This window comes from Pleurodeles waltl, unplaced genomic scaffold (genome assembly GCF_031143425.1).
Source record: "Pleurodeles waltl isolate 20211129_DDA unplaced genomic scaffold, aPleWal1.hap1.20221129 scaffold_112, whole genome shotgun sequence".
NCBI classification, from domain to species: Eukaryota; Metazoa; Chordata; class Amphibia; order Caudata; family Salamandridae; genus Pleurodeles; species Pleurodeles waltl.
In genome coordinates this window covers 531,078-675,256 of record NW_027149819.1, presented here as the reverse complement: position 1 = coordinate 675,256, position 144,179 = coordinate 531,078, and the positions used below count along the sequence as shown (strand labels likewise).

The 144,179-nt window shown below is 47.7% G+C and overlaps 1 protein-coding gene across 1 annotated transcript; it reads left to right on the top strand.

Annotated features, from left to right (window-relative positions):
* Positions 1-45,477: 45,477 nt before the first annotated feature.
* Positions 45,478-135,311, top strand: LOC138273920 (GTPase IMAP family member 5-like). The gene is made up of 3 exons (XM_069218906.1): positions 45,478-45,520; positions 48,550-48,585; positions 133,467-135,311. The coding sequence occupies exons 1-3, from the start codon at positions 45,499-45,501 to the stop codon at positions 134,297-134,299; spliced, it is 891 nt and encodes a 296-aa protein (XP_069075007.1). The 5' UTR covers positions 45,478-45,498; the 3' UTR covers positions 134,300-135,311.
* The last annotated feature ends 8,868 nt before the right edge of the window (positions 135,312-144,179 follow it).

Here is a 144,179-nt window from a genome sequence, read left to right as displayed (position 1 = left end):
ACTCCCTGTCTTCATCCTGCACCAGAAGAACCGAAGAAATCTCCTGTGGAGTGACAGAGTCACTCCCCTGCTCCAAGCAGGCACCTTCCAAGGCAACGACCGGTACCCTGGGACTCCTCTCACAGTGACGAGCGAACTCCTAAGGACACAGAGGGTGGACATCGACATAGACTGTCCTGAGGTCCTGCTGACGCAATTTGGAGGAGGTAAGACCTGGCCTTCCCCGAAAACGATGGTACCCCTGTGTTTTGTGTCTTCTTCTCCTCCTGAGACCTCTGTGCACTCTGCAAAATTCCTTCATGCACAGCCTGGCCCAGGTCCCCAGCACTCCACCCTACGATGTTCAACTCGCTGAATTGTTCTCCGACGGTGTGGGACCTTCTTTTGTTGTGCTTCATCAACCGCGTTTTGCATCTCCTTTGAATCTGGATTCTGCGGCTTCTGGGGGTGCTGTCTGGCATCCTAAGGGCTCTCTACAGTGCTGAGAGCCCCCTCTTCCTCCTCACGCAGAGTTGAGGCCCCCAGGCCCCTCCTGGGTCCATCCAGCGCCATTTTGATGAAAAACGCACTTTTGCCGTAGCCAAGGCTTGTTGGCGCCTTCCAACACAAAATCTCGTCTGCAACGACTTTCATGCCGTGGGACATCTTTTGCTTCATGCAAGAACCTGCTGGCATCTTCCTAGGGTGCATTTCTGCTGGCTTCTACTAACCTCTTTCAACTTCTGGACTTGGTCCCCTTCCTTTGCAGGTCTTCAGGTCCAATAATCCAGCAGTTGTTCTTTGCAGACTTGGTTGGCTGCTGCAAAATCCCAAAAACGAGTTGTAGTGTGTCCTAAGGAAACTTGCAGTACTTTACTCCTGCCTTTCTGGGCTCTGGGGTGGGGTAATTTACTTACCTTAACTGTACTCTTATTCTCCCAGCGATTCCGCACACACTACACTTGTGTAGGGGGGAATTTGTGAGTCACATTCCACTTTTTTAGTATATGGTTTGTGTTGCCCCTAGACCTATTTTCTCCCATTGCAATCTATAGGATCTCCTACTGTTTGCATTGTTCTATCACTATTTACTTGTCTAATTTTCTTGTCTAGTGTATATATTGTGTATAATATTTACCTCCAGAAGGAGTATTGTCTCTAAGATATTTTTGGTACTGTGCCACCCAAATAAATACCTTTATTTTTGGTAACACTGCGTATTGTCTTTACTTGTGCATAAGTACTGTGTAACTATAAGTGGTATTGCATGAGCTTTGCATGTCTCCTAGTTCAGGCTAATCTGCTCTGCTATAGCTACCTCTATCAGCCTAAGCTGCTAGAACACTATTACATTTCACTGATAAGGGATAACTGGACCTGGTGTAAGGTGTAAGTACCCAAGGTAACCACTTCAAACCAGGCCAGCCTCCTACAATGTTGGATTTGAATAAGAATGATGCATGGCTGGAGAGTTTTCAGAAAAGAAACACAATCACGAGCTGATAAAGAGTGATGGGCTACCCCTGGGAACATTTATCCCATTGATTAGACAGCGTCCAGGAGTTATTCCCACACACTGTCTTTACATAGGACAACACAACACAGTATTTATGCCATGCACTGGTCAGTAAACTATGCAATCTGTACTTCGAGCTGCTCTGCAAATACTGCTTTATGAACTGTAATGGTTTATATTATGCAATAACAATGCAATACCATAAATCATCTAGGTCTGCATTCCAGGAGGATAAATAGACAGTGGCCACTTGGAGTAGGAAAGTACCATCTTGCCTGGCATGTTACCCCCATTTTTCACTGTATATATGTTGTTTTAGTTGTATGTGTCACTGGGACCCTGTTCTCCAGGGCCCCAGTGCTCATAAGTGTGCCTGACTGTGTTACCTGTGTAGTAACTAACTGTCTCACTGAGGCTCTGCTAATCAGAACCTCAGTGGTTATGCTCTCTCATTTCTTTCCAAATTGTCACTAACAGGCTAGTGACCAATTTTACCAATTTACATTGGCTTTCTGGAACACCCTTATAATTCCCTAGTATATGGTACTGAGGTACCCAGGGTATTGGGGTTCCAGGAGATCCCTATGGGCTGCAGCATTTCTTTTGCCACCCATAGGGAGCTCTGACAATTCTTACACAGGCCTGCCACTGCAGCCTGAGTGAAATAACGTCCACGTTATTTCACAGCCAGTTTACACTGCACTTAAGTAACTTATAAGTCACCTATATGTCTAACCTTTACCTGGTAAAGGTTAGGTGCAAAGTTACTAAGTGTGAGGTCACCCTGGCACTAGCCAAGGTGCCCCCACATTGTTCAGAGCCAATTCCCTGAACTTTGTGAGTGCGGGGACACCATTACACCCGTGCACTACATATAGGTCACTACCTATATGTAGCTTCACAATGGTAACTCCGAATATGGCCATGTAACATGTCTATGATCATAGAATGGCCCCCTCTATGCCATCCTGGCATTATTGGGACAATTCCATGATCCCAGTGGTCTGTAGCACAGACCCTGGTACTGCCAAACTGCCTTTCCTGGGGTTTCACTGCAGCTGCTGCTGCTGCCAACCCCTCAGACAGGTTTCTGCCCTCCTGGGGTCAAGCCAGGCTTGTCCCAGGATGGCAGAACAAAGGACTTCCTCTGAGAGAGGGTGTTACACCCTCTCCCTTTGGAAAATGGTGTGAAGGCAGGGGAGGAGTAGCCTCCCCCAGCCTCTGGAAATGCTTTCTTGGGCACAGATGTGCCCAATTCTGCATAAGCCAGTCTACACCGGTTCAGGGATCCCTTAGCCCCTGCTCTGGCGCGAAACTGGACAAAGGAAAGGGGAGTGACCACTCCCCTGTCCTGCACCTCCCCTGGGAGGTGTCCAGAGCTCCTCCAGTGTGCTCCAGACCTCTGCCATCTTGGAAACAGAGGTGCTGCTGGCACACTGGACTGCTCTGAGTGGACATCAGAGACTCCTTGTGATAGGCTCCTTCAGGTGTTAGTAGCCTCTCCTCTCTCCTAGGTAGCCAAACCCTCTTTTCTGGCTATTTAGGGTCTCTGTCTCTGGGGAAACTTCAGATAACGAATGCAAGAGCTCATCCGAGTTCCTCTGCATCTCTCTCTTCACCTTCTGATAAGGAATCGACTGCTGACCGCGCTGGAAGCCTGCAAACCTGAAACATAGTAGCAAAGACGACTACTGCAACTCTGTAACGCTGATCCTGCCGCCTTCTTGACTGTTTTCCTGCTTGTGCATGCTGTGGGGGTAGTCTGCCTCCTCTCTGCACCAGAAGCTCCGAAGAAATCTCCCGTGGGTCGACGGAATCTTCCCCCTGCAACCGCAGGCACCAAAAAGCTGCATTACCGGTCCCTTGGGTCTCCTCTCAGCATGACGAGCGAGGTCCCTTGAATCCAGCAACTCTGTCCAAGAGACTGCCACAGTCCAGTGACTCTTCAGTCCAAGTTTGGTGGAGGTAAGTCCTTGCCTCCCCACTCCAGACTGCATTGTTGGTAACCGGACTTTTGCAACTTCTCCAGCCCCTGTGCACTTCCGGCGGAAATCCTTTGTGCACAGCCAAGCCTGGGTCCACGGCACTCTAACCTGCATTGCACGACTTTCTAAGTTGGTCTCCGGCGACGTGGGTCTCCTTTGTGCAACTTCGGCAAGCACCGTTTCATGCATCCTCGTAGTGCCTGTTTCTGGCACTTCTCCAGATGCTACCTGCTTCAGAGAGGGCTCCCTGTCTTGCCCGACATCCCCTCTCCCGCCAGGTCCAATTTGCGACCTCCTGGTCCTTCCTGGGCCCCAGCAGCATCCAAAAATGCCAACCGTACAATTTGCAGCTAGCAAGGCTTGTTGGCGTCCGTTCGGCGGGAAAACACTTTTGCACGACTCTCCAAGGCGAGAGGGATCCGTCCACCAAAGGGAAAGTCTCTAGCCCTTTTCGTTCCTGCAGAAACCTTTGCTTCTTCTGTCCAGTCAAAGCTTCTTTGCACCCACAGCTGGCATTTCCTGGGCATTTGCCCATCTCCGACTTGCTTGTGACTTTTGGACTTGGTCCCCTTGTTCCACAGGTACCCTAGATTGGAAATCCACAGTTGTTGCATTGTTGGTTTGTGTCTTTCCTGCATTATTCCTCTATTACGACTTCTTTGTCTCTTGGGGAACTTCAGTGCACTTTGCACTCATTTTTCAGGGTCTTGGGGAGGGCTAATTTTCTAACTCTCACTATTTTCCAATAGTCCCAGCGACCCTCTACAAGGTCACATAGGTTGGGGGTCCATTCGTGGTTCGCATTCCACTTTTGGAGTATATGGTTTGTGTTGCCCCTATCCCTATGTGTCTCCATTGCATCCTATTGTAACTATACATTGTTTGCACTGTTTTCTAAGACTATACTGCCTATTGTTAGTACTGTGTACATATGACTTGTGTATATTTGCTATCCTCACTCTGAGGGTACACTCTGAGATACTGTGACATATTGTCATAAAAATAAAGTACCTTTATTTTTAGTATAACTGTGTATTGTGTTTTCTTATGGTATTGTGCAAGTGACACTTGTGGTACTGTAGTAGCTTCACACGTCTCCTAGTTCAGCCTAAGCTGCTCTGCTAAGCTACTATTATCTATCAGCCTAAGCTGCTAGACACCCTATACACTAATAAGGGATACCTGGGCCTGGTGCAAGGTGCAAGTACCCCTTGGTACTCACTACAAGCCAGTCCACCCTCTTACATTGGTTGTGCAGTGGTGGGATAAGTGCTTGACACTACTTACCACTCTTGTCATTGTACTTTTCATAAGAGAAAAATATACAAAACAAGTTCAGTTTGTGTACACATAGCTAAAAAGTTTTGCATTTCCTCTTTTCACTGTTTTCTAAGTGCTGAAAAGTACTTCTAAACTTTCAAAAAGTTCTTAAAAGTTTAAAAAGTTTTTTTCTGTCTTTCCAAAAAGTTCTGAAAACTTGTTTCTCTTTTTCTATCACTTTAACTCTCTCTAAAAATGTCTGGCACAGGCCAAAATGTTGATCTGTCCAAAATTGCATATGACAACCTTAGCTGGAAAAGAGCAAGGAGTCTCTGTGTAGAGAGAGGTTTGAGTGTAGGGAAGAATCCTTCCTTGGAACTGTTAATTAACATGCTTAGAGAACAGGATAAGGCCATAGGTGCCTCATCTGTTGAAAAAGTACCTAATAGTTCCCAATCTGATTCAGGGACTCCCCCAGGAAAAGATTCAGGAAAGAAACTTCCTAGCCTGCCCATTACTAGACAGTCTAGCATAGATGGTAATGATGATGAGCCACACCATACAAATAGTGTTGTCTCACATCATAGCAAAAGCATTTATTCTCACCATACTGGTAGTGATGTTTCTGTAAGCCAAGCTGTTAGAATGATTTCTGTAAGGGACAGGTCTCCTTCTGTTCATTCCCATCATAGCTCTGTATCTAAGAATGTCCCTCCCACCAACCCTGATGACAGAATGTTTGAGAGGGAACTCAATAAGTTGAGAGTGGAACAAACCAGACTGAAGCTTAAAAAGCAACAGCTGGATTTGGATAGACAGTCTTTTGAATTAGAGAAGGAAAGACAGAAGTTGGGTTTTGAAACCCATGGTGGCAGCAGCAGTATTCCCCATCGTCATCCTGTTAAAGAGCATGATTCCAGGAATCTGCACAAGATAGTTCCCCCTTACAAGGAGGGGGATGACATTAACAAGTGGTTTGCTGCACTTGAGAGGGCCTGTGTTGTACAGGATGTCCCTCAAAGGCAGTGGGCTGCTATCCTATGGCTATCATTTAGTGGAAAAGGTAGGGATAGGCTCCTTACTGTAAAAGAAAGTGATGCCAATAATTTCCAAGTTCTTAAGAATGCACTCCTGGACGGTTATGGCTTAACCACTGAACAATACATGATAAAGTTCAGAGAGACCAAAAAGGAGTCTTCACAAGACTGGGTTGATTTCATTGACCATTCAGTGAAGGCCTTGGAGGGGTGGTTACATGGCAGTAAAGTTACTGATTATGACAGCCTGTATAACTTGATCCTGAGAGAGCATATTCTTAATAATTGTGTGTCTGATTTGTTGCACCAGTACTTGGTGGACTCTGATCTGACCTCTCCCCAAGAATTGGGAAAGAAGGCAGACAAATGGGTCAGAACAAGAGTGAACAGAAAAGTTCATACAGGGGGTGACAAAGATGGCAACAAAAAGAAGGATGGTAAGTCTTCAGACAAGGGTGGGGACAAATCTAAAAATGAGTCTTCATCAGGCCCACAAAAACACTCTGGTGGGGGTGGTGGTTCCAAATCCTCCTATAATCAGAACAAGGAAAAGAAACCATGGTGCTATTTATGTAAGATAAAAGGCCATTGGTCAACTGATTCCAGTTGTCCAAAGAAAGGCACCAATGCTCCTACCACTACAACCCCTACTGCTACACCTAGTGTCCCTACTAATAGCAGTGGTGGTGGGAGCAAACCTACTAATAGCCAATCCAAGGGAGTAGCTGGGCTCACTATTGGTAATTTAGTTGGGGTTGGCCTTGTTAGGGAGGCCACAGAGGCTGTGTTAGTCTCTGAGGGGGCTATTGATTTAGCCACCTTAGCTGCTTGTCCCCTTAATATGGATAAGTACAGGCAGCTACCCCTAATAAATGGTGTTGAGGTTCAGGCCTACAGGGACACTGGTGCCAGTGTGACTATGGTCATAGAGAAACTGGTGCACCCAGAACAACACCTACTTGGTCACCAGTACCAAGTAACCGATGCTCAGAACAACACACTTAGCCACCCCATGGCTGTTGTTAATCTCAACTGGGGGGGGTTACTGGTCCAAAGAAAGTTGTGGTAGCCTCAGATTTACCGGTAGACTGTCTACTAGGAAATGATTTGGAGACATCAGCTTGGTCAGATGTGGAGTTGGAGGCCCATGCAGCAATTCTGGGCATTCCAGGGCATATTTTTGCTTTGACAAGGGCTCAGGCCAAAAAGCAAAAAGGACAGGGAAGCTTGGATCCTGGAACAATGGACCAAGTGCTCCCTAAAGCTAGGGCTAGTAGAAGCACACCACTTCCACTATCCCTCCCTCTACAGTGGATTCTACTTCTGAGGAAGAAGAATTCCCTCCCTGTGCAGAACCTACACCAGAGGAGCTTCAAGCAGACACTGCTGAACTTTTGGGTGAAGGGGGGCCTGCCAGAGAGGAGCTGAGTGTGGCACAGCAAACCTGTCCCACATTAGAGGGTTTGAGACAGCAAGCTGTCAAACAGGCTAATGGGGATGTCAGTGACTCACACAGAGTATACTGGGAGGACAACCTCTTGTACACTGAGCAAAGGGATCCTAAACCTGGAGCTGCCAGGAGATTAGTGATTCCTCAGGAGTACAGAAAGTTCCTCCTAACACTGGCACATGACATTCCCCTAGCTGGGCATCTAGGACAAATGAAAACTTGGGACAGACTTGTTCCCCTGTTTCATTGGCCTAGAATGTCTAAGGACACAAAAGATTTTTGTAAGTCCTGTGAAACCTGTCAAGCCAGTGGCAAGACAGGTGGAACTCCAAAGGCACCCCTTATTCCACTGCCTGTGGTTGGGGTTCCCTTTGAAAGGGTAGGGGTTGACATAGTTGGCCCCCTTGACCCTCCTACTGCTTCAGGCAATAGATTCATCTTGGTGGTAGTGGACCATGCCACAAGATATCCTGAAGCTATTCCTTTAAGGACCACTACAGCTCCTGCAGTGGCAAAGGCCCTCCTGGGAATATTTTCCAGGGTGGGCTTCCCAAAGGAAGTAGTATCAGACAGAGGAAGCAATTTCATGTCTGCATACTTAAAGGCCATGTGGAAGGAGTGTGGGGTAACGTACAAGTTCACCACACCCTATCATCCACAAACAAATGGACTGGTTGAGAGATTTAACAAAACTCTCAAAGGCATGATTATGGGTCTCCCTGAAAAACTCCGCAGGAGATGGGATATCCTTCTACCATGCCTCCTTTTTGCCTACAGGGAGGTACCCCAGAAAGGAGTGGGCTTCAGCCCCTTTGAACTTCTTTTTGGACACCCTGTTAGGGGTCCTCTAACACTTGTGAAGGAGGGTTGGGAACAACCTTTAAAAGCTCCAAAGCAGGATATTGTGGATTATGTACTTGGCCTCAGATCAAGGATGGCTGAGTACATGAAAAAGGCCAGTAAGAACCTTCAGGCCAGCCAAGAGCTCCAGAAGCAATGGCATGATCAGAAGGCTGTATTGGTGCAGTACCAACCAGGACAAAAAGTGTGGGTCTTGGAGCCTGTGGCCCCAAGAGCACTCCAAGATAAATGGAGTGGACCCCACACAATTGTTGAGAAAAAGGGTGAAGTCACCTATTTAGTTGACTTAGGCACTGCAAGGAGTCCCCTTAGGGTGCTCCATGTAAACCGCCTGAAACCCTATTATGACAGGGCTGATCTCACCCTGCTCATGGCAACTGATGAGGGACAGGAAGAAGACAGTGATCCTCTACCTGATCTCTTCTCTTCCACAGAGCAAGATGCTCTTGTGGAAGGTGTAGTTTTGGCTGATTGTCTTACTGCTGAGCAGAAAGACAATTGCATAAATCTCCTGGGTCAGTTTTCTGAACTCTTCTCTACTGTGCCAGGTACCACTTCTTGGTGTGAGCACACTATAGATACTGGAGACAGCTTGCCTGTCAAAAGTAAGATCTATAGGCAACCTGACCATGTCAGGGACTGCATAAAGGAAGAAGTCCAGAAAATGCTAGAGCTAGGAGTGGTTGAGCACTCTGAAAGTCCATGGGCTTCTCCTGTGGTACTTGTACCAAAACCCCATTCCAAAGATGGAAAGAAGGAAATGCGGTTTTGTGTAGACTATAGAGGTCTCAATCTTGTAACCAAAACTGATGCTCACCCTATACCGAGGGCAGATGAGCTCATAGATACACTGGCATCTGCCAAGTATCTAAGCACTTTTGACTTGACTGCAGGGTATTGGCAGATCAAATTGTCAGAAGATGCTAAACCTAAAACTGCATTTTCGACCATTGGAGGACATTACCAGTTTACTGTAATGCCTTTTGGTTTGAAGCATGCACCTGCCACTTTTCAGAGGTTGGTGAACACAGTCCTGCAAGGGCTGGAAGCTTTCAGTGCAGCATATCTGGACGATATAGCTGTCTTTAGCTCCAGCTGGGATGATCACCTGGTCCACCTATGGAAAGTTTTAGAGGCCCTGCAAAAGGCAGGCCTTACTATCAAGGCTTCAAAGTGCCAGATAGGGCAGGGTAAGGTGGTTTATCTGGGACACCTTGTTGGTGGGGAACAGATTGCACCACTACAGGGGAAAATCCAAACAATTATTGATTGGGTTCCCCCTACCACACAGACTCAGGTGAGAGCCTTCCTAGGCCTCACTGGGTATTACAGGAGGTTCATTAAGAACTATGGCTCCATTGCAGCCTCTCTTAATGACCTCACTTCAAAAAAGATGCCTAAAAAGGTATTATGGACAGCAAACTGTCAGAAAGCTTTTGAGGAGCTGAAGCAGGCCATGTGCTCTGCACCTGTCCTGAAAAGCCCTTGTTACTCTAAAAAATTCTATGTCCAAACTGATGCATCTGAATTAGGAGTAGGGGCAGTCCTATCACAACTCAATTCTGAGGGCCAGGATCAACCTGTTGCTTTTATTAGTAGGAGGTTGACCCCTAGAGAAAAGCGTTGGTCTGCCATAGAGAGGGAGGCCTTTGCTGTGGTCTGGGCACTGAAGAAGTTGAGGCCATACCTGTTTGGCACTCACTTCATTGTTCAGACAGACCACAAACCTCTACTTTGGCTAAAACAAATGAAAGGTGAAAATCCTAAATTGTTGAGGTGGTCCATGTCCCTACAGGGAATGGACTATACAGTGGAACATAGACCTGGGAGTAGCCACTCCAATGCAGATGGACTCTCCAGATATTTCCACTTAGACAATAAAGACTCATCAGGTAATGGCTAGTCTTATTGTCCTTCGTTTGAGGGGGGGTTGTGTAGGAAAGTACCATCTTGCCTGGCATGTTACCCCCATTTTTCACTGTATATATGTTGTTTTAGTTGTATGTGTCACTGGGACCCTGTTCTCCAGGGCCCCAGTGCTCATAAGTGTGCCTGACTGTGTTACCTGTGTAGTGACTAACTGTCTCACCGAGGCACTGCTAATCAGAACCTCAGTGGTTATGCTCTCTCTTTTCTTTCAAATTGTCACTAACAGGCTAGTGACCAATTTTACCAATTTACATTGGCTTTCTGGAACACCCTTATAATTCCCTAGTATATGGTACTGAGGTACCCAGGGTATTGGGGTTCCAGGAGATCCCTATGGGCTGCAGCATTTCTTTTGCCACCCATAGGGAGCTCTGACAATTCTTACACAGGCCTGCCACTGCAGCCTGAGTGAAATAACGTCCACGTTATTTCACAGCCATTTTACACTGCACTTAAGTAACTTATAAGTCACCTATATGTCTAACCTTTACCTGGTAAAGGTTAGGTGCAAAGTTACTAAGTGTGAGGGCACCCTGGCACTAGCCAAGGTGCCCCCACATTGTTCAGAGCCAATTCCCTGAACTTTGTGAGTGCGGGGACACCATTACACGCGTGCACTACATGTAGGTCACTACCTATATGTAGCTTCACAATGGTAACTCCGAATATGGCCATGTAACATGTCTAAGATCATGGAATGGCCCCCTCTATGCCATCCTGGCATTATTGGGACAATTCCATGATCCGGTGGTCTGTAGCACAGACCCTGGCACTGCCAAACTGCCTTTACTGGGGTTTCACTGCAGCTGCTGCTGCTGCCAACCCCTCAGACAGGTTTCTGCCCTCCTGGGGTCAAGCCAGGCTTGTCCCAGGATGGCAGAACAAAGGACTTCCTCTGAGAGAGGGTGTTACACCCTCTCCCTTTGGAAAATGGTGTGAAGGCAGGGGAGGAGTAGCCTGCCCCAGCCTCTGGAAATGCTTTCTTGGGCACAGATGTGCCCAATTCTGCATAAGCCAGTCTACACCGGTTCAGGGATCCCTTAGCCCCTGCTCTGGCGCGAAACTGGACAAAGGAAAGGGGAGTGACCACTCCCCTGACCTGCACCTCCCCTGGGAGGTGTCCAGAGCTCCTCCAGTGTGCTCCAGACCTCTGCCATCTTGGAAACAGAGGTGCTGCTGGCACACTGGACTGCTCTGAGAGCCAAGTGCCACCAGGTGACGTCAGAGACTCCTTGTGATAGGCTCCTTCAGGTGTTAGTAGCCTCTCCTCTCTCCTAGGTAGCCAAACCCTCTTTTATGGCTATTTAGGGTCTCTGTCTCTGGGGAAACTTCAGATAACGAATGCAAGAGCTCATCCGAGTTCCTCTGCATCTCTCTCTTCACCTTCTGATAAGGAATCGACTGCTGACCGCGCTGGAAGCCTGCAAACCTGCAACATAGTAGCAAAGACGACTACTGCAACTCTGTAACGCTGATCCTGCCGCCTTCTCGACTGTTTTCCTGCTTGTGCATTCTGTGGGGGTAGTCTGCCTCCTCTCTGCACCAGAAGCTCCGAAGAAATCTCCCGTGGGTCGACGGAATCTTCCACCTGCAACCGCAGGCACCAAAAAGCTGCATTACCGGTCCCTTGGGTCTCCTCTCAGCACGACGAGCGAGGTCCCTTGAATCCAGCAACTCTGTCCAAGAGACTGCCACAGTCCAGTGACTCTTCAGTCCAAGTTTGGTGGAGGTAAGTCCTTGCCTCCCCACTCCAGACTGCATTGTTGGTAACCGCGACTTTTGTAGCTACTCCGGCTTCCGTGCACTTCCGGCGGAAATCCTTTGTGCACAGTGTAGGAAAGTACCATCTTGCCTGGCATGTTACCCCCATTTTTCACTGTATATATGTTGTTTTAGTTGTATGTGTCACTGGGACCCTGTTCTCCAGGGCCCCAGTGCTCATAAGTGTGCCTGAATGTGTCACCTGTGTAGTGACTAACTGTCTCACTGAAGCTCTGCTAATCAGAACCTCAGAGGTTATGCTCTCTCATTTCTTTCAAATTGTCACTAACAGGCTAGTGACCAATTTAACCAATTTACATTGGCTTACTGGAACACCCTTATAATTCCCTAGTATATGGTACTGAGGTACCCAGGGTATTGGGATTCCAGGAGATCCCTATGGGCTGCAGCATTTCTTTTGCCACCCATAGGGAGCTCTGACAATTCTTACACAGGCCTGCAACTGCAGCCTGAGTGAAATAACGTCCACGTTATTTCACAGCCATTTTACACTGCACTTAAGTAACTTATAAGTCACCTATATGTCTAACCTTTACTTGGTAAAGGTTAGGGGCAAAGTTACTTAGTGTGAGGGCACCCTGGCACTAGCCAAGGTGCCCCCACATTGTTCAGGGCCAATTCCCTGAACTTTGTGAGTGCGGGGACACCATTACACGCGTGCACTACATATAGGTCACTACCTATATGTAGCTTCACAATGGTAACTCCGAATATGGCCATGTAACATGTCTAAGATCATGGAATTGCCCCCTCTTTGCCATCCTGGCATTATTGGGACAATTCCATGATCCCAGTGGTCTGTAGCACAGACCCTGGAACTGCCAAGCTGCCTTTCCTGGGGATTCACTGCAGCTGCTGCTGCTGCCAACCCCTCAGACAGGTTTCTGCCCCCCTGGGGTCAAGCCAGGCTTGTCCCAGGATGGCAGAACAAAGGACTTCCTCTGAGAGAGGGTGTTACACCCTCTCCCTTTGGAAAATGGTGTGAAGGCAGGGGAGGAGTAGCCTCCCCCAGCCTCTGGAAATGCTTTCTTGGGCACAGATGTGCCCAATTCTGCATAAGCCAGTCTACACCGGTTCAGGGACCCCTTAGCACCTGCTCTGGCGCGAAACTGGACAAAGGAAAGGGGAGTGACCACTCCCCTGACCTGCACCTCCCCTGGGAGGTGCCCAGAGCTCCTCCAGTGTGCTCCAGACCTCTGCCATCTTGGAAACAGAGGTGCTGCTGGCACACTGGACTGCTCTGAGTTGCCAGGGCCAGCAGGTGACGTCAGAGACTCCTTCTGATAGGCTCCTTCAGGTGTTGCTAGCCTATCTTCTCTCCTAAGTAGCCAAACCCTCTTTTCTGGCTATTTAGGGTCTCTTCTTTGGGGATTTCCTTAGATAACGAATGCAAGAGCTCATCAGAGTTCCTCTGCATCTCTCTCTTCACCTTCTGCCAAGGAATCGACTGCTGACCGCGCTGGAAGCCTGCAAAACTGCAACAAAGTAGCAAAGACGACTACTGCAACTCTGTAACGCTCATCCTGCCGCCTTCTCAACTGTTTTCCTGGTGGTGCATGCTGTGGGGGTAGTCTGCCTCCTCTCTGCACTAGAAGCTCCGAAGAAATCTCCTGTGGGTCGACGGAATCTTCGCCCTGCAACCGCAGGCACCAAAGAACTGCATTACCGGTACTCTGGGTCTCCTCTCAGCACGACGAGCGAGGTCCCTTGATTCCAGCAACTCTGTCCAAGTGACTCCCACAGTCCAGTGACTCTTCAGTCCATGTTTGGTGGAGGTAAGTCCTTGCCTCTCCACGCCAGACTGCTTTGCTGGGAACCGCGTCTTTTGCAGCTACTCCGGCTTCCGTGCACTTCCGGCGGAAATCCTTTGTGCACAGTGTAGGAAAGTACCATCTTGCCTGGCATGTTACCCCCATTTTTCACTGTATATATGTTGTTTTAGTTGTATGTGTCACTGGGACCCTGGTAACCCAGGGCCCCAGTGCTCATAAGTGTGCCTGAATGTGTTAACTGTGTAGTGACTAACTGTCTCACTGAGGCTCTGCTAATGAGAACCTCAGAGGTTATGCTCTCTCATTTCTTTCCAAATTGTCACTAACAGGCTAGTGACCATTTTTACCAATTTACATTGGCTTACTGGAACACCCTTATAATTCCCTAGTATATGGTACTGAGGTACCCAGGGTATTGGGGTTCCAAGAGATCCCTATGGGCTGCAGCATTTCTTTTGCCACCCATAGGGAGCTCTGACAATTCTTACACAGGCCTGCCACTGCAGCCTGAGTGAAATAACGTCCACGTTATTTCACAGCCATTTTTCACTGCACTTAAGTAACGTATAAGTCACCTATATGTCTAACCTTTACCTGGTAAAGGTTAGGTGCAAAGTTACTTAGTGTGAGGGCACCCTGGCACTAGCCAAGGTGCCCCCACATTGTTCAGAGCCAATTCCCTGAACTTTGTGAGTGCGGGGACACCATTACACGCGTGCACTACATACAGGTCACTACCTATATGTAGCTTCACAATGGTAACTCCGAATATGGCCATGTAACATGTCTATGATCATGGAATTGCCCCCTCTATACCATCCTGGCATAGTTGGCACAATCCCATGATCCCAGTGGTCTGTAGCACAGACCCTGGTACTGCCAAACTGCCCTTCCTGGGGTTTCACTGCAGCTGCTGCTGCTGCCAACCCCTCAGACAGGCATCTGCCCTCCTGGGGTCCAGCCAGGCCTGGCCCAGGATGGCAGAACAAAGAACTTCCTCTGAGAGAGGGTGTGACACCCTCTCCCTTTGGAAAATGGTGTGAAGGCAGGGGAGGAGTAGCCTCCCCCAGCCTCTGGAAATGCTTTCTTGGGCACAGATGTGCCCAATTCTGCATAAGCCAGTCTACACCGGTTCAGGGACCCCTTAGCCCCTGCTCTGGCGCGAAACTGGACAAAGGAAAGGGGAGTGGCCACTCCCCTGACCTGCACCTCCCCTGGGAGGTGTCCAGAGCTCCTCCAGTGTGCTCCAGACCTCTGCCATCTTGGAAACAGAGGTGCTGCTGGCACACTGGACTGCTCTGAGTGGCCAGTGCCACCAGGTGACGTCAGAGACTCCTTGTGATAGGCTCCTTCAGGTGTTGCTAGCCTATCCTCTCTCCTAAGTAGCCAAACCCTCTTTTCTGGCTATTTAGGGTCTCTGTCTCTTGGGATTCCTCAGATAACGAATGCAAGAGCTCATCCGAGTTCCTCTGCATCTCTCTCATCACCTTCTGATAAGGAATCGACTGCTGACCGCGCTGGAAGCCTGCAAACCTGCAACATAGTAGCAAAGACGACTACTGCAACTCTGTAACGCTGATCCTGCCGCCTTCTCGACTGTTTTCCTGCTTGTGCATGCTGTGGGGGTAGCCTGCCTCCTCTCTGCACCAGAAGCTCCGAAGAAATCTCCCGTGGGTCGACGGAATCTTCCCCCTGCAACCGCAGGCACCAAAAAGCTGCATTACCGGTCCCTTGGTTCTCCTCTCAGCACGACGAGCGAGGTCCCTCGAATCCAGCGACTCTGTCCAAGTGACCCCCACAGTCCAGTGACTCTTCAGTCCAAGTTTGGTGGAGGTAAGTCCTTGCCTCACCTCGCTGGGCTGCATTGCTGGGAACCGCGACTTTGCAGCTACTCCGGCCCCTGTGCACTTCCGGCGGAAATCCTTTGTGCACAGCCAAGCCTGGGACACGGCACTCTAACCTGCATTGCACGACTTTCTAAGTTGGTCTCCGGCGACGTGGGACTCCTTTGTGCAACTTCGGCGAGCACCGTTTCACACATCCTTGTAGTGCCTGTTTCTGGCACTTCTCCGGGTGCTACCGACTTTAGAGAGGGCTCCTTTTCTTGCTCGACGTCCCCTCTCTCTGCTGGTCCAACTTGCGACCTCCTGCTCCCTCCTGGGCCTCAGAAGCGTCCAAAAACGCTAACCGCATGATTTGCAGCTAGCAAGGCTTGTTGGCATTCTTTCGGCGGTAAAACACTTCTGCACGACTCTCCACGGCGAGCGGGATCCGTCCACCAAAGGGGAAGTCTCTAGCCCTTTTCGTTCCTGCAGAAAACTCAGCTTCTTCTGTCCAGTAGAAGCTTCTTTGTACCCGCAGCTGGCATTTCCTGGGCATCTGCCCATCTCCGACTTGCTTGTGACTTTTGGACTTGGTCCCCTTGTTCCACAGGTACCCTAGATTGGAAATCCACAGTTGTTGCATTGTTGGTTTGTGTCTTTCCTGCATTATTCCTCTAACACGACTTCTTTGTCCTTAGGGGAACTTTAGTGCACTTTGCACTCACTTTTCAGGGTCTTGGGGAGGGTTATTTTTCTAACTCTCACTATTTTCTAATAGTCCCAGCGACCCTCTACAAGGTCACATAGGTTTGGGGTCCATTCGTGGTTCGCATTCCACTTCTGGAGTATATGGTTTGTGTTGACCCTATCCCTATGTTTCCCCATTGCATCCTATTGTAACTATACATTGTTTGCACTGTTTTCTAAGACTATACTGCATATTTTTGCTATTGTGTATATATATCTTGTGTATATTTCCTATCCTCTCACTGAGGGTACACTCTAAGATACTTTGGCATATTGTCATAAAAATAAAGTACCTTTATTTTTAGTATAACTGTGTATTGTGTTTTCTTATGATATTGTGCATATGACACTAAGTGGTACTGTAGTAGCTTCACACGTCTCCTAGTTCAGCCTAAGCTGCTCTGCTAAGCTACCATTATCTATCAGCCTAAGCTGCTAGACACCCTATACACTAATAAGGGATAACTGGGCCTGGTGCAAGGTGCAAGTACCCCTTGGTACTCACTACAAGCCAGTCCCGCCTCCTACAGCAGGCCTCAATATCAAGGCTTCAAAGTGCCAGATAGGGCAGGGAAAGGTGGTTTATCTGGGACACCTGGTTGGTGGAGAAAAGATTGCACCACTTCAGGGGAAAATCCAAACAATTATTGATTGGGTTCCCCCTACTACTCAGAATCAGGTGAGAGCCTTTTTAGGCCTCACTGGGTACTACAGGAGTTTCTTTAAGAACTATGGTTCCATTGCAGCCCCTCTTAATGACCTCACATCCAAGAAAATGCCTAAAAAGGTATTATGGACAGCAAACTGTCAGAAAGCTTTTGAGGAGCTGAAGCAGGCCATGTGCTCTGCACCTGTCCTCAAAAGCCCTTGTTACTCTAAAAAATTCTATGTCCAAACTGATTCATCTGAATTAGGAGTAGGGGCAGTCCTATCACAACTTAATTCTGAGGGCCAGGATCAACCTGTTGCTTTTATTAGTAGGAGGTTGACCCCTAGAGAAAAGCGTTGGTCTGCCATTGAGAGGGAGGCCTTTGCTGTGGTCTGGGCACTGAAGAAGTTGAGGCCATACCTGTTTGGCACTCACTTCATTGTTCAGACAGACAACAAACCTCTACTTTGGCTAAAACAAATGAAAGGTGAAAATCCAAAATTGTTGAGGTGGTCCATATCCCTACAGGGAATGGACTATATAGTGGAACATAGACCTGGGAGTACCCACTCCAATGCAGATGGACTCTCCATATATTTCCACCTAGACAATGAAGACCCATCAGGGAATGACTAGTCTTATTGTCCTTCGTTTTGGGGGGGGGGGGGTGTGTAGGAAAGTACCATCTTGCCTGGCATGTAACCCCCATTGTTCACTGTATATATGTTGTTTTAGTTGTATGTGTCACTGGGACCCTGCCAGCCAGGGCCCCAGTGCTCATAAGTGTGCCTGACTGTTTTACCTGTGTTATGACTAACTGTCTCACTGAGGCTCTGCTATCCAGAACCTCAGTGGTTATGCTCTCTCATTTCTTTCAAATTGTCACTAACAGGCTAGTGACCAATTTTACCAATTTACATTGGCTTACTGGAACACCCTTATAATTCCCTAGTATATGGTACTGAGGTACCCAGGGTATTGGGGTTCCAGGAGATCCCTATGGGCTGCAGCATTTCTTTTGCCTCCCATAGGGAGCTCTGACAATTCTTACACAGGCCTGCCACTGCAGCCTGAGTGAAATAACGTCCACGTTATTTCACAGCCATTTTACACTGCACTTAAGTAACTTATAAGTCACCTATATGTCTAACCCTTACCTGGTAAAGGTTAAATGCAAAGTTACTTAGTGAGGGCACCCTGGCACTAGCCAAGGTGCCCCCACATTGTTCAGGGCCAGTTCCCCGGACTTTGTGAGTGCGGGGACACCATTACACGTGTGCACTACATATAGGTCACTACCTATATGTAGCTTCACAATGGTAACTCCGAATATGGCCATGTAACATGTCTAAGATCATGGAATTGCCCCCTCTATGCCATCCTGGCATAGTTGGCACAATCCCATGATCCCAGTGGTCTGTAGCACAGACCCTGGTACTGCCAAACTGCCTTTCCTGGGGTTTCACTGCAGCTGCTGCTGCCAACCCCTCAGACAGGTTTCTGCCCTCCTGGGGTCCAGCCAGGCTTGTCCCAGGATGGCAGAACAAAGGACTTCCTCTGAGAGAGGGTGTTACACCCTCTCCCTTTGGAAAATGGTGTGAAGGCAGGGGAGGAGTAGCCTCCCCCAGCCTCTGGAAATGCTTTCATGGGCACATTTGATGCCCTTTCCTGCATAAGCCAGTCTACACCAGTTCAGGGACCCCTTAGCCCTGCTCTGGCGCGAAACTGGACAAAGGAAAGGGGAGTGACCACTCCCCTGACCTGCACCTCCCCTGGGAGGTGCCCAGAGCTCCTCCAGTGTGCTCCAGACCTCTGCCATCTTGGAAACAGAGGTGCTGCTGGCACACTGGACTGCTCTGAGTGGCCAGGGCCAGCAGGTGACGTCAGAGACTCCTTCTGATAGGCTCCTTCAGGTGTTGCTAGCCTATCCTCTCTTCTAAGTAGCCAAACCCTCTTTTCTAGCTATTTAGGGTCTCTGCTTTGGGGAATTCCTTAGATAACGAATGCAAGAGCTCATCAGAGTTCCTCTGCATCTCTCTCTTCACCTTCTGCCAAGGAATCGACTGCTGACCGCGCTGGAAGCCTGCAAAATTGCAACAAAGTAGCGAAGACGACTACTGCAACTCTGTAACGCTGATCCTGTCGCCTTCTCGACTGTTTTCCTGGTGGTGTATGCTATGGGGGTAGTCTGCCTCCTCTCTGCACTAGAAGCTCCAAAGAAATCTCCCGTAGGTCGACGGAATCTTCCCCCTGCTACCGCAGGCACCAAAGAACTGCATCACTGTTCCCCTGGGTCTCCTCTCAGCACGACGAGCGAGGTCCCTTAAATCCAGCAACTCTGTCCAAGTGACTCCCACAGTCCAGTGACTCTTCAGTCCAAGTTTGGTGGAGGTAAGTCCTTGCCTCCCCACGCCAGACTGCATTGCAGGGAACCGCGTCTTTTGCAGCTACTCCGGCCTGTGTGCACTTCCGGTGGAAATCCGTTGTGCACAGCCAAGCCTGGGTCCACGGCACTCTAACCTGCATTGCACGACTTTCTAAGTTGTCCTCCGGCGGCGTGGGTCTCCTTTGTGCAACTTCGGGTGAGCACCATTTCACTCCTCTTCGTAGTGCCTGTTTTGGCACTTCTTCGGGTGCTGCCTGCTTTTGAGAGGACTCTTTGTCTTGATGGGCGATCCCTATGTCCCCTGACTCAATTGGCGACATCCTGGTCCCTCCTGGGCCACAGCAGCATCCAAAAACCCTAACCGCACAATTTGCAGCTAGCAAGGCTTGTTGGCAGACTTTCAGCGGGAAAACACTTCTGCACGACTCTTCACGATGTGCGACATCCATCCTCCAAAGGGCAAGTTTCTAGCCCTTGTCGTTGCTGCAGAATCCTTAGCTTCTACTGCCTTGTAGCAGCTTCTTTGCACCCACAGCTGGCATTTCCTGGGCATCTGCCCATCTCTGACTTGCTTGTGACTTTTGGACTTGGTCCCCTTGTTCCACAGGTACCCTCATTTGGAAATCCATTGTTGTTGCATTGCTGGTTTGTGTCTTTCCTGCAGAATTCCCCTATCACGTCTTCTATGTCCTTTGAGGAACTTTAGTGCACTTTGCACTCACTTTTCTGGGTCTGGGGGTGGGCTATTTTTCTAACCCTCACTGTTTTCTTACAGTCCCAGCAACCCTCTACAAGGTCACATAGGTTTGGGGTCCATTCGTGGTTCGCATTCCACTTTTGGAGTATATGGTTTGTGTTGCCCCTATCCCTATGTATCCCCATTGCATCCTATAGTAAGTATTCATTGTTTGCACTGTTTTCAAAGACTATACTGCATATTTTTGGTATTGTGTACATATATCTTGTGTATATTTGCTATCCTCATACTGAGGCTACTCACTGAGATACTTTGGCATATTGTCATAAAAATAAAGTACCTTTATTTTTAGTATATCCGTGTATTGTGTTTTTTTATGATATTGTGCAAGTGACACTAGTGGTATTGTAGGAGCTTCACTCGTCTCCTAGTTCAGCCTAAGCTGCTCTGCTAAGCTACCATTATCTATCAGCCTAAGCTGCTAGACACCCTATACACTAATGAGGGATACCTGGGCCTGGTGCAAGGTGTAAGTATCCCTTGGTACTCACTACAAGCCAGTCCAGCCTCCTACAGAGGTCCTCTAACACTTGTTAAGGAGGGTTGGGAACAACCTTTAAAAGCTCCAAAACAAGACATAGTGGACAATGTACTTGGCCTAAGATCTAGGATGGCTGAGTACATGAAAAAGGCCAGTAAAAACCTTCAGGCCAGTCAAGAGCTCCAATAGCAATGGCATGACCAGAAGGCTGTTTTGGTTCAGTACCAACCAGGGCAGAAAGTGTGGGTCTTGGAGCCTGTGGTCCCAAGAGCAATCCAAGACAAATGGAGTGGACCCCACATAATTGTTGATAAGAAGGGTGAAGTCACCTACTTAGTTGACATAGGCACTGCCAGGAGTCCCCTTAGGGTGCTCCATGTCAATCGCCTGAAACCCTACTATGACAGGGCTGATCTCACCCTGCTCATGGCAACAGATGAGGGACAGGAAGAAGAGAGTGACCCTCTCCCTGATCTTTTCTCTTCCACAGAACAGGATGCTCTAGTGGAAGATGTAGTACTGGCAGATTGTCTTACTGCTGAGCAGAAAGACCACTGCATAAATCTCCTGGGTCAGTTTTCTGAACTATTCTCTACTGTGCCAGGCACCACTTCTTGGTGTGAGCACACTATAGATACTGGAGACAGCTTGCCTGTGAAAAGTAAGATCTATAGGCAGCCTGACCATATCAGAGACTGCATAAAGCAAGCGGTGCAGAAAATGCTTGAACTGGGAGTGGTTGAGCACTCTGAAAGTCCATGGGCCTCTCCTGTGGTACTTGTACCAACACCTCATTCCAAAGATGGTAAAAGGGAAATGAGATTTTGTGTTGACTACAGAGGTCTCAACCAGGTAACCAAAACTGATGCTCACCCTATACCCAGGGCAGATGAGCTAATAGATACACTGGCGTCTGCCAAGTATCTAAGAACTTTTGATTTGACTGCAGGGTATTGGCAGATCAAGTTATCAGAAGATGCAAAAGGAAACACTGCATTTTCAACCATTGGAGGCCATTACCAATTCACAGTAATGCCTTTTGGATTGAAAAATGCACCTGCCACTTTTCAGAGGTTGGTGAACACAGTCCAGTACTGCAAGGGCTGGAAGCTTTTAGTGCAGCATATTTAGATGATATAGCTGTCTTTAGCTCCAGCTGGGATGATCACCTGGTCCACCTATGGAAAGTTTTGGAGGCCCTGCAAACGGCAGGCCTCACAATCAAGGCTTAAAAGTGCCAGATAGAGCAGGGGAAAGTGGTTTATTTGGGACACCTGGTAGGTGGAGAACAGATTGCACCACTTCAGGGGAAAATCCAAACTATTATAGATTGGGTTCCCCCTACAACTCAGACTCAGGTGAGAGCATTTTTAGGCCTCACTGAGTACTACAGGAGGTTCATAAAGAACTATGGCTCCATTGCAGCCCCTCTTAATGACCTCACACCTAAGAAAATGCCTAAGAAGGTGTTATGGACAGCAAACTGTCAGAAAGCTTTTGAGGAGCTGAAGCAGGCCATGTGCTCTGCACCTGTCCTGAAAACCCCTTGTTACTCCAAAAAATTCATTGTCCAAACTGATGCATCTGAATTAGGGGTAGGGGCAGTCTTATCACAACTTAATTCTGAGGGCCAGAATCAACCTGTTGGTTTTATCAGCAGGAGGTTGACCCCTAGAGAAAAGCGTTGGTCTGCCATAGAGAGGGAGGCCTTTGCTGTGGTCTGGGCACTGAAGAAGTTGAGGCCATACCTGTTTGGCACTCACTTCATTGTCCAGACAGACCACAAACCTCTACTTTGGCTAAAACAAATGAAAGGTGAAAACCCTAAATTATTGAGGTGGTCCATATCTCTACAGAGGATGGACTATACAGTGGAACATAGACCTGGGAGTACCCACTCCAATGCAGATGGACTCTCCAGATATTTCCACTTAGACAATGAAGACTCATCAGGTCATGGCTAGTCTTATTGTCCTTCATTTGGGGGGGGGGGGTTGTGTAGGAAAGTACCTTCTTGCCTGGCATGTTACCCCCATATTTCACTGTATATATGTTGTTTTAGTTGTATATGTCACTGGGAGCCTGCCAGCCAGGGCCCCAGTGCTCATAAGTGTGCCCTGTATCTGTTACCTGTGTTATGACTAACTGTCTCACTGAGGCTCTGCTATCCAGAACCTCAGTGGTTATGCTCTCTCATGTCTTTCCAAATTGTCACTAACAGGCTAGTGACCAATTTCACCAATTCATATTGGCATACTGGAACACCCTTATAATTCCCTAGTATATGGTACTGAGGTACCCAGGGTATTGGGGTTCCAGGAGATCCCTATGGGCTGCAGCATTTCTTTTGCCATCCATAGGGAGCTCTGACCATTCTTACACAGGCCTGCCACTGCAGCCTGAGTGAAATAACGTCCACGTTATTTCACAGCTGTGAGAAAGTAGCCTCTTTCTAGCCTTGTTACCCCCATTTTTGGCCTGTTTGTGAGTGTATGTCAGGGTGTTTTCACTGTCTCACTGGGATCCTGCTAGCCAGGGCCCAGTGCTCATGGTAAAAACCCTATGTTTTCAGTATGTTTGTTTTGTGTCACTGGGACCCTGCTAGTCAGGACCCCAAAGCTCATAAGTTTGTGGCCTATATGTATGTGTTCCCTGTGTGGTGCCTAACTGTCTCACTGAGGCTCTGCTAACCAGAACAAACAGTGGTTATGCTCTCTCATTTCTTTCAAATTGTCACGAACAGGCTAGTGACCAATTTTACCAATTTACATTGGCTTACTGGAACACCCTTATAATTCCTTAGTATATGGTACTGAGGTACCCAGGGTATTGGGGTTCCAGGAGATCCCTATGGGCTGCAGCATTTCTTTTGCCACCCATAGGGAGCTCTGACAATTCTTACACAGGCCTGCCACTGCAGCCTGAGTGAAATAACGTCCACGTTATTTCACAGCCATTTTACACTGCACTTAAGTAACTTATAAGTCACCTATATGTCTAACCCTTACCTGGTAAAGGTTAGGTGCAAAGTTACTTAGTGTGAGGGCACCCTGGCACTAGCCAAGGTGCCCCCACATTGTTCAGGGCCAATTCCCCGGACTTTGTGAGTGCGGGGACACCATTACACGCGTGCACTACATATAGGTCACTACCTATATGTAGCTTCACAATGGTAACTCCGAATATGGCCACGTAACATGTCTATGATCATGGAATTGCCCCCTCTATGCCATCCTGGCATAGTTGGCACAATCCCATGATCCCAGTGGTCTGTAGCACAGACCCTGGTACTGCCAAACTGCCTTTCCTGGGGTTTCACTGCAGCTGCTGCTGCTGCCAACCCCTCAGACAGGTTTCTGCCCCCCTGGGGTCAAGCCAGGCTTGTCCCAGGATGGCAGAACAAAGGACTTCCTCTGAGAAAGGGTGTTACACCCTCTCCCTTTGGAAAATGGTGTGAAGGCAGGGGAGGAGTAGCCTCCCCCAGCCTCTGGAAATGCTTTCTTGGGCACAGATGTGCCCAATTCTGCATAAGCCAGTCTACACCGGTTCAGGGACCCCTTAGCCCCTGCTCTGGCGCGAAACTGGACAAAGGAAAGGGGAGTGAGCACTCCCCTGACCTGCACCTCCCTTGGGAGGTGTCCAGAGCTCCTCCAGTGTGCTCCAGACCTCTGCCATCTTGGAAACAGAGGTGCTGCTGGCACACTGGACTGCTCTGAGTGGCCAGTGCCACCAGGTGACGTCAGAGACTCCTTCTGATAGGCTCCTTCAGGTGTTAGTAGCCTATCCTATCTCCTAGGTAGCCAAACCCTCTTTTCTGGCTATTTAGGGTCTCTGTCTCTGGGGAAACTTTAGATAATGAATGCAAGAGCTCATCCGAGTTCCTCTGCATCTCTCTCTTCACCTTCTGATAAGGAATCGACTGCTGACCGCGCTGGAAGCCTGCAAACCTGCAACATAGTAGCAAAGACGACTACTGCAACTCTGTAACGCTGATCCTGCCGCCTTCTCGACTGTTTTCCTGCTTGTGCATGCTGTGGGGGTAGTCTGCCTCCTCTCTGCACCATAAGCTCCAAAGAAATCTCCAGTGGGTCGACGGAATCTTCCCCCTGCAACCGCAGGCACCAAAAAGCTGCATTACCGGTCCCTTGGGTCTCCTCTCAGCACGACGAGCGAGGTCCCTTGAATCCAGCAACTCTGTCCAAGAGACTGCCACAGTCCAGTGACTCTTCAGTCCAAGTTTGGTGGAGGTAAGTCCTTGCCTCCCCACTCCAGACTGCATTGTTGGTAACCGCAACTTTTGCAACTTCTCCGGCCCCTGTGCACTTCCGGCGGAAATCCTTTGTGCACAGCCAAGCCTGGGTCCACGGCACTCTAACCTGCATTGCATGACTTTCTAAGTTGGTCTCCGGAGACGTGGGACTCCTTTGTGTAACTTCGGGTGAGCACTGTTTCACGCATCCTCGTAGTGCCTGTTTCTGGCACTTCTCCGGGAGCTACCTGCTGCTGAGAGGGCTCCTTGTCTTGCTCGACGTCCCTGTAGGAGGCTGGACTGGCTTGTAGTGAGTACCAAGGGGTACTTGCACCTTGCACCAGGCCCAGTTATCCCTTATTAGTGTATAGGGTGTCTAGCAGCTTAGGCTGATAGATAATGGTAGTTTAGCAGAGCAGCTTAGGCTGAACTAGGAGACGTGTGAAGCTACTACAGTACCACTTAGTGTCATATGCACAATATCATAAGAAAACACAATACACAGTTATACTAAAAATAAAGGTACTTTATTGTTATGACAATATGCCAAAGTATCTTAGAGTGTACCCTCAGTGAGAGGATAGGAAATATACACAATAGCAAAAATATGCAGTATAGTCTTAGAAAACAGTGCAAACAATGTATAGTTACAATAGGATGCAATGGGGAAACATAGGGATAGGGGCAACACAAACCATATACTCCAAAAGTGGAATGCGAACCACGAATGGACCCCAAACCTATGTGACCTTGTAGAGGGTCGCTGGGACTATTAGAAAATAGTGAGAGTTAGGAAAATAACCCTCCCCAAGACCCTGAAAAGTGAGTGCAAAGTGCACTAAAGTTCCCCTAAGGACAAAATAGTTGTGTTAGAGGAATAATGCAGGAAAGACACAAACCAGCAATGCAACAACTGTGGATTTCCAATCTAGGGTACCTGTGGAACAAGGGGACCAAGTCCAAAAGTCACAAGCAAGTCGGAGATGGGCAGATGCCCAGGAAATGCCAGCTGCGGGTGCAAAGAAGCTTCGACTGGACAGAAGAAGCTGAGGTTTCTGCAGGAACGAAAAGGGCTAGAGACTTCCCCTTTGGTGGACGGATCCAGCTTGCCTTGGAGAGTCGAGGAAAAGTGTTTTCCCGCCAGAAGGACGCCAACAAGCCTTGCTAGGCGCAAATCGTGCGTTTGGCGTTTTTGGACGCTGCTGGGGCCCAGAAGGGGCCAGGAGGTTGCAAATTGGACCTGAAGAGAGAGGGAACGTCGCGCAAGAAAAAGAGCCCTCACTGAAGCAGATAGCATCCGGAGAAGTGCCAGAAACAGGCACTACGAGGATGCGTGAAACGGTGCTCGCCGAAGTTGCACAAAGGAGTCCCACGTCGCCGGAGACCAACTTAGAAAGTCGTGCAATGCAGGTTAGAGTGCCGTGGACCAGGCTTGGCTGTGCACAAAGGATTTCCGCAGGAAGTGCACAGGGGCCGGAGTAGCTGCAAAGTCGCGGTTCCCAGCAATGCAGCCCAGCGAGGTGAGGCAAGGACTTACCTCCACTAAACTTGGACTGAAGAGTCACTGGACTGTGGGGGTCACTTGGACAGAGTCGCTGGATTCGAGGGACCTCGCTCGTCGTGCTGAGAGGAGACCCAAGGGACCGGTAATGCAGCTTTTTGGTGCCTGCGGTTGCAGGGGGAAGATTCCGTCGACCCACGGGAGATTTCTTCGGAGCTTCTGGTGCAGAGAGGAGGCAGGCTACCCCCACAGCATGCACAAGCAGGAAAACAGTCGAGAAGGCGGCAGGATCAGCGTTACAGAGTTGCAGTAGTCGTCTTTGCTACTATGTTGCAGGTTTGCAGGCTTCCAGCGCGGTCAGCGGTCGTTTCCTTATCAGAAGGTGAAGAGGGAGATGCAGAGGAACTCGGATGAGCTCTTGCATTCGTTATCTAAAGTTTCCCCAGAGACAGAGACCCTAAATAGCCAGAAAAGAGGGTTTGGCTACCTAGGAGAGAGGATAGGCTACTAACACCTGAAGGAGCCTATCAGCAGGAGTCTCTGACGTCACCTGGTGGCACTGGCCACTCAGAGCAGTCCAGTGTGCCAGCAGCACCTCAGTTTCCAAGATGGCAGAGGTCTGGAGCACACTGGAGGAGCTCTGGACACCTCCCAGGGGAGGTGCAGGTCAGGGGAGTGGTCACTCCCCTTTCCTTTGTCCAGTTTCGCGCCAGAGCAGGGGCTAAGGGGTCCCTGAACCGGTGTAGACTGGCTTATGCAGAATTGGGCACATCTGTGCCCAAGAAAGCATTTCCAGAGGCTGGGGGAGGCTACTCCTCCCCTGCCTTCACACCATTTTCCAAAGGGAGAGGGTGTCACACCCTCTCTCAGAGGAAGTTCTTTGTTCTGCCATCCTGGGCCAGGCCTGGCTGGACCCCAGGAGGGCAGATGCCTGTCTGAGGGGTTGGCAGCAGCAGCAGCTGCATTGAAACCCCAGAAAGGGCAGTTTGGCAGTACCAGGGTCTGTGCTACAGACCACTGGGATCATGGAATTGTACCAACAATGCCAGGATGGCATAGAGGGGGCAATTCCATGATCATAGACATGTTACATGGCCATATTCGGAGTTACCATGGTGAAGCTACATATAGGTAGTGACCTATATGTAGTGCACGCGTGTAATGGTGTCCCCGCACTCACAAAGTTCAGGGAATTGGCTCTGAACAATGTGGGGGCACCTTGGCTAGTGCCAGGGTGCCCTCACACTAAGTAACTTTGCACCTAACCTTTACCAGGTAAAGGTTAGACATATAGGTGACTTATAAGTTACTTAAGTGCAGTGTAAAATGGCTGTGAAATAACGTGGACGTTATTTCACTCAGGCTGCAGTGGCAGGCCTGTGTAAGAATTGTCAGAGCTCCCTATGGGTGGCAAAAGAAATGCTGCAGCCCATAGGGATCTCCTGGAACCCCAATACCCTGGGTACCTCAGTACCATATACTAGGGAATTATAAGGGTGTTCCAGTAAGCCAATGTAAATTGGTAAAAATGGTCACTAGCCTGTCAGTGACAATTTGGAAAGAAATGAGAGAGCATAACCACTGAGGTTCTGGTTAGCAGAGCCTCAGTGAGACAGTTAGGCACCACACAGCGAACATATACATGCACACCTATGAGCACTGGGGCCCTGTTTGACAGGGTCCCAGTGACACATTCATATAGGCCACAAACCTATGAGCACTGGGGTCCTGACCAGCAGGATCCCAGTGACACATAACAACCATACTGAAAACATAGGGCCTGATTACAACTTTGGAGGACGGTGTTAAACTGTCCCAAAAGTGGCGGATATACCACCTACCGTATTACGAGTCCATTATATCCTATGGAACTCGTAATACGGTAGGTGGTATATCCGTCACTTTTGGGACGGTTTAACACCGTCCTCCAAAGTTGTAATCAGGCCCATAGTGTTTTCACTATGAGCACTGAGGCCTGGCTATCAGGATCCCAGTGAGACAGTGAAAACAGTGACAAACACCCTGACATACACTCACAAACAGGCCAAAAGTGGGGGTAACAAGGCTAGAAAGAGGCTACCTTCTCACACAACCCCCCCCCAAACGAAGGACATTAAGGCTAACCTTGGCCAGTTGAGACTTTATTGTCTAAGTGGTGATAAGTAGAGAGTAGCTCTGCAATAGACTGGTTACTCCCTTTATCATCCACTATATGGTTACTTCCCTGTGGGGATGTAAACCACCCTGTTTGAAGTTTTTTAGCTAAGCAACAATGTGAAGATGTATTTTCAGAGTTTCTATCACTAAGTTTTAGTTTAGAGCAGTGGGAATTGTCCAGTGAACCTATTTGTAGTGATGGAAATGCCAGACAGGGATGCTGTCTCAGAAAAGCCATAGCTGGGCAAAAACTTTGTCCATCTGGCTGGAAGAGAGAACAGGGATGCTGTTTCTCTTGAGTTGGAGCAGGGCAGGGATGCTGTCCTATGAGCTCCACAATAGGGCAGGGATGCTGTCCTAAGTGTTGTGAGGTAGTGCAGGGTTTCTGCACTAAAGTTTCTCTGGGAGGGTTGGAGGGATGCTCCATGTTAACTAAAATGGTGCTGTTTTTCTCACCAATGTTAGTTATCCCACAGAGAGGTACTTCCACCTCAGGGAGTCCAGCTTTGCCAGCTGATGATTCCCTTGGAACAGGTGCCACCCCAGGAGAGGTTTCTCCCACCACAGGAATAGTATCCTGAATGGTAGGGTGGTTAGGGGATACTGTGATACCCTTTTTACCTGTTGATGGAGAGGGATCCTGAGTTTTCAGGCCTTCTCTCCTTTGCTTTTTCATTTCACTTGAAATGAGAGGGAACAATTCCTCAGGGATGCCCAGCATGGCTGCATGGGCATAAAACTCTACATCAGCCCAACCTGAGGCCTCTAGGTCATTACCTAAGAGACAGTCTACAGGTAAGCTAGGTGATACCACCACCTGCTTAGGGCCAGTAACTCCACCCCAACTAAACTGAATTATAGCTAAGGGAAGGAACTTAGTGGAGTTATGGACATCAATAATCTTATACTGTTGTCCAATGATGTGTTGTTCAGGAGGCACTAGGTTTTCAGTCACCAAAGTGAAACTGGCACCTGTGTCCCTGTAGGCCAAGGCCTCAACACCATTTATTGAAACTGTCTGCCTGTACTTATCCATTGTAAGGGGAAAAGCAGCCAGTGTGGCAAGGCCAATGCCACTAGGTGTGACAGAAACTGTCTTGGGACTGATTACATCAGTTTCCACTATGGACCCATAAGTGAACCCAACTACACCCTTTGCTTGACTGTTGCCAGCAGTCCCACCACTAGTACCACTACTGCTAGGGGCACTAGAGCTTGATGTATTAGTGGTGGTAGGCTCAGGGGGTTTACCTGGACAGGACTTATCCCCTGGCCTATGGCCTCTGTTTTTACACACAAAGCACCAAGGCTTTTTAATGTGTGCAGGTTGGGAAGAAGAGGAAGAATTTGTTTTATCCCCACCCTCTGAAGAGTGTTTAAGATTTGAAGTGGGATCTTTGGTTTTACCCTTATCCCCATGCTTATCTTGAGATTTTTCACCATCTTTCTTCTTATTGCCATCTTTGTCACCCCCTGTATGAACTTTTCTGTTCACCCTTGTTCTGACCCATTTGTCTGCCTTCTTTCCCAATTCTTGGGGAGAGGTCAGATCAGAGTCTACCAGGTACTGGTGCAACAAATCAGACACACAATTATTAAGTATATGCTTTCTCAGGATTGTGTTATACAGGCTTTCATAATCAGTAACTTTACTGCCATGTAACCACCCCTCCAAGGCCTTCACTGAATGGTCAATAAAATCAACCCAGTCTTGTGAAGACTCCTTTTTGGTCTCTCTGAACTTTATCCTGTACTGTTCAGTGGTTAAGCCATAACCATCCAGGAGTGCATTCTTAAGAACTTGGAAATTATTAGCATCATTTTCTTTCACAGTAAGGAGCCTATCCCTACCTTTTCCACTAAATGATAGCCATAGGATAGCAGCCCACTGCCTTTGAGGGACATCCTGTACAACACAGGCCCTCTCAAGTGCAGCAAACCACTTGTTAATGTCATCCCCCTCCTTATAAGGGGGAACTATCTTGTGCAGATTCCTGGAATCATGCTCTTTTGCAGGATGACTATGGGGAATACTGCTGCTGCCACCATGGGTATCTAAACCCAACTTCTGTCTTTCCTTCTCTAATTCAAAAGACTGTCTATCCAAATCCAGCTGTTGCTTTTTAAGCTTCAGTCTGGTTTGTTCCACCCTCAACTTATTGAGTTCCCTCTCTAACATTCTGTCATCAGTGTTGGTGGGAGGGACATTTCTAGAAACAGAGCTATGATGGGAATGAACAGAAGGAGACCTGTCCCTTACAGAAGCCAACTTAACAGCTTGGTTTACAGAAACATTACTACCAGTATGGTGAGAATAAATGCTTTTGCTATGATGTGAGACAACACTATTAATTTGGTGTGGCTCATCATCATTACCATCTATGCTAGATTGTCTAGTAATGGGCAGGCTAGGAAGTTTCTTTCCTGAATCTTTTCCTGGGTGAGTCCCTGAATCAGATTGGGAACTATTAGGTACTTTTTCAACAGATGGGGCACCTATGGCCTTATCCTGTTCTCTAAGCATGTTAAGTAACAGTTCCAAGGAAGGATTCTTCCCTACACTCAAACCTCTCTCTATACAGAGACTCCTTGCTCTTTTTCAGCTAAGGTTGTCATATGCAAGTTTGGACAGATCAACACTTTGGCCTGTGCCAGACATTTTTAGAGAGAGTTAAAGTGATAGAAAAAGAGAAAAAAGTTTTCAGAACTTTTTGGAAAGACAGAAAAAAACTTTTTAAACTTTTAAGAACTTTTTGAAAGTTTAGAGGTACTTTTCAGCACTTAGAAAAGAGTGAAAAGAGAAAATGCAAAACTTTTTGGCTATGTGTATATACACTGACCTTGTTTTGTATATTTTTCTCTTATGAAAAGTACAATGACAAGAGTGGTAAGTAGTCTCAAGCACTTATCCCACCACTGCACAACCAATGTAGGAGGCTGGACTGGCTTGTAGTGAGTACCAAGGGGTACTTGCACCTTGCACCAGGCCCAGTTATCCCTTATTAGTGTATAGGGTGTCTAGCAGCTTAGGCTGATAGATAATGGTAGCTTAGCAGAGCAGCTTAGGCTGAACTAGGAGACGTGTGAAGCTACTACAGTACCACTTAGTGTCATATGCACAATATCATAAGAAAACACAATACACAGTTATACTAAAAATAAAGGTACTTTATTTTTATGACAATATGCCAAAGTATCTTAGAGTGTACCCTCAGTGAGAGGATAGGAAATATACACAAGATATATATACACAATAGCAAAAATATGCAGTATAGTCTTAGAAAACAGTGCAAACAATGTATAGTTACAATAGGATGCAATGGGGAAACATAGGGATAGGGGCAACACAAACCATATACTCCAAAAGTGGAATGCGAACCACGAATGGACCCCAAACCTATGTGACCTTGTAGAGGGTCGCTGGGACTATTAGAAAATAGTGAGAGTTAGGAAAATAACCCTCCCCAAGACCCTGAAAAGTGAGTGCAAAGTGCACTAAAGTTCCCCTAAGGACAAAGAAGTCGTGTTAGAGGAATAATGCAGGAAAGACACAAACCAGCAATGCAACAACTGTGGATTTCCAATCTAGGGTACCTGTGGAATAAGGGGACCAAGTCCAAAAGTCACAAGCAAGTCGGAGATGGGCAGATGCCCAGGAAATGCCAGCTGCGGGTGCAAAGAAGCTTCGACTGGACAGAAGAAGCTGAGGTTTCTGCAGGAACGAAAAGGACTAGAGACTTCCCCTTTGGTGGACGCATTCCACTCACCTTGAAGAGTCGTGCAGAAGTGTTTTCCCGCCGGAAGGACGCCAACAAGCCTTGCTAGTCGCAAATCTTGCATTTGGCGTTTTTGGACGCTGCTGGGGCCCAGGAGGGACCAGGAGGTCGCAAATTGGACCTGAAGAGAAAAGGGACGTAGAGCAAGACAAAGAGCCCTCACTAAAGCAGGTAACACCCGGAGAAGTGCCAGAAACAGGCACTATGAGGATGCGTGAAACGGTGCTCGCCGAAGTTGCACAAAGGAGTCCCACGTCGCCGGAGACCAACTTAGAAAGTCGTGCAATGCAGGTTAGAGTGACGTGGACCAAGGATTGGCTGTGCACAAAGGATTTCCGCCGGAAGTGCACAGGGGCCGGAGTAGCTGCAAAGTCGCGGTTCCCAGCAATGCAGCCCAGCGAGGTGAGGCAAGGACTTACCTCCACCAAACTTGGACTGAAGAGTCACTGGACTGTGGGGGTCACTTGGGCAGAGTCGCTGGATTCGAGGGACCTCGCTCGTTGTGCTGAGAGGAGACCCAAGGGACCGGTAATGCAGCTTTTTGGTGCCTGCGGTTGCAGGGGGAAGATTCCGTCGACCCACGGGAGATTTCTTCGGAGCTTCTGGTGCAGAGAGGAGGCAGGCTACCCCCACAGCATGCACAAGCAGGAAAACAGTCGAGAAGGCGGCAGGATCAGCGTTACAGAGTTGCAGTAGTCGTCTTTGCTACTATGTTGCAGGTTTGCAGGCTTCCAGCGCGGTCAGCGGTCGTTTCCTTATCAGAAGGTGAAGAGGGAGATGCAGAGGAACTCGGATGAGCTCTTGCATTCGTTATCTAAAGTTTCCCCAGAGACAGAGACCCTAAATAGCCAGAAAAGAGGGTTTGGCTACCTAGGAGAGAGGATAGGCTACTAACACCTGAAGGAGCCTATCAGCAGGAGTCTCTGACGTCACCTGGTGGCACTGGCCACTCAGAGCAGTCCAGTGTGCCAGCAGCACCTCTGTTTCCAAGATGGCAGAGGTCTGGAGCACACTGGAGGAGCTCTGGACACCTCCCAGGGGAGGTGCAGGTCAGGGGAGTGGTCACTCCCCTTTCCTTTGTCCAGTTTCGCACCAGAGCAGGGGCTAAGCGGTCCCTGAACCGGTGTAGACTGGCTTATGCAGAATTGGGCACATCTGTGCCCAAGAAAGCATTTCCAGAGTCTGGGGGAGGCTACTCCTCCCCTGCCTTCACACCATTTTCCAAAGGGAGAGGGTGTCACACCCTCTCTCAGAGGAAGTTCTTTGTTCTGCCATCCTGGGCCAGGCCTGGCTGGACCCCAGGAGGGCAGATGCCTGTCTGAGGGGTTGGCAGCAGCAGCAGCTGCAGTGAAACCCCAGGAAGGGCAGTTTGGCAGTACCAGGGTCTGTGCTACAGACCACTGGGATCATGGAATTGTACCAACAATGCCAGGATGGCATAGAGGGGGCAATTCCATGATCATAGACATGTTACATGGCCATATTCGGAGTTACCATGGTGAAGCTACATATAGGTATTGACCTATATGTAGTGCATGCGTGTAATGGTGTCCCCGCACTCACAAAGTTCAGGGAATTGGCTCTGAACAATGTGGGGGCACCTTGGCTAGTGCCAGGGTGCCCTCACACTAAGTAACTTTGCACCTAACCTTTACCAGGTAAAGGTTAGACATATAGGTGACTTATAAGTTACTTAAGTGCAGTGTAAAATGGCTGTGAAATAACGTGGACGTTATTTCACTCAGGCTGCAGTGGCAGGCCTGTGTAAGAATTGTCAGAGCTCCCTATGGGTGGCAAAAGAAATGCTGCAGCCCATAGGGATCTCCTGGAACCCCAATACCCTGGGTACCTCAGTACCATATACTAGGGAATTATAAGGGTGTTCCAGTAAGCCAATGTAAATTGGTAAAAATGGTCACTAGCCTGTCAGTGACAATTTGGAAAGAAATGAGAGAGCATAACCACTGAGGTTCTGGTTAGCAGAGCCTCAGTGAGACAGTTAGGCACCACACAGGGAACATATACATGCACACCTATGAGCACTGGGGCCCTGTGTGACAGGGTCCCAGTGACACATACATATAGGCCACAAACCTATGAGCACTGGGGTCCTGACCAGCAGGATCCCAGTGACACATAACAACCATACTGAAAACATAGTGTTTTCACTATGAGCACTGAGGCCTGGCTATCAGGATCCCAGTGAGACAGTGAAAACAGTGACAAACACCCTGACATACACTCACAAACAGGCCAAAAGTGGGGGTAACAAGGCTAGAAAGAGGCTACCTTCTCACAAACACTATCTGTATGGTGTGGCTCTTCATCATTACCAACTATGCTAGACTGTCTAGTAATGGGCAGGCTAAGAAGTTTCTTTCCTGAATCTTTTCCTGGGGGAGTCCCTGGATCAGATTGGGAACCATTAGCTACTTTTTCAACAGATGGGGCACTTTTAGCCTTATCTTGTTTTCTAAGCATATTAAGTAACAATTCCAAGGAAGGATTCTTCCCTACACTCAAACCTCTCTCTATGCAGAGACTCCTTGCTCCTTTCCAGCTAAGGTGATCATATGCAATTGTGGACAGATCAACATTTTGGCCTGTGCCAGACATTTTTAGAGAGAGTTAAAGTGATAGAAAAAGAGAAAAAAGTTTTCAGAACTTTTAGAAAGACAGAAAAAAAACTTTTTAAACTTTTAAGAACTTTTTGAAAGTTTAGAAGTACTTTTCAGCACTTTAGAAAACAGTGAAAAGAGGAAAGGCAAAACTTTTTAGATATGTGAACACACACTGAACTTGTTTTGTATATTTTTCTCTTATGAAAAGTACAATGACAAGAGTGGTAAGTAGTCTCAAAGCACTTATCCCACCGCTGCACAACCAATGTAGGAGGCTGGACTGGCTTGTAGTGAGTACCAAGGGGTACTTACACCTTGCACCAGGCCCAGTTATCCCTTATTAGTGTATAGTGTGTCTAGCAGCTTAGGCTGATAGATAATGGTAGCTTAGCAGAGCAGCTTAGGCTGAACTAGGAGACGTGTGAAGCTACTACAGTACCACAAGTGTCACTTGCACAATATCATAAGAAAACACAATACACAGTTATACTAAAAATAAAGGTACTTTATTTTTATGACAACATGCCAAAGTATCTCAGAGTGTACCCTCAGAGTGAGGATAGCAAATATACACAAGTTATATGTACACAGTACTAAAAATATGCAGTATAGTCTTAGAAAACAGTGCAAACAATGTATAGTTACAATAGGATGCAATGGGAACACATAAGGATAGGGGCAACACAAACCATACACTCCAAAAGTGGAATGCGAACCACGAATGGACCCCAAACCTATGTGACCTTGTAGAGGGTCGCTGGGACTATTAGAAAATAGTGAGAGTTAGAAAAATAGCCCTCCCCAAGACCCTGAAAAGTGAGTGCAAAGTGCACCAAAGTTCCCCAGAAGACAAAGAAGTCGTGATAGAGGAATAATGCAGGAAAGACACAAACCAACAATGCAACACCGATGGATTTCCAATCTAGGGTACCTGTGGAACAAGGGGACCAAGTCCAAAAGTCACAAGCAAGTCGGAGATGGGCAAATGCCCAGGAAATGCCAGCTGTGGGTGCAAAGGAGCTTCTACTGGACAGAAGAAGCAGAGGTTTCTGCAGGAACGAAAAGGGCTAGAGACTTCCCCTTTGGTGGACGGATCCATCTTGCCATGGAGAGTCGTGCAAAAGTGTTTTCCCGCCGAAAGAACACCAACAAGCCTTGCTAGCTGCAAATTGTGCGGTTAGCATTTTTGGACGCTGCTGTGGCCCAGGAGGGACCAAGAGGTCGCAAATTAGACTAGGAGGAAGAAGGGACGTCGAGCAAGACATGAAGCCCTCTCAGCAGCAGGTAGCCCCCAGAGAAATGCCAGAAACAGGCACTAAAAGGATGTGTGAAACGGTGCTTGCCGAAGTTGCACAAAGGAGTCCCACGTCGCCGGAGACCAACTTAGAAAGTCGTGCAATGCAGGTTAGAGTGCCGTGGACCTAGGCTTGGCTGTGCACAAAGGATTTCTACCGGAAGTGCACAGGGGCCGGAGAAGTTGCAAAAGTCGCGGTTACCAACAATGCAGTCTCGAGTGGGGAGGCAAGGACTTACCTCCATCAAACTTGGACTGAAGAGTCACTGGACTGTGGCAGTCACTTGGACAGAGTTGCTGGATTCAAAGGACCTCGCTCGTTGTGCTGAGAGGAGACCCAAGGGACCGGTAATGCAGCTTTTTGGTGCCTGCGGTTGCAGGGGGAAGATTCCATCGACCCACGGGAGATTTCTTCGGAGCTTCTGGTGCAGAGAGGAGGCAGACTACCCCCACAGCATGCACAAGCAGGAAAACAGTCGAGAAGGCGGCAGGATCAGCGTCACAGAGTTGCAGTAGTCGTCTTTGCTACTATGTTGCAGGTTTGCAGGCTTCCAGCGCGGTCAGCAGTCGATTCCTTATCAGAAGGTGAAGAGAGAGATGCAGAGGAACTCGGATGAGCTCTTGCATTCGTTATCTAAAGTTTCCCCAGAGACAGAGACCCTAAATAGCCAGAAAAGAGGGTTTGACTACCTAGGAGAGAGGATAGGCTAGTAACACCTGAAGGAGCCTATCAGAAGGAGTCTCTGACGTCACCTGGTGGCACTGGCCACTCAGAGCAGTCCAGTGTGCCAGCAGCACCTCTGTTTCCAAGATGGCAGAGGTCTGGAGCACACTGGAGTAGCTCTGGACACCTCCCAGGGGAGGTGCAGGTCAGGGGAGTGGTCACTCCCCTTTCCTTTGTCCAGTTTCGCGCCAGAGCAGGGCTAAGGGGTCCCTGAACCGGTGTAGACTGGCTTATGCAGAAATGGGCACCAAATGTGCCCATGAAAGCATTTCCAGAGGCTGGCGGAGGCTGCTCCTCCCCTGCCTTCACACCATTTTCCAAAGGGAGAGGGTGTAACACCCTCTCTCAGAGGAAGTCCTTTGTTCTGCCATCCTGGGACAAGCCTGGCTTGACCCCAGGAGGGCAGAAACCTGTCTGAGGGGTTGGCAGCAGCAGCAGCTGCAGTGAAACCCCAGGAAAGGCAGTTTGGCAGTACCAGGGTCTGTGCTACAGACCACTGGGATCATGGGATTGTGCCAACTATGCCAGGATGGGATAGAGGGGGCAATTCCATGATCATAGACATGTTACATGGCCATATTCGGAGTTACCATTGTGAAGCTACATATAGGTAGTGACCTATATGTAGTGCACGCGTGTAATGGTGTCCCCGCACTCACAAAGTCTGGGGAATTGGCCCTGAACAAGGTGGGGGCACCTTGGCTAGTGCCAGGGTGCCCTCACACTAAGTAACTTTGCACCTAACCTTTACCAGGTAAAGGTTAGACATATAGGTGACTTATAAGTTACTTAAGTGCAGTGTAAAATGGCTGTGAAATAACGTGGATGTTATTTCACTCAGGCTGCAGTGGCAGGCCTGTGTAAGAATTGTCAGAGCTCCCTATGGGTGGCAAAAGAAATGCTGCAGCCCATAGGGATCTCCTGGAACCCCAATGCACTGGGTACCTCAGTACCATATACTAGGGAATTATAAGGGTGTTCCAGTAAGCCAATGTAAATTGGTAAGATTGGTCACTAGCCTGTTAGTGACAATTTGAAAGAAGTGAGAGAGCATAACCACTGAGGTTCTGGTTAGCAGAGCCTCAGTGAGACAGTTAGGCATCACACAGGGAACACATACATATAGGCCACAAACTTATGAGCACTGGGGTCCTGCCTAGCAGGGTCCCAGTCACACATAACAATCATACTGAAAACATAGGGTTTTCACTATGAGCACTGGGCCCTGGCTAGCAGGATCCCAGTGAGACAGTGAAAACACCCTGACATACACTCACAAACAGGCCAAAAGTGGGGGTAACAAGGCTAGAAAGAGGCTACTTTCTCACAGCGTTCATTGTCAGAAACTTTACTGCCATGTAACCACCCCTCCAAGGCCTTCACCGAATAGTCAACAAAGTCTACCCAGTCTTGTGAGGACTCTTTTCTTGTTTCTCTTAACTTAATCCTGTGTTGTTCAGTGGTTAAGCCAAATCCATCCAAGAGTGCATTCTTCAAAACTGTAAAATTATTGGCATCACTTTCTCTAACAGTGAGGAGCCTATCCCTACCCTTTCCACTGAAAGATAGCCATAGGATAGCAGCCCACTGTAGCATACAGGCCCTCTCAAGTGCAGCAAACCACTTGTTAATGTCATCCCCCTCCTTCTAAGGGGGAACTATCTTGTGCAGATTCCTGGAATCATGCTCTCTCACAGGATTGCTATCAGGAATACTGCTGCTGCCACCATGGGGTCCTAACCCCAACCTCTGTCTCTCCTTTTTTAAGTCTGGGGATTCCCTGTCTAGAGCCAGCTGTTGCTGTTTAAGCTTCAGCCTCGTCTATTCCACTTTCAACTTATTGATGTAGGAGGCTGGCCTGGCTTGTAGTGGGTACCAAGGGGTACTTACACCTTGCACCAGGTCCAGGTATCCCTTATTAGTGTAGAGGGGTGTCTACAGCTTAGGCTGATAGAAAAGGTAGCTTAGCAGAGCAGCTTAGGCTGAACTAGGAGGCGTGTAAAGCTCCTACTATACCACTGGTGTCATATGCACAATATCATAAGAAAACACAATACACAGATATCCTAAAAATAAAGATACTTTATTTTTATGACAATATGCCAAAAGTATCTCAGTGAGTACCCTCAGTATGAGGATAGCAAATATACACAAGATATATGTACACAATACCAAAATATGCAGTAATAGCAATAGAAAACAGTGCAAGCAATGTATATTCACAATAGAATGCAATGTTGGCACATAGGGATAGGGGCAACACAAACCATATACTCTAGAAGTGGAATGCGAACCACAAATGGACCCCAAACCTATGTGACCTTGTAGAGGGTCGCTGGGACTGTAAGAAAACAGTGAGGGTTAGAAAAATAGCCTACCCCAAAACCCTGAAAAGTGAGAGCAAAGTGCACTAAAGTTCCCCAAAGAGCACAGAATTCGTGATAGGGGAATTCTGCAGGAAAGACCAAAACCAGCAATGCAACAATGATGGATTTCCAGAGGAGGGTACCTGTGGAATAAGGGGACCAAGTCCAAAAGTCACAACCAAGTTGAGAGTGGGCAGATGCCCAGGAAATGCCAGCTGTGGGTGCAAAGAAGCTGCTACTAGGCAGTAGAAGCAGAGGATTCTGCAGGAATGGCAGGGGCTAGAAACCTCCTCTTCGGAGGATGGATGTCCCACGTCCTGAAGAGTCGTGCAGAAGTGTTTCCTGAAGAAAGACCGCAAACAAGCCTTGCTAGCTGCAATTCATGTGGTTAGGGTTTTTGGATGCTGCTGTGGCCCAGGAGGGACCAGGATGTCACCAATTGTGCGAGGGTACAGAGGAGGCGTCCATCAAGACAAGGAGCCCTCTCAAAAGCAAGCAGCACCCGCAGAAGTGCCGGAACGGGCACTATGAATTGGAGTGAAACAGTGCTCACCCGAAGTTGCACAAAGGAGTCCCACGCCGCCGGAGGACAACTCAGGAGGTCGTGCAATGCAGGTTAGAGTGCTGTGGACCCAGGCTTGGCTGTGCACAAAGGATTCCCTCGGAAAGTGCACAGGGGCTGGGGTAGCTGCAAAAGATGCAGTTCCCAGCAATACAGCCTGGCGTGGGGAGGCAAGGACTTACCTCCACCAAACATGGACTGAAGAGTCACTGGACTGTGGGAGTCAATTGGACAGAGTTGCTAGATTCAAGGGACCTCGCTCGTCATGCTGAGAGGAGACCCAAGGGACCGGTAATGCAGTTCTTTGGTGCCTGCGGTTGCAGGGGGAAGATTCCGTTGACCCACTGGAGATTTCTTCGGAGCTTCTAGTGCAGAGAGGAGGCAGACTACCCCCACAGCATGCACCACAAGGAAAACAGTCGAGAAGGCGGCAGGATCAGCGTTACAGAGTTGCAGTAGTCGTCTTAGCTACTTTGTTGCAGTTTTGCAGGCTTCCAGCGCGGTCAGCAGTCGATTCCTAGGCAGAATGTGAAGAGAGAGATGCAGAGGAACTCTGATGAGCTCATGCATTCGTTATCTCAGGAAATCCCCAAAGCAGAGACCCTAAATAGCCAGAAAAGAGGGTTTGGCTACTTAGGAGAGAGGATAGGCTAGCAACACCTGAAGGAGCCTATCAGAAGGAGTCTCTGACGTCACCTGGTGGCACTGGCCACTCAGAGCAGTCCAGTGTGCCAGCAGCACCTCTGTTTCCAAGATGGCAGAGGTCTGGAGCACACTGGAGGAGCTCTGGACACCTCCCAGGGGAGGTGCAGGTCAGGGGAGTGGTCATTCCCCTTTCCTTTGTCCAGTTTCGCGCCAGAGCAGGGCTAAGGGGTCCCTGAACCGGTGTAGACTGGCTTATGCAGAAATGGGCACCAAATGTGCCCATGAAAGCATTTCCAGAGGCTGGGGGAGGCTACTCCTCCCCTGCCTTAACACCTTTTTCCAAAGGGAGAGGGTGTAACACCCTCTCTCTGAGGAATTCCTTTGTTCTGCCATCCTGGGCCAGGCCTGGCTGGACCCCAGGAGGGCAGAAACCTGTCTGAGGGGTTGGCAGCAGCAGCAGCTGCAGTGAAACCCCTGAAAAGGCAGTTTGGCAGTAGCAGGGTCTGTGCTACAGACCACTGGGATCATGGGATTGTGCCAACTATGCCAGGATGGTATAGAGGAGGCAATTCCATGATCATAGACATGTTACATGGCCATATTCGGAGTTACCATTGTGAAGCTACATATAGGTAGTGACCTATATGTAGGGCACGCGTGTAATGGTGTCCCCGCACTCACAAAGTCCGGGGAATTTGCCCTGAACGATGTGGGGGCACCTTGGCTAGTGCCAGGGTGCCCTCACACTAAGTAACTTTGCACCTAACCTTTACCAGGTAAAGGTTAGACATATAGGTGACTTATAAGTTACTTAAGTGCAGTTAAAATGGCTGTGAAATAACGTGGACGTTATTTCACTCAGGCTGCAGTGGCAGGCCTGTGTAAGAATTGTCAGAGCTCCCTATGGGTGGCAAAAGAAATGCTGCAGCCCATAGGGATCTCCTGGAACCCCAATATCCTGGGTACCTCAGTAACATATACTAGGGAATTATAAGGGTGTTCCAGTAGCCAATGTAAATTGGTAAAATTGGTCACTAGCCTGTTAGTGACAATTTGAAAGAAATGAGAGAGCATAACCACTGAGGTTCTGGTTAGCAGAGTCTCAGTGAGACAGTTAGTCATCACACACGTAACACATACAGGGCACATACCTATGAGCACTGGGGCCCTAACTGGCAGGGTCCCAGTGAGACATACAACTAATACAACATATGTACAGTGAAATATGGGGGTAACATGCCAGGCAAGATGGTACTTTCCTACAGTTATGCTCTCTCTGCTTTCCAAAGTTGTTACTAACAGGCGAGTGACTAAATTTACCAATTTACATTGGCATACTGGAACACCCTTATAATTCCGTAGTATATGGTACTGAGGTACCCAGGGTATTGGGGTTCCAGGAGATCCCTATGGGCTGCAGCATTTCTTTTGCCACCCATAGGGAGCTCTGACAATTTTTACACAGGACTGCGACTGCAGCTTGTGTGAAATAATGCACGCATTATTTCACAGCCATTTTACACTGCACTTAAGTAACTTATAAGTCATCTCCTTATTGTTTTAAGGACGTTTAGTTTGTAATGGAATATTTTTCAGTTTTAATGACACTTATTTATTGAAGTGAAGGTTCTATAATAGTTATTGTTTTAATGAACTGAAACAATAAGTAATACACTGTGAGCTATCAGGTTTGTGAGGGAGTATTCCATCCACTTGGATCTCACTCAGGCCCAGGGTGACGGTGATACAGACACACGACGGATGATGAAATGTGGAGCTGGCTCACCAGTGACTCGCCAAATCCAGTGCATTCCCCTCTACTCCAAAGGAGGCCCCAAGGAGGTCGGGTCACCTCCTGCGCAGGCCCCCAGCCCTCTGATGCTGCCTCCTGACATAGGGGGAGCTCAGTGTGCCCATCCTATACCAGAGTACCACTGAGCGAGCCTCGTTATTGCCCCCACGCGCCCCCCCTCTCCCCCCAGGGGTGCACATGAACGTTTATTGACTTAATGTTGTGGGACAGAGCTGAGGGCTGAGTCTCAGAGCCCAGTGCTGGGTGTTTTACCGAGGTGGGGGGTGGGGGGTCAGTTAGTACATGGCGTTCATGCTGTGAATCCCCAGGGGGGCCTTGCTGTGTCACTTGTGCAGCACTTTCGTTTACTAAAACAATGCATTATGATGACAGACCCTTCTGCTCCGGCTATCTCCAGGGGTCCGGAGTTTCACTTTCATCTCCTCTCTGTGCTTTAATGTCTTCAGAGATTAGAGAATCCAGGCGCTGCAACGTCCTTTGGGCTTGTGTGGATGTTTGGCGCCCTCGTGTGTTCAGTGGCGGCACAGTCACTGCTGGAGGCGGCGCTTGGGGATCTGCTGGGATTTAACCCACGCACTGAGGATGAGACACGCATTACTGTGTGAAGAGCGGTCACGGACACATCACAGATGATGAGACGAGTGGATGCAGGTGAGTGCTTGGGGTGCTGGAAGTAGGGGTGCAGGGTGCTGGAAGTAGGGGTGCTGCTGGTATTTAACCCACGCACTGAGGATGAGACACGCATTACTGTGTGAAGAGCGGTCACGGACACATCACAGATGATGAGACGAGTGGATGCAGGTGAGTGCTTGGGGTGCTGGAAGTAGGGGTGCAGGGTGCTGGAAGTAGGGGTGCTGCTGGGATTTAACCCACGCACTGAGGATGAGACACGCATTACTGTGTGAAGAGCGGTCACGGACACATCACAGATGATGAGACGAGTGGATGCAGGTGAGTGCTTGGGGTGCTGGAAGTAGGGGTGCAGGGTGCTGGAAGTAGGGGTGCTGCTGGTATTTAACTCACGCACTGAGGATGAGACAAGCATTACTGTGTGAAGAGCGGTCACGGACACATCACAGATGATGAGACGAGTGGATGCAGGTGAGTGCTTGGGGTGCTGGAAGTAGGGGTGCAGGGTGCTGGAAGTAGGGGTGCTGCTGGTATTTAACCCACGCACTGAGGATGAGACACGCATTACTGTGTGAAGAGCGGTCACGGACACATCACAGATGATGAGACGAGTGGATGCAGGTGAGTGCTTGGGGTGCTGGAAGTAGGGGTGCAGGGTGCTGGAAGTAGGGGTGCTGCTGGGATTTAACCCACGCACTGAGGATGAGACACGCATTACTGTGTGAAGAGCGGTCACGGACACATCACAGATGATGAGACGAGTGGATGCAGGTGAGTGCTTGGGGTGCTGGAAGTAGGGGTGCAGGGTGCTGGAAGTAGGGGTGCTGCTGGGATTTAACCCACGCACTGAGGATGAGACACGCATTACTGTGTGAAGAGCGGTCACGGACACATCACAGATGATGAGACGAGTGGATGCAGGTGAGTGCTTGGGGTGCTGGAAGTAGGGGTGCAGGGTGCTGGAAGTAGGGGTGCTGCTGGGATTTAACCCACGCACTGAGGATGAGACACGCATTACTGTGTGAAGAGCGGTCACGGAGACATCACAGATGATGAGACGAGTGGATGCAGGTGAGTGCTTGGGGTGCTGGAAGTAGGGGTGCAGGGTGCTGGAAGTAGGGGTGCTGCTGGGATTTAACCCACGCACTGAGGATGAGACACGCATTACTGTGTGAAGAGCGGTCACGGAGACATCACAGATGATGAGACGAGTGGATGCAGGTGAGTGCTTGGGGTGCTGGAAGTAGGGGTGCAGGGTGCTGGAAGTAGGGGATCTGCTGGGATTTAACCCACGCACTGAGGATGAGACACGCATTACTGTGTGAAGAGCGGTCACGGAGACATCACAGATGATGAGACGAGTGGATGCAGGTCAGTGCAAGGGGTTCTGGAAGTAGGGGTGCAGGGTGCTGGAAGTAGGGGTGCTGCTGGTATTTAACCCACGCACTGAGGATGAGACAAGCATTACTGTGTGAAGAGCGGTCACGGACACATCACAGATGATGAGACGAGTGGATGCAGGTGAGTGCTTGGGGTGCTGGAAGTAGGGGTGCAGGGTGCTGGAAGTAGGGGTGCTGCTGGTATTTGACTCACGCACTGAGGATGAGACACGCATTACTGTGTGAAGAGCGGTCACGGAGACATCACAGATGATGAGACGAGTGGATGCAGGTCAGTGCAAGGGGTTCTGGAAGTAGGGGTGCAGGGTGCTGGAAGTAGGGGTGCTGCTGGTATTTGACTCACGCACTGAGGATGAGACAAGCATTACTGTGTGAAGAGCGGTCACGGAGACATCACAGATGATGAGATGAGTGGATGCAGGTCAGTGCAAGGGGTTCTGGAAGTAGGGGTGCAGGGTGCTGGAAGTAGGGGTGCTGCTGGTATTTGACTCATGCACTGAGGATGAGACAAGCATTACTGTGTGAAGAGAGGTCACAGAGACAGCCACAGATGGTGAGATGAGTGGATGCAGGTGAGTGCAAGGGGTGATGGAAGTAGGGGTGCAAGGTGCTGGAAGTAGGGGTGCGGGGTGCTGGAAGTAGGGGTGCTGCTGGTATTTAACTCACGCACTGAGGATGAGACAAGCATTACTGTGTGAAGAGCGGTCACGGACACATCACAGAGGATGAGATGAGTGGATGCAGGTGAGTGCAAGGGGTTCTGGAAGTAGGGGTGCAGGGTGCTGGAAGTAGGGGTGCTGCTGGTATTTGACTCATGCACTGAGGATGAGACACGCATTACTGTGTGAAGAGAGTTCACAGAGACAGCCACAGATGGTGAGATGAGTGGATGCAGGTGAGTGCAAGGGGTGATGGAAGTAGGGGTGCAAGGTGCTGGAAGTAGGGGTGCGGGGGTGCTGGAAGTAGGGGTGCTGCTGGTATTTAACTCACGCACTGAGGATGAGACACGCATTACTGTGTGAAGAGCGGTCACGGACACATCACAGATGATGAGACGAGTGGATGCAGGTGAGTGCAAGGGGTGCTGGAAGTAGGGGTGCAGGGTGCTGGAAGTAGGGGTGCTGCTGGTATTTAACCCACGCACTGAGGATGAGACACGCATTATTGTGTGAAGAGCGGTCACGGACACATCACAGATGATGAGACGAGTGGATGCAGGTGAGTGCAAGGGGTGCTGGAAGTAGGGGTGCAGGGTGCTGGAAGTAGGGGTGCTGCTGGTATTTAACTCACGCACTGAGGATGAGACACGCATTACTGTGTGAAGAGCGGTCACGGACACATCACAGATGATGAGACGAGTGGATGCAGGTGAGTGCAAGGGGTGCTGGAAGTAGGGGTGCAGGGTGCTGGAAGTAGGGGTGCTGCTGGTATTTAACTCACGCACTGAGGATGAGACACGCATTACTGTGTGAAGAGCGGTCACGGACACATCACAGATGGTGAGACGACTGGATGCAGGTCACTGCAAGGGGTGCTGGAAGTAGGTGTGCTGGAAGTAGGGGTGCGGGGTGAACGAGATATCCACAGCAGAGTTCACAAGCTGAACAAGCAATAAATAGTGCTTAGGAATGAATTTTATCTTGTTACGTTTGACAGAGGTCAGATGTCAATGTGTTCTGACAAACTGCTGTTTACATACAGTTGTAGACATCATCATTGCTGCTCTTGGACCATCAAAAACGTTTATTCAAGCCTCTGGTCACATCTTGTGATGTGGTGTGCCAAAGAGAAATATCCCATTCCCTTTCAAGGCAGGGTTGTCTGATGTCAGGTTTCATTGCTTGTACTGTTTACCAGATCAGACATCTTTGTTCAAATCAACTGTTGTGATGCATTTTTGAAGACTCAGGTAAACATAATTCCTCATTTCTCCTCCGCCATGCTGTAGGAGGCTGGCCTGGCTTGTAGTGGGTACCAAGGGGTACTTACACTCTGTACCAGGTCCAGTTATCCCTTATTAGTGTAGAAGAGGAGCTTAGGCTGATAGAAGGTAGCTATAGCAGAGCAGCCTAGTCTGAACTAGGAGACGAGTGAAGCTCCTACAGTACCACTAGTGTCACTTGCACAATATCATAAGAAACCACAATACACAGATATACTAAAAATAAAAGTACTTTATTTTTATAACAATATACAAAAGTATCTCAGTGAGTACCCTCAGTATGAGAAAACCCCGGGAAAGGCAGTTTGGCAGTACCCAGGTCTGTGCTAGAGACCCGTGGGATCATGGGATTGTGCCATCAATGCCAGGATGGCATTGAGGGGGCAATTCCATGATCATAGACATGTTACATGGCCATATTCCGAGTTACCATTGTGAAGCTACACATAGGTAGTGACCTATGTGTAGTAGTGCACGCGTGTAATGGTGTCCCCCGCACTCACAAAGTCCGGGGAATTTGCCCTGAACAATGTGGGGGCACCTTGGCTAGTGTCAGGGTGCCCACACACTAAGTAACTTAGCACCCAACCTTTACCAGGTAAAGGTTAGACAATATAGGTGACTTATAAGTTACTAAAGTGCAGTGGTAAATGGCTGTGAAATAATGTGGACGTTATTTCACTCAGGCTGCAGTGGCAGGCCTTTGTAAGAATTGTCAGAGCTCCCTATGGGTGGCAAAAGAAATGCTGCAGCCCATATGGATCTCCTGGAACCCCAATACCCTGGGTACCTCAGTACCATATACTAGGGAATTATAAGGGTGTTCCAGTATGCCAATGTGAAATGGTGAAATTGGTCACTCGCCTGTTAGTGACAATTTGGAAAGCAAAGAGAGAACATAACCACTGAGGTTCTGGTTAGCAGAGCCTCAGTGAGACAGTTAGTCATCACACAGGGAACACATACAGGGCACACTTATGAGCACTGGGGCCCTGGCTGGCAGGGTCCCAGTGACACATACAACTAAAACAACATATATACAGTGAAATATGGGGGTAACATGCCAGGCAAGATGGTACTTTCCTACACTGTGTACATATATCTTGTGTATATTTTGCATCCTCATACTGAGGGTACTAACTGAGATACTTTTGGCATATTGTCATAAAAATAAAGTACCTTTATTTTTAGTATATCTGTGTATTGTGTTTTCTTATGATATTGTGCATATGACACCAGTGGTATAGTAGGAGCTTTGCATGTCTCCTAGTTCAGCCTAAGCTGCTCTGCTATAGCTACCTTCTATCAGCCTAAGCTGCTAGAAACACCTCTTCTACACTAATAAGGGATAACTGGACCTGGTACAGAGTGTAAGTACCCCTTGGTACCCACTACAAGTCAGGCCAGCCTCCTACAGGTATGAGCCAATGTTTCCAAGTTTTTAGGGGGAGAGACCAGCACTTTAGTACTGGTTAGCAGTGGTAAGGTGTCAGAGTCCTAAAGCCAACACAAATGAGGTCAGAAAAAGAGGCGGAGGAAGGAAAAAAGTTTGGGGTGACCCTTTAGTAAGGCCATTTTCCAACACAAAACATTGATACTTTACCATCAATCGAACCACTGTCTACTCTTAAAAAAGTAATTTAAACATTAAAGATTTTTCTTTCTAAATGCATCTCATGTTCCTTAAAGGAAAAATGGTTTGCATTTTAAAGAAAAAAAGATTGTTTTATTTAAAAGCAACCAAGGACCCCAGCAGACCACCATCCCTGTGATGGCTATGATACCTAGGGGGTCGCAAACAGCGACCTACTATATTAATATTCATGAGGTAGGTCAATTCAGCACCCACTAGGAGTCGATAATTTCTAATTAAAATTTGTATGCATTAAAATTTGTGATTTCTTAATTGTGATTCAGAGATAATGGCAATTAAGAAATTGCTATTCCTTATCTCAGTACCTCTCACTCATATTGTAACCCCTTATATGTATCAGTCATGTTTCATATGCGGGAGAAATTTGAGTTATGCAATGCCATCTGTTGGCAGAGAGGAGATATTGGAAGAGATTTCTGTCTGAGTCTGGTACCTACAGGGTTTAACAGGTGATGGATCTGTGGGTAAATAGAGCATCCACTAAAAAAACTGTTACTGAAAGTAAGTACTTTTTTATTCACAAAGAATTCCACAATTAGCAGAGGAAATATGCAACTCTATTAGATTAAGTGAGTGAATTACATTGTTCCTTAAATGTATGTGGAAATGTAAAGGAGAACTCATTTTATGACTCATTTATATGCATGGTTTGGTCACTCAAAAACTGGGAATATTATAAAACTATGCTTTCATTACTGCATCACTGTGCATGGTTATCTCTGCTAGTTTATATCTGTATACCTAGTCTATATTCATTGTCCTTCATGTTTGTTTCTAATTTATTGATGACTTTTATTCCAGGCCCTGTTTTTCCATCCACAATGAAAATTAACATGAGTAAGTAAAGTGAAACTATTCTAATTTAAGTGCATGGAACCGTTATCTTACCAGTTCCAGTATTATTGCGCCATTGTATTGACATAGATGTCCTGTCCCTCCGGCATGCAGTTGACCTCGTGACCTTTAGTTGTTAGAACTTCCTTCCCCGATACCTCTCTTCCCTGTCATGTGACATCATTATCGGACCTATAATCTAACCTTCTTTATCTATGTTTGGTATTTCTAATAGAGTACTTGTTGGAGGCGTCACATTCTGGTTGGCTGAGGTGAGGCCCTAGCTAGAACGAACCAACCACTCCTGTCAGGGGTGGGTGATTACACTCAGTTTAACGCCTGCGCTCACCCTTGAATGGCTTGGCACTGAGCAGTCAGGCTTATCACAGAGGCAATGTGTAAGGCATTGGCGCAAAACTCCTACACAACAAATACACTGTGCATCACAAAACTGACTTCAAACATTGTGTATGTAAAGAAGATTTGCATTTAACACACACATTAGGTAACACAGCATGTACATCACATAATTCTGGGCATAAATCAACACATCAGCAATCTGTACACCAGGTAAAAATATATTACTTTCCCTACCAACTGGGGTGAAAAATGTTGTCAGCCTGAGATCCACCCGAGCAATTATCCTAGCTCAATACTACACGGTTATACGATGCACCCCGGTCTTCCCAAGTTTTCGTCTGGCCCAAATGCCCAGCCAAAGGAATGTCATGTGCCAAGGTAAGAAGAAACCCTCTGTACTACAAGGGAATGACCAATCTCCTTGCAGCTCCAGGTTTTGGGTCCCTTGAATCTGTGTGCAAGAGGTTGTCTTCCCAGTACACTCTATGACTGTCACTGACATCCCTATTTTGCTGCTTGACAGCTTTCTGTCTGAGACCCTCTAATGTGGGACAGGTTTGCTGTGCCACATTCAGCTCTTCCCTGGCAGGCCCTGTAGAAGGCTGGCCTGGCTTGTAGTGGGTACCAAGGAGTACTTACACCTTGCACCAGGCCCAGGTATCCCTTATTAGTGTATAGGGGTTTCTAGCAGCTTAGGCTGATAGAAAATGGTAGCTTAGCAGAGCAGCTTAGGCTGAACTACGAGAGGAGTGAAGCTCCTACTATACCACTGGTGTCATATGCACAATATCATAAGAAAACACAATACACAGATATACTAAAAATAAAGGTACTTTATTTTTATGACAATATGCCAAAAGTATCTCAGTGAGTACCCTCAGTATGAGGATAGCAAATATACAAAAGATATATGTACACAATATCAAAATATGCAGTAATAGCAATAGAAAGTAATGCAAGCAATGTAAAGTTACAATAGATTGCAATGAGAGCACATAGGTAGAGGGGCAACACAAACCATATACTCCAAAAGTGGAATGCGAATCACAAATTGGCCCCAAACCTATGTGACCTTGTAGAGGGTCGCTGGGACTGTAAGAAAACAGTGAGGGTTAGAAAAATAGCCCACCCCAAGACCCTGAAAAGTGGGTGCAAAGTGCACCTATGTTCCCCAGAGAACACAGAAGTCGTGATAGGGGAGTTCTGCCAGAAAGACCAACACCAGCAATGCAATAACAATGGATTTCCAGACGAGAGTACCTGTGGAACAAGGGGACCAAGTCCAAGAGTCACGATCAAGTCAGGAGTGGGCAGATGCCCAGGAAATGCCAGCTGTGGGTGCAAAGAAGCTGCCACCGGATGGTAGAAGCTGTGGATTCTGCAAGAACGACAAGGGCTAGAAACTTCCCCTTTGGAGGATGGATGTCCCACATCGTGAAGAAGCTTGCAGAGGTGTTTCTGTGCAGAAAGACCGCAAACAAGCCTTGCTAGCTGCAAGGGTCGCGGTTAGGGTTTTTGGATGCTGCTGTGGCTCAGGAGGGACCAGGTGTAGGAGGCTGGACTGGCTTGTAGTGAGTACCAAGGGGTACTTGCACCTTGCACCAGGCCCAGTTATCCCTTATTAGTGTATAGGGTGTCTAGCAGCTTAGGCTGATAGATAATGGTAGCTTAGCAGAGCAGCTTAGGCTGAACTAGGAGACGTGTGAAGCTACTACAGTACCACTTAGTGTCATATGCACAATATCATAAGAAAACACAATACACAGTTATACTAAAAATAAAGGTACTTTATTTTTATGACAATATGCCAAAGTATCTTAGAGTGTACCCTCAGTGAGAGGATAGGAAATATACACAAGATATATATACACAATAGCAAAAATATGCAGTATAGTCTTAGAAAACAGTGCAAACAATGTATAGTTACAATAGGATGCAATGGGGAAACATAGGGATAGGGGCAACACAAACCATATACTCCAAAAGTGGAATGCGAACCACGAATGGACCCCAAACTTATGTGACCTTGTAGAGGGTCGCTGAGACTGTAAGAAAACAGTTAGGGTTAGAAAAATAGCCCACCCCAAGACCCTGAAAAGTGAGTGCAAAGAGCACAGAAGTCGTGATAGGGGAATTCTGCAGGAAAGACCAAAACAAGCAATGCAACAATGATGAATTACCAGACGAGGGTACCTATGGAACAAGGGGACCAAGTCCAAAAGTCACGACCAAGTCGAGAGTGGGCAGATGCCCAGGAAATGCCAGCTGTGGGTGCAGAGGAGCTGCTACTAGGCAGTAGAAGCTGAGGATTCTGCAGGAACGACAAGGGCTAGAAACTTCCCCTTTAGAGGATGGATGTCACACGTCGTGAAGAGTCGTGCAGAAGTGTTTTCCCGCCGAGAGACCACAAACAAGCCTTGCTAGCTGCAAATCGTCCGGTTAGGGTTTTTGGATGCTGCTGTGGCCCAGGAGGGACCAGGATGTCGCCAATTGCGTGAGGGGACAGAGGAGCCATCCAGAAAGACAAGGAGCTCTCTCAGAAGCAGGCAGCACCCGCAGAAGTGCCGGAACAGGCACTACAAAGTGGAGTGAAACGGTGCTCACCCGAAGTTGCACAAGAGAGTCCAAAGCTGCCGGAGGACAACTCAGGAGGTCGTGCAATGCAGGTTAGAGTGCCGTGGACCCAGGCTTGGCTGTACATAGATGAAATCCAGGAAAAGTGCACAGGAGCCGGAGTAGCTGCAAAAGACGCGGTTCCCAGCAATGCAGTCTGGCGTGGGGAGGCAAGGACTTACCTCCACCAAACTTGGACTGAAGAGTCACTGGACTGTGGGATTCACTTGGACAGAGTTGCTGGATTCAAGGGACCTCACTCGTCGTGCTGAGAGGAGACCCAGGGGACCGGTGATGCAGTTCTTTGGTGCCTGCGGTTGCAGGGGGACGATTCCGTCGACCCACGGGAGATTTCTTCGGAGCTTCTAGTGCAGAGAGGAGGAAAACAGTGGACACTAGTGGTACTGTAGGAGCTTCACTCGTCTCCTAGTTCAGCCTAAGATGCTCTGCTAAGCTACCTTTTCTATAAGCCTCTACACTAATAAGGGATACCTGGACCTGGTGCAAGGTGTAAGTACCCCTTGGTACTCACTACAAGCCAGGCCAGCCTCCTACACTCCTCCCCAGCCCTAACACCTTTTTCCAAAGGGAGAGGGTGTAACACCCTCTCTCTGAGGAAGTCCTTTGTTCTGCCTTCCTGGGCCAAGCCTGGCTGGACCCCAGGAGGGCAGAAACCTGTCTGAGGGGTTGGCAGCAGCAGCAGCTGCAGTGAAACCCCGGGAAAGGTATTTTGGCAGTACCCGGGTCTGTGCTAGAGACCCGGGGGATCATGGGATTGTCTCACCAATGCCAGGATGGCATTGGGGGGGCAATTCCATGATCTTAGACATGTTACATGGCCATATTCGGAGTTACCATTGTGAAGCTATACATAGGTAGTGACCTATGTATAGTGCATGCGTGTAATGGTGTCCCCGCACTCACAAAGTCCGGGGAATTTGCCCTGAACAATGTGGGGGCACCTTGGCTAGTGCCAGGGTGCCCACACACTAAGTAACTTAGCACCCAACCTTTACCAAGTAAAGGTTAGACATATAGGTGAATTATAAGTTACTTAAGTGCAGAGGTAAATGGCTGTGAAATAACGTGGACGTTATTTCACTCAGGCTGCAGTGGCAGGCCTGTGTAAGAATTGTCAGAGCTCCCTATGGGTGGCAAAAGAAATGATGCAGCCCATAGGGATCTCCTGGAACCCCAATACCCTGGGTACATCAGTACCATATACTAGGGAATTATAAGGGTGTTCCAGTATGCCAATGTAAATTGGTAAAATTGGTCACTAGCCTGTTAGTGACAATTTGGAAAGAACTGAGACAGCATAACCACTGAGGTTCTGATTAGCAGAGCCTCAGTGAGACAGTTAGTCATAACACAGGTAACACATACAGGGCACACTTATGAGCACTGGGGCCCTGACTGGCAGGGTCCCAGTGACACATACAACTAAAACAACATATATACCTTGACATCTGGGGTTAACATGCCAGGCAAGATGGGACTTTCCTACACCCCCCCCCCCCCCCCCCCCCCAAACGAAGGACAATAAGACTAGCCATGACCTGATGAGTCTTCATTGTCTAAGTGGAAATATCTGGAGAGTCCATCTGCATTGGAGTGGGTACTCCCAGGTCTATGTTCCACTGTATAGTCCATTCCCTGTAGGGATTTGGACCACCTCAACTATTTAGGGTTTTCATCTTTCATTTGTTTTAGCAAAAGTAGAGGTTTGTGGTCTGTCTGAACAATGAAGTGTAGGAAAGTACCATCTTGCCTGGCATGTTACCCCCATTTTTCACTGTATATATGTTGTTTTAGTTGTATGTGTCACTGGGACCCTGTTCACCAGGGCCCCAGTGCTCATAAGTGTGCCTGAATGTGTTACCTGTGTAGTGACTAACTGTCTCACTGAGGCTCTGCTAATCAGAACCTCAGTGGTTATGCTCTCTCATTTCTTTCTAAATTGTCACTAACAGGCTAGTGACCAATTTTACCAATTTACATTGGCTTACTGGAACACCCTTATAATTCCCTAGTATATGGTACTGAGGTACCCAGGGTATTGGGGTTCCAGGAGATCCCTATGGGCTGCAGCATTTCTTTTGCCACCCATAGGGAGCCCTGACAATTCTTACACAGGCCTGCCACTGCAGCCTGAGTGAAATAATGTCCACGTTATTTCACAGCCATTTTACACTGCACTTAAGTAACTTATAAGTCACCTATATGTCTAACCTTTACCTGGTAAAGGTTAGGTGCAAAGTTACTAAGTGTGAGGCACCCTGGCACTAGCCAAGGTGCCCCCACATTGTTCAGAGCCAATTCCCTAAACTTTGTTAGTGCGGGGACACCATTACACGCGTGCACTACATATAGGTCACTACCTATATGTAGCTTCACAATGGTAACTCCGAATATGGCCATGTAACATGTCTAAGATCATGGAATGGCCCCCTCTATGCCATCCTGGCATTATTAGGACAATTCCATGATCCCAGCGGTCTGTAGCACAGACCCTGGTACTGCCAAACTGCCTTTCCTGGGGTTTCACTGCAGCTGCTGCTGCTGCCAACCCCTCAGACAGGTTTCTGCCCCCCTGGGGTCAAGCCAGGCTTGTCCCAGGATGGCAGAACAAAGGACTTCCTCTGAGAGAGGGTGTTACACCTTCTCCCTTTGGGAAATGGTGTGAAGGCAGGGGAGGAGTAGCCTTCCCCAGCCTCTGGAAATGCTTTCTTGGGCACAGATGTGCCCAATTCTGCATAAGCCAGTCGACACCGGTTCAGGGACCCCTTAGCCCCTGCTCTGGCGTGAAACTGGACAAAGGAAGTGGGAGTGACCACTCCCCTGACCTGCACCTCCCCTGGGAGGTTTCCAGAGCTCCTCCAGTGTGCTCCAGAACTCTGCCATCTTGGAAACAGAGGTGCTGCTGGCACACTGGACTGCTCTGAGTGGCCAGTGCCACCAGGTGACGTCAGAGACTCCTTGTGATAGGCTCCTTCAGGTGTTAGTAGCCTCTCCTCTTTCCTAGGTAGCCAAACCCTCTTTTCTGGCTATTTAGGGTCTCTGTCTCTAGGGAAACTTTAGATAACGAATGCAAGAGCTCATCCGAGTTCCTCTGCATCTCTCTCTTCACCTTCTGATAAGGAAACAACTGCTGACCGCGCTGGAAGCCTGCAAACCTGCAACATAGTAGCAAAGACGACTACTGCAACTCTGTAACGCTGATCCTGCCGCCTTCTCGACTGTTTTCCTCCTTGTGCATGCTGTGGGGGTAGTCTGCCTCCTCTCTGCACCAGAAGCTCCGAAGAAATCTCCCGTGGGTCGACGGAATCTTCCCCCTGCAACCGCAGGCACTAAAAAGCTGCATTACCGGTCCCTTGGGTCTCCTCTCAGCACGACGAGCGAGGTCCCTTGAATCCAGCAACTCTGTCCAAGAGACTGCCACAGTGCAGTGACTCTTCAGTCCGAGTTTGGTGGAGGTAAGTCCTTGCCTCCCCACTCCAGACTGCATTGTTGGTAACCGCGTCTTTTGCAACTTCTCCGGCCCCTGTGCACTTCCAGCGGAAATCCTTTGTGCACTTCCAAGCCTGGGTCCACGGCACTCTAACCTGCATTGCATGACTTTCTAAGTTGGTCTCCGGCGACGTGGGACTCCTTTGTGCAACTTCGGTGAGCACCGTTTCACGCATCCTTGTAGTGCCTGTTTCTGGCACTTCTCCGGGTGCTACCTGCTTCAGAGAGGGCTCCTTGTCTTGCGCGACGTCCCCTCTCTCTTCAGGTCCAATTTGCCACCTCCTGATCCCTCCTGGGCCTCAGCAGCGTCCAAAAACGCCAACCGCACGATTTGCAGCTAGCAAGGCTTGTTGGCGTCCTTTCGGCGGGAAAACACTTCTGCACGACTCTCCAAGGCGAGTGAGATCCGTCCACGAAAGGGAAAGTCTCTAGCCCTTTTTGTTCCTGCAGAAACCTTTGCTTCTTCTGTCCAGTCGAAGTTTCTTTGCACCCGCAGCTGGCATTTCCTGGGCATTTGCCCATCTCCGACTTGCTTGTGACTTTTGGACTTGGTCCCCTTGTTCCACAGGCACCTTAGATTGGAAATCCACAGTTGTTGCATTGTTGGTATGTGTCTTTCCTGCATTATTCCTCTATTACGACTTCTTTGTCTCTTGGGGAACTTCAGTGCACTTTGCACTCACTTTTCAGGGTCTTAGGGAGGGCTAATTTTCTAACTCTCACTATTTTCTAATAGTCCCAGCGACCCTCTACAAGGTCACATAGGTTTTGGGTCCATTCGTGGTTCGCATTCCACTTTTGGAGTATATGGTTTGTGTTGCCCCTATCCCTATGTGTCTCCATTGCATCCTATTGTAACTATACATTGTTTGCACTGTTTTCTAAGACTATACTGCATATTTTTAGTACTGTGTACATATAACTTGTGTATATTTGCTATCCTCACTCTGAGGGTACACTCTGAGATACTGTGACATATTGTCATAAAAATAAAGTACCTTTATTTTTAGTATAACTGTGTATTGTGTTTTCTTATGATATTGTGCAAGTGACACTTGTGGTACTGTAGTAGCTTCACACGTCTCCTAGTTCAGCCTAAGCTGCTCTGCTAAGCTACCATTATCTATCAGCCTAAGCTGCTAGACACCCTATACACTAATAAGGGATAACTGGGCCTGGTGCAAGGTGCAAGTACCCCTTGGTACTCACTACAAGCCAGTCCAGCCTCCTACATTGGTTGTGCAGTGGTGGGATAAGTGCTTGAGACTACTTACCACTCTTGTCATTGTACTTTTCATAAGAGAAAAATATACAAAACAAGTTCAGTTTGTGTACACATAGCTAAAAAGTTTTGCATTTCCTCTTTTCACTGTTTTCTAAGTGCTGAAAAGTACTTCTAAACTTTCAAAAAGTTCTTAAAAGTTTAAAAAGTTTTTTTTCTGTCTTTCCAAAAAAAGTTCTGAAAACTTTTTTCTCTTTTTCTATCACTTTAACTCTCTCTAAAAATGTCTGGCACAGGCCAAAATGTTGATCTGTCCAAACTTGCATATGACAACCTTAGCTGGAAAAGAGCAAGGAGTCTCTGTGTAGAGAGAGGTTTGAGTGTAGGGAAGAATCCTTCCTTGGAACTGTTAATTAACATGCTTAGAGAACAGGATAAGGCCATAGGTGCCTCATCTGTTGAAAAAGTACCTAATAGTTCCCAATCTGATTCAGGGACTCCCCCAGGAAAAGATTCAGGAAAGAAACTTCCTAGCCTGCCCATTAATAGACAGTCTAGCATAGATGGTAATGATGATGAGCCACACCATACAAATAGTGTTGTCTCACATAATAGCAAAAGCAATTATTCTCACCATACTGGTAGTGATGTTTCTGTAAGCCAAGCTGTTAGAATGATTTCTTTAAGGGACAGGTCTCCTTCTGTTCATTCCCATCATACCTCTGTATCTAAGAATGTCCCTCCCACCAACCCTGATGACAGAATGTTAGAGAGGGAACTCAATAAGTTGAGAGTGGAACAAACCAGACTGAAGCTTAAAAAGCAACAGCTGGATTTGGATAGACAGTCTTTTGAATTAGAGAAGGAACGACAGAAGTTGGGTTTTGAAACCCATGGTGGCAGCAGCAGTATTCCCCATAGTCATCCTGTAAAGGAGCATGATTCCAGGAATCTGCACAAGATAGTTCCCCCTTACAAGGAGGGGGATGACATTAACAAGTGGTTTGCTGCACTTGAGAGGGCCTGTGTTGTACAGGATGTCCCTCAAAGGCAGTGGGCTGCTATCCTATGGCTATCATTTAGTGGAAAAGGTAGGGATAGGCTCCTTACTGTGAAAGAAAGTGATGCCAATAATTTCCAAGTTCTTAAGAATGCACTCCTGGACGGTTATGGCTTAACCACTGAACAATACAGGATAAAGTTCAGAGAGACCAAAAAGGAGTCTTCACAAGACTGGGTTGATTTCATTGACCATTCAGTGAAGGCCTTGGAGGGGTGGTTACATGGCAGTAAAGTTACTGATTATGACAGCCTGTATAACTTGATCCTGAGAGAGCATATTCTTAATAATTGTGTGTCTGATTTGTTGCACCAGTACTTGGTGGACTCTGATCTGACCTCTCCCCAAGAATTGGGAAAGAAGGCAGACAAATGGGTCAGAACAAGAGTGAACAGAAAAGTTCATACAGGGGGTGACAAAGATGGCAACAAAAAGAAGGATGGTAAGTCTTCAGACAAGGGTGGGGACAAATCTAAAAATGAGTCTTCATCAGGCCCACAAAAACACTCTGGTGGGGGTGGTGGGTCCAAATCCTCCTTTAATCAGAACAAGGAAAAGAAACCATGGTGCTATTTATGTAAGATAAAAGGCCATTGGTCAACTGATTCCAGTTGTCCAAAGAAAGGCACCAATGCTCCTACCACTACAACCCCTACTGCTACACCTAGTGTCCCTACTAATAGCAGTGGTGGTGGGAGCAAACGTACTAATAGGCAATCCAAGGGAGTAGCTGGGCTCACTTTTGGTAATTTAGTTGGGGTTGGCCTTGTTAGGGAGGCCACAGAGGCTCTGTTAGTCTCTGAGGGGGCTATTGATTTAGCCACCTTAGCTGCTTGTCCCCTTAATATGGATAAGTACAGGCAGCTACCCCTAATAAATGGTGTTGAGGTTCAGGCCTACAGGGACACTGGTGCCAGTGTGACTATGGTCATAGAGAAACTGGTCCACCCTGAACAACACCTACTTGGTCACCAGTACCAAGTAACCGATGCTCACAACAACACACTTAGCCACCCCATGGCTGTTGTTAATCTCAACTGGGGGGGGGTTACTGGTCCAAAGAAAGTTGTGGTAGCCTCAGATTTACCTGTAGACTGTCTACTAGGAAATGATTTGGAGACATCAGCTTGGTCAGATGTGGAGTTGGAGGCCCATGCAGCAATGCTGGGCATTCCAGGGCATATTTTTGCTTTGACAAGGGCTCAGGCCAAGAAGCAAAAAGGACAGGGAAGCTTGGATCCTGGAACAATGGACCAAGTGCTCCCTAAAGCTATGGCTAGTAGAAGCAAACCACTTCCTACTATCCCTCCCTCTACTGTGGATTCTAATTCTGAGGAAGAAGAATTCCCTCCCTGTGCAGAACCTACACCAGAGGAGCTTCAAGCAGACACTGCTGAACTTTTGGGTGAAAGGGGGCCTGCCAGAGAGGAGCTGAGTGTGGCACAGCAAACCTGTCCCACATTAGAGGGTCTGAGACAGCAAGCTGTCAAACAGGCTAATGGGGATGTCAGTGACTCTCACAGAGTTTACTGGGAGGACAACCTCTTGTACACTGAGCATAGGGATCCTAAACCTGGAGCTGCCAGGAGACTAGTGATTCCTCAGGAGTACAGAAAGTTCCTCCTAACACTGGCACATGACATTCCCCTAGCTGGGCACCTAGGACAAATGAAAACTTGGGACAGGCTTGTTCCCTTGTTTCATTGGCCTAGGATGTCTGAGGACACAAAAGATTTTTGTAAGTCCTGTGAAACCTGTCAAGCCAGTGGCAAGACAGGTGGCACTCCAAAGGCACCCCTTATTCCACTGCCTGTGGTTGGGGTTCCCTTTGAAAGGGTAGGGGTTGACATAGTTGGCCCCCTTGACCCTCCTACTGCTTCAGGCAATAGATTCATCTTGGTGGTAGTGGACCATGCCACAAGATATCCTGAAGCTATTCCTTTAAGGACCACTACAGCTCCTGCAGTGGCAAAGGCCCTCCTAGGAATATTTTCCAGGGTGGGCTTCCCAAAGGAAGTAGTATCAGACAGAGGAAGCAATTTCATGTCTGCATACTTAAAGGCCATGTGGAAGGAGTGTGGGGTAACGTACAAGTTCACCACACCCTATCATCCACAAACAAATGGACTGGTGTGAGAAAGTAGCCTCTTTCTAGCCTTGTTACCCCCACTTTTGGCCTGTTTGTGAGTGTATGTCAGGGTGTTTTCACTGTCTCACTGGGATCCTGCTAGCCAGGGCCCAGTGCTCTTAGTAAAAACCCTATGTTTTCAGTATGTTTGTTATGTGTCACTGGGACCCTGCTAGTCAGGACCCCAGTGCTCATAAGTTTGTGGCCTATATGTATGTGTTCCCTGTGTGGTGCCTAACTGTCTCACTGAGGCTCTGCTAACCAGAACCTCAGTGGTTATGCTCTCTCTGTACAAATTGTCACTAACAGGCTAGTGACCAATTTTACCAATTTACATTGGCTTTCTGGAACACCCTTATAATTCCCTAGTATATGGTACTGAGGTACCCAGGGTATTGGGGTTCCAGGAGATCCCTATGAGCTACAGCATTTCTTTTGCCACCCATAGGGAGCTCTGACAATTCTTACACAGGCCTGCCACTGCAGCCTGAGTGAAATAACGTCCACGTTATTTCACAGCCATTTTACACTGCACTTAAGTAACTTATAAGTCACCTATATGTCTAACCTTTACCTGGTAAAGGTTAGGTGCAAAGTTAGTTAGTGTGAGGGCACCCTGGCACTAGCCAAGGTGCCCCCACATTGTTCAGAGCCAATTCCCTGAACTTAGTGAGTGCGGGGACACCATTACAAGCGTGCACTACATATAGGTCACTACCTATATGTAGTTTCACAATGGTAACTCCGAATATGGCCATGTAACATGTCTAAGATCATGGAATGGCCCCGTCTATGCCATCCTGGCATTAATGGGACAATTCCATGATCCCAGTGGTCTGTAGCACAGACCCTGGTACTGCCAAACTGCCTTTCCTGGGGTTTCACTGCAGCTGCTGCTGCTGCCAACCCCTCAGACAGGTTTCTGCCATCCTGGGGTCAAGCCAGGCTTGTCCCAGGATGGCAGAACAAAGGACTTCCTCTGAGAGAGGGTGTTACACCCTCTCCCTTTGGAAAATGGTGTGAAGGCAGGGGAGGAGTAGCCTCCCCCAGCCTCTGGAAATGCTTTCTTGGGCCCAGATGTGCCCAATTCTGCATAAGTCAGTCTACACCGGTTCAGGGACCCCTTAGCCCCTGCTCTGGCGCGAAACTGGACAAAGGAAAGGGGAGTGACCACTCCCCTGACCTGCACCTCCCCTGGGAGGTGTCCAGAGCTCCTCCAGTGTGCTCCAGACCTCTGCCATCTTGGAAACAGAGGTGCTGCGGGCACACTGGACTGCTCTGAGTGGCCAGTGCCACCAGGTGACGTCAGAGACTCCTTGTGATAGGCTCCTTCAGGTGTTAGTAGCCTCTCCTCTCTCCTAGGTAGCCAAACCCTCTTTTCTGGCTATTTAGGGTCTCTGTCTCTGGGGAAACTTTAGATAACGAATGCAAGAGCTCATCCGAGTTCCTCTGCATCTCTCTCTTCACCTTCTGATAAGGAATCGACTGCTGACCGCGCTGGAAGCCTGCAAACCTGCAACATAGTAGCAAAGACGACTACTGCAACTCTGTAACGCTGATCCTGCCGCCTTCTCAACTGTTTTCCTGCTTGTGCATGCTGTGGGGGTAGTCTGCCTCCTCTCTGCACCAGAAGCTCTGAAGAAATCTCCTGTGGGTCGACGGAATCTTCCCCCTGCAACCGCAGGCACCAAAAAGCTGCATTACCGGTCCCTTGGGTCTCCTCTCAGCACGACGAGCGAGGTCCCTTGAATCCAGCAACTCTGTCCAAGAGACTGCCACAGTCCAGTGACTCTTCAGTCCGAGTTTGGTGGAAGTAAGTCCTTGCCTCCCCTCTCCAGACTGCATTGTTGGTAACCGCGACTTTTGCAACTTCTCTGGCCCCTGTGCACTTCCGGCGGAAATCCTTTGTGCACAGCCAAGCCTGGGTACACGACACTCTAACCTCCATTGCACGACTTTCTAAGTTGGTCTCCGGCGACGTGGGACTCCTTTGTGCAACGACGGCGAGCACCGTTTCATGCATCCTTGTAGTGCCTGTTTCTGGCACTTCTCTGGGTGCTACCTGCTTCAGAGAGGGCTCCTTGTCTTGCTCGACATCCCCTCTCTCTGCTGGTTCAATTTGCGACCTCCTGGTCCCTTCTGGGCCTCAGCAGCGTCCAAACACGCCAACTGCACGATTTGCAGCTAGCAAGGATTGTTGGCATCCTTTCGGCGGGAAATCACTTCTGCACGACTCTACAATGCGAGAGGGATCAGTCCACCAAAGAAGAAGTCTCTAGCCCTTTTCGTTCTTGCAGAAACCGCAGCTTCTTCTGTCCAGTCGAAGCTTCTTTGCACCCCAGCTGGCATTTCCTGGGCATTTGCCCATCTCCGACTTGCTTGTGACTTTTGGACTTGGTCTCCTTGTTCCACAGGTACCCTAGATTGGAAATCCACAGTTGTTGCATTGTTGGTTTGTGTCTTTTCTGCATTATTCCTCTATTACGACTTCTTTGTCTCTTGGGGAACTTCAGTGCACTTTGCACTCACTTTTCAGCGTCTTGGGGAGGGCTAATTTTCTAACTCTCACTATTTTCTAATAGTCCCAGCGACCCTCTACAAGGTCACATAGGTTTGGGGTCCATTCGTGGTTCGCATTCCACTTTTGGAGTATATGGTTTGTGTTGCCCCTATCCCTATGTGTCCCCATTGCATCCTATTGTAACTATACATTGTTTGCACTGTTTTCTAAGACTATACTGCATATTTTTAGTACTGTGTACATATAACTTGTGTGTATTTGCTATCCTCATTCTGAGGGTACACTCTGATATACTTTGGCATATTGTCATAAAAATAAAGTACCTTTATTTTTAGTATAACTGTGTATTGTGTTTTCTTATGATATTGTGCAAGTGACACTTGTGGTACTGTAGTAGCTTCACACGTCTCCTAGTTCAGCCTAAGCTGCTCTGCTAAGCTACCATTATCTATCAGCCTAAGCTGCTAGACACCCTATACACTAATAAGGGATAACTGGGCCTGGTGCAAGGTGCAAGTACCCCCCTGGTACTCACTGCAAGCCAGTCCAGCCTCCTACAACTGGTTGAGAGATTTAACAAAACTCTCAAAGGCATGATTATGGGTCTCCCTGAAAAACTCAGCAGGAGATGGGATATCCTTCTACCATGCCTCCTTTTTGCCTACAGGGAGGTACCCCAGAAAGGAGTGGGCTTCAGCCCCTTTGAACTTCTTTTTGGACACCCTGTTAGGGGTCCACTAACACTTGTGAAGGAGGGTTGGGAACAACCTTTAAAAGCTCCTAAGCAGGATATTGTGGATTATGTACTTGGCCTCAGATCAAGGATGGCTGAGTACATGAAAAAGGCCAGTAAGAACCTTCAGGCCAGCCAAGAGCTCCAGAAGCAATGGCATGATCAGAAGGCTGTTTTGGTGCAGTACCAACCAGGACAGAAAGTGTGGGTCTTGGAGCCTGTGGCCCCAAGAGCACTCCAAGATAAATGGAGTGGACCCCACACAATTGTTGAGAAAAAGGGTGAAGTCACCTAATTAGTTGACTTAGGCACTGCAAGGAGTCCCCTTAGGGTGCTTCATGTAAACCGCCTGAAACCCTACTATGACAGGGCTGATCTCACCCTGCTAATGGCAACTGATGAGGGACAGGAAGAAGACAGTGATCCTCTACCTGATCTCTTCTCTTCCACAGAACAAGATGCTCTTGTGGAAGGGGTAGTTTTGGCTGATTGTCTTACTGCTGAGCAGAAAGACAATTGCATAAATCTCCTGGGTCAGTTTTCTGAACTCTTCTCTACTGTGCCAGGTACCACTTCTTGGTGTGAGCACACTATAGATACTGGAGACAGCTTGCCTGTCAAAAGTAAGATCTATAGGCAGCCTGACCATGTCAGGGACTGCATAAAACAAGAAGTCCAGAAAATGTTAGAGCTAGGAGTGGTTGAGCACTCTGAAAGTCCATGGGCTTCTCCTGTGGTACTTGTACCAAAACCCCATTCCAAAGATGGAAAGAAGGAAATGCGGTTTTGTGTCGACTATAGAGGTCTCAACCTTGTAACCAAAACTGATGCTCACCCTATACCCAGGGCAGATGAGCTCATAGATACACTGGCATCTGCCAAGTATCTAAGCACTTTTGATTTGACTGCAGGGTAATGGCAGATCAAATTGTCAGAAGATGCTAAACCTAAAACTGCATTTTCGACCATTGGAGGACATTACCAGTTTACTGTAATGCCTTTTGGTTTGAAGAATGCACCTGCCACTTTTCAGAGGTTGGTGAACACAGTCCTGCAAGGGCTGGAAGCTTTCAGTGCAGCATATCTGGACGATATAGCTGTCTTTAGCTCCAGCTGGGATGATCACCTGGTCCACTTATGGAAAGTTTTGGAGGCCCTGCAAAAGGCAGGCCTCACTATCAAGGCTTCAAAGTGCCAGATAGGGCAGGGTAAGGTGGTTTATCTGGGACACCTTGTTGGTGGGGAACAGATTGCACCACTACAGGGGAAAATCCAAACAATTATTGATTGGGTTCCCCCTACCACACAAACTCAGGGGAGAGCCTTCCTAGGCCTCACTGGGTATTACAGGAGGTTCATTAAGAACTATGGCTCCATTGCAGCCCCTCTTAATGACCTCACTTCAAAAAAGATGCCGAAAAAGGTATTATGGACAGCAAACTGTCAGAAAGCTTTTGAGGAGCTGAAGCAGGCCATGTGCTCTGCACCTGTCCTGAAAAGCCCTTGTTACTCTAAAATATTCTATGTCCAAACTGATGCATCTGAATTAGGAGTAGGGGCAGTCCTATCACAACTCAATTCTGAGGGCCAGGATCAACCTGTTGCTTTTATTAGTAGGAGGTTGACCCCTAGAGAAAAGCGTTGGTCTGCCATAGAGAGGGAGGCCTTTGCTGTGGTCTGGGCACTGAAGAAGTTGAGGCCATACCTGTTTGGCACTCACTTCATTGTTCAGACAGACCACAAACCTCTACTTTGGCTAAAACAAATGAAAGGTGAAAATCCTAAATTGATGAGGTGGTCCATATCCCTACAGGGAATAGACTATACAGTGGAACATAGACCTGGGAGTAGCCACTCCAATGCAGATGGACTCTCCAGATATTTCCACTTAGACAATGAAGACTCATCAGGTAATGGCTAGTCTTGTTGTCCTTCGTTTGGGGGGGGTCGTGTAGGAAAGTACCATCTTGCCTGGCATGTTACCCCCATTTTTCACTGTATATATGTTGTTTTAGTTGTATGTGTCACTGGGACCCTGTTCACCAGGGCCCCAGTGCTCATAAGTGTGCCTGAATGTGTTACCTGTGCAGTGACTAACTGTCTCACTGAGGCTCTGCTAATCAGAACCTCAGTGGTTTTGCTCTCTCATTTCTTTCTAAATTGTCACTAACAGGCTAGTGACCAATTTTACCAAATTACATTGGCTTACTGGAACACCCTTATAATTCCCTAGTATATGGTACTGACGTACCCAGGGTATTGGGGTTCCAGGAGATCCCTATGGGCTGCAGCATTTCTTTTGCCACCCATAGGGAGCCTTGACAATTCTTACACAGGCCTGCCATTGCAGCCTGAGTGAAATAACGTCCACGTTATTTCACAGCCATTTTACACTGCACTTAAGTAACTTATAAGTCACCTATATGTCTAACCTTTACCTGGTAAAGGTTAGGTGCAAAGTTACTAAGTGTGAGGGCACCCTGGCACTAGCCAAGGTGCCCCCACATTGTTCAGAGCCAATTCCCTGAACTTTGTGAGTGCGGGGACACCATTACACGCGTGCACTACATATAGGTCACTACCTATATGTAGCTTCACAATGGTAACTCCGAATATGGCCATGTAACATGTCTAAGATCATGGAATGGCCCCCTCTATGCCATCCTGGCATTATTGGGACAATTCCATGATCCCAGTGGTCTGTAGCACAGACCCTGGTACTGCCAAACTGCCTTTCCTGGGGTTTCACTGCAGCTGCTGCTGCTGCCAACCCCTCATACAGGTTTCTGCCCCCCTGGGGTCAAGCCAGGCTTGTCCCAGCATGGCAGAACAAAGGAGTTCCTCTGAGAGAGGGTGTTACTCCCTCTCCCTTTGGGAAATGGTGTGAAGGCAGGGGAGGAGTTGCCTCCCCCAGCCTCTGGAAATGCTTTCTTGGGCACAGATGTGCCCAATTCTGCATAAGCCGGTCTGCACCGGTTCAGGGACCCCTTAGCCCCTGCTCTGGCGCGAAACTGGACAAAGGAAAGGGGAGTGACCACTCCCCTGACCTGCACCTCCCCTGGGAGGTGTCCAGAGCTCCTCCAGTGTGCTCCAGAATTCTGCCATCTTGGAAACAGAGGTGCTGCTGGCACACTGGACTGCTCTGAGTGGCCAGTGCCACCAGGTGACGTCAGAGACTCCTTGTGATAGGCTCCTTCAGGTGTTAGTAGCCTCTCCTCTCTCCTAAGTAGCCAAACCCTCTTTTCTGGCTATTTAGGGTCTCTGTCTCTGGGGAAACTTTAGATAACGAATGCAAGAGCTCATCCGAGTTCCTCTGCATCTCTCTCTTCACCTTCTGATAAGGAAACAACTGCTGACCGCGCTGGAAGCCTGCAAACCTGCAACATAGTAGCAAATACGACTACTGCAACTCTGTAACGCTGATCCTGCCGCCTTCTCGACTGTTTTCCTGCTTGTGCATGCTGTGGGGGTAGTCTGCCTCCTCTCTGCACCAGAAGCTCCGAAGAAATCTCCCGTGGGTCGACGGAATCTTCCCCCTGCAACCGCAGGCACCAAAAAGCTGCATTACCGGTCCCTTGGGTCTCCTCTCAGCACGACGAGCGAGGTCCCTTGAATCCAGCAGCTCTGTCCAAGAGACTGCCACAGTCCAGTGACTCTTCAGTCCCAGTTTGGTGGAGGTAAGTCCTTGCCTCCCCACTCCAGAGTGCATTGTTGGTAACTGCGACTTTTGCAACTTCTCCGGCCCCTGTGCACTTCCGGCAGAAATCCTTTGTGCACAGCCAAGCCTGGGTCCACGGCACTCTAACCTGCATTGCACGACTTTCTAAGTTGGTCTCCGGCGACGTGGGACTCCTTTGCGCAACTTCGGCAAGCACCGTTTCACGCATCCTCGTAGTGCCTGTTTTTGGCACTTCTTAGGGAGCTACCTGCTTCAGAGAGGGCTCCTTGTCTTGCTCGACGTCCCCTCTCTCTTCAGGTCCAATTTGCAACCTCCTGATCCCTCCTGGGCCTCAGCAGCGTCCAAAAACGCCAACTGCACGATTTGCAGCTAGCAAGGCTTGTTAGCATCCTTTCGGCGGGAAAACACTTCTGCACGACTCTCCAATGCGAGAGGGATCCGTCCACCAAAGTGGAATTCTCTAGCCCTTTTCGTTCCTGCAGAAACCTTTGCTTCTTCTGTCCAGTCGAAGTTTCGTTGCACCCGCAGCTGGCATTTCCTGGGCATTTGCCCATCTCCGACTTGCCTGTGACTTTTGGATTTGGTCCCCTTGTTCCACAGGTACCCTAGATTGGAAATCCACAGTTGTTGCATTGTTGGTTTGTGTCTTTCCTGCATTATTCCTCTATTACGACTTCTTTGTCTCTTGGGGAACTTCAGTGCACTTTGCACTCACTTTTCAAGGTCTTAGGGAGGGCTAATTTTCTAACTCTCACTATTTTCTAATAGTCCCAGCGACCCTCTACAAGGTCACATAGGTTTTGTGTCCATTCATGGTTCGCATTCCACTTTTGGAGTATATGGTTTGTGTTGCCCCTATCCCTATGTGTCTCCATTGCATCCTATTGTAACTATACATTGTTTGCACTGTTTTCTAAGACTATACTGCATATTTTTAGTACTGTGTACATATAACTTGTGTATATTTGCTATCCTCACTCTGAGGGTACACTTTGAGATACTGTGACATATTGTCATAAAAATAAGGTACCTTTATTTTTAGTATAACTGTGTATTGTGTTTTCTTATGATATTGTGCAAGTGACACTTGTGGTACTGTAGTACCTTCACACGTCTCCTAGTTCAGCCTAAGCTGCTCTGCTAAGCTACCATTATCTATCAGCCTAAGCTGCTAGACACCCTATACACTAATAAGGGATAACTGGGCCTGGTGCAAGGTGCAAGTACCCCTTGGTACTCACTACAAGCCAGTCCAGCCTCCTACATGAAGTGAGTGCCAAAAAGGTATGGCCTCAACTTCTTCAGTGCCCAGACCACAGCAAAGGCCTCCCTCTCTATGGCAGACCAACGCTTTTCTCTAGGGGTCAACCTCCTGCTGATAAAAGCAACAGGTTGATCCTGGCCCTCCAAATTAAGTTGCGATAAGACTGCCCCTACCCCTAATTCAGATGCATCAGTTTGGACAATTAATTTTTTGGAGTAACAGGGGCTTTTCAGGACAGGTGCAGAGCACATGGCCTGCTTCAGCTCCTCAAAAGATTTCTGACAGTTTGCTGTCCATAATACCTTTTTAGGCATTTTCTTAGATGTGAGGTCATTAAGAGGGGCTGCAATGGAGCCATAGTTCTTTATGAACCTTCTGTAGTACCCAGTAAGGCCTAAAAAGGCTCTCACTTGAGTCTGAGTTGTAGGGGGAACCCAATCTGTAATAGTTTGGATTTTCCTCTGAAGTGGTGCAATCTTTTCTCCACCTACTAGGTGTCCCAGATAAACCACTTCCCCCTGCCCTATCTGGCACTTTGAAGCCTTGATAGTAAGGCCTGCCTTTTGCAGGGCCTCCAAAACTTTCCAGAGGTGGACCAGGTGATCATCCCAGCTGGAGCTAAAGACAGCTATATCATCTAGATATGCTGCTCTAAAAGCTTCCAGCCCTTGCAGGACTGTGTTCACCAACCTTTGAAAAGTGTCAGGTGCATTTTTGCAATCCAAAAGGCATTACTGTGAATTGGTAATGGCCTCCAATAGTTGAAAATGCAGTTTTTGCTTTAGCATCCTCTGATAACTTGATCTGCCAATACCCTGCAGTCAAATCAAAGGTGCTTAGATACTTGGCAGATGCCAGTGTATCTATTAGCTCATCTGCCATGGGTATAGGGTGAGCATCAGTTTTAGTTACCTGGTTGAGACCTCTGTAATCTACACAAAATCTCATTTCCTTCTTTCCATTTTTGGAATGAGGTTTTGGTACAAGTGCCACAGGTGAGGCCCATGGACTTTCAGAGTGCTCAACCACTCCCAGTTCAAGCATTTTCTGAACCTCTTGTTTAATGCAGTCCCTGACATGGTCAGGCTGCCTATAGATCTTACTTTTGACAGGCAAGCTGTCTCCAGTATCTATAGTGTGCTCACACCAAGAAGTTGTGCCTGGCACAGTAGAAAAGAGTTCAGAAAACTGACCCAGGAGATTTATGCAGTGATCTTTCTGCTCAGCAGCAAGACAATCTGCCAGTACTACCCCTTCCACTAGAGCATCTTGTTCTGTGGAAGAGAAGAGATCAGGGAGAGGGTCACTCTCTTCTTCCTGTCCTTCATCTGTTGCCATGAGCAGGGTGAGATCAGCCCTGTCATAGTAGGGTTTCAGGCGATTGACATGGAGCACTCTAAGGGGACTCCTGGCAGTGCCTAAGTCAACTAAGTAGGTGACTTCACCCTTTTTCTCAACAATAATGTGGGGTCCACTCCATTTGTCTTGGAGTGCTCTTGGGGCCACAGGCTCCAAGACCCACACTTTCTACCCTGGTTGGTACTGAACCAAAACAGCCTTCTGGTCATGCCATTGCTTTTGGAGCTCTTGGCTGGCCTGAAGGTTTTTACTGGCCTTTTTCATGTACTCAGCCATCCTAGAACTTAGGCCAAGTACATAGTCCACTATGTCTTGCTTTGGAGCTTTTAAAGGTTGTTCCCAACCCTCCTTCACAAGCGTTAGAGGACCTCTTACAGGGTGTCCAAATAGGAGTTCAAAGGGGCTGAAGCCCACTCCATTTTGGGGTACCTCCCTGTAAGCAAAAAGGAGGCAAGGTAACAGGACATCCCATCTCCTGCGGAGTTTGTCAGGGAGTCCCATTGTCATTCATTTGAGAGTTTTATTAAACCTCTCAACCAGTCCATTTGTTTGTGGATGATAGGGTGTGGTGAACTTGTATGTCACACCACATCCCTTCCACATGGCCTTTAAGTAAGCAGACATGAAATTGCTTCCCCTGTCTGATACCGCCTCTTTCGGGAAGCCCACCCTGGAAAAGATTCCCAGGAGGGCCTTTGCCACTGCAGGAGCTGTAGTGGTCCTTAGAGGATTTGCTTCAGGATATCTGGTGGCATGGTCCACTACCACCAAGATAAACCTATTGCCTGAAGCAGTAGGAGGGTGAAGGGGGCCAACTATGTCAACCCCTACCCTTTCAAAGGGAACCCCAACCACAGGTAGTGGAATAAGGGGTGCCTTTGGAGTGCCACCTGTATTGCCACTGGCTTGACAGGTTTCACAGGACTTACAAAATTCCTTTGTGTCGTCTGACATTCTAGGCCAATGAAACAAGAGGACAAGCCTGTCCCAAGTTTTCATTTGCCCCAAATGTCCAGCTAAGGGAATGTCGTGGGGTAGAGTTAGGGGGAACTTTCTGTATTCCTGAGGAATCACCAATCTCCTGGCAGCTACATGTTTTGGATCCCTTGCTTCAGTAGATCCCTTTCTAACACTCTGTCTTCAGGGAGGGTGGGTTGGGCATGCCTTGACACAGAAGAATGGTGTGAATGAACAGAGGGAGACCTGTTCCTAACAGATGGCACTCTAGCATTCTGGCCTACAGAAGTTACACTCCTACTGTGATGAGAAGTCACATTAGTACCAGCTATGCTAGGTGGCCTGCTAAGAGACAGGTTGGGAAGGTCCCCTTCTAACCCTTTCACTGGGGGTGCCCCAGAATCAGAGTGGGAACCATCAGCTAATCTCTCACCAGAAGTGCCAGCTAAGGTCTTATCTTGTTCAACGAGCATGTTAACTAATAGTTCTCTAGAGGGATTCTTCCCTACCCCTAAACCTCTTTCCACACAGAGACTCCTTGCTGCCTTCCAGCTAAGGTGGTCATATGCAGTCTTGGCCAGATCCAGAGTTTGACCTGTACCAGACATAATAGAAAAGGTTTAAGGGACAGAAAAAGAAAGAAAACGTTTTCAGAACATTTTAAAGGACAGAAAAAAAGTACAATATGACAAAGTGGCAAGTAGTTGCAAGTACCTATCCCACCGCTGCCACCAATGTAGGAGGCTGGCCTGGCTTGTAGTGGGTACCAAGGTGTACTTACACCTTGCACCAGGCCCAGGTATCCCTTATTAGTGTAGAGGGGTGTCTAGCAGCTTAGGCTGATAGAAAAAGTAGCTTAGCAGAGCAGCTTAGGCTGAACTAGGAGCCGGTGTAGACTGGCTTATGCAGAGATGGGCACCATCTGTGCCCATCAAAGCATTTCCAGAGGCTGGGGGAGGCTACTCCTCCCCAGCCCTGACACCTTTTTCCAAAGGGAGAGCGTGTAACACCCTCTCTCTGAGGAAGTCCTTTGTTCTGCCTTCCTGAGCCTTGCCTGGCTGGACCCGAGGAGGGCAGAAACCTGTCTGAGGGGATGGCAGCATCAGATGGTGCCCATCTCTGCATAAGCCAGTCTACACCGGTTCAGGGATCCCTCAGCCCTGCTCTGGCGCGAAACTGGACAAAGGAAAGGGGAGTGACCACTCCCCTGACCTGCACCTCCCTTGGGAGGTGCCCAGAGCTCCTCCAGTGTGCTCCAGACCTCTGCCATCTTGGAAACAGAGGTGCTGCTGGCACACTGGACTGCTCTGAGTGGCCAGTGCCAGCAGGTGACGTCAGAGACTCCTTCTGATAGGCTCCTTCGCGTGTTGCTAGCCTATCCTCTCTCCTAAGTAGCCAAACCTCCTTTTCTGGCTATTTAGGGTCTCTGATTTGGGGAATTCCTTAGATAACGAATGCAAGAGCTCATCAGAGTTCCTCGGCATCTCTCTCTTCACCTTCTGCCAAGGAATCGACTGCTGACCGCGCTGGAAGCCTGCAAAACTGCAACAACTTAGCAAAGACGACTACTGTGACCTTGTAACGCTGATCCTGCCACCTTCTCGACTGTTTTCCTGGTGGTGCATGCTGTGTGGGTAGTCTGCCTCCTCTCTGCACTAGAAGCTCCGAAGAAATCTCCCGTGGGTCGACGGAATCTTCCCCCTACAACCGCAGACACCAAAGAACTGCATCACCGGTCCTCTGGGTCTCCTCTCAGCACGACGAGCGAGGTCTCTTGAACTCAGCAACTCTGTCCAAGTGACTCACACAGTCCAGTGACTCCTCAGTCCAAGTTTGGTGGAGGTAAGTCCTTGCCTCCCCACGCTAGACTGCATTGCTGGGAACCGCGTGTTTTGCAGCTACTCCGGCTCCTGTGCACTCTTCGAGGATTTCCTTTGTGCACAGCCAAGCCTGGGTCCACGACACTCTAACCTGCATTGCACGACCTCCTGAGTTGTCCTCCGGCTTTGTGGGACCCTCTTGTGCAACTCCGGGTGAGCTCCGGTTCACTCCACTTTGTAGTGCCTGTTCCGGCACTTCTGTGGGTGCTGCTTGCTTCTGAGTGGGCTCTTTATCTTGCTGGACGCCCCCTCTGTCTCCTCTCGCAATTGACGACATCCTGGTCCCTCCTGGGCCACAGCAGCATCCAAAAACCCTAACCGCGACCCTTGCAGCTAGCAAGGCTTGTTTGCGGTCTTTCTGCACGAAAATACTTCTACACGACTCTTAACAAAGTGGGACATCCATCTTCCAAAGAGGAAGTTTCTAGCCCTTGTCGTTCTTGCAGAATCCAGAGCTTCTACCAGCCGGTGGCAGCTTCTTTGCACCCACAGCTGGCATTTCCTGGGCATCTGCCAACTCCCGACTTGATCGTGACTCTTGAACTTGGTCCCCTTGTTCCACAGGTACTCTCGTCAGGAAATCTATTGTTGTTGCATTGCTGGTGTTGTTGTTTCTGGCAGAATTCCCCTATCACGACTTCTGTGCTCTTTGAGGAACTTAGGTGCGCTTTGCACCCACTTTTCAGGGTCTTGGGGTGGGCTATTTTTCTAACCCTCACTGTTTTCTTACAGTCCCAGTGACCCTCTATGAGGTCACATAGGTTTGGGGTCCATTTGTGGTTCGCATTCCACTTCTAGAGTATATGGTTTGTGTTGCCCCTATCCTTATGTGCCCCCATTGCATTCTATTGTGACTATACATTTTTTGCACTGTTTTCTATTGCTATTACTTCTTATTTTGGTATTGTGTACATATATCTTGTGTATATTTGCTATCCTCATACTGAGGGTACTCACTGAGATACTTTGGCATATTGTCATAAAAATAAAGTACCTTTATTTTTAGTATATCTGTGTATTGTGTTTTCTTATGATATTGGGCAAGTGACACTAGTGGTACTGTAGGAGCGTCACTCGTCTCCTAGTTCAGCCTAAGCTGCTCTGCTAAGCTACCTTTTCTATCAGCCTAAGCTGCTAGACACCCCTCTACACTAATAAGGGATACCTGGGCCTGGTGCACGGTGGTAGTACCCCTTAGTACTCACTACAAGCCAGTCCAGCCTCCTACATTGGTTGTGCAGCGGTGGGATAAGTACTTTGCAACTACTTACCACTTTTGTCATTGTACTTTTCATAAGAGAAAAATATACATAACAAGTTCAGTGTATGTACACCTAACTAAAAAGTTTTGCTTTTCTCCTCTCACTTCTTTACTAAGTGCTGAAAAGTACCTCTAAAACTTTGAAAAAGTTCTTAAAAATTTTAAAAGTTTTTTTCTGTTCTTTAAAAAGTTCTGAAAACGTTTTCTTTCTTTTTCTGTCCCTTAAACACTTTCTATATTGTCTGGCACAGATCAAACTGTTGATCTGACCAAACTTGCTTATGATCACCTTAGCTGGAAAGGAGCAAGGAGTCTCTACATTGAAAGAGATTTAGGGGTAGGGAAGAATCCCTCTAGAGAACTATTGGTTAATATGTTCATTGAACAAGATAAGACCTTAGTTGGAACTTCTGTTGAGAAATTAGCTGATGGTTCCCAATCTGACCCTGGGGAACCCCTAGCAACAGATTTAGAAGGGAACCTTCCCAACCTGCCCCTTAGCAGGCCACCTAGCATAGCTGATACTGATGTGAATTCACATCACAGTAATAGTGTTGCTTCTCATCACAGTAGAAGTGTTACTTCTGTAGGCCAGAATGTTAGAGTGCCATCTGTTAGGAACAGGTCTCCCTCTGTTCATTCACACCATTCTTCTGTTTCAAGGAATGCCCAACCCACCCACCCTGATGACAGAGCGTTAGAAAGGGAGCTCAATAGATTGAGAGTGGAACAATCCAGGCTGAAGCTCAAGAAGCAACAGCTGGATTTAGATAGGCAGTCCTTTGATTTAGAAAAAGAAAGACAGAGGTTGGGGTTAGGACCCCATGGTGTCAGCAGCAGTATTCCAAATAGTCATCCTGCAAAAGAGCATGATTCTAGGAATGTGCACAAGATAGTTCCCCTTACAAGGAGGGGGATGACATTAACAAGTGGTTTTCTGAACTTGAGAGAGCCTGTGTTGTACAGAAGGTCCCTCAAAGGCAGTGGGCTGCTATCCTATGGCTATCTTTCAGTGGAAAGGGTAGGGATAGGCTCCTTACTGTAAAGGAAAGTGATGCCAATAATTTTACAGTTCTTAAGAATGCACTCCTAGATGGTTATGGCTTAACCACTGAACAGTACAGGATGAAGTTCAGAGAAACCAAAAAGGAGTCTTCACAAGACTGGGTAGACTGTCTTGACCATTCAGTGAAGGCCTTGGAGGGGTGGTTACATGGCAGTAAAGTTTCTGACTATAAAAGCCTGTATAACTTAATCCTGAGAGAGCATATTCTTAATAATTGTGTGTCTGATTTGTTACACCAGTACCTGGTAGACTCTGATCTGACCTCTCCCCAAGAATTGGGAAAGAAGGCAGACAAATGGGTCAGAACAAGGGTGAACAGAAAAGTTCATACAGGGGGTGACAAGGACGGCAAGAAGAAGGATGGTAAGTCTTCTGACAAGGGTGGCGACAAATCTAAAAATGAGTCTCCATCAGGCCCACAAAAACACTCTGGTGGGGGTGGTGGGCCCAAATCCTCTTCAAATCAAAACAAAGAAAAGAAACCATGGTGCTATTTATTTAAAATAAAAGGCCATTGGACAACAGATCCCAGTTGTCCAAAGAAAAGCACCAAGCCTCCTACCACTACAACCCCTGCTGCTACACCTAGTGCCCCTATTAATAGCAGTGGTGGTGGGAGCAAACCTACTAATAGCCAATCCAAGGGAGTAGCTGGACTCACATTTGTAACTTAGTTGGGGTTGGTCTTGTTAGGGAGACCACAGAGGCTGTGATAGTCTCTGAGGGGGCTATAGATTTAGCCACCTTGGTTGCTTGTCCCCTTAACATGGATAAGTACAAGCAACTACCCCTAATAAATGGTGTTGAGGTTCAGGCCTACAGGGACACAGTTGCCAGTGTTACCATGGTAATAGAGAAACTGGTCCACCCTGAACAACACCTACTTGGTCACCAGTACCAAGTAACCTATGCTCATAACAACACTCTTAGCCACCCCATGGCTGTTGTGAATCTCAACTGGGTGGGGTTACTGGTCCAAAGAAAGTTGTGGTTGCCTCAGATTTACCTGTAGACTGTCTACTAGGGAACGATTTAGAGACATCAGCTTGGGCAGAAGTGGAGTTGGAGGCTCATGCAGCAATGCTGGGCATTCCAGGGCATATTTTTGCTTTAACCAGGGCTCAGGCCAAAAAGCAAAAAGGACAGGGTGACTTGGATCCTGGAAGAATGGACCAAGTGCTCCCTAAAGCTAGGGTTAGTAAAGGTAAAACACTACCTACTATCCCTCCCTCTACAGTGGATTCTTATTCTGAGGAAGAAGAATGTCCACCCTGTGCAGAACCTAAACCAGAGGAGCTGGAAGCAGACACTGCTGAGCTTTTGGGTGAAGGGGGGCCTGCCAGGGAGGAGCTGAGTGTGGCACAGCATACCTGTCCCACACTAGAGGGTCTAAGGCAGCAACCTGTCAAACAAGCAAATGGGGATGTCAGTGACTCTCACAGAGTTTACTGGGAGGACAACCTTTTGTACACTGCAGCAAGGGATCCAAAACCTGGAGCTGCCAAGAGATTGGTGATTCCTCAGGAGTACAGAAAGTTCCTCCTAACTCTAGCCCACAACATTGCCTTAGCTGGACATTTGGGGCAAATGAAAACTTGGGACAGGCTTGTCCCCTTGTTTCATTGGCCTAGAATGTCAGAGGACACAAAGGAATTTTGTAAGTCCTGTGAAACCTGTCAAGCCAGTGGCAAGACAGGTGGCACTCCAAAAGCACCCCTTATTCCACTGCCTGTGGTTGGGGCTCCCTTTGAAAGGGTAGGGGTTGACATAGTTGGCCCCCTTGACCCTCCTACTGCTTCAGGCAATAGGTTTATCTTGGTGGTAGTCGACCATGCCACCAGATATCCTGAGGCAATTCCTCTAAGGACCACTGCAGCTCCTGCAGTGGCAAAGGCCCTCCTGGGAATATTTTCCAGGGTGGGCTTCCCAAAAGAGGTGGTATCAGACAGGGGAAGCAATTTCATGTCTGCTTACTTAAAGGCCATGTGGAAGGAAGGTGGTGTGACATACAAGTTCACCACACCTTATCATTCACAAACAAATGGACTGGTGGAGAGATTTTACAAAACTCTCAAAGGTATGATAATGGGAATCCCTGAAAAACTCTGCATGAGATGGGATATCCTGTTACCTTGCCTCCTTTTTGCTTACAGGGAGGTACCCCAAAAAGGAGTGGGCTTCATTCCCTTTGAACTCCTATTTGGGCACCCTGTAAGATGTCCCCTGACACTTGTGAAGGAGGGTTGGGAACAACCTTTAAAAGCTCCAAAGCAAGACATAGTGGACTATGTACTTGGCCTAAGATCTAGGATGGATGAGTACATGAAAAAGGCCAGTAAAAACCTTCAGGCCAGCCAAGAGCTCCAAAAGCAATGGCATGAGCAGAAGGCTGTTTTGGTTCAGTACCAACCAGGGCAGAAAGTGTGGGTCTTGGAGCCTGTGGCCCCAAGAGCACTCCAAGACAAATGGAGTGGACCCCACATAATTGTTGAAAAGAAGGGTGAAGTCCCTACTTAGTTGACTTAGGCACTGCCAGGAGTCCCCTTAGGGTGCTCAATGTCAATCGCCTGAAACTCTACTATGATAGGGCTGATCTCACCCTGCTCATGGCAACAGATGAGGGACAGGAAGAAGAGAGTGACCCTCTCCCTGATCTCTTCTCTTCCACAGAACAAGATGCTCTAATGGAAGGTGTAGTACTGGCAGATTGTCTTACTGCTGAGCAGAAAGACCACTGCATAAATCGCCTGGGTCAGTTTTCTGAACTTTTCTCTACTGTACCAGGCACCACTTCTTGGTGTGAGCACACTATAGATACTGCAGACAGCTTGCCTGTCAAAAGTAAGATCTATTGGCAGCCTGACCATGTCAGAGACTGCATAAAGCAAGAGGTTCAGAAAATGCTTGAACTGGGAGTGGTTGAGCACTCTGAAAGTCCATGGGCCTCACCTGTGGCACTTGTACCAAAACCTCATTCCAAAAATGGAAAGAAGGAAATGAGATTTTGTGTAGATTACAGAGGTCTCAACCAGGTAACTAAAACTGATGCTCACCCTATACCCATGGCAGATGAGCTAATAGATACACTGGCATCTGCCAAGTATCTAAGCACCTTTGATTTGACTGCAGGGTATTGGCAGATCAAGTTATCAGAGGATGCTAAAGCAAAAACTGCATTTTCAACTATTGGAGGCCATTACCAATTCACAGTAATGCCTTTTGGATTGCAAAAATGCACCTGACACTTTTCAAAGGTTGGTGAACACAGTCCTGCAAGGGCTGGAAGCTTTTAGAGCAGCATATCTAGATGATATAGCTGTCTTTAGCTCCAGCTGGGATGATCACCTGGTCCACCTCTGGAAAGTTTTGGAGGCCCTGCAAAAGGCAGGCCTTACTATCAAGGCTTCAAAGTGCCAGATAGGGCAGGGGGAAGTGGTTTATCTGGGACACCTAGTAGGTGGAGAAAAGATTGCACCACTTCAGAGGAAAATCCAAACTATTACAGATTGGGTTCCCCCTACAACTCAGACTCAAGTGAGAGCCTTTTTAGGCCTTACTGGGTACTACAGAAGGTTCATAAAGAACTATGGCTCCATTGCAGCCCCTCTTAATGACCTCACATCTAAGAAAATGCCTAAAAAGGTATTATGACAGCAAACTGTCAGAAATCTTTTGAGGAGCTGAAGCAGGCCATGTGCTCTGCACCTGTCCTGAAAAGCCCCTGTTACTCCAAAAAATTAATTGTCCAAACTGATGCATCTGAATTAGGGGTAGGGGCAGTCTTATCGCAACTTAATTTGGAGGGCCAGGATCAACCTGTTGCTTTTATCAGCAGGAGGTTGACCCCTAGAGAAAAGCGTTGGTCTGCCATAGAGAGGGAGGCCTTTGCTGTGGTCTGGGCACTGAAGAAGTTGAGGCCATACCTTTTTGGCACTCACTTCATGTAGGAGGCTGGACTGGCTTGTAGTGAGTACCAAGGGGTACTTGCACCTTGCACCAGGCCCAGTTATCCCTTATTAGTGTATAGGGTGTCTAGCAGCTTAGGCTGATAGATAATGGTAGCTTAGCAGAGCAGCTTAGGCTGAACTAGGAGACGTGTGAAGGTACTACAGTACCACAAGTGTCACTTGCACAATATCATAAGAAAACACAATACACAGTTATACTAAAAATAAAGGTACCTTATTTTTATGACAATATGTCACAGTATCTCAGAGTGTACCCTCAGAGTGAGGATAGCAAATATACACAAGTTATATGTACACAGTACTAAAAATATGCAGTATAGTCTTAGAAAACAGTGCAAACAATGTATAGTTACAATAGGATGCAATGGGGACACATAGGGATAGGGGCAACACAAACCATATACTCCAAAAGTGGAATGCGAACCACGAATGGACCCCAAACCTATGTGACCTTGTAGAGGGTCGCTGGGACTATTAGAAAATAGTAAGGGTTAGAAAAATAGCCCACCTCAAGACCCTGAAACTGAGTGCAAAGTGCACTAAAGTTCCCCAAAGGACATAGAAGTCGTGATAGGGGAATTCTGCAGGAAAGACACAAACCAGCAATGCAACAACGATGGATTTCCAGTCGAGGGTACCTGTGGAACAAGGGGACCAAGTCCAAAAGTCACAAGCAAGTCGGAGATGGGCAGATGCCCAGGAAATGCCAACTGTGGGTGCAAAGAAGCTGCTGCTGTAAAGTAGAAGCTGAGGATTCTACAGGAACGACAAGGACTAGAGACTTCCCCTTTGGAGGATGGATCCCACACGCTGAGGAAAGTCGTGCAGAAGTGTTTTCCTGCCAAAAGACTGCCAACAAGCCTTGCTAGCTGCAAATCATGCGGTTAGGGTTTTTGGATGATGCTGTGGCCCAGGAGAGACCAGGATGTCGCCTATTGCGTCTGGGGATAGAGGGGGCGTCGAGCAAGACAAGGAGCCCTCTTAGAAGCAGGCAGCACCTGCAGAAGTGCCGGAACATGCACTATGAAGAAGAGTGAAACTATGCTCACCCGAAGTTGCACAAAGGAGTCCCATGTCGCCGGAGGGCCACTTAGAAAGTCGTGCAATGCAGGTTAGAGTGCCGTGGACCCAGGCTTGGCTGTGCACAAAGGATTTCCGCCGGAAGTGCACAGAGGCCGGAGTAGCTGCAAAATTCGCGGTTCCCAGCGATGCAGTCTGGCGTGGGGAGGCAAGGACTTACCTCCACCAAACTTGGACTGAAGAGTCACTGGACTGTGGGAGTCACTTGGACAGAGCTGCTGGATTCAAGGGACCTCGCTCGTCGTGCTGAGAGGAGACCCAGCAGACCGGTGATGCAGTTCTTTGGTGCCTGTGGTAGCAGGGGGAAGATTCCGTCGACCCACGGGAGATATCTTCGGAGCTTCTAGTGCAGAGAGGAAGCAGACTACCCGCACAGCATACACCACCAGGAAAACAGTCGAGAAGGCGGCAGGATCAGCGTTACAGAGTTGCAGTAGTCGTCTTAGCTACTTTGTTGCAGTTTTGCAGGCTTCCAGCGCGGTCAGCAGTCGATTCCTTGGCAGAAGGTGAAGAGAGAGATGCAGAGGAACTCTGATGAGCTCTTGCATTCGTTATCTAAATAAATCCCCAAAGCAGAGACCCTAAATAGCCAGAAAAGAGGGTTTGGCTACTTAGGAGAGAGGATAGGCTAGCAACACCTGAAGGAGCCTATCAGAAGGAGTCTCTGACGTAACCTGCTGGCCCTGGCCACTCAGAGCAGTCCAGTGTGGCAGCAGCACCTCTGTTTCAAAGATGGCAGAGGTCTGGAGCACACTGGAGGAGCTCTGGACACCTCCCAGGGGAGGTGCAGGTCAGGGGAGTGGTCACTCCCCTTTCCTTTGTCCAGTTTTGCGCCATAGCAGGGCTGAGGGGTCCCTGAACTGGAGTAGACTGGCTTATGCAGAAATAGGCATCATCTGTGCCCATGAAAGCATTTCCAGAGGCTGGGGGAGGCTACTCTTCCCCTGCCTTCACACCATTTTCCAAAGGGAGAGGGTGTGACACCCTCTCTCTGAGGAAGTCCTTTGTACTGCCATCCTGGGCCAAGCCTGGCTGGACCCCAGGAGGGCAGAAACCTGTCTGAGGGGTTGGCAGCAGCAGCAGCTGCAGTGAAACCCCTGAAAAGGCAGTTTGGCAGTACCCGGGTCTGAGCTACAGACCCGTGGGATCATGGGATTGTGCCAACAATGCCAGGATGGCATAGAGGGGGCAATTCCATGATCTTAGACATGTTACATGGCCATATTCGGAGTTACCATTGTGAAACTACACATAGGTATTGACCTATGTGTAGTGCACGCGTGTAATGGTGTCCCCGCACTCACAAAGTCCGGGGAGTTTGCCCTGAACTATGTGGGACCACCTTGGCTAGTGCCAGGGTGCCCACACACTAAGTAACTTTGCACCTAACCTTTACCAGGTAAACCCCAATACCCTGGGTACCTCAGTACCATATACTAGGGAATTATAAGGTCTTTCCAGTATGCCAATGTGAATTGGTGAAATCGGTCACTAGCCTGTTAGTGACAATTTGGTAAGAAATGAGAGAGCATAACCACTGAGGTTCTGGATAGCAGAGCCTCAGTGAGACAGTTAGTCATAACTCAGGTAACACATTCAGGCACACTTATGAGCACTGGGGCCCTGACTGGGAGGGTTCCAGTGACACATACAACTAAAACAACATATATACAGTGAAAAATGGGGGTAACATGCCAGGCAAGATGGTACTTTCCTACACAACTCCCCCCCCCCCCAAACGAAGCACAATAAGACTAGTCATTACCTGATGGGTCTTCATTGTCTAAGTGGAAATATCTGGAGAGTCCATCTGCATTGGAGTGGGTACTCCCAGGTCTATGTTCCACTGTATAGTCCATTCCCTGTAGGGATATGGACCACCTCAACAATTTAGGATTTTCAACTTTCATTTGTTTTAGCCAAAGTAGAGGTTTGTGGTCTGTCTGAACAATTAAGTGAGTGCCAAACAGGTATGGCCTCAACTTCTTCAGTGGCCAGACCACAGCAAAGGCCTCCCTCTCAATGGCATACCAACACTTTTCTCTAGGGGTCAACCTCCTACTAATAAAAGCAACAGGTTGATCCTGGCCCTCAGAATTAAGTTGTGATAAGACTGCCCCTACTCCTAATTCAGATGCATCAGTTTGGACATATAATTTTTTAGAGTAACAAGGGCTTTGCAGGACAGGTGCAGGGCACATGGCCTGCTTCAGCTCCTCAAAAGCTTTCTGACAGTTTGCTGTCCATAATACCTTCTTAGGCATTTTCTTGGATGTGAGGTCATTAAGAGGGGCTACAATGGAGCCATAGTTCTTAATGAACCTCCTATAGTACCCAGTGAGGCCTAAAAAGGCTCTCACCAGAGTCTGAGTAGTAGGTGGAACCCAATCAATGATTGTTTGGATTTTCCCCTGAAGTGGTGCAATCTGTTCTCCACCAACCAGGTGTCCCAGATAAACCACCTTCCCCTGCCCTATCTGGCACTTTGAAGCTTTGATAGTGAGCCTGCCTTTTGCAGGGCCTCCAAAACTTTCCATAGGTGGACCAGGTGATCATCCCAGCTGGAGCTAAAGACAGCTATATCGTCCAAATATGCTGCACTGAAAGCTTCCAGCCCTTGCAGGACTGTATTCACCAACCTCTGAAAAGTGGCTGGTGCATTTTTCAATCCAAAAGGCATTACTGTGAATTGGTAATGGCCTCCAATGGTTGAAAATGCAGTTTTAGCTTTAGCATCTTCTGATAATTTGATCTGCCAATACCCTGCAGTCAAATCAAAAGTGCTTAGATACTTGGCAGATGCCAGTGTATCTATGAGCTCATCTGCCCTGAGTATAGGGTGAGCATCAGTTTTGGTTACCTGGTTGAGACCTCTGTAGTCTACACAAAACCGCATTTCCTTCTTTCCATCTTTGGAGTGAGTTTTTGGTACAAGTACCACAGGAGAGGCCCATGGACTTTCAGAGTGCTCAACCACTCCCAGTTCTAACATTTTCTGCACCTCTTGCTTTATGCAGTCTCTGACATGGTCAGGCTGTCTATAGATCTAACTTTTGACAGGCAAGCTGTCTCCAGTATCTATAGTGTGCTCACACCAAGAAGTGGTACCTGGCACAGTAGAGAAGAGTTCAGAAAACTGACCCAGGAGATTTATGCAGTGGTCTTTCTGCTCAGCAGTATGACAATCTGCCAGTACAATACCTTCCACTAGAGCATCTTGTTCTGTGGAAAAGAAGAGATCAGGGAGAGGATCACTGTCTTCTTCCTGTCCCTCATCAGTTGCCATGAGCAGGGTGAGATCAGCCCTGTCATAGTAGGGTTTCAGGCGATTGACATGGAGCACCCTAAGGGGACTCCTGGCAGTGCCTAAGTCAACTAAGTAGGTGACTTCACCCTTTTTCTCAACAAATGTGTGGGGTCCACTCCATTTATCTTGGAGTGCTCTTGGGCCACAGGCTCCAAGACCCACACTTTCTGCCCTGGTTGGTACTGAACCAAAACAGCCTCCTGGTCATGCCATTGCTTCTGGAGCTCTTGGCTGGCCTGAAGGTTTTTACTGGCCTTTTTCATGTATTCAGCCCTCCTTGATATGAGGCCAAGTACATAATCCACTATATCTTGCTTTGGAGCTTTTAAAGGTTGTTCCCAACCCTCCTTGACAAGTGTTAGTGGACCCCTCACAGGGTGTCCAAAGAGGATTTCAAAGGGGCTGAAGCCCAGTCCTTTCTGGGGTACCTCCCTGTAGGCAAAAAGGAGGCATGGTAAAAGGATATCCCATCTCCTGCGGAGTTTTTCAGGGAGTCCCATAATCATGCCTTTGAGAGTTTTGTTAAATCTCTCCACCAGTCCATTTGTTTGTGGATGATAGGGTGTGGTGAACTTGTATGTCACCCCACACTCCTTCCACATGGCCTTTAAGTAAGCAGACATGAAATTGCTTCCTCTGTCTGAAACTACCTCTTTTGGGAAGCCCACTCTGGAAAACATTCCCAGGAGGGACTTTGCCACTGCAGGAGCTGTAGTGGTCCTTAGAGGAATTGCTTCAGGATATCTGGTGGCATGGTCCACTACCACCAAGATAAACCTATTGCCTGAAGCAGTAGGAGGGCCAAGGGGGCCAACTATGTCAACCCCTACCCTTTCAAAGGGAACCCCAACCACAGGCAGTGGAATAAGGGGTGCCTTTGGAGTGCCACCTGTCTTGCCACTGGCTTGACAGGTTTCACAGGACTTACAAAAATCTTTTGTGTCCTCAGACATTCTAGGCCAATGAAACAAGGGAACAAGCCTGTCCCAAGTTTTCATTTGCCCCAAATGTCCAGCAAGGGGAATGTCGTGAGCAAGAGTTAGGAGCAACTTTCTGTACTCCTGAGGAATCACCAATCTCCTGGCAGCTCCAGGTTTTGGATCCCTTGCTTCAGTGTACAAGAGGTTGTCCTCCCAGTAAACTCTGTGAGAGTCACTGACATCCCCATTTGCTTGTTTGATAGCTTGCTGCCTTAGACCCTCCAGTGTGGGACAGGTCTGCTGTGCCATACTCAGCTCCTCCCTGGCAGGCCCCCCTTCACCCAAAAGCTCAGCAGTGTCTGCTTCCAGCTCCTCTGGTGTAGGTTCTGCACAGGGTGGAAATTCTTCTTCCTCAGAAGAAGAATCCACTGTAGAGGGAGGGATAGTAGGTATTGCTTTACTTCTACTAGCCCTAGCTTTAGGGAGCACTTGGTCCATTGTTCCAGGATCCAAGTCACCCCGTCCTTTTTGCTTTTTGGCCTGAGCCCTGGTTAAAGCAAAAATATGCCCTGGGATGCCCAGCATTGCTGCATGGGCCTCCAACTCCACATCTGACCAAGCTGATGTCTCCAAATCAATTCCTAGTAGACAGTCTACAGGTAAATCTGAGGCTACCACAACTTTCTTTGGACCAGTACCCCCCCCCAGTTGAGATTTACAACAGCCATGGGGTGGCTAAGTGTGTTGTTGTGAGCATCGGTTACTTGGTACTGGTGACCAAGTAGGTGTTGTTCAGGGTGGACCAGTTTCTCTATCACCATTGTGACACTGGCACCTGTGTCCCTGTAGGCCTGAACCTCAACACCATTTATTAGGGGTAGTTGCTTGTACTTATCCATGTTAAGGGGACAAGCAACCAAGGTGGCTAAATCAATAGCCCCCTCAGAGACTAACACAGCCTCTGTGGTCTCCCTAATCAGACAAACCCCAACTAAGTTACCAATAGTGTGCCCAGCTACTCCCTTGGATTGGCTATTAGTAGGTTTGCTCCCACCACCACTGCTATTAGTATGGACACTAGCTGTAGCAGTAGGGGTTGTAGTGGTAGGAGTCTTGGTGCTTTTCTTTGGACAACTGGGATCTGTTGTCCAATGGCCTTTTATTTTACATAAATAGCATCATGGTTTATTTTCTTTGTTTTGATTTGAAGAGGATTTGGGCCCACCACCCCCACCAGAGTGTTTTTGTGGGCCTGATGAAGACTCATTTTTAGAATTGTCCCCATCCTTGTCAGAAGACTTACCATCCTTCTTCTTATTGCCATCTTTGTCACCCTCTGTATGAACTTTTCTGTTCACCCTTGTTCTGACCCATTTGTCTGCCTTCTTTCCCAATTCTTGGGGAGAGGTCAGATCAGAGTCCACCAGGTACTGGTGCAACAAATCAGACACACAATTATTAAGAATATGCTCTCTCAGGATCAAGTTATACAGGCTTTCATAATCAGTAACTTTACTGCCATGTAACCACCCCTCTAAGGCCTTCACTGAATGGTCAACAAAATCAACCCAGTCTTGTGAAGACTCCTTTTTGGTCTCTCTGAACTTCATCCTGTACTGTTCAGTGGTTAAGCCATAACCATCTAGGAGTGCATTCTTAAGAACTGTAAAATTATTGGCATCACTTTCTTTCACAGTAAGGAGCCTATCCCTACCCTTTCCACTAAATGATAGCCATAGGATAGCAGCCCACTGCTTTTGAGGGACATCCTGTACAACACAGGTCCTCTCAAGTGCAGCAAACCACTTGTTAATGTCATCCCCCTCCTTATAAGGGGGAACTATCTTGTGCAGATTCCTGGAATCATGCTCTTTTGGAGGATGACTATGGGGAATACTGCTGCTGCCACCATGGGTTTCTAAACCCAATTTCTGTCTTTCTCGCTCCACTTCTAAGGACTGTCTATCCAAATCCAGCTGTTGCTTCTTCAGCTTCAGTCTGGTTTGTTCCACTCTCAATCTATTGAGCTCCCTTTCTAACAATCTGTCATCAGGGTGGGTGGGAGGGACATGCCTTGAAACAGAGGTATGGTGAGAATGAACAGAAGGGGACCCATCCCTTACAGAAGGCATCCTAACAGCTTGGTTAACCGAAACATCACATCTACTGTGGTGAGAAGGAATAATCTTGCTATGATGTGAAACAACACTATCAGTATGGTGTGAATCTACATCAGTACCAACTATGCTAGGCTGTCTAGTAATGGGCAGGCTAGGAAGTTTCTTTCCTGAATCATTTTCTAGGGGTGTCCCTGGATCAGATTGGGAACCATTAGCTACTTTTTCAACAGAAGTTGTACCTCTGGCCTTATCCTGTTCTATAAGCATGTTAACCAACAGTTCTCTACAGGGATTCTTCCCTACACTTAAACCTCTTTCTATGCAGAGACTCCTTGCTCCTTTCCAGCTAAGGTGGTCATAAGCAATTTTGGACAGATCAACAGTTTGGCCTGTACCAGACATTTTAGAAAGTGTTTAAGTGACAGAAAAAGTGAGAAAAAAGTTTTTCAGAACTTTTGGAAAGACAGAAAAAAACTTTTAAAACTTTTTAAGAACTTTTAGAAAGTTTAGAGGTACTTTTCAGCACTTAGAAAAGAAGTGAAAAGAGAAAATGCAAAAACTTTTTGGTTAGGTGTACATACACTGAACTTGTTTTGTATATTTTTCTCTTATGAAAAGTACAATGACAAAAGTGGTAAGTAGTTGCAAAGTACTTATCCCACCGCTGCACAACCAATGTAGGAGGCTGGGCTGGCTTGTAGTGAGTACCAAGGGGTACTTACACCTTGCACAAGGAGGCCCAGGTATCCCATATTAGTGTATAGGGTGTCTAGCAGCTTAGGCTGATAGATAATGGTAGCTTAGCAGAGCAGCTTAGGCTGAACTACGAGACAAGTGAAGCTCCTACAGTACCACAAGTGTCACTTGCACAATATCATAAGAAAACACAATACACGGATATACTAAAAATAAAGGTACTTTATTTTTATGACAATATGCCAAAGTATCTCAGAGTGTACACTCAGTATGAGGATAGCAAATATACACAAGATATATGTACACAACACCAAAAATATGCAGTATAGTCTTAGAAAATAGTGCAAACAATGTATAGTTACAATAGGATGCAATGGGGACACATAGGGATAGGGGCAACACAAACCATATACTCCAAAAGTGGAATGCGAACCACGAATGGACCTCAAACCTATGTGACCTTGTAGAGGGTCGCTGGGGCTATTAGAAAATAGTAAGGGTTAGAAAAATAGCCCACCCCAAGACCCTAAAAAGTGAGTGCAAAGTGCACTAAAGTTCCCCAAAGGACATAGAAGTCGTGATAGGGGAATTCTGAAGGAAAGACACAAACCAGCAATGCAACAACGATGGATTTCCAGTCGAGGGTACCTGTTGAACAAGGCGACCAAGTCCAAAAGTCGCAAGCAAGTCGGAGATGGGCAGAGGCCCAGGAAATGCCAGCTGTGGGTGCAAAGAAGCTGCTACTGGACAGTAGAAGCTGAGGTTTCTGCAGGAACGACAAGGGCTAGAGACTTCCCCTTTGGAGGATGGATCCTCCACGCCGTGGAGAGTCGTGCAGAAGTGTTTTCCCGTCGAAAAACCGCCAACAAGCCTTGCTAGCTGCAAATCATGCGGTTAGGGTTTTTGGATGCTGCTGTGGCCCAGGAGGGACCAGGATGTCGCCAATTACGTCTGGGGACAGAGGGGGCATCCAGCAAGACAAGGAGCCCACTCAGAAGCAAGCAGCACCCGCAGATGTGCCAGAACAGGCACTACGAAGAGGAATGAAACGGTGCTCACCCAAGTTGCACAAAGGAGTTCCACGCCGCCGGAGGACAACTTAGAAAGTCGTGCAATGCAGGTTAGAGTGCCGTGGACCCAGGCTTGGCTGTGCACAAAGGATTTCCACCGGAAGTGCACAGAGGCCGGAGTAGCTGCAAAAGACGCGGTTCCCAGCAATGCAGTCTGGCGTGGGGAGGCAAGGACTTACCTTCACCAAACATGGACTGAAGAGTCACTGGACTGTGGGAGTCACTTGGACACAGTTGCTGGATTCAAGGGACCTCGCTCGTCGTGCTGAGAGGAGACCCAGGGGACCAGTGATGCAGTTCTTTGGTGCCTGCGGTAGGATCAGCGTTACAAGGTCGCAGTAGTCGTCTTTGCTACTTTGTTGCAGTTTTGCAGGCTTTCCAGCGCGGTCAGCAGTCGATTCCTCGGCAGAAGGTGAAGAGAGAGATGCAGAGGAACTCTGATGAGCTCTTGCATTCGTTATCTAAGGAATTCCCCAAAGCAGAGACCCTAAATAGCCAGAAAAGGAGGTTTGGCTACCTAGGAGAGAGGATAGGCTAGCAACACCTGAAGGAGCCTATCAGAAGGAGTCTATGACGTCACCTGCTGGCACTGGCCACTGTAGGAGGCTGGACTGGCTTGTAGTGAGTACCAAGGGGTACTTACACCTTGCACCAGGCCCAGGTATCCCTTATTAGTGTATAGGGTGTCTAGCAGCTTAGGCTGATAGATAATGGTAGCTTAGCAGAGCAGCTTTCGCTGAACTAGGAGACGTGTGAAGCTACTACAGTACCACAAGTGTCACTTGCACAATACCATAAGAAAACACAATACACAGTTATACTAAAAATAAAGGTACTTTATTTTTATGACAATATGTCACAGTATCTCAGAGTGTACCCTCAGAGTGAGGATAGCAAATATACACAAGTTACATGTACACAGTACTAAAAATATGCAGTATAGTCTTAGAAAACAGTGCAAACAATGTATAGTTACAATAGGATGCAATGGGGACACATAGGGATAGGGGCAACACAAACCATATACTCCAAAAGTGGAATGCGAACCACGAATGGACCCCAAACCTATGTGACCTTGTAGAGGGTCGCTGGGACTATTAGAAAATAGTGAGAGTTAGAAAATTAGCCCTCCCCAAGACCCTGAAAAGTGAGTGCAAAGTGCACTGAAGTTCCCCAGAAGACAAGGAAGTCGTAATAGAGGAATAATGCAGGAAAGACACAAACCAACAATGCAACAACTGTGGATTTCCAATATAGGGTACCTGTGGAACAAGGGGACCAAGTACAAAAGTCACAAGCAAGTCGGAGATGGGCAAATGCCCAGGAAATGCCAGCTGCGGGTGCAAAGAAGCTTCGACTGGACAGAAGAAGCTGTGGTTTCTGCAGGAACAAAAAGGGCTAGAGACTTCCCCTTTGGTGGACGGATCCCTCTTGCCTTGGAGAGTCGTGCAGAAGTGTTTTCCCGCCAAAAGGACGCCAACAAGCCTTGCTAGCTGCAAATCGTGCGGTTAGCATTTTTGGACGCTGCTGAGGCCCAGGAGGGACCAGGAGGTCGCAAATTAGACCTGAAGACAGAGGGGACGTCGAGCAAGACAAGGAGCCCTCTCTGAAGCAGGTAGCCCCCGAAGAAGTGCCAGAAACAGGCACTACAAGGATGCGTGAAACAGTGCTCGCCGAAGTTGCACAAAGGAGTCCCACGTCGCCGGAGACCAACTTAGAAAGTCGTGCAATGCAGGTTAGAGTGCCGTGGACCCAGGCTTGGCTGTGCACAAAGGATTTCCGCCGGAAGTGCACAGGGGCCGGAGAAGTTGCAAAAGTCACGTTACCAACAATGCAGTCTGGAGTGGGGAGGCTAGGACTTACCTCCACCAAACTTGGACTGAAGAGTCGCTGGACTGTGGCAGTCACTTGGACAGAGTTGCTGGATTCAAGAGACCTCGCTCGTCGTGCTGAGAGGAGACCCAAGGTACCGGTAATGCAGCTTTTTGGTGCCTGCGGTTGCAGGGGGAAGATTCTGTCGACCCACAGGAGATTTCTTCGGAGCTTCTGGTGCAGAGAGGAGGCAGACTACCCCCACAGCATGCACAAGCAGGAAAACAGTCGAGAAGGCGGCAGGATCAGCGTTACAGAGTTGCAGTAGTCGTCTTTGCTACTATGTTGCAGGTTTGCAGGCTTCCAGCGCGGTTAGCAGTCGTTTCCTTATCAGAAGGTGAAGAGAGAGATGCAGAGGAACTCGGATGAGCTCTTGCATTCGTTATCTAAAGTTTCCCCAGAGACAGAGACCCTAAATAGCCAGAAAAGAGGGTTTGGCTACCTAGGAGAGAGGAGAGGCTACTAACACCTGAAGGAGCCTATCACAAGGAGTCTCTGACGTCACCTGGTGGCACTGGCCACTCAGAGCAGTCCAGTGTGCCAGCAGCACCTCTGTTTCCAAGATGGCAGAGGTCTGGAGCACACTGGAGGAGCTCTGGACACCTCCCAGGGGAGGTGCAGGTCAGGGGAGTGGTCACTCCCCTTTCCTTTGTCCAGTTTCGCACCAGAGCAGGGGCTAAGGGGTCCCTGAACCGGTGTAGACTGGCTTATGCAGAATTGGGCACATCTGTGCCCAAGAAAGCATTTCCAGAGGCTGGGGGAGGCTACTCCTCCCCTGCCTTCACACCATTTTCCAAAGGGAGAGGGTGTCACACCCTCTCTCAGAGGAAGTTCTTTGTTCTGCCATCCTGGGCCAGGCCTGGCTGGACCCCAGGAGGGCAGATGCCTGTCTGAGGGGTTGGCAGCAGCAGCAGCTGCAGTGAAACCCCAGGAAGGGCAGTTTGGCAGTACCAGGGTCTGTGCTACAGACCACTGGGATCATGGAATTGTCCCAATAATGCCAGGATGGCATAGAGGGGGCAATTCCATGATCATAGACATGTTACATGGCCATATTCGGAGTTACCATTGTGAAGCTACATATAGGTAGTGACCTATATGTAGTGCACGCGTGTAATGGTGTCCCCGCACTCACAAAGTTCAGGGAATTGGCTCTGAACAATGTGGGGGCACCTTGGCTAGTGCCAGGGTGCCCTCACACTAAGTAACTTTGCACCTAACCTTTACCAGGTAAAGGTTAGACATATAGGTGACTTATAAGTTACTTAAGTGCAGTGTAAAATGGCTGTGAAATAACGTGGACGTTATTTCACTCAGGCTGCAGTAGCAGGCCTGTGTAAGAATTGTCAGAGCTCCCTATGGGTGGCAAAAGAAATGCTGCAGCCCAAAGGGATCTCCTGGAACCCCAATACCCTGGGTACCTCAGTACCATATACTAGGGAATTATAAGGGTGTTCCAGTAAGCCAATGTAAATTGGTAAAAATGGTCACTAGCCTGTTAGTGACAATTTGGAAAGAAATGAGAGAGCATAACCACTGAGGTTCTGGTTAGCAGAGCCTCAGTGAGACAGTTAGGCACCACACAGGGAACACATACATGCACACCTATGAGCACTGGGGCCCTGTGTGACAGGGTCCCAGTGACACATACATATAGGCCACAACCTTATGAGCACTGGGGTCCTGACTAGCAGGGTCCCAGTGACACATAACAAACATACTGAAAACATAGGGTTTTCACTATGAGCACTGGGGCCTAGCCATCAGGATCCCAGTGAGACAGTGAAAACAGTGACAAACATCCTGACATACACTCACAAACAGGCCAAAAGTGGGGGTAACAAGGCTAGAAAGAGGCTACTTTCTCACACAACCCCCCCCCCCAAATGAAGGACAATAAGGCTAACCTTGGCCAGTTGAGACTTTATTGTCTAAGTGGTGATAAGTAGAGAGTAGTTCTGCAATAGACTGGTTACTCCCTTTATCATCCACTATATGGTTACTTCCCTGTGGGGATGTAAACCACCCTGTTTGAAGTTTTTTAGCTAACCAACAATGTGAAGATGTATTTTCAGAGTTTCTATCAGTAAGTTTTAGTTTAGAGCAGGGGGAATTATCCACTGAACCTATTTGTAATGATGGAAATGCCAGACAGGGATGCTGTCTCAGTAAAGCCATAGCTGGGCAAAAACTTTGTCCATTTGGCTGGAAGAGAGAACAGGGATGCTGTTTCTCTTGAGTTGGAGCAGGGCAGGGATGCTGTCCTATGAGCTCCACACTAGGGCAGGGATGCTGTCCTAAGTGTTGTGAGGCAGTGCAGGGTTTCTGCACTAAAGTTTCTCTGGGAGGGTTGGAGGGATGCTCCATGTTACTCTTTTTGTCACCAATGTTAGTTATCCCACAGAGAGGTACTTCTACCTCAGGGAGTCCAGCTATGCCAGCTGATGATTCCCTTGGAACAGGTGCCACCCCAGGAGAGGTTTCTCCCACCACAGGAATGGTATCCTGAATGGTAGGGTGGTTAGGGGATACTGTGATACCCTTTTTACCTGTTGATGGAGAGGGATCCTGAGTTTTCAGGCCTTCTCTCCTTTGCTTTTTCATTTCAGTAGAAATGAGAGGGAACAATTCCTCAGGGATGCCCAGCATGGCTGCATGGGCATAAAACTCTACATCAGCCCAACCTGAGGCCTCTAGGTCATTACCTAAGAGACAGTCTACAGGTAAGCTAGGTGATACCACCACCTGCTTAGGGCCAGTAACTCCACCCCAACTAAACTGAATTATAGCTAAGGGAAGAAACTTAGTGGAGTTATGGACATCAATAATCTTATACTGTTGTCCAATGATGTGTTGTTCAGGAGCCACAAGGTTTTCAGTCACCAAAGTGAAACTGGCACCTGTGTCCCTGTAGGCCAAGGCCTCAACACCATTTATTGAAACTGTCTGCCTGTACTTATCCATTGTAAGGGGACAAGCAGCCAGTGTGGCAAGGCCAATGCCACTAGGTGTGACAGAAACTGTCTTGGGACTGATTACATCAGTTTCCACTATGGACCCATAAGTGAACCCAACTACACCCTTTGCTTGACTGTTGCCAGCAGTCCCACCACTAGTACCACTACTGCTAGGGGCACTAGAGCTTGATGTATTAGTGGTGGTAGGCTCAGGGGGTTTACCTGGACAGGACTTATCCCCTGGCCTATGGCCTCTGTTTTTACACACAAAGCACCAAGGCTTTTTAATGTGTGCAGGTTGGGAAGAAGAGGAAGAATTTGTTTTATCCCCACCCTCTGAAGAGTGTTTAAAATTTGAAGTGGGATCTTTGGTTTTACCCTTATCCCCATGCTTATCTTGAGATTTTTCACCATCTTTCTTCTTATTGCCATCTTTGTCACCCCCTCTATGAACTTTTCTGTTCACCCTTGTTCTGACCCATTTGTCTGCCTTCTTTCCCAATTCTTGGGGAGAGGTCAGATCAGAGTCTACCAGGTACTGGTGCAACAAATCAGACACACAATTATTAAGTATATGCTCTCTCAGGATTGTGTTATACAGGCTTTCATAATCAGTAACTTTACTGCCATGTAACCACCCCTCCAAGGCCTTCACTGAATGGTCAATGAAATCAACCCAGTCTTGTGAAGACTCCTTTTTGGTCTCTCTGAACTTTATCCTGTACTGTTCAGTGGTTAAGCCATAACCATCCAGGAGTGCATTCTTAAGAACTGTAAAATTATTGGCATCACTTTCTTTCACAGTAAGGAGTCTATCCCTACCCTTTCCACTAAATGATAGCCATAGGATAGCAGCCCACTGCCTTTGAGGGACATCCTGTACAACACAGGCCCTCTCAAGTGCAGCAAACCACTTGTTAATGTCATCCCCCTCCTTGTAAGGGGGAACTATCTTGTGCAGATTCCTGGAATCATGCTCTTTTGCAGGATGACTATGGGGAATACTGCTGCTGCCACCATGGGTATCTAAACCCAACTTCTGTCTTTCCTTGTCTAATTCAAAAGACTGTCTATCCAAATCCAGCTGTTGCTTTTTAAGCTTCAGTCTGGTTTGTTCCACCCTCAACTTATTGAGTTCCCTCTCTAACATTCTGTCATCAGGGTTGGTGGGAGGGACATTCCTAGAAACAGAGCTATGATGGGAATGAACAGAAGGAGACCTGTCCCTTACAGAAGCCACTCTAACAGCTTGGTTAACAGAAACATTACTACCAGTATGGTGAGAATAAATGCTTTGTCTATGATGTGAGACAACACTATTTCTATGGTGTGGCTCATCATCATTACCATCTATGCTAGACTGTCTAGTAATGGGCAGGCTAGGGAGTTTCTTTCCTGAATCTTTTCCTGGGGGAGTCCCTGAATCAGATTGAGAACTATTAGGTACTTTTTCAACAGATGAGGCACCTATGGCCTTATCCTGTTCTTTAATCATGTTAAGTAACAGTTCCAAGGAAGGATTCTTCCCTACACTCAAACCTCTCTCTATACAGAGACTCCTTGCTCTTTTCCAGCTAAGGTTGTCATATGCAAGTTTGGACAGATCAACACTTTGGCCTGTGCCAGACATTTTTTAGAGAGAGTTAAAGTGATAGAAAAAGAGAAAAAAGTTTTCAGAACTTTTTGGAAAGACAGATAAAAACTTTTTAAACTTTTAAGAACTTTTTGAAAGTTTAGGAGTACTTTTCAGCACTTAGAAAAGAGTGAAAAGAGGAAATGCAAAACTTTTTGGCTATGTGTATATACACTGACCTTGTTTTGTATATTTTTCTCTTATGAAAAGTACAATGACAAGAGTGGTAAGCAGTCTCAAGCACTTATCCCACCACTGCACAACCAATGTAGGAGGCTGGACTGGCTTGTAGTGAGTACCAAGGGGTACTTGCACCTTGCACCAGGCCCAGTTATCCCTTATTAGTGTATAGGGTGTCTAGCAGCTTAGGCTGATAGATAATGGTAGCTTAGCAGAGCAGCTTAGGCTGAACTAGGAGACGAGTGAAGCTTCTACAGTACCACTAGTGTCACTTGCACAATATCATAAGAAAACCCAATACACAGATATACTAAAAATAAAGGTACTTTATTTTTATGACAATATGCCAAAGTATCTCAGTGAGTACCCTCAGTATGAGGATAGCAAATATACACAAGATATATGTACACAATACCAAATATATGCAGTATAGTCTTAGAAAACAGTGCAAACAATGTATAGTTAAAATAGGATGCAATGGGGACACATAGGGATAGGGGCAACACAAACCATATACTCCAAAAGTGGAATGCGAACCACGAATGGACCCCAAACCTATGTGACCTTATAGAGGGTCGCTGGGACCGTAAGAAATCAGTGAGGGTTAGAAAAATAGCCACCCCAAGACCCTGAAAAGTGAGTGCAAAGTGCACTAAAGTTCCCCAAAGAGCACAGAAGTCGTGATAGGGGAATTCTGCAGGAAAGACCAAAACCAGCAATGCAACAATAATGGATTTCCAGACGAGGGTATCTGTGCAGCAAGGGGACCAAGTCCAAAAGTCACGACCAAGTTGAGAGTGGGCAGATGCCCAGGAAATGCCAGCTGTGGGTGCAAAGAAGCTGCTACTTGGCAGTAGAAGCTGGGGATTCTGCAGGAACGACAAGGGCTAGAGAGCAGGAGCAGGAGCTCAAAAGTCTACAAAGTCTAGGGTTAGACCAGAACCAGGATCAGGATCAGGACCAGGACCAGGACCTGGACCAGGACCCCAGAACCATCCAGCAATCCCAGGGGGGATTCGCAAACCTAGGTGAGGACACAGCAGACACAGCAGAGGGTGTCCAATTCGGGTCTCCCGCCAACAAAAGCGATTCCAAGCCAGGAGAAGAGTCAGGCGGGACATTAGAAGTGGTGACACTGCCTTGCTTGCCAGCCCATACTGACTCTGACGATACAGGGGGTGCCCTACCGAATGCAGGAGAAACTGTAGGCGGAACTGTGGGGGGCCTTCTAAGTCCTCTGTGCAGGGGACATAAGTATACACCGACACACCCGGGCCCGGGTGGATCTACAGGAGTAAGGAAAACTAGACCAAATACAAACACTATCACTAACTATTACAACCAAGTGAACTCGAACTCAGAACAGCCGCAAACGCAAAGTCCCAGAGCCAGTGGCCTCCGATCACAGCCACCGGGGGAAGTGGGTGGCTACAACATGGGGGGGGGTGAACTGGAGCTACCAGCGACCAGGCTCCAGGATACTCGCCCACTTCAGCAGCAACAGCAACCGGCTGGTTTATCGCAATTATTCTGCCCAATGAGTAATCCTCTTGGGGATGGTGAAGTGGAGTTAAATAACCCCCCAAAGTGGAGCAACTTTTCGGGAGAGCAAAGAAAAAGCAACGATTCACCTTATCTTGACCCCCAAACGGGACTATTGAACTCCGGGACTTTTTCACTAACATCCTCTCCACAATGTGCCCAAGCAGAATTCACAGCACTCCAAAATGTAATGGGTCCAGAAACAGACTGCTCACCATCTAAACAGACCCATAAAACCCCAGCGCCACAGCTTCACTGCGGAAGACAAATTGTTAAAACTAATTCAATGCTGGGCAGACTCAACAGTAGTTCTTTCAGTCTGGAGCTGTCCTCACTCGACAACTCCGTTATTGGCAACACAGACCCTCAACTAAACAGCATAACATCAGAAGATCTAAACTTCCTGGAAGGTAGTATAATCATAGGCCACAGAGGAAAGGAAGGTAAAAATCCAGAAGGTCAGATAACCAACGAACAAAGTGGCATTGGAGACGACCTCTCACTAGACCAACCAATTCTTAGTATCATGAAAGTTATATGTGCAACACTGGGCTCAATCGCAACAACGATCATGGCCCAGTCTCAAAAATTTTGATGATCAACTTGAACTGACCAAACAACTTACATCCTCAATACAGTCTATAGATTACAGGATGGCCCTAGTAGAGGGCGTAATTAGGGAAAACCTGTTGCACCAAGCAGTGGCCGATTAAATGGACAAGTTGGATGGACAAGTTTGTGGACCACTGCTGGAAAAACTATTGGAAGTCCCAAAAGTAATCAAGGACATAATCGAAGACTGCAAACATAACCTTAAAAGCACACAGGGGTGCATTCACGAGTTAGGAAAAACAGAATCTAGTTTAATTGAAGGGCCAGCAGACAAAGAAAATATAGAAAGTCACTTCGGCCCAGGACGAGTGTAGGAAAGTACCATCTTGCCTGGCATGTTACCCCCTTTTTCACTGTATATATGTTGTTTTAGTTGTATGTGTCACTGGGACCCTGGTAACCCAGGGCCCCAGTGCTCATAAGTGTGCCTGTATGTGTTACCTGTGTAGTGACTAACTGTCTCACTGAGGCTCTGCTGATCAGAATCTCAGTGGTTATGCTCTCTCATTTCTTTCCAAATTGTCACTGACAGGCTAGTGACCATTTTTTCCAATTCACATTGGCTTACTGGAACACCCTTATAATCCCCTAGTATATGGTACTGAGGTACCCAGGGTATTGGGGTTCCAGGAGATCCCTATGGGCTGCAGCATTTCTTTTGCCACCCATAGGGAGCTCTGACAATTCTTACACAGGCCTGCCACTGCAACCTGAGTGAAATAACGTCCACGTTATTTCACAGCCATTTTACACTGCACTTAAGTAACTTATAAGTCACCTATATGTCTAACCTTTACCTGGTAAAGGTTAGGTGCAAAGTTACTTAGTGTGAGGGCACCCTGGCACTAGCCAAGGTGCCCCCACATTGTTCAGAGCCAATTCACTGAACTTTGTGAGTGCGGGGACACCATTACACGCGTGCACTACATATAGGTCACTACCTATATGTGGCTTCACCATGGTAACTCCGAATATGGCCATGTAACATGTCTATGATCATGGAATTGCCCCCTCTATGCCATCCTGGCATAGTTGGCACAATCCCATGATCCCAGTGGTCTGTAGCACAGACCCTGGTACTGCCAAACTGCCCTTCCTGGGGTTTCACTGCAGCTGCTGCTGCTGCCAACCCCTCAGACAGGCAGCTGCCCTCCTGGGGTCCAGCCAGGCCTGGCCCAGGATGGCAGAACAAAGAACTTCCTCTGAGAGAGGGTGTGACACCCTCTCCCTTTGGAAAATGGTGTGAAGGCCGGGGAGGAGTAGCCTCCCCCAGCCTCTGGAAATGCTTTGTTGGGCACAGATGTGCCCAATTCTGCATAAGCCAGTCTACACCGGTTCAGGGACCCCTTAGCCCCTGCTCTGGCGCGAAACTGGACAAAGGAAAGGGGAGTGACCACTCCCCTGACCTGCACCTCCCCTGGGAGGTGTCCAGAGCTCCTCCAGTGTGCTCCAGACCTCTGCCATCTTGGAAACAGAGGTGCTGCTGGCACACTGGACTGCTCTGAGTGGCCAGTGCCACCAGGTGACGTCAGAGACTCCTGCTGATAGGCTCCTTCAGGTGTTAGTAGCCTTTCCTCTCTCCTAGGTAGCCAAACCCTCTTTTCTGGCTATTTAGGGTCTCTGTCTCTGGGGAAACTTTAGATAACGAATGCATGAGCTCAGCCGAGTTCCTCTGCATCTCCCTCTTCACCTTCTGATAAGGAATCGACCGCTGACCGCGCTGGAAGCCTGCAAACCTGCAACATAGTAGCAAAGACGACTACTGCAACTCTGTAACGCTGATCCTGCCGCCTTCTCGACTGTTTTCCTGCTTGTGCATGCTGTGGGGGTAGTCTGCCTCCTCTCTGCACCAGAAGCTCCGAAGAAATCTCCCGTGGGTCGACGGAATCTTCCCCCTGCAACCGCAGGCACCAAAAAGCTGCATCTCCGGTCCCTTGGGTCTCCTCTCAGCACGACGAGCGAGGTCCCTCGAATCCAGCGACACCGTCCAAGTGACCCCCACAGTCCAGTGACTCTTCAGCCCAAGTTTGGTGGAGGTAAGTCCTTGCCTCACCTCGCTGGGCTGCATTGCTGGGAACCGCGACTTTGCAAGCTTCTCCGGCCCCTGTGCACTTCCGGCGGAAATCCTGTGTGCACAGCCAAGCCTGGGTCCACGGCACTCTAACCTGCATTGCACGACTTTCTAAGTTGGTCTCCGGCGACGTGGGACTCCTTTGTGCAACTTCGGCGAGCACCGTTTCACGCATCCTCGTAGTGCCTGTTTCTGGCACTTCTCCGGGTGCTACCTGCTTCAGTGAGGGCTCCTTGTCTTGCTCGACGTCCCCTCTCTCTGCAGGTCCAATTTGCGACCTCCTGGTCCCTCCTGGGCCCCAGCAGCGTCCAAAAACGCCAAACGCACGATTTGCGTGTAGCAAGGCTTGTTGGCGTCCATCCGGCGGGAAAACACTTCTGCACGACTCTCCAAGGCGTGGGGGATCCATCCTCCAAAGGGGAAGTCTCTAGCCCTTGTCGTTCCTGCAGTATTCACAGTTCTTCAGCCTAGTAAGAGCTTCTTTGCACCAACCGCTGGCATTTCTTGGGCATCTGCCCATCTCCGAGCTGCTTGTGACTTTTGGACTTGGTCCCCTTGTTCCACAGGTACCTTCAGACAGGAATCCATCGTTGTTGCATTGCTGATTTGTGTTTTCCTTGCATTCTCCCTCTAACACGACTATTTTGTCCTTAGGGGAACTTTGGTGCACTTTGCACTCACTTTTCAGGGTCTTGGGGAGGGTTATTTTTCTAACTCTCACTATTTTCTAATAGTCCCAGCGACCCTCTACAAGGTCACATAGGTTTGGGGTCCATTCGTGGTTCACATTCCACTTTTGGAGTATATGGTTTGTGTTGCCCCTATCCCTATGTTTCCCCATTGCATCCTATTGTAACTATACATTGTTTGCACTGTTTTCTAAGACTATACTGCATATTTTTGCTATTGTGTATATATATCTTGTGTATATTTCCTATCCTCCCACTGAGGGTACACTCTAAGATACTTTGGCATATTGTCATAAAAATAAAGTACCTTTATTTTTAGTATAACTGTGTATTGTGTTTTCTTATGATATTGTGCATATGACACTAAGTGGTACTGTAGTAGCTTCACACGTCTCCTAGTTCAGCCTAAGCTGCTCTGCTAAGCTACCATTATCTATCAGCCTAAGCTGCTAGACACCCTATACACTAATAAGGGATAACTGGGCCTGGTGCAAGGTGCAAGTACCCCTTGGTACTCACTACAAGCCAGTCCAGCCTCCTACATTGGTTGTGCAGTGGTGGGATAAGTGCTTTGAGACTACTTACCACTCTTGTCATTGTACTTTTCATAAGAGAAAAATATACAAAACAAGGTCAGTGTATATACACATAGCCAAAAAGTTTTGCATTTCCTCTTTTCACTCTTTTCTAAGTGCTGAAAAGTACTTCTAAACTTTCAAAAAGTTCTTAAAAGTTTAAAAAGTTTTTTTCTGTCTTTCCAAAAAGTTCTGAAAACTTTTTTCTCTTTGTCTATCACTTTAACTCTCTCTAAAAAATGTCTGGCACAGGCCAAAAAGTTGAACTGTCCAAACTTGCATATGATCACCTTAGCTGGAAAGGAGCAAGGAGTCTCTGCATAGAGAGAGGTTTGAGTGTAGGGAAGAATCCTTCTTTAGAACTGTTAATTAATATGCTTACAGTACAGGATAAGGCCATAAGTGCCCAATCTGTAGAAAAAGTAGCTAATGGTTCTCAATCTGATCCAGGGACTCCCCCAGGAAAAGGTTCAGGAAAGAAACTTCTCAGCCTGCCCATTACTAGACAGTCTAGCATAGTTGGTACAGAGGTTGAATCACATCATACTGATGATGTGCTCTCACATTATACTGGTAGCCAAGCTGTTAGGGTGCCCTCTGTAAGGGACAGGTCTCCTTCTGTTCATTCCCATCATACCTCTGTATCGAGAAATGTCCCTCCCACCCACCCTGATGACAGATTGTTGGAAAGGGAGCTCAATAGATTGAGAGTGGAGCAAACCAGACTGAAGCTCAAGAAGCAACAGCTGGATTTGGATAGACAGTCTTTAGAAATAGAGAGGGAAAGACAGAAAATGGGTTTAGATACCCATGGTGGCAGCAGCAGTATTCCCCATAGTCATCCTGCAAAAGAGCATGATTCCAGGAATCTGCATAAGATAGTTCCCCCTTACAAGGAGGGGGATGACATTAACAAGTGGTTTGCTGCACTTGAGAGGGCCTGTGCTGTACAGGATGTCCCTCAAAGGCAGTGGGCTGCTATCCTATGGCTATCATTTACTGGAAAAGGTAGGGATAGGCTCCTTACTGTAAAAGAAAATGATGCTAACAATTTCCAAGTTCTTAAGAATGCACTCCTGGATGGTTATGGCTTAACCACTGAACAGTACAGGATCAAGTTCAGAGATACCAAAAAGGAGTCTTCACAAGACTGGGTTGATTTCATTGACCAGGCAGTGAAGGCCTTGGAGGGGTGGTTACATGGCAGTAAAGTTACTGATTATGACAGCCTGTATAACTTAATCCTGAGAGAGCATATTCTTAATAATTGTGTGTCTGATTTGTTGCACCAGTACTTGGTGGACTCTGATCTGACCTCTCCCCAAGAATTGGGAAAGAAGGCAGACAAATGGGTCAGAACAAGAGTGAACAGAAAAGTTCATACAGGGGGTGACAAAGATGGCAACAAAAAGAAGGATGGTAAGTCTTCTGACAAGGGTGGGGACAAATCTAAAAATGAGTCTTCATCAGGCCCACAAAAACACTCTGGTGGGGGTGGTGGGCCCAAACCTTCCTCTAATCAGAACAAGGAAAGGAAACCATGGTGCTATTTATGTAAGATAAAAGGCCATTGGACAACAGATCCCAGTTGTCCAAAGAAAGGCACCACAGCTCCTACCACTACAACCCCTACTGCTACACCTAGTGTCCCTACTAATAGCAGTGGTGGTGGGAGCAAACCTACTAATAGCCAATCCAAGGGAGTAGCTGGGCTCACTTTTGGTAATTTAGTTGGGGTTGGTCTGATTAGGGAGACCACAGAGGCTACTTTAGTCTCTGAAGGGGCTATTGACTTAGCCACTTTGGTTGCTTGCCCCCATAACTTGGAGAAGTACAAGCAACTAACCCTAATAAATGGTGTTGAGGTCCAGGCCTACAGGGACACAGGTGCCAGTGTCACAATGGTGATTGAGAAACTGGTGCACCCTGAACAACACATACTTGGACACCAGTACCAAGTAACCGATGCTCACAACATAACACAAAGCCACCCCATGGCTGTTGTAAATCTCAACTGGGGGGGGGTATCTGGTCCAAAGAAAGTTGTGGTAGCTTCAGATTTACCTGTAGACTGTCTATTAGGGAACGATTTGGAGACATCAGCTTGGTCAGATGTGGAGTTGGAGGCCCATGCAGCAATGCTGGGCATCCCAGGGCATATTTTTGCTTTGACAAGGGCTCAGGCCAAAAAGCAAAAAGGACAGGGAAGCTTGGATCCTGGAACAATGGACCAAGCGCTCCCTAAAGCTAGGGCTAGTAGAAGCAAACCACTTCCTACTATCCCTCCCTCTACAGTGGATTCTACTTCTGAGGAAGAAGAATTCCCTCACTGTGCAGAACCTACACCAGAGGAGCTGGAAGCAGACACTGCTGAGCTTTTGGGTGAAGGGGGGCCTGCCAGAGAGGAGCTGAGTGTGGCACAGCAAACCTGTCCCACATTAGAGGGTCTCAGACAGCAAGCTGTCAAACAGGCTAATGGGGATGTCAGTGACTCACACAGAGTTTACTGGGAGGACAACCTCTTGTACACTGAGCATAGGGATCCTAAACCTGGAGCTGCCAGGAGATTAGTGATTCCTCAGGAGTACAGAAAGTTCCTCCTAACACTGGCACATGACATTCCCTTAGCTGGGCACCTGGGTCAAATGAAAACTTGGGACAGATTGGTACCACTGTTTCATTGGCCTAGGATGTCAGAGGACACAAAAGAATTTTGTAAGTCCTGTGAAACCTGTCAAGCCAGTGGCAAGACAGGTGGCACTCCAAAGGCACCCCTTATCCCACTGCCTGTGGTTGGGGTTCCCTTTGAAAGGGTAGGGGTTGACATAGTTGGCCCCCTTGACCCTCCTACTGCTTCAGGCAATAGGTTTATCTTAGTGGTAGTGGACCATGCCACAAGGTATCCCGAAGCAATTCCTTTAAGGACCACTACAGCTCCTGCAGTGGCAAAGGCCCTCCTGGGAATATTTTCCAGGGTGGGCTTCCCAAAGGAAGTAGTATCAGACAGAGGAAGCAATTTCATGTCTGCATACTTAAAGGCCATGTGGAAGGAGTGTGGTGTAACTTACAAGTTCACAACACCCTATCATCCACAAACAAATGGACTGGTGGAGAGATTTAATAAAACTCTCAAAGGCATGATTATGGGACTCCCTGAAAAACTCCGCAGGAGATGGGATATCCTTCTACCATGCCTCCTTTTTGCCTACAGGGAGGTACCCCAGAAAGGAGTGGGCTTCAGCCCCTTTGAACTTCTTTTTGGACACCCTGTTAGGGGTCCACTCACACTTGTAAAGGAGGGTTGGGAACAACCTTTAAAAACTCCTAAACAGGATATTGTGGACTATGTACTTGGCCTCAGATCAAGGATGGCTGAGTACATGAAAAAGGCCAGTAAAAACCTTCAGGCCAGCCAAGAGCTCCAGAAGCAATGGCATGATCAGAAGGCTGTTTTGGTTCAGTACCAACCAGGGCAGAAAGTGTGGGTCTTGGAGCCTGTGGCCCCAAGAGCACTCCAAGATAAATGGAGTGGTCCACACACAATTGTTGAAAAGAAGGGTGAAGTCACCTACTTGGTTGACTTAGGCACTGCCAGGAGTCCCCTTAGGGTGCTCCATGTCAACCGCCTGAAACCCTACTATGACAGGGCTGATCTCACCCTGCTCATGGCAACAGATGAAGGACAGGAAGAAGACAGTGATCCTCTACCTGATCTCTTCTCTTCCACAGAACAAGATGCTCTTGTGGAAGGGGTAGTTTTGGCAGATTGTCTTACTGCTGAGCAGAAAGATAATTGCATAAATCTCCTAGGACAATTTTCAGAACTCTTCTCCATTGTGCCAGGCACCACTTCTTGGTGTGAGCACACTATAGATACTGGAGACAGTTTACCTGTCAAAAGTAAGATCTATAGGCAGCCTGACCATGTCAGGGACTGCATAAAGCAAGAAGTTCAGAAGATGTTGGAACTAGGAGTGGTTGAGCACTCTGACAGTCCATGGGCTTCTCCTGTGGTACTGGTACCAAAACCCAATTCTAAAGATGGAAAGAAGGAAATGAGGTTTTGTGTAGACTATAGAGGTCTCAACTTGGTAACCAAAACAGATGCTCACCCTATACCCAGGGCAGATGAGCTAATAGATACACTGGCATCTGCCAAGTATCTAAGCACTTTTGATTTGACTGCAGGGTATTGGCAGATCAAAATGTCAGAAGATGCTAAACCTAAGACTGCATTTTCTACCATTGGAGGACATTACCAGTTTACTGTAATGCCTTTTGGTTTGAAAAATGCACCTGCCACTTTTCAGAGGTTGGTGAACACAGTCCTGCAAGGGCTGGAAGCTTTCAGTGCAGCATATTTGGATGATATAGCTGTCTTTAGCTCCAGCTGGGATGATCACCTGGTCCACCTTTGGAAAGTTTTGGAGGCCCTGCAAAAAGCAGGCCTCACTATCAAGGCTTCAAAGTGCCAGATAGGGCAGGGTAAGGTGGTTTATCTGGGACACCTTGTTGGTGGGGAACAGATTGCACCACTTCAGGGGAAAATCCAAACTATTATTGATTGGATTCCCCCTACCACTCAGACTCAGGTGAGAGCCTTCCTAGGCCTCACTGGGTATTACAGGAGGTTCATTAAGAACTATGGCTCCATTGCAGCCCCTCTTAATGACCTCACATCCAAGAAAATGCCTAAAAAGGTATTATGGACAGCAAACTGTCAGAAAGCTTTTGAGGAGCTGAAGCAGGCCATGTGCTCTGCACCTGTCCTGAAAAGCCCTTGTTACTCTAAAAAATTCTATGTCCAAACTGATGCATCTGAATTAGGAGTAGGGGCAGTCCTATCACAACTTAATTCTGAGGGCCAGGATCAACCTGTTGCTTTTATTAGTAGAAGGTTGACCCCTAGAGAAAAGCGTTGGTCTGCCATTGAGAGGGAGGCCTTTGCTGTGGTCTGGGCTCTGAAGAAGTTGAGGCCATACCTGTTTGGCACTCACTTCATTGTTCAGACAGACCACAAACCTCTACTTTGGCTAAAACAAATGAAAGGTGAAAATCCTAAATTGTTGAGGTGGTCCATATCCCTACAGGGAATGGACTATACAGTGGAACATAGACCTGGGAGTAGCCACTCCAATGCAGAAGGACTCTCCAGATATTTCCACTTAGACAATGAAGACTCATCAGGTAATGGCTAGTCTTATTGTCCTTCGTTTGGGGGGGGGTTGTGTAGGAAAGTACCATCTTGCCTGGCATGTTACCCCCTTTTTCACTGTATATATGTTGTTTTAGTTGTATGTGTCACTGGGACCCTGGTAACCCAGGGCCCCAGTGCTCATAAGTGTGCCTGTATGTGTTACCTGTGTAGTGACTAACTGTCTCACTGAGGCTCTGCTGATCAGAATCTCAGTGGTTATGCTCTCTCATTTCTTTCCAAATTGTCACTGACAGGCTAGTGACCATTTTTTCCAATTCACATTGGCTTACTGGAACACCCTTATAATCCCCTAGTATATGGTACTGAGGTACCCAGGGTATTGGGGTTCCAGGAGATCCCTATGGGCTGCAGCATTTCTTTTGCCACCCATAGGGAGCTCTGACAATTCTTACACAGGCCTGCCACTGCAACCTGAGTGAAATAACGTCCACGTTATTTCACAGCCATTTTACACTGCACTTAAGTAACTTATAAGTCACCTATATGTCTAACCTTTACCTGGTAAAGGTTAGGTGCAAAGTTACTTAGTGTGAGGGCACCCTGGCACTAGCCAAGGTGCCCCCACATTGTTCAGAGCCAATTCACTGAACTTTGTGAGTGCGGGGACACCATTACACGCGTGCACTACATATAGGTCACTACCTATATGTGGCTTCACCATGGTAACTCCGAATATGGCCATGTAACATGTCTATGATCATGGAATTGCCCCCTCTATGCCATCCTGGCATAGTTGGCACAATCCCATGATCCCAGTGGTCTGTAGCACAGACCCTGGTACTGCCAAACTGCCCTTCCTGGGGTTTCACTGCAGCTGCTGCTGCTGCCAACCCCTCAGACAGGCAGCTGCCCTCCTGGGGTCCAGCCAGGCCTGGCCCAGGATGGCAGAACAAAGAACTTCCTCTGAGAGAGGGTGTGACACCCTCTCCCTTTGGAAAATGGTGTGAAGGCCGGGGAGGAGTAGCCTCCCCCAGCCTCTGGAAATGCTTTGTTGGGCACAGATGTGCCCAATTCTGCATAAGCCAGTCTACACCGGTTCAGGGACCCCTTAGCCCCTGCTCTGGCGCGAAACTGGACAAAGGAAAGGGGAGTGACCACTCCCCTGACCTGCACCTCCCCTGGGAGGTGTCCAGAGCTCCTCCAGTGTGCTCCAGACCTCTGCCATCTTGGAAACAGAGGTGCTGCTGGCACACTGGACTGCTCTGAGTGGCCAGTGCCACCAGGTGACGTCAGAGACTCCTGCTGATAGGCTCCTTCAGGTGTTAGTAGCCTTTCCTCTCTCCTAGGTAGCCAAACCCTCTTTTCTGGCTATTTAGGGTCTCTGTCTCTGGGGAAACTTTAGATAACGAATGCATGAGCTCAGCCGAGTTCCTCTGCATCTCCCTCTTCACCTTCTGATAAGGAATCGACCGCTGACCGCGCTGGAAGCCTGCAAACCTGCAACATAGTAGCAAAGACGACTACTGCAACTCTGTAACGCTGATCCTGCCGCCTTCTCGACTGTTTTCCTGCTTGTGCATGCTGTGGGGGTAGTCTGCCTCCTCTCTGCACCAGAAGCTCCGAAGAAATCTCCCGTGGGTCGACGGAATCTTCCCCCTGCAACCGCAGGCACCAAAAAGCTGCATCTCCGGTCCCTTGGGTCTCCTCTCAGCACGACGAGCGAGGTCCCTCGAATCCAGCGACACCGTCCAAGTGACCCCCACAGTCCAGTGACTCTTCAGCCCAAGTTTGGTGGAGGTAAGTCCTTGCCTCACCTCGCTGGGCTGCATTGCTGGGAACCGCGACTTTGCAAGCTTCTCCGGCCCCTGTGCACTTCCGGCGGAAATCCTGTGTGCACAGCCAAGCCTGGGTCCACGGCACTCTAACCTGCATTGCACGACTTTCTAAGTTGGTCTCCGGCGACGTGGGACTCCTTTGTGCAACTTCGGCGAGCACCGTTTCACGCATCCTCGTAGTGCCTGTTTCTGGCACTTCTCCGGGTGCTACCTGCTTCAGTGAGGGCTCCTTGTCTTGCTCGACGTCCCCTCTCTCTGCAGGTCCAATTTGCGACCTCCTGGTCCCTCCTGGGCCCCAGCAGCGTCCAAAAACGCCAAACGCACGATTTGCGTGTAGCAAGGCTTGTTGGCGTCCATCCGGCGGGAAAACACTTCTGCACGACTCTCCAAGGCGTGGGGGATCCATCCTCCAAAGGGGAAGTCTCTAGCCCTTGTCGTTCCTGCAGTATTCACAGTTCTTCAGCCTAGTAAGAGCTTCTTTGCACCAACCGCTGGCATTTCTTGGGCATCTGCCCATCTCCGAGCTGCTTGTGACTTTTGGACTTGGTCCCCTTGTTCCACAGGTACCTTCAGACAGGAATCCATCGTTGTTGCATTGCTGATTTGTGTTTTCCTTGCATTCTCCCTCTAACACGACTATTTTGTCCTTAGGGGAACTTTGGTGCACTTTGCACTCACTTTTCAGGGTCTTGGGGAGGGTTATTTTTCTAACTCTCACTATTTTCTAATAGTCCCAGCGACCCTCTACAAGGTCACATAGGTTTGGGGTCCATTCGTGGTTCACATTCCACTTTTGGAGTATATGGTTTGTGTTGCCCCTATCCCTATGTTTCCCCATTGCATCCTATTGTAACTATACATTGTTTGCACTGTTTTCTAAGACTATACTGCATATTTTTGCTATTGTGTATATATATCTTGTGTATATTTCCTATCCTCCCACTGAGGGTACACTCTAAGATACTTTGGCATATTGTCATAAAAATAAAGTACCTTTATTTTTAGTATAACTGTGTATTGTGTTTTCTTATGATATTGTGCATATGACACTAAGTGGTACTGTAGTAGCTTCACACGTCTCCTAGTTCAGCCTAAGCTGCTCTGCTAAGCTACCATTATCTATCAGCCTAAGCTGCTAGACACCCTATACACTAATAAGGGATAACTGGGCCTGGTGCAAGGTGCAAGTACCCCTTGGTACTCACTACAAGCCAGTCCAGCCTCCTACAACGAGAGAACTACCCAGATGTAAAAAATCAGACACCTAAGAGGGAGAGAACAAATGGAAGTCCTGAATTTGGAAGCAAAGTCCCAAATACAGTAGAAAAAAGGCCACCGGGTAAAAGGCCTCAACTAACAGGCAGATGGAAAAACACATGGAAGAAAGCTAGAGGAAAAAAAAAAGCACCAGCAGGAAAAGCCTTAAATATGTTACAACAGATAGGCCTAATAGGAGAAATCAGGAACACAGGTGACGAGAGCGCCCAACATCAGTATAAAGATAAAAGCATTAAGTCGGAGATCTTTGAGAAACCTACTGATAAAGTGTTTAACTTTATAAATAAAAATCCCGGATTATTGTGCGACAAAAGTTGCACTCACCATTCCCATATAAACCGCATACCCACTGGCCCCAGGGGACACCAAGCATCTGGGCATGACTTAGACAAAGAAAGGTGGTCCGGAAAAGACCCTGGAACAAATCATGGGATAAACGAGGTAAATGATCCTCCAGCCAACGAACAACCCAAATGGAGCCCAGGAACATCCAAACCCAGCATTTGTATCGATAAGCACCTCCCAGCTACAAAAACTGAACATTTAGTTCAGGTACACTACTCAAACATAGTAGAAGACCACTACGGAAAATACCAGCAGCCTCCGAACCCCATTAGTGAGGGGGCAGAACAAGATAATAGCAAAGGCGAAAATAGAAGGGCAGAGACCCCAGAGTATATACGAAACGGACAAAGTATAAGAACAACCATGCGCGTGGACAACACAACAGCCCCAGTTCCCGCACCCCGGACAAAGGCAAAATATTGTTCTCAGGGCAGCCCTGGAAATTATAATCTCAGCAACCAGCCTGGGTGGACCACTGATTCGCCTGCACCATCGCGCCCAGCACTGGACCTGAAAACCAATGAAATCAAAGGAAAAAGGGACAATTGGCCTCCAAAAAGGCAACCCTACGAAGAACAAAGGAACAAAGAAGTGCAACAGGGGAGGGAAAAAGGCCAGGTAAATCGAATATCTACTAGTCGGGCAGTTACCACCCAAGACAGACAAAATGAGAACACCCAACTCCAAGGTAGACTGTCGCAGGAAGGTGGCGGGCACACTGTGATCCGGTCTGAAACAACTAAAAACCCCGAAGCCACGATCTTGTTTATGCCTGAGTACTCCTCAAGAGGAAGTCACGACATCCTGAATAGGTCCAACATCTTATGTCTTGTTAACTCCCTGCCAGCCTTACAGAATGTAACAACTAAAGATCTCCTTTCAGTAAGATTCATACCAAAAAAAGAATTAGAGAACGGGGAATTAACAGAAACAGTCTGGGCCTCACCTTGGATAGCAGAACAGATCTTAAAATGTTCAAACACGATGAAGACCTGGGGAATATCCATTGCTACTCCGCAAAAAGAACTATATCCAACAATACTTCTTGAAAAAGCTACAGACCGAAACATGATGCGTAGGCAAGAGGCAAAAGGCAATTTCGGCTCGATACTTCAGGGAGCAATCAGCTCCAAACCACAACTCCCTGAACGAATAAACTTGAGTAACATGAGGTTCTGCCTGGTAGCTAATTCCCCTAGAATCAGTAGGGGTAATTCCCCACAGTTACAGAATTGCAAAGAGCAATCATTTAAAAGCTCGTAGCAAAAAATGGATAACTCGAACATAAAAAATAAAACCAGTCCCATATTAAAAATTCTAAGCTGGAACATAGCAGGTTTAAAAAACAAAATGGAAGATAAAGACTGGGTTGAATTCATTAAAAAACAAGACATCAGCTGCTTCCAAGAAACTTGGTCTACACATGCTATTGACCTAGATGGGTTCGCCACCTTCCACTCACCTGCAATTAAGCAAAAAAAAGGAAGACCCTCGGGAGGTCTGAGTATTTGGATTAGAACTTCATTACTGAGGAACTCCGTAGTAACTCACACCGTACAAAGCAAGGGAATCCAGACGCTCGCAGTCAAATACGAGGAATGGTCACTTGAAATAGTAAATGTGTACTTCCCACCTATCAGCCGGGCTCAAGTTACGCCAGGGGTGCGGCTCCTTAAAGAACATATCCTAAACAAAAGAACTATGGATCGGAGGAACCCAGTACCAGGTCACATGAACAATCGCTCTCTCCAACCTTGTAAAACCTTTTTATTGATATGTGGTGACTTCAACACTAAACCTCATTCTATCCTCTGGGACGAACAAGTAGCAGAGGAAGATTATGCTTGGAATATCCCAACGCCTCTTATCCAACGTTGTAATGACTCCAAGAAAGGAGAATTAATCTTTGAAGCATTAATAGAAGGAGGACTTCGCACATTAAATGGGAGAACAAAGTCAGATAAAACCTTTAAATCTACCTTTCGAACTGGAAAAAGGCAAAGCATAATTGACTATATGGCAATAAACATCGAAGCCTGGCATTACGTCATCGATATGGAAATAAGGGACAGAATCGAGAGTGATCACGACCCACTGCTAATGGAGATAGTCCATCCGGACACGAGCCCAGGGAAGGCGGAGTCTCCATTCAACGGAAATAGCCTAACAATAACTATGAGACCAAACAGGAAAAACATATTAAGGTCAAATGAGGATGAACCTTATATGAGTGTTCCCAGCCAAACCTGGTTGTCATCACTTAGCACGTTCTTAAACCCATCAGATAATGACGCTATACCCCTCCTGCATAACTTTAATAATTTGCTACTGCAAACAAAAAAGGAAAAGATCAAGCATCCTCAAATCAATCCTAAAATTATGGAGGGCTGGTTCGATGAAGAGTGTTTAAAGCTAAAAAAGACCTTATCACAAGCACTGAAGAACCGGCACTTGAATGATTCCAACGAGCAACATTTTCATGGATGTAGGCAACAGTACAAAAAATTATTAAGATACAAAAGGAAGATATTTCCACATAAACTTTGGAAAACTTTACTGCAAGCAATAACGGCAGGGAACTCCAAAAAGTTTTGGGAGATAGTCAGGTGGGGATGCGAAGGCCCCCCGAAAAACCTAGAACTGAATATTAACCCTCAACTTTGGGTAAAGCACTTTACTGCCTTGTATCAGGAAGTGGCCAAGACAGAACCAGGGATGACCATTAACTCAAACATCCTCACTCAAGGGCTGGGAGGCAGAAATCAAAGATCAAGCAAAGTATTTCCTCTTCAAAAGACCTACGCAGCATCTTCAAATTGTCTTTTTATATTGGTAAACGGAACCCAGAATGTACTAGTCTCTAACGAATTTTCCAGCACAAATTCCACGCAAGTAGCCCACGTCATTCCACGTGCAATGAAGTTAATACCGGAATTTAGTGAAAAAGAGATTAAACAAGTTATCCTCCTTCAAAAGCCGCATAAGGCTGCAGGCCCAGATGGCATCCCTTCAGATGCTTACCGTAACCAGCTAACATTATGGTTACCTGCTCTAGCACGTCTATTCAACAGTGTTTGGCATTACGAGGTAATACCTCCTTCTTGGAAGGAATCAATAATCGTTCCAATTCCCAAAAAACGGGCCTCGGGACATGGTGAGCAATTATAGACCTATCTCACTGCTTGATAGTGTTGGAAAGATTTTTGCCAAATTGATTCAGTCGCGTCTAGACCAATGGCTAGAGGACGGAGATTTAATATCAACACACCAAGCTGGTTTTAGGAGAGGCCAAAGTACAACAGACCAACTTTTTAAGCTAAACATGATCTGTGCTAAATACGCCACCCTTAAAAACAGTCCATTATACCTGGTCTTTGTGGATCTCCAAACAGCCTTCGACAGCGTAAATCGCCAAACATTATGGCAGCTATTGTCGGACATGAGCATACAGGGAAAAATCTTAAGGCTGCTAATTCTATTGCATACAGGAAACACTGCCAGGGTCAGATATTCTACGAGAAATGATTATACGGCCAAAATTCCAATTGAGCGAGGTGTAAAACAAGGCTGCGTTTTGGCCCCAACCTTATTCAATTGTTATATAAATAAAGTAAGTCAAGTTTTGAAGGAATTAAATCTGGACGTGCCAAAACTAGCCAATGAAAGTATACCTATCTTGCTCTTTGCTGATGACGCCGTATTACTGGCAAGAACAGAGATAGCAATGCATGGTCTACTTAGGGGCTTCGAATCTTTCTGTACCTCAAGGAGCATGGTAATCAATGAGGGGAAAACAAAGTTTATGATTCTCAACCAAAAACAGACGTTGCAATCGACTTTTAGGGTAAATAATAAGCCTTTGGCCCGAGTGGCCTCCTATGATTACCTGGGCTGCAGATTAGATGAAAAACAGACATGGAAACCACAAATCTACAAAAGCAGAATTTACTTGGCCCAACAAGCCGGAGCAGTACTCAGATTTGCAAAGGCTACAGGCAATCACTCCGTGAGCTCCGCGCTGCTTGCATACAAAACAAAAGCAAGAGCCGCAGCACTTTACAGCGCAGAGATCTGGGGATTCAGAAAGATTCCATCAATACAAGTAACCGAGAACAAATTCTTACGCCAATTACTTTGTCTAGGTAATGCTACACCAATGAACGCAATAAGAATTGATCTACAGATGAGAAAGGTTGAGGACTACATCGCTCTGGCTCCATTAAGATACTGGATCCGTATTTGGACAAAAGAGGCTCTCAAACCATTCAGAGACGTACTTAAGGATATCATGAAGCTGCAAAACCATCGGAAACTGCCCTGGTTCAAACATATTTCAACTATCCTGGCTGCTATTGGCCAGGATGGCTTTTGGCTCCATCCTGAAAAAATCGGAAGGCCTAGTCTTGCTGTCATAAAAAAGGCATATTGGGAGCGAAAGACAGAGATTATGTGCGAGTCATTTAGCCCTTTATTCAAGCGGTATATTTTGTTTAACCAAGAGCTTAAACCAGCAATATTCATAGACAGTATTTATCCGGAGGAAAAAAGGGCTCTCTACTTTAAATTCCGTATGGGCACACTACCAGTGACAGCTGTGGTCAACAGATGGCAATCCGCTCCTCCGGGTAGTTTAGAATGTTGTCCATGTCTTCATGGTGGTCCGGAAACACTTTCCCATTTCCTTTTACTATGTCACTTTACGCTCAGACTCCGTAAATTGTACCTTCGTCCACTTTTCAGAACTTTCGGAGTTAGGAAGTGCAAGGAGGCGGAAGCGCTATGTATGCGTTCAGATGAGAAATACATTGTGACAAAGGTCTCAACTTATATCTTGGAAGCATGGAAATTACGTCTATCAATGCACCTACAGTTGGCACAGGCACAATAGCCTAGGTTATCCCGTACCTACTTAGCTTGGGAAATCGGTGCAGGGCAATGTAAACTGGGTTAGGCCTCGGTCTTTTATTAAATGGCTGGAAGGCAATGCAAGGCCCCAAATGACTCGTCCCATAATAAGACATTTTAAATATTAGATTCATAATGTTTTTCTAGAATAAGTTAAGTTTTTATGTAAATTATGGTCAAATCAGGTTTTACGATAATGCATGGTAAATTGGATACATTTTGGCACATGTTAAATCAAAAATTCAAGCATAGTTCCTTTTATTGAGATGTTTTTATCTTAATGTGATTTTTATTGAGTTCGAGGGATTGATATCTATTGTGTGATTATTGTTAAGGCCGGATAGGCTAATAACAATTAATTAAATAAATGGTAAAAAAATGGCTATATCATCTAGATATGCTGCACTAAAAGCCTCCAGCCCTTGCAGGACTGTATTCACCAACCTCTGAAAAGTGGCAGGTGCATTTTTCAATCCAAAAGGCATTACTGTGAATTGGTAGTGCCCCCCAATGGTTGAAAATGCAGTTTTTGCTTTAGCATCCTCTGATAACTTGATCTGCCAATACCCTGCAGTCAAATCAAAGGTGCTTAGATACTTGGCAGATGCCAGTGTATCTATTAGCTCATCTGCCCTGGGTATAGGGTGAGCATCAGTTTTAGTTACCTGGTTGAGACCTCTGTAGTCAACACAAAATCTCATTTCCCTTTTACCATCTTTGGAATGAGGTTTTGGTACAAGTACCATAAGAGAGGCCCATGGACTCTCAGAGTGCTCAACCACTCCCAGTTCAAGCATTTTCTGAACCTCTTGTTTTATGCAGTCTCTGACATGGTCAGGCTGCCTATAGATCTTACTTTTGACAGGCAAGCTGTCTCCAGTATCTATAGTGTGCTCACACCAAGAAGTGGTGCCTGGCACAGTAGAAAAGTGTTCAGAAAACTGACCCAGGAGATTTATGCAGTGGTCTTTCTGCTCAGCAGTAAGACAATCTGCCAAAACTACACCTTCCACTAGAGCATCTTGTTCTGTGGAAGAGAAGAGATCAGTGAGAGGGTCACTCTCTTCTTCCTGTCCTTCATCTGTTGCCATGAGCAGGGTGAGATCAGCCCTGTCATAGTAGGGTTTCAGGCGATTGACATGGAACACCCTAAGGGGACTCCTGGCAGTGCCCAAGTCAACCAAGTAGGTGACTTCTCCCTTTTTCTCAACAATAATGTGGGGACCACTCCATTTGTCTTGGACGCTCTTGGGGCCACAGACTCCAAGACCCACACTTTCTGTCCTGGTTGGTACTGGATCAGAACAGCCTTCTGATCATGCCATTGCTTTTGGAGCTCTTGGCTGGCCTGAAGTATTTTACTGGCCTTTTTCATGTACTCAGCCATTCTGGATCTTAGGCCAAGTACATAGTCCACTATGTCTTGCTTAGGAGCTTTTAAAGGTTGTTCCCAACCCTCCTTCACAAGTGTTAGAGGACCTCTTACAGGGTGTCCAAATAGGAGTTCAAAGGGGCTGAAGCCCACTCCTTTCTGGGGTACCTCCATGTAAGCAAAAAGGAGGCACGGTAACAGGACATCCCATCTCCTGCGGAGTTTTTCAGGGAGTCCCATTATCATTCCTTTGAGAGTTTTATTAAACCTCTCAACCAGTCCATTTGCTTGTGGATGATAGGGTGTGGTGAACTTGTATGTCACACCACATTCCTTCCACATGGCCTTCAAGTAAGCAGACATGGAATTGCTTCCCCTGTCTGATACTACCTCTTTTGTAAAGCCCACCCTGGAAAAGATTCCCAGGAGGGCCTTTGCCACTGCAGGAGCTGTAGTGGTCCTTAGAGGAATTGTTTCAGGATATCTGGTGGCTTAGTCCACTACCACCAAGATAAACCTATTGCCTGAAGCAGTAGGAGCGTCAAGGGGGCCAACTATGTCAACCCCTACCCTTTCAAAGGGAACACCAACCACAGGTAGTGGAATGAGGGGTGCCTTTGGGGTGCCACCTGTTTTGCCACTGGCTTGACAGGTTTCACAGGACTTACAAAATTCCTTTGTGTCCTCTGACATTCTAGGCCAATGAAACAAGGGGACAAGCCTGTCCCAAGTTTTCATTTGCCCTAAATGTCCAGCCAAGGGAATGTTGTGGGCTAGAGATAGGAGGAACTCTCTGTATTGCTGAGGAATCACCAATCTCCTGACAGATCCAGGTTTTGGACCCCTTGCTTCAGTATACAGGAGGTTGTCCTCCCAGTAAACTCTGTGAGAGTCACTGACATCCCCATTTGCTTGTTTGACAGCTTGCTGTCTTAGACCCTCTAGTGTGGGACAGGTCTGCTGTGTCACACTCAGCTCCTCCCTGGCAGGCCCCCCTCCACCCAAAAGCTCAGCAGTATCTGCTTCCAGCTCCTCTGGTGTAGGTTCTGCACAGGGTGGAAATTCTTCTTCCTCAGAAGTTCAATCCACTGTAGAGGGGGGGATAGTAGGTAGTGTTTTACCTTTACTAACCCTAGCTTTAGGGAGCACTTGGTCCATTCTTCCAGGATCCAAGTCACCCTGTCCTTTTTGCTTTTTGGCCTGAGCCCTGGTCAAAGCAAAAATATGCCCTGGAATGCCCAGCATTGTTGCATGAGCCTCCAACTCCACTTCTGCCCAAGCTGATGTCTCTAAATCGTTCCCTAGTAGACAGTCTACAGGTAAATCTGAGGCAACCACAACTTTCTTTGGACCAGTAAACCCCCCCCCCCCCCCCAGTTGAGATTCACAACAGCCATGGGGTGGCTAAGAGTGTTGTTATGAGCATCAGTCACTTTGTACTGGTGACCAAGTAGGTGTTGTTCAGGGTGGACCAGTTTCTCTATTACCATGGTAACACTGGCACCTGTGTCCCTGCAGGCCTGAACCTCAACACCATTTATTAGGGGAAGTTGCTTGTACTTATCCATATTAAGGGGACAAGCAACCACGGTGGCCAAATCAATGGCCCCCTCAGAGACTAGCACAGCCTCTGTGGTCTCCCTAACAAGACCAACCCCAACTAAATTACCAAAAGTGAGCCCAGCTACTCCCTTGGATTGGCTATTAGTAGGTTTGCTCCCACCACTACTGCTATTACTAGGGGCACTAGGTGTAGCAGCAGGGGTTGTAGTGGTAGGAGGCTTGGTGCTTTTCTTTGGACAACTGGGATCAGTTGTCCAATGGCCTTTTATTTTACATAAATAGCACCATGGTTTCTTTACTTGATTTGAAGAGGATTTGGGCCCACCACCCCCACCAGAGTATTTTTGTGGGCCTGATCAGCACAAATTTTTAGATTTGTCCCCACCCTTGTCAGTAGACTTACCATCCTTCTTCTTGCCATCCGTGTCACCCCCTGTATGAACTTTTCTGTTCACCCTTGTTCTGACCCATTTGTCTGCCTTCTTTTCCAATTCTTGGGGAGAGGTCAGATCTGAGTCCACTAGGTACTGGTGCAACAAATCACACACACAATTATTAAGAATATGCTCTCTCAGGATTAGGTTATACAGGCTTTCATATTCAGAAACTTTACTGCCATGTAACCACCCCTCCAAGGCCTTCACTGAGTGGTCAACAAAGTCTACCCAGTCTTGTGAAGACTCCTTTATGGTTTCTGTGAACTTGATCCTGTACTGTTCAGTGGTTAAGCCATAACCATCTAGGAGTGCATTCTTAAGAACTGTAAAATCATTGGCATCACTTTCCTTAACAGTAAGGAGCCTATCCCTACCCTTTCCACTGAAAGATAGCCATAGGATAGCAGCCCACTGCCTTTAAGGGACCCCCTGTACATTACAGGCCCTCTCCAGTGCAGCAAACCACTTGTTAATGTCATCCCCCTCCTTGTAAGGGGGAACTATCTTGTGCAGATTTCTAGAATCATGCTCTTTTACAGGATTACTATCTGTAATACTGCTGCTGCCACCATGGGGTCCAAACCCCAACCTCTGTCTTTCTTTTTCTAAGTCAAATGCTTGTCTGTCTAGATCCAGCTGTTGCTTCTTGAGCTTCAGTCTGGATTCTTCCACTCTCAGTCTATTGAGTTCCCTTTCTAACATTCTGTCTTCAGGGAGGGTGGGTTGGGCATGCTTTGACACAGAAGAATGGTGTCAATGAACAGAGGGAGACCTGTCCCTAACAGATGGCACTCTAACAACTTGGCCTAAAGGAGTAACCTCTATACTATGATGAGAACTCACATCAGTACCAACCCTGCTAGGTGGCATGCTAAGGGGCAGGTTGGGAAGGTTCCCTTCTAACCCTCTGACTGGGGGTGTCCCAGAATCAGAGTGTGAACCATCAGCCAATCTCTCACCAGAGGTGCCAACTTAGGTCTTATCCTGTTCAATGAGCATATTAACTAACAGTTCTCTTGAGGGATTCTTCCCTACCCCTAAACCTCTTTCAATGCAGAGACTCCTTGCTCCTTTCCAGCTAAGGTGATCATAAGCAACTCTGGTCAGATCAACAGTTTGACCTGTACCAGACATGATAGAAAAGGTTTATGGGACAGAAAAAGAAAGAAAAAGTTTCAGTACTTTTTAAGTAACAGAAAAAAAACTTTTAAAACTTTTTAAGAACTTTTTGAAAGTTTTAGAGGTACTTTTCAGCACTTAGCAAAAGAGTAAGAGAAGAAAAGCAAAACTTTTTGGTTAGGTGTACATACACTGAACTTGTTTTGTATATTTTTCTCTTATGAAAAGTACAAAATGACAAAGTGGTAAGTAGTTGCAAGTACTTATCCCACCGCTGCACAACCAATGTAGGAGGCTGGCCTGGCTTGTAGTGGGTACCAAGGGGTACTTACACCTTGCACCAGGTCCAGGTATCCCTTATTAGTGTAGAGGGGTGTCTAGCAGCTTAGGCTGATAGAAAAGGTAGCTTCGCAGAGCAGCTTAGACTGAACTAGGAGGCGTGTAAAGCTCCTACTATACCACTGGTGTCATATGCACAATATCATAAGAAAACACAATACACAGATATACTAAAAATAAAGGTACTTTATTTTTATGACAATATGCCAAAAGTATCTCAGTGAGTACCCTCAGTATGAGGATAGCAAATATACACAAGATATATGTACACAATACCAAAAATATGCAGTAATAGCAATAGAAAGCAATGCAAGCAATGTACAGTCACAATAGATTGCAATGAGAGCACATAGGGATAGGGGCAACACAAACCATATACTCTAGAAGCGGAATACGAACCACGAATGGACCCCAAACCTATGTGACCTTGTAGAGGGTCGCTGGGACTGTAAGAAAACAGTGAGGGTTAGAAAAATAGCCCACCCCAAGACCCTGAAAAGTGGGTGCAAAGTGCACCTAAGTTCCCCAGAGAGCGCAGAAGTCGTGATAGGGGAATTCTGCAAGGAAGACCAACACCAGCAATGCAACAACGATGGATTTCCAGACGAGAGTACCTGTGGAACAAGGGGACTAAGTCCAAGAGTCACGATCAAGTCGGGAGTAGGCAGATGCCCAGGAAATGCCAGCTGTGGGTGCAAATAAGCTGCCACTGGATGGTAGAAGCTGTGGATTCTGCAAGAACGAAGAGGACTAGAAACTTCCCCTTTGGAGGATGGATGTCCCACGTCGCGAAGAAGCTTGCAGAGGTGTTTCCGTGCAGAAAGACCGCAAACGAGCCTTGCTAGCTGCAAGGGTCGCAGTTAGGGTTTTTGGATACTGCTGTGGCCCAGGAGGGACCAGGATGTCGCCAATTGCGTGAGGAGACAGAGGGGGCGTCGAGCAAGACAAAGAGCCCACTGTAGGAAAGTACCATCTTGCCCGGCATGTTACCCCCATTTTTCACTGTATATATGTTGTTTTAGTTGTATGTGTCACTGGGACCCTGGTAACCCAGGGCCCCAGTGCTCATAAGTGTGCCTGAATGTGTTACCTGTGTAGTGACTAACTGTCTCACTGAGGCTCTGCTAATCAGAACCTCAGTGGTTATGCTCTCTCATTTCTTTCTAAATTGTCACTAACAGGCTAGTGACCAATTTTACCAATTTACATTGGCTTACTGGAACACCCTTATAATTCCCTAGTATATGGTACTGAGGTACCCAGGGTATTGGGGTTCCAGGAGATCCCTATGGGCTGCAGCATTTCTTTTGCCACCCATAGGGAGCTCTGACAATTCTTACACAGGCCTGCCACTGCAGCCTGGGTGAAATAACGTCCACGTTATTTCACAGCCATTTTACACTGCTCTTAAGTAACTTATAAGTCACCTATATGTCTAACCTTTACCTGGTAAAGGTTAGGTGCAAAGTTACTTAGTGTGAGGGCACCCTGGCACTAGCCAAGGTGCCCCCACATTGTTCAGAGCCAATTAACTGAACTTTGTGAGTGCGGGGACACCATTACACGCGTGCACTACATATAGGTCACTACCTATATGTAGCTTCACCATGGTAACTCCGAATATGGCCATGTAACATGTCTATGATCATGGAATTGCCCCCTCTATGCCATCCTGGCATTGTTGGTACAATTCCATGATCCCAGTGGTCTGTAGCACAGACCCTGGTACTGCCAGACTGCCCTTCCTGGGGTTTCTCTGCAGCTGCTGCTGCTGCCAACCCCTCAGACAGGCAGCTGCCCTCCTGGGGTCCAGCCAGGCCTGGCCCAGGATGGCAGAACAAAGAACTTCCTCTGAGAGAGGGTGTGACACCCTCTCCCTTTGGAAAATGGTGTGAAGGCAGGGGAGGAGTAGCCTCCCCCAGCCTCTGGAAATGCTTTGTTGGGCACAGATGTGCCCAATTCTGCATAAGCCAGTCTACACCGGTTCAGGGACCCCTTAGCCCCTGCTCTGGCGCGAAACTGGACAAAGGAAAGGGGAGTGACCACTCCCCTGACCTGCACCTCCCCTGGGAGGTGTCCAGAGCTCCTCCAGTGTGCTCCAGACCTCTGCCATCTTGGAAACAGAGGTGCTGCTGGCACACTGGACTGCTCTGAGTGGCCAGTGCCACCAGGTGACGTCAGAGACTCCTGCTGATAGGCTCCTTCAGGTGTTAGTAGCCTTTCCTCTCTCCTAGGTAGCCAAACCCTCTTTTCTGGCTATTTAGGGTCTCTGTCTCTGGGGAAACTTTAGATAAGGAATGCATGAGCTCAGCCGAGTTCCTCTGCATCTCTCTCTTCACCTTCTGATGAGGAATCGACCGCTGACCGCGCTGGAAGCCTGCAAACCTGCAACATAGTAGCAAAGACGACTACTGCAACTCTGTAACGCTGATCCTGCCGCCTTCTCGACTGTTTTCCTGCTTGTGCATGCTGTGGGGGTAGTCTGCCTCCTCTCTGCACCAGAAGCTCCGAAGAAATCTCCCGTGGGTCGACGGAATCTTCCCCCTGCAACCGCAGGCACCAAAAAGCTGCATTACCGGTCCCTTGGGTGTCCTCTCAGCACGACGAGCGAGGTCCCTCGAATCCAGCGACACCGTCCAAGTGACCCCCACAGTCCAGTGACTCTTCAGCCCAAGTCCGGTGGAGGTAAGTCCTTGCCTCACCTCGCTGGGCTGCATTGCTGGGAACCGCGACTTTGCAAGCTACTCCGGCCCCTGTGCACTTCCGGCGGAAATCCTTCGTGCACAGCCAAGCCTGGGTCCACGGCACTCTAACCTGCATTGCACGACTTTCTAAGTTGGTCTCCGGCGACGTGGGACTCCTTTGTGCAACTTCGGCGAGCACCGTTTCACACATCCTCGTAGTGCCTGTTTCTGGCACTTCTGCGGGTGCTACCTGCTTCAGTGAGGGCTCTTTGTCTTGCACGACGTCCCCTCTCTCTGCAGGTCCAATTTGCGACCTCCTGGTCCCTCCTGGGCCCCAGCAGCGTCCAAAAACGTCAAACGCACGATTTGCGTGTAGCAAGGCTTGTTGGCATCCATCCGGCTGCAAAACACTTCTGCACGACTCTCCAAGGCGTGGGGGATCCATCCTCCAAAGGGGAAGTCTCTAGCCCTTGTCGTTCCTGCAGTATTCACAGTTCTTTAGCCTAGTAAGAGCTTCTTTGCCCCAACCGCTGGCATTTCTTGGGCATATGCCCATCTCCGAGTTGCTTGTGACTTTTGGACTTGGTCCCCTTGTTCCACAGGTACCCTCAGTCAGGAATCCATCGTTGTTGCATTGCTGATTTGTGTTTTCCTTGCATTTTCCCTCTAACACGACTATTTTGTCCTTAGGGGAACTTTAGTGCACTTTGCACTCACTTTTCAGGGTCTTGGGGAGGGTTATTTTTCTAACTCTCACTATTTTCTAATAGTCCCAGCGACCCTCTACAAGGTCACATAGGTTTGGGGTCCATTCGTGGTTCGCATTCCACTTCTGGAGTATATGGTTTGTGTTGCCCCTATTCCTATGTTTCCCCATTGCATCCTATTGTAACTATACATTGTTTGCACTGTTTTCTAAGACTATACTGCATATTTTTGCTATTGTGTATATATATCTTGTGTATATTTCCTATCCTCTCACTGAGGGTACACTCTAAGATACTTTGGCATATTGTCATAAAAATAAAGTACCTTTATTTTTAGTATAACTGTGTATTGTGTTTTCTTATGATATTGTGCATATGACACTAAGTGGTACTGTAGTAGCTTCACACGTCTCCTAGTTCAGCCTAAGCTGCTCTGCTAAGCTACAATTATCTATCAGCCTAAGCTGCTAGACACCCTATACACTAATAAGGGATAACTGGGCCTGGTGCAAGGTGCAAGCACCCCTTGGTACTCACTACAAGCCAGTCCAGCCTCCTACATTGGTTGTGCAGTGGTGGGATAAGTGCTTGAGACTACTTACCACTCTTGTCATTGTACTTTTCATAAGAGAAAAATATACAAAACAAGGTCAGTGTATATACACATAGCCAAAAAGTTTTGCATTTCCTCTTTTCACTCTTTTCTAAGTGCTGAAAAGTACTCCTAAACTTTCAAAAAGTTCTTAAAAGTTTAAAAAGTTTTTTCTGTCTTTCCAAAAAGTTCTGAAAACTTTTTTCTCTTTTTCTATCACTTTAACTCTCTCTAAAAAATGTCTGGCACAGGAAAAAATGTTGAACTGTCCAAACTTGCATATGATCACCTTAGCTGGAAAGGAGCAAGGAGTCTCTGCATAGAGAGAGGTTTGAGTGTAGGGAAGAATCCTTCCTTAGAACTGTTAATTAATATGCTTAGAGTACAGGAAAAGGCCATAAGCGCCCAATCTGTAGAAAAAGTAGCTAATGGTTCTCAATCTGATCCAGGGACTCCCCCAGGAAAAGGTTCAGGAAAGAAACTTCTCAGCCTGCCCATTACTAGACAGTCTAGCATAGTTGGTACAGAGGTTGAATCACACCATACTGATGATGTGATCTCACATTATGCTGGTAGCCAAGCTGTTAGGGTGCCCTCTGTAAGGGACAGGTCTCCTTCTGTTCATTCCCATCATACCTCTGTATCTAGAAATGTCCCTCCCACCCACCCTGATGACAGATTGTTAGAAAGGGAGCTCAATAGATTGAGAGTGGAACAAACCAGACTGAAGCTCAAGAAGCAACAGCTGGATTTGGATAGACAGTCTTTAGAAGTAGAGAGGGAAAGACAGAAGTTGGGTTTAGAAACCCATGGTGGCAGCAGCAGTATTCCCCATAGTCATCCTGCAAAAGAGCATGATTCCAGGAATCTGCACAAGATAGTTCCCCCTTATAAGGAGGGGGATGACATTAACAAGTGGTTTGCTGCACTTGAGAGGGCCTGTGCTGTACAGGATGTCCCTCAAAAGCAGTGGGCTGCTATCCTATGGCTATCATTTAGTGGAAAAGGTAGGGATAGGCTCCTTACAGTGAAAGAAAATGATGCCAATAATTTCCAAGTTCTTAAGAATGCACTCCTGGATGGTTATGGCTTAACCACTGAACAGTACAGGATAAAGTTCAGAGATACCAAAAAGGAGTCTTCACAAGACTGGGTTGATTTCATTGACCAGGCAGTGAAGGCCTTGGAGGGGTGGTTACATGGCAGTAAAGTTACTGATTATGACAGCCTGTATAACTTGATCCTGAGAGAGCATATTCTTAATAATTGTGTGTCTGATTTGTTGCACCAGTACTTGGTGGACTCTGATCTGACCTCTCCCCAAGAATTGGGAAAGAAGGCAGACAAATGGGTCAGAACAAGAGTGAACAGAAAAGTTCATACAGGGGGTGACAAAGATGGCAACAAAAAGAAGGATGGTAAGTCTTCTGACAAGGGTGGGGACAAATCTAAAAATGAGTCTTCATCAGGCCCACAAAAACACTCTGGTGGGGGTGGTGGGTCCAAATCCTCCTTTAATCAGAACAAGGAAAAGAAACCATGGTGCTATTTATGTAAAATAAAAGGCCATTGGACAACAGATCCCAGTTGTCCAAAGAAAGGCACCACAGCTCCTACCACTACAATCCCTACTGCTACACCTAGTGTCCCTACTAATAGCAGTGGTGGTGGGAGCAAACCTACTAATAGCCAATCCAAGGGAGTAGCTGGGCTCACTTTTGGTAATTTAGTTGGGGTTGGTCTGATTAGGGAGACCACAGAGGCTACTTTAGTCTCTGAAGGGGCTATTGATTTAGCCACTTTGGTTGCTTGCCCCCTTAACTTGGAGAAGTACAAGCAACTAACCCTAATAAATGGTGTTGAGGTCCAGGCCTACAGGGACACAGGTGCCAGTGTCACAATGGTGATTGAGAAACTGGTGCACCCTGAACAACACATACTTGGACACCAGTACCAAGTAACCGATGCTCACAACATAACACAAAGCCACCCCATGGCTGTTGTAAATCTCAACTGGGGGGGGTAACTGGTCCAAAGAAAGTTGTGGTAGCTTCAGATTTACCTGTAGACTGTCTATTAGGGAATGATTTGGAGACATCAGCTTGGTCAGATGTGGAGTTGGAGGCCCATGCAGCAATGCTGGGCATTCCAGGGCATATTTTTGCTTTGACAAGGGCTCAGGCCAAAAAGCAAAAAGGACAGGGAAGCTTGGATCCTGGAACAATGGACCAAGTGCTCCCTAAAGCTAGGGCTAGTAGAAGCAAACCACTTCCTACTATCCCTCCCTCTACAGTGGATTCTACTTCTGAGGAAGAAGAATTCCCTCCCTGTGCAGAACCTACACCAGAGGAGCTGGAAGCAGACACTGCTGAGCTTTTGGGTGAAGGGGGGCCTGCCAGAGAGGAGCTGAGTGTGGCACAGCAAACCTGTCCCACATTAGAGGGTCTCAGACAGCAAGCTGTCAAACAGGCTAATGGGGATGTCAGTGACTCTCACAGAGTTTACTGGGAGGACAACCTGTTGTACACTGAGCATAGGGATCCTAAACCTGGAGCTGCCAGGAGATTAGTGATTCCTCAGGAGTACAGAAAGTTCCTCCTAACACTGGCACATGACATTCCCTTAGCTGGGCACCTGGGTCAAATGAAAACTTGGGACAGATTGGTACCATTGTTTCATTGGCCTAGGATGTCTGAGGACACAAAAGAATTTTGTAAGTCCTGTGAAACCTGTCAAGCCAGTGGCAAGACAGGTGGCACTCCAAAGGCACCCCTTATCCCACTGCCTGTGGTTGGGGTTCCCTTTGAAAGGGTAGGGGTTGACATAGTTGGCCCCCTTGACCCTCCTACTGCTTCAGGCAATAGGTTTATCTTGGTGGTAGTGGACCATGCCACAAGATATCCTGAAACTATTCCTTTAAGGACCACTACAGCTCCTGCAGTGGCAAAGGCCCTCCTGGGAATATTTTCCAGGGTGGGCTTCCCAAAGGAAGTAGTATCAGACAGGGGAAGCAATTTCATGTCTGCATACTTAAAGGCCATGTGGAAGGAGTGTGGTGTAACTTACAAGTTCACAACACCCTATCATCCACAAACAAATGGACTGGTGGAGAGATTTAATAAAACTCTCAAAGGCATGATTATGGGACTCCCTGAAAAACTCCGCAGGAGATGGGATATCCTTCTACCATGCCTCCTTTTTGCCTACAGGGAGGTACCCCAGAAAGGAGTGGGCTTCAGCCCCTTTGAACTTCTTTTTGGACACCCTGTTAGGGGTCCACTCACACTTGTAAAGGAGGGTTGGGAACAACCTTTAAAAGCTCCTAAACAGGATATTGTGGATTATGTACTTGGCCTCAGATCAAGGATGGCTGAGTACATGAAAAAGGCCAGTAAAAACCTTCAGGCCAGCCAAGAGCTCCAGAAGCAATGGCATGATCAGAAGGCTGTTTTGGTTCAGTACCAACCAGGGCAGAAAGTGTGGGTCTTGGAGCCTGTGGCCCCAAGAGCACTCCAAGATAAATGGAGTGGACCCCACACAATTGTTGAAAAGAAGGGTGAAGTCACCTACTTGGTTGACTTAGGCACTGCCAGGAGTCCCCTTAGGGTGCTCCATGTCAACCGCCTGAAACCCTACTATGACAGGGCTGATCTCACCCTGCTCATGGCAACAGATGAGGGACAGGAAGAAGACAGTGATCCCCTACCTGATCTCTTCTCTTCCACAGAACAAGATGCTCTTGTGGAAGGTGTAGTTTTGGCTGATTGTCTTACTGCTGAGCAGAAAGATAATTGCATAAATCTCCTAGGACAATTTTCAGAACTCTTCTCCATTGTGCCAGGCACCACTTCTTGGTGTGAGCACACTATAGATACTGGAGACAGTTTACCTGTCAAAAGTAAGATCTATAGGCAGCCTGACCATGTCAGGGACTGCATAAAGCAAGAAGTTCAGAAAATGTTGGAACTAGGAGTGGTTGAGCACTCTGACAGTCCATGGGCTTCTCCTGTGGTACTGGTACCGAAACCCAATTCTAAAGATGGAAAGAAAGAAATGCGGTTTTGTGTAGACTATAGAGGTCTCAACTTGGTAACCAAAACTGATGCTCACCCTATACCCAGGGCAGATGAGCTCATAGATACACTGGCATCTGCCAAGTATCTAAGCACTTTTGATTTGACTGCAGGGTATTGGCAGATCAAATTGTCAGAAGATGCTAAACCTAAGACTGCATTTTCTACCATTGGAGGACATTACCAGTTTACTGTAATGCCTTTTGGTTTGAAAAATGCACCTGCCACTTTTCAGAGGTTGGTGAACACAGTCCTGCAAGGGCTGGAAGCTTTCAGTGCAGCATATTTGGACGATATAGCTGTCTTTAGCTCCAGCTGGGATGATCACCTGGTCCACCTATGGAAAGTTTTGGAGGCCCTGCAAAAGGCAGGCCTCACTATCAAGGCTTCAAAGTGCCAGATAGGGCAGGGTAAGGTGGTTTATCTGGGACACCTTGTTGGTGGGGAACAGATTGCACCACTTCAGGGGAAAATCCAAACTATTATTGATTGGGTTCCCCCTACCACACAGACTCAGGTGAGAGCCTTCCTAGGCCTCACTGGGTATTACAGGAGGTTCATTAAGAACTATGGCTCCATTGCAGCTCCTCTTAATGACCTCACTTCCAAGAAAATGCCTAAAAAGGTATTGTGGACAGCAAGCTGTCAAAAAGCTTTTGAGGAGCTGAAGCAGGCCATGTGCTCTGTACCTGTCCTGAAAAGCCCTTGTTACTCTAAAAAATTCTATGTCCAAACTGATGCATCTGAATTAGGAGTAGGGGCAGTCCTATCACAACTTAATTCTGAGGGCCAGGATCAACCTGTTGCTTTTATTAGTAGAAGGTTGACCCCTAGAGAAAAGCGTTGGTCTGCCATTGAGAGGGAGGCCTTTGCTGTGGTCTGGGCTCTGAAGAAGTTGAGGCCATACCTGTTTGGCACTCACTTCATTGTTCAGACAGACCACAAACCTCTACTTTGGCTAAAACAAATGAAAGGTGAAAATCCTAAATTGTTGAGGTGGTCCATATCCCTACAGGGAATGGACTATACAGTGGAACATAGACCTGGGAGTAGCCACTCCAATGCAGATGGACTCTCCAGATATTTCCACTTAGACAATGAAGACTCCTCAGGTAATGGCTAGTCTTATTGTCCTTCGTTTGGGGGGGGGTTGTGTAGGAAAGTACCATCTTGCCTGGCATGTTACCCCCATTTTTCACTGTATATATGTTGTTTTAGTTGTATGTGTCACTGGGACCCTGGTATCCCAGGGCCCCAGTGCTCATAAGTGTGCCTGAATGTGTTACCTGTGTAGTGACTAACTGTCTCACTGAGGCTCTGCTAATCAGAACCTCAGTGGTTATGCTCTCTCATTTCTTTCTAAATTGTCACTAACAGGCTAGTGACCAATTTTACCAATTTACATTGGCTTACTGGAACACCCTTATAATTCCCTAGTATATGGTACTGAGGTACCCAGGGTATTGGGGTTCCAGGAGATCCCTTTGGGCTGCAGCATTTCTTTTGCCACCCATAGGGAGCTCTGACAGTTCTTACACAGGCCTGCCACTGCAGCCTGGGTGAAATAACGTCCACGTTATTTCACAGCCATTTTACACTGCACTTAAGTAACTTATAAGTCACCTATATGTCTAACCTTTACCTGGTAAAGGTTAGGTGCAAAGTTACTTAGTGTGAGGGCACCCTGGCACTAGCCAAGGTGCCCCCACATTGTTCAGAGCCAATTCACTGAACTTTGTGAGTGCGGGGACACCATTACACGCGTGCACTACATATAGGTCACTACCTATATGTAGCTTCACCATGGTAACTCCGAATATGGCCATGTAACATGTCTATGATCATGGAATTGCCCCCTCTATGCCATCCTGGCATTGTTGGTACAATTCCATGATCCCAGTGGTCTGTAGCACAGACCCTGGTACTGCCAGACTGCCCTTCCTGGGGTTTCTCTGCAGCTGCTGCTGCTGCCAACCCCTCAGACAGGCAGCTGCCCTCCTGGGGTCCAGCCAGGCCTGGCCCAGGATGGCAGAACAAAGAACTTCCTCTGAGAGAGGGTGTGACACCCTCTCCCTTTGGAAAATGGTGTGAAGGCAGGGGAGGAGTAGCCTCCCCCAGCCTCTGGAAATGCTTTGTTGGGCACAGATGTGCCCAATTCTGCATAAGCCACTCTACACCGGTTCAGGGACCCCTTAGCCCCTGCTCTGGCGCGAAACTGGACAAAGGAAAGGGGAGTGACCACTCCCCTGACCTGCACCTCCCCTGGGAGGTGTCCAGAGCTCCTCCAGTGTGCTCCAGACCTCTGCCATCTTGGAAACAGAGGTGCTGCTGGCACACTGGACTGCTCTGAGTGGCCAGTGCCACCAGGTGACGTCAGAGACTCCTGCTGATAGGCTCCTTCAGGTGTTAGTAGCCTTTCCTCTCTCCTAGGTAGCCAAACCCTCTTTTCTGGCTATTTAGGGTCTCTGTCTCTGGGGAAACTTTAGATAAGGAATGCATGAGCTCAGCCGAGTTCCTCTGCATCTCTCTCTTCACCTTCTGATGAGGAATCGACCGCTGACCGCGCTGGAAGCCTGCAAACCTGCAACATAGTAGCAAAGACGACTACTGCAACTCTGTAACGCTGATCCTGTCGCCTTCTCGACTGTTTTCCTGCTTGTGCATGCTGTGGGGGTAGTCTGCCTCCTCTCTGCACCAGAAGCTCCGAAGAAATCTCCCGTGGGTCGACGGAATCTTCCCCCTGCAACCGCAAGCTCCAAAAAGCTGCATTACCGGTCTCTTGGGTCTCCTCTCAGCACGACGAGCGAGGTCCCTCGAATCCAGCGACACCGTCCAAGTGACCCCCACAGTCCAGTGACTCTTCAGCCCAAGTTTGGTGGAGGTAAGTCCTTGCCTCACCTCGCTGGGCTGCATTGCTGGGAACCGCGACTTTGCAAGCTACTCCGGCCCCTGTGCACTTCCGGCGGAAATCCTTCGTGCACAGCCAAGCCTGGGTCCACGGCACTCTAACCTGCATTGCACGACTTTCTAAGTTGGTCTCCGGCGACGTGGGACTCCTTTGTGCAACTTCGGCGAGCACCGTTTCATGCATCCTTGTAGTGCCTGTTTCTGGCACTTCTCCGGGTGCCAACTGCTTCAGTGAGGGCTCTTTGTCTTGCTCGACGTCCCTTCTCTCTGCAGGTCCAATTTGCGACCTCCTGGTCCCTCCTGGGCCCCAGCAGCGTCCAAAAACGCCAAATGCACGATTTGCGTGTAGCAAGGCTTGTTGGCGTCCATCCGGCGGGAAAACACTTCTGCACGACTCTCCAAGGCGTGGGGGATCCATCCTCCAAAGGGGAAGTCTCTAGCCCTTGTCGTTCCTGCAGTATTCACAGTTCTTCAGCCTAGTAAGAGCTTCTTTGCACCAACCGCTGGCATTTCTTGGGCATATGCCCATCTCCGAGTTGCTTGTGACTTTTGGACTTGGTCCCCTTGTTCCACAGGTACCCTCAGTCAGGAATCCATTGTTGTTGCATTGCTGATTTGTGTTTTCCTTGCATTTTCCCTCTAACACAACTATTTTGTCCTTAGGGGAACTTTAGTGCACTTTGCACTCACTTTTCAGGGTCTTGGGGAGGGTTATTTTTCTAACTCTCACTATTTTCTAATAGTCCCAGCGACCCTCTACAAGGTCACATAGTTTTGGGGTCCATTCGTGGTTCGCATTCCACTTCTGGAGTATATGGTTTGTGTTGCCCCTATTCCTATGTTTCCCCATTGCATCCTATTGTAACTATACATTGTTTGCACTGTTTTCTAAGACTATACTGCATATTTTTGCTATTGTGTATATATATCTTGTGAATATTTCCTATCCTCTCACTGAGGGTACACTCTAAGATACTTTGGCATATTGTCATAAAAATAAAGTACCTTTATTTTTAGTATAACTGTGTATTGTGTTTTCTTATGATATTGTGCATATGACACTAAGTGGTACTGTAGTAGCTTCACACGTCTCCTAGTTCAGCCTAAGCTGCTCTGCTAAGCTACCATTATCTATCAGCCTAAGCTGCTAGACACCCTATACACTAATAAGGGATAACTGGGCCTGGTGCAAGGTGCAAGTACCCCTTGGTACTCACTACAAGCCAGTCCAGCCTCCTACACCCACTCAGAAGCAAGCAGCACCCACAGAAGTGCCGGAACAAGCACTACGAAGTGGAGTGAACCAGAGCTCGCCCGAAGTCACAAAGGAAGGTCCCACGACATCGGAGGACAACTCAGGAGGTCGTGCACTGCAGGTTAGAATGTCGGGGACCCTGGCTTGGTTGTGCACAAAGGAAATCCTGGAAGAGTGCACAGGATCCGGAGCAGCTGCATATCATGCGGTACCCAACAATGCAGTCTAGCGTGGGGAGGCAAGGACTTACCTCCACCAAACTTGGACTGAAGAGTCACTGGACTGTGGGAGTCACTTGGACAGAGTTGCTGAGTTCAAGGGACCTTGCTCGTCATGCTGAGAGGAGACCCAGAGGACCGGTGATGCAGTCTTTTGGTGCCTGCGGTTGCAGGGGGAAGATTACGTCGACCCACAAGAGATTTCTTCGGAGCTTCTAGTGCAGAGAGGAGGCAGACTACCCCCACAGCATGCACCACCAGGAAAACAGTCGAGAAGGCGGCCGGATCATCGTTACAAGGTCACAGTAGTCATCTTTGCTACTTTGTTGCAGTTTTGCAGGCTTCCAGAGCCGTCAGGGGTCGATTCCTTGGCAGAAGGTGAAGAGAGAGATGCAGAGGAACTCGGATGAGCTCTTGCATTCGTTATCTAAAGAATTCCCCAAAGCAGAGACCCTAAATAGCCAGAGAAGAGGGTTTGGCTACTTAGGAGAGAGGATAGGCTAGCAACACCTGAAGGAGCCTATCAGAAGGAGTCTCTGACGTCACCTGCTGGCACTGGCCACTCAGAGCAGTCCAGTGTGCCAGCAGCACCTGTTTCCAAGATGGCAGAGGTCTGGAGCACACTGGAGGAGCTCTGGACACCACCCAGGGGAGGTGCAGGTCAGGGGAGTGGTCACTCCCCTTTCCTTTGTCCAGAGCAGGGCTAAGGGGTCCCTGAACCGGTGTAGACTGGCTTATGCAGAAATGGGCACCATCTGTGCCCATGAAAGCATTTCCAGAGGCTGGGGGAGGCTACTCCTCCCCAGCCCTAACACCTTTTTCCAAAGGGAGAGGGTGTAACACCCTCTCTCTGAGGAAGTCCTTTGTTCTGCCTTCCTGGGCCAAGCCTGGCTGGACCCCAGGAGGGCAGAAACATGTCTGAGGGGTAGGCAGCAGCAGCAGCTGCAGTGAAACCGCGGGAAAGGTAGTTTGGCAGTACCCGGGTCTGAGCTAGAGACTCGGGGGATCATGGAATTGTCTCCCCAATGCCAGAATTGCATTGGGGTGACAATTCAATGATCTTTGACACGTTACATGGCCATGTTCGGAGTTACCATTGTGACGCTATACATATGTCCTGACATATGTATAGTGCACACGTGTAATGGTGTCCCCGCACTCACAAAGTCCGGGGAATTTTCCCTGAACAATGTGGGGGCACCTTGGCTAGTGCCAGGGTGCCCACACACTAAGTAACTTAGCACCCAACCTTTACCAGGTAAAGGTTAGACATATAGGTGACTTTTAAGTTACTTAAGTGCAGTGGTAAATGGCTGTGAAATAACGTGGATGTTATTTCACTCAGGCTGCAAGGGCAGGCCTGTGTAAGAATTGTCAGAGCTCCCTACGGGTGGCAAAAGAAATGCTGCACCCAATAAGGATCTCCTGGAACCCCAATACTCTTGGTACCTCAGTACCATATACTAGGGAATTATAAGGGTGTTCCAGTATGCCAATGTAAATTGGTGAAATTGGTCACTAGCCTGTTAGTGACAATTTGGAAAGAAAATGAGAGAGCATAACCACTGAGGTTCTGGATAGCAGAGCCTCAGTGAGACAGTTAGTCATAACACAGGTAACACATACAGGGCACACTTATGAGCACTGGGGCCCTGGCTGGCATGGTCCCAGTAACACATACAACTAAAACAACATATATTCAGTGAAATATGGGGGTAACATGCCAGGCAAGATGGTAGTTTCCTACAATACCGTTGAAACTTTATATGTCCTGTGTATCTGTTGTCCCTTTTGTTTGATCCTCTGTTCTCTCCTAATATCACATTACCCTTGTAGGATCTTCCAGTTCTCAGTTGAATTATTGATAAGATCACATCTAATCATAATAGGAATCTGCCTTTTGGCTGGTTTGTGGGGAATAGATGAATTCCTTCCTGTGAGGCATAGAAAAACAATTTACATTTGGGCAGTCTGTGCCCCTTTAATCTGAACAGTAATATCTGGATGAATGATTTGTCACTTGTAATTATAAGTTGGTGGAATCAACAAATCTGAACCCTGTTCCTATTGTCTGATAGCAGTCATTCATTGTCGCAGAAATGTCATCTGTTTCAGAAATTCTGATTACCTGCAATCAAGCAGTCAATATATAATCAATATACCAGTGTTAGAACCACAGTGGTTTTGGGCCAATCAGTAGTTGTTATAAAATTGCAGTGCTTCAATCCCAGCTTCTATGCACTGTTTCTAGCAATTTCATTACACAAATATTATTTGTATCCTTTCGTTAACCGCATCCTGCTGAACACTTCCTTGAATGAATATATACAAATGTATATATAAATATATGTGTTCACTGAAAAAACAAAGGTTACAGGGACGTTATAGTTACGTTTTGAATTTACTGTTACTAAGCTGTAGAAATTCAGCACTTATAGCTAGAGTTCTTTCAAGTAACTATAACTTGTGCCCTAATGTAACTATAACTCACACCTTCATGTTGATGTCTTACTTGAGGTTAAGCTCTGGGTCCATGGAGAATCTGTCCAAATTCATGTAGTTGAGTCAGGTTTGGCTTGTCATTAATCGATTATCTTGCATTAAATGGCAGGAGGTGGATTTGATGTGAATGAACTCTGAAGCCTAGTCTTTGTTGAAACATTATTTTGCTAAACTGCCTGCCAGGTATAACCCCGGTGACGAGACCAGAACTGATGCCAAGTTCAGTTGAATTGTAGACCTGTGTGGAAAGACACTCCACGTGTACAGAATGCCCACAGGGTTATTTATGATGTTGATGGTGTGGGTATTCACTTCACTTTGAATGTTGTTCCACACGTGTGTGCATTGAAGTGAACTCAAATGGACAGGAGGCTGAGGAAAGTGCATACAACTTATACAATGTTAATGTGCCCACCGATGTACGATGGTCACGGGCGGAAGTAGATACACACTGTCTATTTACTGTATGTTTCAGCAAAACAGTTGCCAATATTTTCATTTTTAGTTGAAAATGTGCAATTTAGGTCACATGATGCTTACTCCAGGTTTTTTCTCAAGGTGGGATTCTGTTTTTGATATTCTACAATAAAAATACACCGTGTCCCCTTCCACCACCACCACCACACCATACATGCTGCTTTAAACCTGGTACATCTTTTGTGGCTTACATGTTACCATTTCTCCTTGTAGATACACCGGACTATGGTTCACGTGCTGAAAATAATGAGCTGACCATTTTACTGATTGGAAGTCCTGGAGCAGGGAAAAGCGCCACCGGAAACTCCATCCTCAGAGAGAAGCACTTTATGTCCAGACCCTCAGCAGTGTCAGTGACTTTGCAGGGTGAGGTGGGGGTCTGTGTGCGGAATGGGAGGCGCCTGGTGGTGGTGGACACCCCTGGGTTCTTGAGCAGTAACAGACCAGAAGAAGTGAGGAGCGATGTGAGTCAATGTCTGGAGCTCTGTGGTCCTGGTCCCCATGCGATAGTCCTTGTCCTCCAGACTGGAAGGTTCACCGAAGAAGAGAGGGATGCAGTTCAGAGGGTCCAGGATCTGTTTGGACGCCACGCGCTGAATCACATGGTCATAGTATTCACCCGGGAAGACGATCTGGAAGATAAAACGATAGGTGCATTTGTTTCAGAAGCTGAGCCAAGACTCAGAAACTTAATTACAAAATGTGGAGGTCGTTTCTGCGCCTTCAACAACAGGGCGACTGGAGAGGAGAACGACACACAGGTGTCCACATTGATTACAAAAATAGAAGAAGTTAAGAGGAAGAGGGGGAGATATATTCGTCTCGCTCCTACTTCTTGGCGTGAAGCTCTTAGAAACCTCTGCAACGTAGGCATGGCAATAGGAGTTGTTCTGGGGTTAATTTTTGCACTAGATGTGTCTGCAGCTAAAGGGTGGAAATATTCATTCCTGCTGGTGCTCGTGCCTGGTCTGTTGGGTCTCGTGGGAGGGGGGCTTTGGTCCTTGTGCGAAAATAGTTCATCACATTTCCGTGGTCCTAGGATTTAATGAACCAAACCCAGGAGAGTCTGTCCCCATGTCCCAGATAAGAAAAATCCACACTCAGGGTGGGAGAGGGCGCACAACCAAGTGAAAAAACAAATTCAAAATATTACTGCAGACCACCTACAGGTATGCAGGGACAATAGGCATGTAAACTCAGGCACGAGGGCTGCTTTTAGCCAGGATCCCACCCGGGCCTCTACCTTACAACAGATGTAACCCAAGCACCTGGAGCATCCTACCATTGGCTGTGATCTCGCGGAGTCAAACCTCGCTTCTCGTGGAACCCTTTCACTAACAGAACAAGGCAGTTTCACATTGAGAACCCACAGCTGTCCTGCCTCATTTATGCTGAAGAGTTCAAATCAAAAACACTTTAGTAATGATGTAACACTCCATGGTCCAATGCCCTGTGTATATCAAAGTAGTGTGTGGGGTCTGTGAGGATGCCATCACCAGTGCCCGTGCGACAAAGCAACACTAAAGCAGGTGCATCTGTGACAACATGCAAATACTAATATAATATGAGATGCATAGGGAAACAATAAAACGTCTGTGTCCTGTGCAAGATTAAAAGCTGCCAGAGCATCTATTCAAATCTTTCAGTGTGGCTGTAGCTTCCTCTCCTTCCCATCATGGTTTAGGGTCTACATTCCCACCAGGCTCAGATGCACCCTGTACAAACAGGTATTCATGAAATAATAAACATACAAAAATAAAATATATATATATTGGTGATCCTTTCAGCTCACATAATCCAGTCCAGTTGGACAGTTCACTGTGCTTAGCTGCTCTTGCCTCCTGAGCTTCCTGCTGGTTCACAGATTGTGTGTATCAAGAGTCACAAGCAATGTCATGTATCTCTCCATCCTGTTTCCTATGTGCTGCCCTCGTGCCTCCAATCTTGCATTAACTGTTGTCTTTAGTTATGTTTATAAAACTGCATCACCACTGATCCGTACACAGTGCACTGATGTTATTGGGTGGAGTGTACTTCATGACAATGCATAAATAAAATAAAAGACATTTAAATTAGAAACCTTGTTTTCGTTGTGTTGTAATGTTTGATATTTCTTCTGTCTCCTCAAAAGCATGTTTGTTGCAAGATGTTTTGAGTACTCATTATTATGTGGTAGCACCAGTTGTGGTCTTCAGCAGCTTGACGCTCCAAGGCCTCCGTCCACCTCTTGAGTCCAGTCTTTACTCAGTTGATAAGTGGCCATGGTCTGTTTATCCTCCTGGAATGCAGACCTAGATGTATTATGGCATTGCATTGTTATTGCATAATATAAAGCATCACAGTTCCTAAAGCAGTATTTGCAGAGCAGCTCAAAGTACAGATTGAATAGTTTATTGACTAGTGCATGGCATAAATACTGTGTTGTGTTGTCCTATGAAAAGACAGTGTGTGGGAATATCTCCTGGACGCTGTCTAATCAATGGGTTAAATGTTCCCAGGGGTAGCCCATCACTCTTTATCAGCTCGTGATTGTGTTTCTTTTCTGATAACTCTCCAGCCATGCATCATTCTTATTGAAATCCAACATGGAGAACCCTTTGTACTCCATGAAGTGTGGTTGTCCCCAACCCAGCGGTATGCAAAGGTTAATGTGCATCCTGTGCTACTGAAACACATCACACAGGTTCTGGAGCCAACTCCCACTCCATAGATAAAGCAAGCAGCAGGACTAAAGTGTGTATAGGAATCAAATGGTTCCTATTCTCCAGGCTTCACTTGTCACTAAACTCTAAAAGTTCAGGCCTCCATCTAGCCAACTTCAAGTTAATGAAGTTGTTCAACAATCCACAGTTCCCTTCTTGGGCTAAGCTGGACGTGCTGAGATGGATGGATTTGCTGACATTTCACGCCGCAAGCAAGCGAGAGATTGAGGCAGCAAGCCGCAGGGTCATGAACTGCCCTCAAATCACCCAAACCCCCTCACACTCCAAAGGGGTGGTGTTCAGAGGTCCTCCAGAGGGTCCCTGGGTCTTGCCATTATGGATTCAAGGTTGGCAGGGAACTCTGGGAGCATCTGAGTGGCCAGTGCCAGCAGGTGACATCAGAGCCCTCCCCTGATAGGTGCTTACCGGGTTAGGTGACTAATCCACCGTTCAGGACTACTTAGGGTCTCTCTCTTGGGTGGTTCCTCAGATTCAGATTACAAGACTCTAGCAGGAATCATCTTCAAGACGCATTCTGCAACATTGTATCTCCGGCTCCATCTAGCAACTGCAACATTTCCCCAGTCATGCATCCTTTGAGGACAGCCCATCTTCAGCTGTATCAAAAGGAAGAAGGAATCTCCCTTGGAGTGAAGGAGTCACTCCCATGGTTCTGCAGGCTCATCTACAACGACGACTGGCTGTGTGGATCCCCTCTCCTGCTGAGCTGCGTGGATCCTACATCACTGGTGGTGGACCAGATGGTCCTCTATTCCAGCTATTCCACTTTGGTGGAGGTAGTACCTTGCCTTCCCAAGCAAGACAGTACCACTGTGCACTGCGTCTTTTGTCACTGCCAAGGCTTGTTTTCATCCTTTCTCCAAGATCTTCATGCATCTTGAAGCCCTGACCCCCAGCACTCTATCCTGCAATGTGCAGTTTCCTGAGTGGCTCTCCGGCGGCATGAGAGCCTTTAACATAATGCTGCGTAGGCCTGTTCTGCAACTTTCTTGTCCCCGTCCTGTGGGACTCCTGTCTGTGCTGCCATGTGTTCTGTGGGCTTTTTGTGTCGCTGAGGGCCCCCTCCAAATCCCCCTCCTGGGTAGAGCCCACCTAGTCCTTCCTGACCCCATTTTCCACTAACTGCCAGCTTTGCACATGGCAAGCCTTGTTGGCGGACTCAGACGAAGCAGTCCCAACTGCAATCCTCCATCCGGTGTGGGACATCATTTGCACCCTCCAGGAACCCTACTTCATCTTCTTGGGTGCAGTACTGACAACTGACTTTTCTTCTCCACCTGTGGTTCTCCTTTTGCACCTTCATCCAGGTTAGCAGGGGCTCCTCCTCTTCCTGGACTCTTCTGTGCTTCTTGGACTTGGTTCACTTTTTCCAAAGGTCTTTTTTTGTCCAGGAATCCACTGTTGGTGTCTTGCAGTCTCTTCTGGGTTTTGCATAATTCTTCTTCTCGTTTCTATGTGGGATGTGGGATCTGGGAAAGTGATGGTGATTTACTCCTGTTTTCCTGTTCACTGGAGTTGGTTGTGGTTCTTGCCTTTGGGCTTTTCTAGTATTCCCAGCTTCCCTCTACACACTACACTTGCCTAGGAGGGGGACCAACTTTCGCATTCCACTTTCTTAGTATATGGTTTGTGCTCCCCCAAGGCCCATTTGAACTATGGTGATTTTCACTAATTGCACTGTTTTCTGTTTTTTTGGCTATTTTTGCATGCTGTTGTATATAATTTGAGTATTACTTACCTCCTAAGGGAGTATAGTCTCTAAGGTATTTTTGGTATTTGTTTCACCAAAATAAAGTACCTTTATTTTTGTAACACTGACTGTTTTCTTTCATGTGTGTGAGTACTGTGTGACTACAGTGGTATTGCATGAGCTTTGCATGTCTCCTAGATAAGCCTTTCACTGCTCAGCTACAGCTACCTCTTGAGAGCCAGGCTTCTAGACCCTGCCTACACTACAGTGATAAGGGATAACTGGACCTGGTATAAGGTGTAAGTACCATAGGTACCCACTACACACCAGGCCAGACACCTACACAGTACAGTAAAACTTCCTGTGGTCTAGGTTACAAAGGTCGGGGATTCCTCTTAAAGGGTATTCAATCACCGTACACAGGCACATGGACTAGGTTAAGGCTAGGAAAAGGTATGACGGTTTAAAAAAACTTTCCACCAAGAAATGGCCTAAAACAAGACTGTGTATTGGCTCTTTTTTAATTTAATTTGTGTTTTGTCGAGATGACAACAGCCTTAAATAATGTTAACTCTCACATGCCATTGGAGGCTGGCTTTAATTCTTCACACATGTTGTAGTCTGACAATGTAATTTTGAGACTAAGCTTGATTTTGACTAAGGTGAGCCTTCAGCGCTTAACCAATACAACTGCCCAGTATGCAGCAAAATTTGGGTTAGGAGTCAACCTTAGTAAAAAGAACTGTGCTAGTGACAAGGACTTGGGGGTGATGTTTGACTCCAGAGGGGAAGAAATAGCACCTTCACCGCAGGTCAGCCCTTCCAGCCGCTCCTGCTAAACATGCTCCCTTACTTACTGATGTACAGGCTTTGAGAGGAAGAGCAGACAAAATAATTGATTATGCTATTGAAGAGACATAGCATTGCCTATTCATACTTCTTCGCCAGGGCGCTCCTGCCCAAATTCATCTAGAGTTCAAACTTAGAAAGTAGAGCAAAAGCAGCCTGAGTTCTTACCTAAATTTTGTTATAAACTCTGAAATGACCCAAGATCTACTCTAAGTTCTATTGTGTGTAAAACCATAAGTGATCAAAGAAACATCATGGCATATGAGTATTTTAATTTGGCCTTAACCACATACGGCTGAGGAGCTCCGGGCTTTAACCGTCAGCTCATTCCTACTAGACAAAGCTGCCAAAAGATTTCATGCGTAAATGGTAAAAGTTTCCTATGGCCTTCTCAAGTTTCAATAATTCTTAGGGGGTTTATATGGTCTAAAGCCTAAGCTTAGGCTGTTGTGCCTTTGAATGGGTGACTTTCAAACGTACATTAATTCCCCTGTTTGGAGAAGATCAGATCAACTGTTGAGTTTTCACGTCAGCTTTATACTTATCTGAAACAAGAGATTTGGCGTATTCGCCCTCATTACGACCCTGGTGGTTGGTGATAAAGTGGCGGTAATACCACCATCAGGCTGGTGGTAAGCACTGCCACATTATGACCATGGCGGTTAGATCTCCGAAAGACTGCCAATGTACCACATTGACTGCCAGGGCAGAAACAACAGTCACCATGGCAGTAGCCGCCTACAGCCAGGCAGAAGACAAAGTCCGCCCACCATATTATGACATGCCAAACTGCCACCTTTTCTGGGGCGGTATCAACAGCATCAAAATATTGGCGGAAACACTGCACAGAAGTCAAAGGACTCACCATAGGAGACACAGGGAAGAACCACACCGCCATGGAACCCGAACTGCAAGTCTTTCCGATGATCTTCTACGTCATGCTCCACCACGAACACCAACGCCGGCGAAGATGACGACTGTGAGTACAGCCACCTAGCACACAAGGGGGGGGGAAACAAGAGTGACACACACACAAACACACACACACACACACCCCACACACACACGCCATACACACAACCAGCTGCACAAAAAAACAATTAATCCCCGTAAATTGGCTGAATAATGCAAGGACAACAGGAATTGACTAAAGTGAATGTAATAGGATCAACACTAAATCAATAATACGTTTTGCCAATGCAACAGATATGTACAATTGTACAAAAAAGGGACACTGCCCATTCCTCAGTTCACAGGGGCCACATGGCAAAGTCCAAGGCCCCACTCGTTACCTGCACCAATATGGAGAGAACACTGCAGGGGCATCAGTTGGCAAATAGGCAGGCACCTCAGGGGGAGGAGCGGGCACCTTAGCAGGATGAGGAAACAAGACCACTGGTTCTGAAGGGGGCAACAAGCCCTGTGCTTGGTCCTGGGGAGTGCAAGGCCACAGTCTCTCGAGTGGGTGTCTCCCACACTGGTTCGGGAGGGGGTAACAAGCCCTGTGCTTGGTCCTGAGGAGTGCAAGGCCACAGTCTCTGGAGTGGGTGCCTTTCACACTGGTTCTGGAGGGGGCAACATGCCCTGTGCTTGGTCCTGGGGAGTCCAAGACCACAGTCTCTAAGTGGGTATCTCCCACACTGGTTCTCGAGGGAGCAACAAGCTCTGTGCTTAGTCCTAGGGAGTGAAAGGCCAGAGTCTGCCAGGTGGGTGACTTGCCCACTGGTTCTGGAGGGGACAGGCTGCACAGCAGCCCATAGAGGCTGGATCACATGGCATCCGCCGGCGGTGACGGCTGCACAATGGTGGTGGTGGTAGTAGTGGGAGGCTTCTGCCTAGCCCCTTCACCCTCCGATGCTGCACTGAGGTGGTGTGTGTAGGAAAGTACCATCTTGCCTGGAATGTTACCCTCATATTTCACTCTATATATGTTGTTTTAGTGTATGTGTCACTGGGACCCTGCCAGCCAGGGCCCCAGTGTTCATAAGTGTGCCCTGTATGTCTTCCCTGTGTGATGACTAACTTTCTCACTGAGGCTCTGCTAACCAGAACCTCAGTGGTTATGTTCTCTCATTACTTTCCAAATTGTCACTAACAGGCTAGTGACCAATTTCACCAATTCACATTGGCACACTGGAACACCCTTATAATTCCCTAGTATATGGTACTGAGGTAACGAGGCTATTGGGGTTCCAAGAGATCCCTATGGGCTGCAGCATTTCTTTTGCCACCCATAGGGAGGTCTGACAATTCTTACACAGGCCTGCCACTGCAGCCTGAGTGAAATAACGTCCACGTTATTTCACAGCCATTTACCACTGCACTTAAGTAACTTATAAGTCACCTATATGTCTAACCTTTACCTGGTAAAGGTTGGGTGCTACGTTACTTAGTGTGTGGGCACCCAGGCACTAGCCAAGGTGCCCCACATTGTTCAGGGCAAATTCCCTGGACTTTGTGAGTGCTGGCACACCATTACACGCGTGCACTGTACATAGGTCACTACCTATGTTCAGCGTCCCAATGGTAATTCCGAACATGGCCATGTAACATGTCTAAGATCATGGAATTGTCACCCCAATGCCACCCCAATGCCATTCTGGCATTGGGGAGACAATACCATGATCCCCCGAGTCTCTAGCACTGACCCGGGTACTTCCAAACTACCTTTCCCGGGGTTTCACTGCAGCTGCTGCTGCTGCCAACCCCTCAGACAGGTTTCTGCCCTCCTGGGGTCCAGCCAGGCTTGGCCCAGGAAGGCAGAACAAAGGACTTCCTCAGAGAGAGGGTGTTGCACCCTCTCCCTTTGGAAAAAGGTGTCAGGGCTGGGAAGGAGTAGCCTCCCCCAGCCTCTGGAAATGCTTTGATGGGCACAGATGGTGCCCATCTGTGCATAAGCCAGTCTACACCGGTTCAGGGATCCCCCAGCCCTGCTCTGGCGCGAAACTGGACAAAGGAAAGGGGAGTGACCACTCCCCTGACCTGCACCTCCCCTGGGAGGTGCCCAGAGCTCCTCCAGTGTGCTCCAGACCTCTGCCATCTTGGAAACAGAGGTGCTGCTGGCGCACTGGACTGCTCTGAGTGGCCAGGGCCAGCAGGTGACGTCAGAGATTCCTTCGGATAGGCTCTTACCTGTGTTGCTAGCCTATCCTTCTTCCTAAGTAGCCAAACCTCCTTTTCTGGCTATTTAGGGTCTCTGCTTTGGGGAATTCATTAGATAATTAATGCAAGAGCTCATCAGAGTTCCTCTGCATCTCTCTCTTCACCTTCTGCCAAGGAATCGACCGCTGACTCCTCTGGACGCCTGCAAAACTGCAGCAAAGTAGCAAAGACGACTACTGCAACCTTGTATCGCTGATCCAGCCGCCTTCTCGTCTGCTTTCCTGGTGGTGCATGCTGTGGAGGTAGTCTGCCTCATCTCTGCACTAGAAGCTCCAAAGAAATCTCCTGTGGGTCGACGGAATCTTCCCCCTGCAACCGCAGGCACCAAAAGACTGCATCACCAGTCCTCTGGGTCCCCTCTCAGCACGATGAGCGTGATCCCTGGAACTCAGCAACTCTGTCCAAGTGACTCCCACAGTCCAGTGACTTTTCAGTCCAAGTTTGGTGGAGGTAAGTCCTTGCCTCCCCACACTAGACTGCATTGCTGGGTACCGCGTGATTTGCAGCTGCCTCAGCTCCTGTGCACTCTTCCAGGATTTCCTTTATGCACAGCCAAGCCTGAGTCCCCGACACTCTAACCTGCAGTGCATGACCTCCTGAGTTGTCCCCCGGCGTTGTGGGACCTTCTTTTGAGACTTCGGGTGAGCTCTGGTTCACTCTTTCTTGTAGTGCCTGTTCTGGCACTTCTGCGGGGGCTGCCTGCTTCTGTGAGGGCTCCTTGTCTTGCTGGGCACCCCCTCTGTCTCCTCACACAATTGGCGACATCCTGGTCTCTCCTGGGCCACAGCAGCATCCAAAAACCTTAATTGCGACCCTTGCAACTAGCAAGGCTTGTTTGCGGTCTTTCTGCATGGGAACACCTCTGTAAGCTTCTTCACGACGTGGGACATCCATCCTCCAAAGGGGAAGTTCCTAGTCCTCTTAGTTCTTGCAGAATCTACAGCTTCTACCATCCGGTGGCAGCTTCTTTGCACCCACAGCTGGCATTTCTTGGGCATCTGCCCACTCACGACTTGAGTGTGACTCTTGGACTTGGTCCCCTTGTTCCACAGGTAATCTTGTCTGGAAATCCATCATTGTTGAATGGCTGGTGTTGGTCTTCCTTGCAGAATTCCCCTATCACGACTGCTGTGCTCTCTGGGGAACTTAGGTGCACTTTACACCTACTTTTCAGGGTCTTGGGGTGGGCTATTTTTCTAACCCTCACTGTTTTCTTACAGTCCTAGCGACCCTCTACAAGCTCACATAGGTTTGGGGTCCATTCGTGGTTCGCATTCCACTTTTGGAGTATATGGTTTGCGTTGCCCCTATACCTATGTGCTCTCATTGCAATCTATTGTGACTGTATATTGCTTGCATTGCTTTCTATTGCTATTACTGCATAATTTTGGTATTGTGTACATATACCTTGTGTATATTTGCTATCCTCATACTGTGGGTACTAACTGAGATACTTTTGGCATATTGTCATAAAAATAAAGTACCTTTATTTTTAGTATGTCTGTGTATTGTGTTTTCTTATGATATTGTGCATATGGCACCAGTGGTATAGTAGGAGCTTTAGACGTCTCCTAGTTCAGCCTAAGCTGCTCTGCTAAGCTACCCTTTTCTATCAGCCAAAGCTGCTAGACACCTCTTCTACACTAATAAGGGATACCTGGACCTGGTGCAGAGTGTAAGTACCCCTTGGTACTCACTACAAACCAGGCCAGCCTCCTACACTTGGTCCCCTTGTTTCACAGGTACGCAGGTCCAGAAATCCACTGTTGTTGCTTTGCTGGTGGTGGTCTTCCTTGCAGAAACCCCCTATCACGACTTCTGTGCTCTCTGGTGGTTATAGGTGCACTTTACACCTACTTTTCAGGGTCTTGGGGTGGGCTATTTTTCTAACCCTCACTCTTTTCTTACAGTCCCAGCGACCCTCTACAAGCTCACATAGGTTTGGGGCCCATTCGTGGTTCGCATTCCACTTTTGGAGTATATGGTTTGTGTTGCCCCTATACCTATGTGCTCCTATTGCAATCTACTGTAACTTTACATTGCTTGCATTACTTCCTTTTGCTTTTACTGCATATTTTTGGTATTGTGTACATATATCTTGTGTATATTTGGCATCCTCATACTGAGGGTACTCACTGAGATACTTTTGGCATATTGTCATTGTAGGAAAGTACCATCTTGCCTGGCATGTTACCCCCATATTTCACTGTATATATGTTGTTTTAGTTGTATGTGTCACTGGGACCCTGCCAGCCAGGGCCCCAGTGCTCATAAGTGTGCCCTGTATGTGTTACCTGTGTTATGACTAACTGTCTCACTGTGGCTCTGCTATCCAGAACCTCAGTGGTTATGCTCTCTCATTTCCTTTCCAAATTGTCACTAGCAGGCTAGTGACAAATTTCACCAATTTACATTGGCATACTGGAACACCCTTATAATTCCCTAGTATATGGTACTGAGGTACCCAGGGTATTGGGGTTCCAGGAGATCCCTATGGGCTGC

Excerpts from the sequence above, each read along its gene's own strand:
- LOC138273920 (XM_069218906.1), top strand. The coding sequence starts at position 45,499 with ATGATGAGACGAGTGGATGCAG. Across the intron at positions 45,521-48,549 it reads GATGAGACGAGTGGATGCAG|GCCCTGTTTTTCCATCCACA; the intron begins GTGAGTGCAAGG and ends CTTTTATTCCAG. Across the intron at positions 48,586-133,466 it reads CACAATGAAAATTAACATGA|ATACACCGGACTATGGTTCA; the intron begins GTAAGTAAAGTG and ends TTCTCCTTGTAG.